A 121896-nucleotide genomic window follows, 5' to 3' on the forward strand; every position below is an offset into this window, starting at 1 on the left:
CATACATGTGATTGGCTCTACATGGGATTACAGACAAACTTGAAAATCGTAAAAAAACATTTGATTAAATTGAACATTAAAAAAAGAGCGTGTGTGTCAGAAGTGAAACTTCTTTGGCAAGATTCAAAGATACCAAAATCGTCGCGTTACCTTGACATTTTACTCTCATCTGAAACTGAAATTAGTTTCCCTTCAAAAAATTACATCAATATCGGTCCAGCTTTAGGTCCAGATGTTGAAGAGGTTCAGTGTTATATACACAGACAGAATCTTACGGAAAGATATCAACAAATATACTGACTGACTAGTAAATAATAAGTAATGATGTAGTTACAAAAAAACTCTATCATAATATAGTTTTTATTCGTAGGTATTTAAAATAAATAAGAAATAATTTTCACATGAAATTGATAGTTTCAAATATATAGCAGATTAAATCTTATTATTATATAGTTGAATGTGAGTAATGGTCAAAAACCCTCCTGCTGAGTTGACAATAAATTATTTTGTTGAGTCATTTTATCTTGAATAAGAACTTGATGAATCAGATTAAATGAATATAATATCTTTAGTTCACCAAAAGATTATTATGTATTAAATATTAACTAAAACCATAGACTAATATATATATTTATTCGTCCATGCTAAAACTAAGGACTTGAAAGTCCTAGTTCACTGTTACATGTTTATTGTTATTTTATAGAAAATCGCAGTTTCAATCGCGGTCAAAATCACATATTTCTATAGCTCTTGTTTTATTCTGACCTATATTACTGAAAATTTTCATTCAAACCCGCCCAGTAGAATTCGTGAAAGACTCACACCATACTGACAAACATTCACATTTATAATATTGTCAGAAGTACGATATAGAGAATAAATTCAAGGATATAACGTGATACCTATTATAGGGTTTTTAAAATATATATATAGTATCGCTTGATAGTCGAAAATCAACCTGTTACCACTGTTCCACTGCACGTATCGTGATGAAACACATATTCGACTAATCTGCATTGTAATGCCGGTCACTAAACATTCGCACGAATACGCAAACCTTCAAGCGTAGGCCATTTGTAAATGTAATATCTCTACCACAGATATTATAGTACAAACATTCGTACTATGTACGAATGTTAGTACGTGACCCAGGTAATACAAATAAAACACAATACAATGTTAGTCTGATGTACAATTACTGTGAAGTTTCATCCAAAACTGTCTAGTAATTTTTTGGTAAAAGAGTAATAAAACAAGTTCAAGTTACCCTCTTGTGCATTTCATGCATTTCATGAAAAGATTCAGCAGTTTTTACGTGAAGGAGTAACAAACAAACATATATAATATATATTCATCCTCACAAATTCGCATTTAATAGTAGAACTATTTGCGTGATTTCCTTGCAAACAATTTCTAAGTTGAGATTGATATAGTTTCTCAGTATACAGGAAGATAGCATTAATCTCAACGAGTGGACCTTTGTAGTCGGTTCATTGAACTTCATAAGCTGTCATGTAGACTGTTGGTTTATCATTATGTACTGTTATAATATCTGCTCTTATAATTAGCTGAATTATAAATATAGACAAAATCTTTTAAAATGTAGGTTTATAAGTGTTAACTTTTGATGGTATATTTTATTTGATCAGTAGAAATCTAATATCTCCATACAAAACTTAAGTTAACTAACAAGTAACAGTTTTGATACTAACGACCAAGTGTCATAACATTTAGCTTCTTTTTTCAGCTTCTATCTAAACCACAGTAATTCTTGCGATTAAATGATTGAACATAACATAATTCAAAGGTTCAATGAAAGCTTAATTATACTCAGATAGATTTCAATTCAAAAAATTAAAGATGACAAGTGCCTAAACAATGCAGTTCTTTATTGTAACAATTATTTTGTTTTGTTTATTTTGGTGTGAAAAGTACAAGAACATAATATTTCCCTTAATACAGTTGCAATAAAGTTAAATCGCTAATAATCAAAATACTTTCAACGCAATAAAAGTGAATTCTACCAACCTAACCTGAACCGTCTGAAATTGTAGACCAATTGTATTTGACAACAGATCAATCAGAACCATTTCAAACTGTCCTTCGCAAATGTTGCCGTCTGCCCCACACCCCACGCCCCTATAGAACTATACTATAGTTTGTATGATAAATGATTTATATGGAAATCATTTTTTTAAGGTTTAATAGGAAGAAGATCTAGAAGGTGGCTAATAGATAGTGAATTAAATAATATGTTTTTCATATCATTATAGTTAATTTTAAAAATTGCATTCATTTTTGAGTAGGTAACTATATTTTTCTGTAGAAATTCTTCAATTCTGATATGAATAGTATTAAAGGTAAATTACTAAATGCGTGCCTTTAAAACAAAACAAAATGATAGTTCAATGTTTTGAAAATGACTCATTCAATTAATCATGTTAATCATGTTAATCAAGAGTAACGTAGCTTTCTTTTACGTAAAACGTTAAATACTTATCGAGTCCATCCATAACAAACAAAATTGACAACTAATCTTTTCTTTTAAAAGATAAAAAAGTAAAAACGGCCAGATTATTCCATGTAACACCCCAAAATCGTGGCCCTTCTTAAAGTGAACCTGTCCATTAATCACGGGATGAAATTTTGTTCCCCCTCTTTCTGTTTACAGGAAAACCTCTCTTAAAAATATTAAGGTCATAAGACTAAAGATTGCGTGCAGTAATATTCATAAATCGTGTTGTATGTGGGAGTATAATGAGTTAGAATATGAATTCTGTTTAATTAAATGAAAAAAATATTTAACAGATGTATCGTCGTCTGACAACTATACAAGAAAGATTTAATTGAAACTAGCTTTCCACCCGCGGCTTCGCCCGCGCAGTCAAAGAGAAACCCGCATAATTCCCGTTCCCGTGAGATTTCCGGGATAAAACCTATCCTATGCCCCGGGGTAAAAAGTAGCCTATGTCCTTTCTCGGGTATCAAAATATCTCTATACCAAATTTCATGCAAATTGGTTCAGTAGTTAAGGCGTGATTGAGTAACAGACAGACAGATAGAGTTACTTTCGCATTTATAATATTAACTATGGATGGATTAGCCAATTTTGTCGTCTCTATAGTTTTTAATTGTTACGTCTAAATGTAACAATTAAAAACTATAGAGACGACAACACTACATAATAATTTTGTGAAATTAATAATACTTACCTATAGTAATTTCCTTTCTTGTATTATGTGTGTTCTAGTATTTAACTGCTGTGTATCTAACATGTGAAAAACAATATACAAATCAAAGAAACAAATGTAATATTATGTAGTACTATTTCGGATTCAGTAGAAGGCACCCGTATAAAAAGTAGCCTATGTATTCATTGTAGTTAATTTCATACGGATCCGACTTTCAGCAATTTTTGCAAGAGTAACAAATAAACATTTCACGATTGTAATACTAGTAGAACATTTACAAGATACAAACTAACAGACAATAACAATAATTATAAACGTTATTCAATTGTTTTAAACCAAATAACCCAATGAATCTCCCTTTCAAGGCTTTAAACCTTCTATTAATAGCGTAAATCGCGTGTCGTTGAATCTGAAATCAGATTTGTAACGAATGAATCGCCCAATTTAGCAGATTGCTTGTGGATCCATAATGACAGAGACATGAAGCATTAACGTACCTAGGGTGATTTTCCACTAATAATAATTTGCGAAGATGTGTAGCGAGGAATGTGTTTTTTAATAAACAATAGTTTCGCTTCAAACTTCAAACTAAATGATGCGATAAGATAGGTTCTTTACAATCACATTTCTCGCTACACATCCTCGCACATTATTGGTGGGAAAGCATCCTTAGGGTTCATGTTCTTAAAGCAGTATTATTTCAAGTGTGGAAAAACGACAGCGCTATATAGGTCGCCTAGCGCTATCACTTTCCCACACTGGAAATAATACTGCTTTAAGACATCAGGGTAACCCCTCTGAATTACCGATCTTGATAGATTCAGACGAAAGCTCATTTAACTATGAATATTAGGGAAATAATGAATGAAATGGTGGGTGAAAGTTTAAGGCGTTTCTTGTTGAATAAATGTTAATATATAAACAGTTTGTCTATGGCTAATAAGAATCTCTATTATGTCTCGTTAATGTCTCTTCAATCGTTATGTAGTTAAAAAACTATAATTAAAAATAAAATTGTAATTTAAGAAAATGAAATCGGATTATAAAAAGCAATTACCTAGTGTTGTTTCTAGTAGAGCAAAAGCCAATCAATTTTCATAAATCATAATCATAAAATATAACTATTGACCGCTAATTAGAATCTATTGATAACAGCTGAAGAAACCTATTATTATTATTTTAGTAATTTGATTTGAATGTATTGTGCCTCTAGTTAGGCAGAAATTCATTAATTAATAGCATTAATAGATTTATTTGACAGCAACGTAGAATGAAGCAAAATACAGTGCTCTACAACTTATGATATTTTCTAACTACAAGCGGTCCGCCCCGGCTTCGCCCGTGGTACACGATTACGTTTTCTCTCCATAAGAACCAGCCTCGTACTTCAAGGAATATTATAAAAAAAGAATTATGGAAATCGGTACAGCCGTTTTCGAGTTTTACGTCTACCAACACATTTTACTATTCATTTTTAAAGTGAAACTTTTATTACATCGTCTCAAACTTTTTGGTCTGTGTAGCGCATGTCGCGTGACGGTCGAACCGTACGATAATTATCGTACAAATACGATAATTTTGTGCCTAAGTTTCACTTTTACCGTGGTTTCATAAAACCACACAACATTTTTTTTATTATATTATAGATTATAAATATTTTTCCGAAAGCACAAGTAAATAAAAATATACTATGTAGTACCGAAAGGATGGCGTGGCACCTTCAATAATATTGTAATGATCTTCTTATTCTATATACAACTATATAAATTAACGAATGAGTATTATATTTATTAAAAATGCATATTTTCGTAACGCTAGTCTATGGGTAAATAGTAATTTATTAATTTGCTATCTTTACCATCAAGAATCTTCTAATGAAAGAAAATATTAGAAAAAGTAAGAAAACAAAACAACCAAATCAAGTTTTCTAATACCTCGGGTCAGCTAGTAATTTATAAGCTACAGAACTATTCCATTCACAGCATTTAACGTAGCTTTGGTTTCGAGAGCTTTCAGCATTATGAGCTGTTAAAAGCTTATCAGATATAAAAGCCAAGCCCAGTAGAAGTTGTTTTGTATTGGTTATATTAAAGATTCTAGTTTTCTAGAATATGCATTATTAATATTTTAAAGAAGAGAGATTTGTATGTAACGTATAAACATAAAAACAGCTGTATCGATTTCAATAAATCTTTTACTAGATGAAGATGAAATATTAGAAATTTTTATTTTATGGAGTAACATAGGTTGCTTTAATTTTTTTATAAAGTGTCTTCCTGGGTATAGATAACTCAAGAATCAGTGGGGCAAAACGTAAAATACTTAGTATCTTTTGAAAAAATATAACGTCTAAAAAGTGAACAACTACCAACTTAAATAACAAGAACATGAAAAAAATATTTCAGAGGTTGTAAGTACCTCTTTTTATGGTGTCTCTCGATGTTAGCAGAAGGGCTTCTACATCTTAACACGAAAAGTACATCTTAATATCGTTTAACTCTATCGTCGTCAGACTAAGCTTTTCTAATACAAAAAAGTCCAACAAAGCTCAACTCGTAACGGGCTGAAACTCATAATGTGCAAACTCAGAGATTCAACAAACATGGTGCTTATAATGCTCCCTCTTCACAATGGGCAGCGTTGGCCCAACAAATGATCATCGATGTTTGCCGCTATTACGGCGATTATGAATAAACATCTACAATGACGGCTGATCATAGACATATACTAACCACAAAACAATTTTAAACACAGTCTAACTTTAAACCAGAGATCTTTAATAGTTGTCTATGTGAAATACGAAAAAACCAGATTAAAGAGAACCCGCGCTTATAGTTAAGCCCTGTCTAAAGTTTTTTGTGGTAAGACAGCTAGGCTCTACACTATCGTGATTGCCTCTACTCGCCCAATGCTGTCCATTGTGAAAAGGGCCCATAAGTTACCCCACAGTCCTGCCGTTCCTGACTCCTGCACGTCAGTCGTGTCCCGGACACCATAGGGTGTGGTTGTGTTGTGTTATATTGGATTTCTATTTGTGAATGGTAAGAAATTTGTATTCAATGAATTGCTATTGAAATAAGGGTTTTATTGCGTACAGTATTGTGTTTGTGATATATTTTTATTGCTGAAATAATTGGTATTTTAGGTGTATAACTATGGAGGCAATTGAAAAGGGTTTGAATGTATGAAATGAAACAATTGACATAGAAGTTATGCTCTATATTCTGTTTTGTTCTCAATTATTTATTTTATTTCAGCTTTTTGAATAAGAGTTTATGAAGCGTTAGCCAAAGGTTCTATTCTCGGTAGAAGCATTGTATCGTATTTAGGCGCGTATAGCTACTTCTGATTGAAACAAATGATACAAATTCTCTTCACTAACAAGAGATTGGTACATTTAGTAGTGTAGTAAATATTTGTATGTAACTTGTTATATACTTTAAAGTTTTTATTTCACGAGACAAGTTTTATAATAGTGTCCAATATAACTATTGACTAGATTAGATAGAGATTAATGTGAATTATCGCTATTTATAAAGAGACTAGCTGCGCTCCGCGGATTCACCCGCGTGTCTCCACTCTTAGCTTAGCTTGATGATATTATATAGCTCTTGGTCTTAGCTTGATGATATTATATAGCCTTCCTCGATGAATGGGCTATCTAACACCGATAGAAATTTTCAAATCGGACCAGTAGTTCCTGAGATTAGTGCGTTCAAACAAACAAACTCTACAGCTTTATAATATTAGTATAGATATAAAAAAAATGTATAATAAAAGATATGTCTATGTTATTCGAATTAATATTTTCATAAAACTCTCTAGTTGGGTATGAAATATGAATGAGAGTTTATTTGCCTGTTTGCATACTCGTCAAGTGAATATGAATACAAAGCTCTTATATTAGTTTTATTTTAGTGTTTGCTATACTGTGATTAAGTCGTAAATCTAATAGACATATAAATGATCCTTAACGATATTTTCTTTTCCATTGTTCATATAAACGAGAAGATGTCTCATATTCGACTTACATATTAAACAAATTTTATCACGCTTGATTAAGTAGTTTCGCAGGTTAGAAGAAGGAAACATAGAACACTTGACTTTGAAAATATGTATAAGGCTTAAGGGCTAATGAAAGAGCGGATTTGAACTTTCATGTATTTCACATTACAGTAGGTATATGTCAAGTATGTAAGTTTTAACAAATAGAAGCTTTATTATATTTTTTACATATTGCAAAAATATGAATAAATAAAAAAGTATGGGTATGGGGAGCGGCTGTCGCGATAAATAGTAGTTGACGTGATCGAAGCCGCGGGCGCAAAGATAGTAGCAATATAAATTTTATACCAATTTTTATATTCGTTTGCTTTATCCCATATAACACATATACATATAATATACACATATTTATTCGTTCATTCATTCATAAAATATACACATATTTATTATTATATAGTATTACATATCTACAAGCCAAAAATTGTTATTTAATTTTATCACTCAGGGATATAAAAATTGTTAATAGCCTATCCTAAGTTACCTTTACAGAAAAGCATTAACAAAAACCGGTCAAGTCGTTTCAGAGGAGTTGATTTACAAACACACACAAAAAAAATATATACCTAATGGAGATCTTTGTAAGATATACTTATTTGCATTCGTAGGTACTTAAGATACTTGTATACATTCAGAATTAGAAATACCAATTAAAAATAGTTCGTAGAAAACCCCTACGCAAGAAAAACAAAGTCTAGCAACTAATTGGTTCTCTGAAATCGTTATTTTAGCATTAACACCTACATCTACACGAGTATTCTTTAGTAAATAAATATAATAAAATAAATTTAGTATATTATGCAGATTTTCATATAAAGATGCTATCCGCCCGCGGCTTCGCCCGCACAATCTAAGAAAATTCCTTTAGAAGTCAAAGGTACAGAAATTCCTTGAAATTAGATGTTTCTCCGTAGTGTAGCTTATATCTCTCTCAACACATCTTCAGACACGAAAATCATATCATAAAATCGCTCCGTTGCGAAGAAAGGACAAACAAACATTCGCAAGATATAATCAAAGATTACTACAAATTACAAATATAATTCATCTCTATATATTACTCTTATATTACTATTAAAAACACTCTACCTATCCTACAGCTAAACTCTATCCTATCCTACTGCTATAAGTACTTCATACTAATACATACTCTATTCCTTTCTGTCCTCTACCATACTAACATACATAATACAATAGTTTGTGAGATTGGATAGAAGTCTATCATGCAATAACGGCCGATCAAATTTTGATGAAACTTGCTATTTTTTATTAAGGTACTATGACCTCGTATTAGTATAAATTTAAAATCTAAAATATTCAAACATTATATTTAACTAGCGGTCCGCCCCGGCTTCGCCCGTGGTATATATTTTCTATCCATAAGAACCATCCTCGTACTTCAAGGAATATAATAATTTTTTTTAAATTAATTACTTTAATAAATCCATAAAGCCGAACTATTTAATAAAATCGTAATCCATTTTTCATGAAACAATGGGATGCATTTTCACGAAAAGCTCTCGTTTCAAAAGCTTTAATTAATATGAAATAAATTCTTTGAATATTTTATATCATAATAAGTTTTTTAATATTTTTTAGTTTTAAAAATAAAGTTATGATTATCTGTTTTTTTAATAGGTACTTATTTTGATTTTTCACTCCAGTATGGGGCAAATAAATTTTTCTACTAACCAGTTTTAAAAGGAACAATCGATGTTTATTATTCGTACTTCTCCTATACACTTATTCAATTTATAAATTATATCGTAAACTTTTTTCTAAGCTCACTTAGGTATACAATTTCTAAGAAACCTAATTGTAATTTTTTGGAAAATAAATAAGTACATATAATATTGAAGCAATTATTAAAAGTTAACATTGATAAGCTTCAATATCTCCCTCAAGACCATTTGAACGATAAGACCATTATAACTTTTCTAAATAGATCGAGAAATTCTAAAATTATAAAGGTGACCTAAAGGTCGTTGTCCCGACGTCATAATAATATTGATTTTAGCAAAGAACCTTATTAAAAGAATAATACAAACATTACATTTAAACATACAGAAATTTTACACGAAAGAAATCTTATTTTCGACTTATTTTCACCCTGGTTTTGCTCATGTTTAAAAGTCCCCCGTGTCCCCTAGTGAGGTAAGGGGCAGATGCATTATGCAGATATCTGTTCCACTGATCGATTTTCTTTACGGACAAGTAGATGAGCCTTCTGTGTCCTGCCAGACTGAGACATTTTTTTTTCTTCGTCTCCACCGGGAATCGAACTCAGGATCACATCTTGCTCGACTCTTGCTCATGTTTTAATGATATAAAGAAAATGTCAATTAGGACATTCTTTTATAATAATAATAATAATTCATTTATTTATTCAAGTGACCAGGACTCATTTTGTTAGAAACAATTATTATCTTAAAAATTATGTTAGTAAAAATAAAATTTATTATGACTGCTAGAAATGTACGGTGCTTTTGAATCTTTTTTTAAACTATTGTATACAGATAAGAAAAAATTAGGCCAAGATCTATTTATTCATCTAAGTTTTCTTCGTTTTCGTTTTTGAAAACATCATAGAATGTTTTTATCTATTTTTAGGGTTCCGTAGCCAAAATGGCAAAAACGGAACCCTTATAGTTTCGTCATGTCCGTCTGTCCGTCTGTCCGTCTGTCCGTCTGTCACAGCCGATTTACTCGGAAACTATAAGTACTACAGTGATGAAATTTGATGGGAATATGTGTTGTATGAACCGCTACAAAAATATGACACTAAATAGTAAAAAAAAGAATTGGGGGTGGGGCCCCCCATACATGTAACTGAGGGATGAAATTTTTTTTTTCGATGTACATACCCGTGTGGGGTATCAATGGAAAGGTCTTTTAAAATGATATAAAGTTTTCTAAAAAACATTTTTCTTAAAGTGAACGGTTTTTGAGATATCAGCTCTCAAAGTCGTAAAAAGTATGTCCCCCCCCCTCTATTTTTATAACTACGGGGTATAAAATTCTAAAAAAAATAGAGGTGATGCATGCTAATTAACTCTTTCAACGATTTTTGGTTTGATCAAAGTATCTCTTATAGTTTTTGAGATAGGTTGATTTAACTGTAATTTATTATATTTGCTGCTACGGAACCCTTTGTGCGCGAGCCCGACTCGCACTTGGCCGGTTTTATTTATTTATAACTTTAAGTGTTGTTACACTATTAAATGGATGTTTATCATAATACAATTTATGCAATATGTTTAGATTATTATCATATCTCTAAGTAGATAACCATTTTATAGCATAGCAAATGCATAAAAACTTGTTTTACCCATAAATATTATTTTCTTTCATAATATCAAGCAATATCAACAATTAATATATAAAGAGATTCACAGACAGACAATAAAATAAATAATTCTAGACTCAGCATTATTCTACAATAGCTTAGGTCACGTCTAGACAAGATGTGACCTAGAAGATATGCCTTGCTTAAAAGCAGCTTTGATATAAAACGTTCATATATTTTTTAAATCCTTTGAAATCTTCTTTTAACGAATAGCCTTTATGTAGGAAACATAACTTGTCATTGATAATCCATACTAATGTTATAAATGCGAAAGTAACTCTGACTGTCTTTCTGTTACTCAATCACGCCTAAACTACTGAACCAATTTGCATGAAATTTGGTATGGAGATATTTTGATACCCGAGAAAGGACATAGGCTACCTTTTATTGCAAAATATGTACCACGGGCGAAGCCGGGGCGGACCTCTAGTATCAAATAATACAAAAGAATACTTCACTTATAATATAATACTATAGTACAAGATCAGATGTATTAATATTGAATAAAACATTACTCCCTTTTTAGCGCAATCGGTTAACCTTACCAATATCTTCTCCATAGCGTGACTAAACACCACAATCCATTACCCATAGTATCGATCGTGATCTGAGCTATCTAATGGAGTGATTTCATTATGATTGGTTCGCTTATTCACTAGATAGAGGGTGTGGATATAGCGTTTTATATTAACGCTTTTAGTGTTTTTTTGTTTTATTAATCTTCTCTTTAATATAAAAATGAATCGCAAAATGTGTTGGTAAGCGCATAACTCGAGAACGGCTGAACCGATTTCGATAATTCTTTTTTTATTATATTCCTTGAAGTACGAGGATGGTTCTTATGTAGAGAAAACGTAAACATGTACCACGAGCGAAGCCGGGGCGGACCGCTAGTCTTATATATAAAAATGAATCGCAAAATGTGTTGGTAAGCGCATAACTCGAGAACGGCTGAACCGATTTCGATAATTCTTTTTTTATTATATTCCTTGAAGTACGAGGATGGTTCTTATGTAGAGAAAACGTAAACATGTACCACGGGCGAAGCCGGGGCGGACCGCTAGTATACTATAGAATTGGTTATGATATTAATGTATTTTTAAGGACGAAAGTTTGTAACTCGTTTATAGAGAAACAGTTGTTTTTCCGTGAGATTGGATATGTATAAAACTTACCATTTATTTCAATTTTCATTTAAAATTGTCTACGAGAAAATATTTAAGTAGGAAACTATATTCAGTTACAATTTCTCCAAATGGTTCCTCATAATCGCAAAAAGGCAAAAGTTATTTGAACCAGATTAAAATGCATCTAAATACACACATATAAGTATGCTAAATTTAAATCAAAACGATTCAGCAGTTTTATCGTACAACTAGCCGCTCCGCGCGGTTTCACCCCCGTGGCTCCTCTCCTGTTTGTCGTAGCGTGATGGTATATAGCCTATAGCCTTCCTCGATAAATGAGCTATCTAAAACCGAAAGAATTTTTCAAATCGGATTTTTCCCGAGATTACCGCGTTCAAACAAACAAACTCTTCAGCTTTATAATATTAGTGTAGATAGCAACAAACAACCATCTTCCAATCTTTCAATTTTCCATTCAAAGTTATTGTAAACAAACACATGAAAGTAACTATATGAGAGGTAAAGTAAATAAAACACATATTAAATTTCATCCTTTATTTTAAACCCATTCATTTTACAATCATAATTAATTAACATTTCATGTAAAAGCTAAATTTTAACATTCAAATTTTAAACTTGTGTATTTTACGTAAAGGCCTCTTATTATGGCTTAATTCCGTAGTACTTTTAAATTGAAAAGCGTCTAAATTTATGAATAAATTATATGCGCGGCCATTTTCTTTCATTTGAACATATAGCTATATACATACTTAATATTTTATAGCTGAAGAGTGTGTTTGTTGTTTGTTGGAACGCGCTTATCTCAGGAACTACTGGTCTGATTAGAAAAATTCTTTTGGTGTTAGATAGCCCATTTATCGAGGAAGGCTATAGGCTATATATCATCACGCTAAGACCAACAGGAGCGGAGCACTGCGGGTAAAACCGCGGCGCACAGCTAGTTTTTTATACACACGAACTTTGGCTTGTAATAAATAGGACATATAGATATGAGTTGTCAACCTGAAGTGTGACGATATGAAATAAACAATGAAACACCGGTTTTCTGTCTGCCAATACAAACACCTACAAACACAATAACATTCTATATACTTACATACTCATGTATTTTTAAACCAAAGATCACATTTCTTGTTTAGGGGTGAGAAAGGCGTATTATGTATCGTTTTTTTATGTTGAAGTAGTCGGCGATCATCTATTGTTTTTAAGTACAAAAAAAACATAACCACATAATTTAAATCACCGTTTTCTTTTAATTCGTGTAAAAGGTGTCGACCAAAACAGCTACCTGTAAACAAAATTTGGGCTAATTATAGTCTTGCACGAAATAATTTAAACAAAGCGTATTCACAATAATAAGGCTACATAATATTATTAATATACAGTATACACTGTTAGTAAATGACTCCAAAATTAATAACGTCATTATAAGAGGTCACATAATAAAGTGGTAGCAGCCTATTAATAAGTTTAACCCAGTGTCAGTCTGTTATAATTTAAAAATTAAGCAGTAGCATATTTATTAAGCAGTAAAATAGACTTATAAATTATACATTTAACCAAATATTCTGTTCCTTTTATAAAACCACTAGCGGTCCGCCCCGGCTTCGCCGGTGGTACATATTTCGCAGTAAAGGTAGCCTATGTTCTTTCTCAGGGTCTTAAGATTATCTGTACCAAATTTCATCAAAATCGGTCCAGTAGTTTATGAGCCTTTTCATTACAATCAAACAAACAAAGTTTTCCTGTTTATAATATTAGTGTAGATAAATTTAAGTTCATTGACAAGCACCTTTTCTAAAATAAGATGACACACTAAAAGATAACCTATTTTCCTACAAAAGAGTACTAGAAACAAAATATCTTATTCAGCATACACTGGAATATCTAATACAGCGTGGCATTGCTCATAAAATGTGAATGAACATGGCTTTTATGAATTTGTATCACGAGCTACGATGCAAATATATTTGAGCATAAATGTTTTCTAGGCTCGCTCGGCGTTCTTTTTATTATACTTTATGTACTGGTTTTGTATTACACTAGTAGAAGTCTTTGGATATGTTTTAAAAGGTGTATCTACTTTAAATATGCATACTATTTTTAGTAACATATGTTTGGTTATTTGTCTCTCTTTCACATCTCTACAGAGCGAATTTATTGTATTATTTTTGTGCCTATGGGCACAAATATATTATATATAGGAGACTACAGAATATAGGCTACTTTTTCCTGCGATGTAAGATCTTTGACAAAAGGGGCAAAACCGACGGTAACAGATAGTTAATTATAACTCAGAAAAACAAAGGAGAAATAAAAAGCTTGACTCCCTTCTATTCGTAATTTTTGGGTACACCATAAAAAGCAATAATAAATAAGTATACAGGAAACAACAGTTTTCCCATTGGTGAAATAAAAATATCTGACGCAAACGCGTGTATCTAAAGCTGCCATTCACTCTCATTCTTTTGTGCGACCGTAACGCGTCGGAAACTTCGTGAATGTGCGTCTTAATGCTTTTGTTTCTTAATCGAACACGTTTGAACAGTCAATTCAGTGGAGGAAAAACTGGATGAAAAGGAAACATTGACTTCTTTTTCTAAATAATAATAGTATGTTATGTGCGTAATGTTGAGATTCGATAGGTCATATTTTTCCTGATTACTAAAACAAGAACATAGCTATGTAAAATAAAAAATAATAGATAATCAATGTACTTTCATTATTTGCCTCTTATGTTTTTGTTTATGTGTTTTATGAGGATTGTAGATGAATAGAAAATAATAATATATTGTAATGTAATTGTAATGAATTTCAAATACCATTTTCTAACTACTTGTACAATGTACAATTGTCAAGTAGGAACGTTTTATAATATGTTTGAAATATGCAAAAAAAGGAGCATCAATGTTTACAAAAAAATGTTATTAGATACGACAAGGCGACGTCAAATTCATACAATATAAAATAACTTATTCATCAAAGCATATTGTTGTCTCAAGTACATATTTTGATCAACAAATACCATCACGCGTTGAGCCAAAAGACATATATTTATCAACGCCAAATCTTTCGTAGTCGCCCGAAAACCTTCCAGATAGAGATCAGACATTTGATCCCATTGATATATTTTCTAGATTTATGAATTGGGATGAAAACTGACAAATAAGAAGTTTTGTTGAATAAATTAATGCTTTAGTTTGAGTTCGATTTTAGTCATACTTAACATTGATAACATGAAAATGGTTTGAGTGAAATAAATCAAGTTAAATATAAAATATCCAGATGGCAAAATATTTCAGGCTGTCTCAAAATTTTAAATGTAAACGCTACGAGCTGAGAAACAGATTTTTAAGAAGTTCGTTTGAAAAAAAAATCTATAATATATTTTGGGGTAGTATATCGATTTGGTGATAAATAATTTTAAAGTACACATCATAAAAATTCAATATATTATATTATATCGTTCAAAACCTCTTTTCTTGTATGTCCTTTACCCACTCGTCGTCTCGTCGCCTTACTCCATGACGTGACGGTATAACCATGATTCGACCTTGAAATTTACTCTCAACGCGCCGAAAAAGTTTATCTGTAAAATACGATGAATAACAGTTCTTCTTCATATATATGTATAAAAGTCCTTCACTCCCTTTAAAAAGTTAAAAACACACGATTCTAATACAAATACATTTCATTTATAACAGAATAGTAAAATAAGTAGAGTACATACAAATAGTTTCAATAGTCACTCGCAACACTTTTGTTATGAAACTTCGTACTTTAAATTGTTGAAGCTCGATCGATACGTCTGGTCTGAGCTTTTTTGTGGATGCTGTTTAGTACAGTTAGTATTATAAGTACAAATCAATTATTTATACATTTAAATCTTTTTTTATTCACAATACGTAGCCACGGTGTAAGCGCAATTTTGTTTTGTAATGAATTACACACACACAGGATCAGCATTACATATAAATTTTACGATCGCAAAAGCTTCAAGACAACTTTAGGTTTAACAGCGCTTTAATGATTACACTAATTGTTGTTAACTGATATTTTTTAAGTTCATTAATAGTTCTAGTTATTCAGTTTACTGTTTGATCTATAAATTGTCGAGTTAATATTATAAAGCTGTTAGCTGAAGAGTTTGTTTGTTTGAACGCGCTAATCTCAGGAACTACTGGTTCGATTTGAAGAATTATTTCGGTATTAGATAGCCCATTTAACGAGGAAGGCTGTAAGGCTATGTATCATCACGCTAAGACCAAGAGGAGCGGAGCAATGCGGGTAAAACCGCAGGGCACAGCGATTGACAAATATATCCAAATAAGATCACTACTATTATCTCTAAAATAAAACATCCCGGGAAAAACCCACATGTTAGGGAACTAAAAACTTCGACAACACGTTACATCTATCAACCCGCACTTGGCTAGCGTGATGGATTATAACGATGACTCTCTATCTCAATCCATTCAACCTTTTTATTTACTAGCCTTATTATTTACATTTATTTTTACATACACCTCTTTTACACTATTCCCATCACCACATAATGTATAACAAAGTCGCTTTTAACTGTCTGTCTCTCTCTGCTTAGATCTTTAAAACTACTCAATAGATTTTAATACGTATCTTTTAAAAGATAGAGCGGTTATTGAGGAAGATTTAAGTATATAATTTGTTTAGTTTTAAACATAGCGGGCACCGCCTTCGAGCGGAATTCTAGTATCCGCTTGAAAACTAACATGTTGTTAGGCCGCCTGTCCATCTGCAAGAAAACTTCCGCAAGAAATGTCCGACAGTCTGTCTGACAGCAGCTTGCAAGTCCAATTCCGCGTTTCCACCTGCAAGTAGACTTGCAAGTTGCTGTCAGACAGACTGTCGGACATTTCTTGAGGAAGTTTTCTTGCAGATGGACAGGCGGCCTTATGGAACTAAAAACTATGTCAAAACTGACAATATGTAGCACACTACATCAGACTACATCTATCAAATTGTAATTGGCTAGGGTGATGAAATATAACGACTCTAGTTGTTCTAATCCATATATTTTAATTGAATTTGCCAGCATTATTTACATCTATACATACTCTTTTACACTTTTCCGATACAAGAAACACACGTTTACGGCATATAAATAAAACATAACCATACATAAGATCGTAAACTCGATTTGACAGCTTTCGAGGGCTTATTTATGTCTCGAACTGAAACTATAAATGTATCGAAGTGCTGACGTCATCTCTATTTACTTAGAAATCTGACTAATACAAATTTATGCGTATAATTTGCTTTGAACACAATGTTTCCAGTATAGTTAGACCTTTTATTGTATGGAGTAGGCTTGCTATGATAGGCCAAGTGGTATCGGTCATTTTAATAGTGTTAGCTAATTGAAAAGAATTAGTGGTGTTTCGTGTCTTAAATTATGATAAGTACTTTGTAAATTAATAGTTTCTGTTCGTACTCAAGCTAGAAATATTACAGAATTATAGAATTATATCTTAAATTTATATCGGTATAAATAAAGGACTTTTCAATGTTTTTAGTTTATAAATAGGCGTAAAATACACAACAACAATAATAGGTGAAAATGTTTTTTAAAATTAAAATAAAAATACCCGCAGGGTCAAGCACATTCCACTCTTTGAAGCCCTATAAATTGTATGCTTATAGAATAGTATATTTATTAAGTATATATTACTAGCTTACCGCCCGCGGCTTCGCCCGCTTCGACTTAAATCTAATAAATTATATACTAAAACCTTCCTCTTGAATCACTCTATCTATTAAAAAAACCGCATCAAAATCTGTTGCGTAGTTTGAAAGATTTAAGCATACAAAGGGACATAGGGACAGAGAAAGTGACTTTGTTTTATACTATGTAGTGTTTATAAACAGTATATTTATATATTTACTATAATTAATATAGTAGAGAGTAGTTATGCAAATAAAATACAGAACTGCTGTCTGTATTTTATTTCTATTACCTCTCTATTACCACTCGTTTTTATACAAAAAACTTACCCTTGTTTTTATGAAAATAAATTAATGTTATAATTATGAAAATAAATACCTTAAAATTACGACCACTTTGGAGATATTTATATTCGAAATTTTATCCGGAAAATATTAAATTTCATAGTGTCATGTTTCCTATAAATAAAGTAAATAAAACAAAATATGTAATACCAAAATTCAACACGTATAACATACTTTGAACTTAAATATTAAGGTGAAAATAAAGTTCAAACAGGGGTCAAGCCTCTAAGGAGCCGTCATGTTAAAATTTTATTCGATTGAGGGGAGCTTTACGAGATTCATATAGAGGTTCTTTTTAATTTTAATGTAACCTACATACTCTTAATTTTCTTGAGACTTCATTTTTATTATATTTTTGACGTTTAAGAAGTAAATGAGTTTGAAATTTCAATATTATTAATCGGTGTTTTTCTCATAGTTTATAGTATCATTACTACCACTAGCTTACGACCCGCGGCTTCGCCCGCTTTGTCTGAATCCTAATAAATTATATACTTTAAAACTACTTATAGTCATATAACTACTTATAGTTATAGCAATCACATACGCATAATATAGCAATGTAATTTATTTTGCAATATTACATGCGATTTCCATATCCGTAGGATTATAATGGGCTTAATGGAAAATCATGGCCGCCTTCACACAGCAATTGTGGCCTGAAACTGTATTTAATAGTTAATAATAATAGAGGTTTTATTGTACATACATACATATAATATAATAAAGTAGAACAGGAAACTAAATACAAAGAATACACACATATTACAAGTACCTAACGAAAGAAACAACACAACAATATGAAAAGCGCTACATATCTTTCTGGCAACAAAAGATTGATGAGGTTAATAAGTAACATTTAAGATTGAATGACTAATTGCGCCTCGTGGCTTTATCTGCGGACAAACAATTTGACAAGGACAACCCTTTACAACTGCAACTTATATTGGTAGCTTACAGCTATATATTTTCATTCAGCCATGAAAGCGTAACAAACAGATAGATATTTAGATACTACATATATTATGTATATGGCAATGTAATCTGACGTCACCTATTTTCAAATAGCCCATAACAAAGAGTCATGTTTAATTTAAAATGTAAAACTAAATGGCGTGTCGGAAGGTCGTAATAAATAGTGTTCGTACTCTGTTTGATCGATAATGTACAGAGAGACTAGGCTTCCAAGGCCTTAGTGTCTGTGTGAAATAGGATGCCTAGGCCACCTGTTGAATTTGGCAATAGTAAGTATCTTGGGTTTCGAGTTTGAAGACCCTTAGTTCTAAGAAATAGGAATATCTTTAGTAAAACTATAAAGATACTAGATTTCCGCTCGCGGCTTCGCCCGCGTTTTCAAAGGAAAACCCGCATAGTTCCCGTTCCCGTGGGATTTCCGGGATAAAACCTATCCTATGTGTTAATCCAAGTTACCCTCTATATGTGTGCTAAATTTCATTGTAATCGGTTCAGTAGTTTTTACATGAAAGAGTAACAAACATCCATACATCCATACATCCTTACAAACTTTCGCCTTATAGTATTAAGATTAAGATATAAAGAGCTTTTAACACGATTTTAGCTACACCGCATGTTTGTATGCAACCGACTTTAGACTCGATTTTAACTTTAAACAGACAGATTAATTAATTCAAACTTTGTAAATTTATTAAGGATAGGTGACAATATAATAATTTTACGAGTTTATCGTATTGAAACGTGTTTTTTAGTTTTTTTTATAACTATAGGTATTAATTATAAGAGCGGAGCATACATTTTGCGAGTGGAGACGAAGTAAACAGCTAGTAAGAACTATTTTAATACTGAAGAAACATAAATAAAATTAAATATTGATTTATATTGGGTGTTACGTTCCTTTATAACTAAGAAACAAGACAAATTGAATCTTAAGCTCTATCTACCTGATAACTTGATCAAATGAACTAAATATAGAAATAAATTTTCAAGTACAAAGCCGCTTTAATCAGATTTACTAACTGAATAGCTGAGAAATATTGAAAAGTTTATTTAACGTTGTAACATTCTTAATAATTTTTTTCTCTAATTCTGAGGTAGAAGAATTACATTGCTACATTAATATTATACTCATGGTAAACGTTTTAATTTACGTTATTTTTTGCACTTTGTGCATTTACTAGCTGTGCCTCACTGTTTTACCCACATTGCTGCTCTCCTATTGGTCTTAACGTTATGACGTGTAGCGTATAGACTTCCTTGATAAATGGACTATGTGACAGTAAAATAATTTTTCAAATTGGACCCGTGGTTCATGAGATTAGCGCTTTCAAACAAGCAAACAAACAAATGAACTATTCAGCTTTATAATATTAAGTATAGAATATACATAAAAGAATCATTAAGTAAATCTATGAAACTTAAAGCTTTAAAATTTATTTATTTAACTAGATTTCTTTTAGCAGCGCTTTTGAATCGCTTCAGAAAGCAGTTTCTACGGGGACGACGCAAATAGAAACTTTATAGTTAGGGGAAGACGTTTTCATATTTTCAAATGTTTTAATCCTAAAACTGATAGAGACAAATATTAAAATCCGTTCTCGAATTAAAATAATGTAGTAAATAACTAGCCCGACTTTTTTTGGTTGTTTTTAATTGTCTAAATATATAATTCAAAGGTGATTAACGGACTGACTGCATAGTGATCTATCAACGCACAGCCCAAACCATTGGACGGATCGGGCTGAAATTTGGCATGCGGGTAGATATTAGGACGTAGGCATCCGCTATGAATGATTTTGATCAATCAAAATAGGGGATGAAAGTTTGTACCAATAATAACCACGCAGGCGACGCTGCGGGCAGCAACATATTTTATAAATACGATAATTAACTTATTTATGTTTTTTTTGTTTCAGGTACAAACGGAACTATGTTATAGACTATAGTTAAGTTATACATAAATATTAAATAGTATAGTGGTAGTGTACTGATAGTTAAACAAACAGACAAAATGGGTTGCAACACAAGTTCTGACGCTAAGTCGAATAAAGAAGAGAAGGACTCACAGGAAAATCAGGCGAATGCGGTCACAGGTACGCATGACAAGCCGCTTGAACAAGTAGCTTGTCATCTTTTCAAACTTTAAATTATCGAAAAATATAATCTAAACCGATTTTAAGACGAATTAATTGACTTACAAGTGCGAAGTAATCTATATAAAGTACTGAATCGCTTTTGATAATTCTTTAAGGAGAAGAAAGCTATGTTATTCCTATTCGTATTATGCATATTTTTTAATCCGGTGTTTAAGAAATATCCGGGTTGTGTTTTTTACAATTAAACACTAACGTTGAAAAAAGATGAGTATTTTTTTATGTATTTTTGTATGTTCCACGATCCAATGTAAGTACTTATATTTATATTCACCGATTTCTCTACCAACAGGACCGGATTTCAAAATTCATTTTATATTCGAAAAAGTATGCCCCAGAGGTGGTCCCATATAAATTTTATTATTATGACCCTTGACTCCGGAGGTACATCATAAAAACTCTTTAAAAGTAGGTCGTAAGTTTATCCATTACCCACAAAGAGACATCAAATACTCTACTCTATAATATTAATTTAGATACTTATGTATTCAAATTAATATGATATATCTAATTTTGACCGCCTCCTTGGTACAGTGGTTGACGCGTGAGCGTAGAACCGAGGGGTCCTGGGTTCGATTCCCGGTGGAGACGAAGAAAAAAATGTCTCGGTCTGGCAGGACACAGAAGGCTGATCACCTACTTGTCCCTAAATAAAACCGATCAGTGAAACAGATGTATGCGTAATGCATCTGCCCCTTACCCCACTAGGGGACACGGGACTTCACTTATGTATTCCAATAACGTATCTAATAAATTGGATTATTGCAGTAACTTTATTAATTGGCGTAGAGATAATTACCTGCCTGAAAGCAAATACAGCAAAGCCGGGAAAGCCAAATAACATCTTTGATACATAATATGGGATCTTTATTGCAAAAGTTTGGAAGTTCGGTTGTTATAATAAAGTTTAAGTACACACATACACACATTGATATATGTATATAGACAGGCCTGACTTTGTTTGTACCTGCGGATGATTTTATCTTGTACTAGCTATATCCTGCGAACTCACTCGTGCGGAACGAGATTAAAATTATATGCTAATCTAGACTTGTTTTTATATCTTAATCAATTAGTATCCAAATATGATGTGCTTTCTTTTGTGAAACAAACGCTTTAGTCTTCTCTTTTATATTATTATAATAATTATAGCAGTATCTCATATTCTATTACTTTACTTATTATTTAAATAAAAACATCCATTTCCTAATAATTCAAGCTTGTAACATATTCAACATAAACAAAGAGAAACGTTCAAAATACAATCTTCTGCAGAATTGTTGATCTTCTATTACGTTCTAAGAAAGAACAATCTCAACATAACTTTAGTAATTTGCACAGGTGAGCTCGTTAAACTGTAATTCGTTTACACAAAGTAATACTAATCTAAAAGTTTTACTGTCTATATTAATTTCATCCATAATACATAGAAAAATAGTTAAAAAACTTATGCACTATAGCTTCCCAGTGTTTGTCTCGGCTCTGTCCAGTAGTAGTTTTATTTAATACTAGCTTCCCGTTGGCGGCTTCGCCCGCGTTTTCAAAGAAAAACCCGCATAGTTCCCGTTCCCGCGGGATTTCTGGGATAAACCCTATCCTATGTGTTAATCCAAGTTACACTCTATAAGTGTGCTTAATTTCATTGTAATCGGTTCAGTAGTATTTGCGTGAAAGAGTAACAAACATACACACACATCCATCCTCACAAACTTTCGCATTTACCTCTATAATATCAATAAGATTTAATCGTAACAGTTACATTTTTCATCGTCATTTGTGAGGCCATTTTGCATGTTAATGTCCAAGTAGGCGGGAAAATGGAGAAAAAAAAAATAACCAAAAATCGTTAAATTACAATAAACAATTCGCTCAATATTATTTAAAACGTAGCCGCGGCGTAGCACTAATAGCGAAGTGCTACGCCGCGGCTACGAATTCCTTCCTTAATCCTTAATAGTTAGTATAAAGGAAAAAGTTCGCTAATCAAGTTTGTATATCCCAAGAACTGAATTAATTTAAACTCAAAAGTCGGGCTTTATAAAAGAAAGAGTCACACTCATAATATGGACTGAATAGCTGATAGAAATAGATTTAACTAGAAAACTACGGAGAATGCTACGTCTTTTCTGAACAATATTATTTTCTTGTTATTATGAACTAATGCCTAAAGAACTAGGTAGTTAAATAAATACTTATTGTAGTAAGTAATATCGTATCATAATAACGTCTCATTAGCAGTGGCTTGATATTACGACATGTTCTTATGATACATTTAAAGGTGAAAAAAAAGTATATGCCAAATTGTGAAGGAAATTTCTACGCAGTAAGTAAATATAGAACATCTTACCTTTGACTTCATCGTAACGACTCATACATTTTATAAGATTAGAATTTAGGTTAAGTTTCATTTTAATTGCTCAACTCGACTATCTTACCTGAATGTTCTGGATTATCTTCATTACTTTAAGCCGCTTAATATTATTTAACGTTTAAAACGTTGCTAAGTTAAAGATTATATTTTAATTAAGTATCCTAAGTTATATAAAAACTGACTATAACTTTAAATAACATTAGATTACAGTACGAATGATTAGATTTTGTTTTTTCTGGGAATTTTACAAGAATTTAATATTCCTATTAACTTGATTAGGCTTTTATAGTTCAGAAAAACGCTGATTAAAGTATAAATTTGTAAAAGAATATCGATGGGAATATGTTGAACAAAAATGATAACCACGTCCCATTTATAAAAAAAATATCTATAGTATACTAAGTATACTAAGTACATAATATTTGGGATAAGGAAGAAATTTTTCCAAACGTTTCGCTTTGTAAGCTTACGAACTTTATTTGGAAGCGTTACTGTAATAACAGTGTAATTCATAAATTGAGCTTGTAAATTCTTATAAATCTGGCAGCCTCTCGCACTAAGGACTCGTCTCGAAGCGAATTGAGCAATAAAGAGAAAATAAAACCTGTCGCGGGTAGACAGAGATATAAGAAAGGTTATTAACCCCGATAATTTGTGAGGTTGCCAGTTTTTTGTTGTAAATCTCGTGAAAAACGACCGCTGTTCGTTTTTGTTTAATTTATTTTGAGGCTCTTGCGGTGGGTTAGGTTTTTATTAAGTTATTTACTTTAAATAGGATTAGTATTTAGTAATTAATCACGGAAGAATAGATAAATTATTATTATTTACATAAAGGCCTGTATCACTTCGTTTATATTTTATAATGTTGTACTTGTATTAGCTGTGTATTTGTATAATACTTTGTATTTGCTTCAAGATAAGATTAAAATATTCAAAGAATTTCTATAGTTTTATGTTATAGCAGAAAATTATTTCCTATTACAATATCTTGTGCCATCTATAATTGTTATTGTACTAATCTCAACACCCTGAACATAGACATTCATTGATGTAGTTTCTAATATAAGAACTAGATGGCGCTGTCATAATTATCCTGTAATAGTTTAGGTTTAGCGCCACCTACCAACTAGCAAAGCACTGTCAATTTTAAACGGACAATCTGTATATATTTATTTATTTATTACTGTGGCTAGCCAGGTTTTAAAACATACGACTTGTAGCTTCACTTAATTCCACGTGTATATCACAGATGGTGCTATTTTCAATTTGCACTTTTGGTTTCAGCGCCATCTATTGGTTGCAAAAGTAACTTCATTGTTGGTGCTACGTTTCGATTAGATTGCCAAGTGCTACGAAAATAATGCATTTAAATTCTAATCACGTAACGTGCTAATCTGCGAAGAACAAAGGTTACAATCATGTAATGCATAATATTATCTGATTAAAGGGCGTTTATACGATGTAAGAGTTAAAATGTAAAAAGCTAGACTACTAGTTCGTAATGTCGATTGAACAAAACTGTAACTATACAATCTAATACCACTAAAAGTGTCACTAATGCTATATCAAGTAATAATTTACAAGTGCAAAGAATAGTTTAAAATCTTAATAGTATTTCATTGATACGATGGATTATTCTGATTATACCCGTTTGTTTATCATTCATGTGAGATGTAAAGCTTTCTAATTAATCTAATTGGATATGTAGAGGTTTTTTTCACCAAATCTGTGAATCTATAGGCAAATTACTATCTTTATTTCTAAACTAGCTTTCCGCCCACGGCTTCGCCCGTTTTCAAAGAAAAACCTGCGTATCTCCCGTTCCCGTGGGATTTCCGAGATAAAACCTAGCCTATGTGTTAATATACGTTACCCTCTATATGTGTGCTAAATTTCATTGAAATCGGTCCAGTAGTTTATGCGTGAAAACCATACATACATACATAATTACAAACCTTTTCTCTTTATATAATTAGTATAGAAAAACAAACTGCGTGTAAAAATAGTTTTGTAATGGGAACAAATATACCTAGTTTAAGTTCTACAGGATGACCTCGGTTTTGTACGCATAAACCACAACCTTCAACTAAATAGCAACCTCTTGTTGTATGTTACGTTTAAAAATCGTATTAAACTTTACTATTTCTAATGTTATTACTGTTATCTTATTTATTAACTCACAAAAAAACAAATACGCACACGTACGAATAACTTGGATAATTAGTGCAGCAATTTAAATTGCTTAACTATAAGTAAATATATATATATATATATATATATATATATACTTATCAAATTTTAATATGAAATATTCTAATATGTTTTCATAAAAAAAGACAAGCCAGAATCATTTATATGCAAACTAACTCAGAGCAAAAAATGGACAATTTTTTATCGCAATATTTATGATTGAATTAAAAACTTTCTTTTCTACGGTTACTTATCACCTTTTCAATAGTTTTCAGTAGTGAATTTTGATTTTAAATATAATATTCTGCCTACGTATTATAGCTATTGTTAATAATATCTACATGTGCTACAGCACAGCTACGAAAACGTAGCAATTTCGTAGCATTACTTTAACAATATGATTTTGATACACCTAAGTTGGAATTAAGTTAAGTTAAGTGAAATATCTATTCACTGCTTATTTGAAGAAGGTTAGTGTTAACATAATAGGTATTTAATTATATTTTCGCTTTCAGAAATGGCTAAGCGTTTCCTCATCAGTTTTTTATGCCTTCCTCCAACTTTAATTTCGTCACGAAGTAGCTCAATTTCTTCAACTGTATCTTACTTAGATCTGAAAAAAATAATCAAATATGATTCAATGGTGAAAACGTTACAGAGAAAAAATATTTTAAAATAAATTATAATCTTTATATTATTTAAAGTAGGTATATTTTGTCCACAGCAAAAGGATCTAAATAGAAAATATAAAGATATCCACTGTCGCAATGCGGATTATACGAACTCCTTCAATTTTGTGTTTTCTTGTTTAAAATATACCAAAATAGTTTTTAACGAGGCGTCCATTACAACAGAGAATTTGGACAAACATGTCCATTTAAATATTTTAAGGTATGAGTGTTATAGTGATATTAAAATTAATTAAATGTTGAAACTGTATCAGGAAGAGGTTGTAAATATGATTTAGTTCATAAATAAAGGCAGCGTGCAAAGATTTCTTTTTTTGGGATTCAATACTTGTAAATAAAAATTCTTACAATTAAGAGCGCATATTCTATTTAACGCAAGTCAAAAACTCCGCGATCTATTACGATAGATCGCGGCTTGCGCTATCCTTTTACTATGAACAGCATAGGTCCACAGGAGAGCGCCGAGCAACATGTCCTCTCTCTGGAAAGGCTCGCTGCCGACTGATTTTAATCGGGTCACGCGCAGTGTTTTATAGTACTTTAAAAAAAATTGTAGAAAAATAATAGAGGTACCTTAGTTGATTTTTTAAATTTTATCTTATAAGTAAGACATTCTTTTATTGCAATATGTATAAATTATATTCAATAAAGTCAAATATCTTGGTGAAAATAATCATTTTGTCGACTATAATTTCTAAAAAAATTCACATTGTTCGGATTTTAATTTCGTAAGTTAGGAGTCCAAAATAAAAAAATCTTTTAACTAACTATTTTAATAAGGATCTTTGCAGTTAGTTAAAAATAATTGTGTGTTAGATCTGTCAGCAATTTCAGATATTTTTAGCTTCGAAATTGACACTAAAAGTGAAATCAAGTAATCATCGGCTCAGTTATCTTGATGGTATTCAGAAATACTGTATTAATTGAAAAAAACTCTTAACTAACTACATAGACAATAAAATTTCCTAAAATTATTAGTAATTCATATGTTTGTAAGATAAGTGGTTGATGGACAATCTGGTTTGAAAAATCACATATTTGAGCCAAACAGCGCACGGACCGCGTACACGGCCTTAAATGATTTCGTTGCCAACCATATTGATTAGAACAAATTACCTTTTCACACTAGTGACCGCTGTATTATTGGTATTAGTCTGTATTATTGCTGTATTATGTTTCGGTACAAAAATTAAAAATTACCTGCCTCGCTTTTTACATTAATAAAAAATATATAATACCACATAACATAACATAAGATACTAATTAGGATTGAATTTTATTTAATACTATTAATAGCATTTAATGTATTGTGTTTCCTAAATAAAACATTTATTTATCTATCTTTATGATAGTTACAAGATCACCAACGGTATAACTTCATATTACTACGTCGTAGCTCTCACCACTATGGGCTACGAACATATTATAATATTAGTGTGGCCTACACACTAATATTATAATATGTTCGTAGCTTGTAGCCACCTTGTAGCACACCTGGCGTAGCACTTTTAGGATAAATATGGTCTTGCGTGTAGCATTATTTATTAAGAATGATTTGTTATAAAATCCTTAAATAATTTAGTACGCTATGCATGCTTTCAGTTTGGTTTACTACAGGTTAACTAAATTTATTATTTTAGTTGTGTATAATTATATAACAATAATATAAAAGTCTGAGTCTCTTCATGCATCTACATGCTATATGGATATATTATATACGTGTTGATCAATACTAAATTAAACTAGCTGAAGATTTTCAGTAAAAATAATAAGTTTTAATATAAAAATATCATAAGAGACATCATAAGTGGAATTCTTTAGATATAAAACCATTTCAAAACAAGTCAGATATCAGAATTTAATTTTACATTGTTGTACAAAATTCATTTAATATCGTGTACTAGTGGTCCGCACCGGCTTCCCCTGTGGTACATATTTAAGTTTTCTCTACAAAAGAACCATCCTCGTACTTCAAGATAAAAAAAGAATTATCGAAATCGGTTTAGCCGTTAACACGGGATGCCGTGACAACGCGAAACGGGATATATAGATTAAACATTAATTCAAATAGAAAACATATTAATAGATATCTTCTTCTTATATATAAAAATGAATCGCAAAATGTGTTGGTAAGCGCATAACTCGAGAACGGCTGAACCGATTTCGATAATTCTTTTTTTATTATATTCCTTGAAGTACGAGGATGGTTCTTATGTAGAGAAAACGTAATTATGTACTACGGGCGAAGCCGGGGCGGACCGCTAGTTCTTAATAAAACAGACCAGTCATTTCAAATAAAAAGCATTATAAATTGTAGTTACAATATCTATACAATAATTAACCCTCGTATATTAAAACATCAGTATCACAATTCAAAGCGCTTAGAAATCTAGTCCACTGATATCCGAGATGAGTTTTACCATTGTATTCAGGAACAACAGTTAACATAACCTTTACAAAGAAACAATTAACACATTCAATAAGCAATGACTATAAATGCCATAATAACTTCCAACGTAAAGGTACGCGGATACTATAGGCCAGTTCACATAATATATTCATTTAACACTTTGTTGTGCATAAAAATAAATACATCTTATACAGGGTGTCCCACTATTGGTATACTAAGCGCGAAGGAACTTGTAGTTTTGCATACACTGATCACGTAAAAAATACATAAACAACAAAATTACGTTAAAAATTTTTTGATAATTTTTTCCTGAAAATCCATGTTTTCTTCTCTAGCTTCGCGCAGCCGTCATATACCGCTTCTCTAATGTGAGCATTTTGTCTATGAAAACATAATCACGTGCTAGTGGCAAAAATGGGCGGTTTGCTTGCTATGGGTGTACACATAGAGTTTTAAGATTTCATCTATATGAAAAAAAATGCGTCTGGAATTTTTTAAGTATTTTTGACGTACTCAGCATATGCAAAACTATAACCTCCTTTGAGCTTAGTATACCAACAGTGGGACACCCTGTATATAAAAATGAATCGCAAAATGTGTTGTTAAGCGCATAACTCGAGAACGGATGAACCGATTTCGATATTTTTTTTTATTATATTCCTTGAAGTACGAGGATGGTTCTTATGTAGAGAAAACGTAAATATTATGTACCGGGCGAAGCCGGGGCGGACCGCTAGTATTATAATAAATATGAAGAGTTCGTTTGTTTGTTTGAACGCGCTTATTTCAGGAAATACTGGTCAGATTTGAAAAATTCTTACGGTATTTTAGGTAGCCCCATTTATCGAGGAAGGCTTATTATCCATACTAATATTATAAATGCGAAAGTAACTCTGTCTGTCTGTCTGTCTGTTACTCAATCACGCCTTAACTACTGAACCAATTTGCATGAAATTTGGTATAGAGATATTTTGATACCCGACAAAGGACATAGGCTACTTTTTATCCCGGGAAATAGGATAGGTTTTATCCCGGAAATCCCACGGGAACGGGAACTATGCGGGTTTTTCTTAGACTGCGCGGGCGAAGCTGCGGGTGGAAAGCTAGTAGGCTATATATTATCATCGCGCTGAGACTAACAGAAGCACAGCTAGTAAATACATAAAGGTAACAATATGACATTCAATTTAAAGCACAAAGGGCGGCCTAATCATCTTTACCAGGCAACCACGGGGAGAAAGTTAAAATATCGAAATATGTCGAGAAACAATATTTTTGAAATGAAACATCATTTTGATAGATTTGAAAGATGAAAGAAGTTTCACTTCTGACAAGTGTGCTAAGCACACACGCTCTTTTTTAGATTGAGCTGAACGTATTAATAATGCAATAAAACACATAAAATGTTGCAAAGACAATTTTAATTAAAGCCCGTTTGTATTTATTAATGAACTGATTCAAAGTGAAACTTGATTCTCGTTTAAAATACTGTAATTAACGGGTAAAATAAATATTTTACTTTGGCAGAAAATATTTGTCGACAAAAATTAATCCGAATTTAATCTTTTCGTTAAAGATTATTCTTAGCGACAAAATGAAGAATAATAAAAACATTCCTTACTAAGATATATATGAAGACTTCTGAAATTGGAATATTAGACTGGGGTAGAAGCCTTTAAAAATAATGAAAAGATAAAAAAAATCGCAGTCGGATGAAACCCATTAGAAAAGGAGGGGAATATGATGAAAATAAAAGGAAAAATAAATTACGGTCAATCCGAGTTCGGGAAGTGGGAGGGGGGAGCTTTTAAGAAAAAAAAATGGTTTCTCTCGATTTCCGACAAAACTACAAGTCCTACAGAAAAAAGTTCAATGGCAAAGTTGTAGGTAATTAAAAGTTCTACAACTTTTGTATTCACAATTTTTTCACATAACCTCAAAATTTAGGTGAAAAATTCAAAAAAACAAGTTTTTGGTCTTTTATTTTTATCTACTTCAAAATTTATTGTTTTTCTACGAAATTTGGTGGAAACTTACTTTATTATGTCCCAAATACACTGTAATTTATTTGATTGAAAATATTTATTTTCTCGCCTTATTTTGAATTAATACCAAAAAAACAACCTAATTTTCAATCGAAAAGTCACCCGTCAAAATATCAGCTTTTTTCAAAAACTGGGGGTGCCTTTTATTCATTGAAATCTCTACTTTCATATGGTGTAAAAAAAATAAACACCACTATAGTAAATGTTCTCAGGAAATGAATACGAACAGTGTGATAATGAGATTTTACTAAATCAGGCACACTTCTCGAACTCTATATCTTCTCTTGTATCGGCTTTTCGGTAATATTTCAAAAGAAAAATAATTATCTGTTCTAATTTTAATATTTTACAGCATATTCAAAAGCAAAATGATGTCGATAAAAACATTTCAGGTAGTTCGAGAAGTGTGCCTGATTTAGTAAAAGCTAATTTTCACAGTATTTGTATGCATTTCCTGAGAACATTTACTATGGTGGTGTTTATTTTTTTTACACCATATAAAAGTAGAGATTTCAATGAATAAAAGGCACCCCAAGTTTTTGAAAAAAGCTGATATTTTGACGGGTGACTTTTCGATTGAAAATTAGGTTGTTTTTTTTGGTATTAATTCAAAATAAGGTGAAAAAATAAATATTTTCCGTCAAATAAATTACAGTGTATTTGGGACATAATAAAGTAAGTTTTCACCAAATTTCGTAGAAAAAGAATTAATTTTGAAGTAGATAAAAATAAAAAACCAAAAACTTGGTTTTTTGAATTTTTCACCTAAATTTTGAGGCTATGTGAAAAAATTGTGAATACAAAAGTTGTAGATCCTTTTATTACCTACAACTTTGCCATTGAACTTTTTTCCGTAGGACTTGTAGTTTTGTCGGAAAGCGAGAGAGACCATTTTTTTCTCTTAAAAGCTCCCCCCTCCCACTTCCCGAACTCGGATTGACCGTAATTTATTTTTCCTTACATTTTTATCATATTCCCCTCCTTTTCTAATGGGTTTCATCTGACTGCGATTTTTTTTTGTTTCAAAAATTATCTACTCTAGTCTATATATTTATTTATACAAAGAGATCTTCACTTATTTTTTAGCTCTTTCGCCCAATGTTAATTTTTTTATTACTTTAATATATTTATTTATTTACAGTTTATTGTGCTGGCTATATGGCTGGTATAACTAAATCCTTACTAGTCCAGCACAGAAGGCGTCCTCATCACTTAACAGTAATCTCTTCCAGGCAACCTACTGTGTGGAGAATATATCATGATATAAATAAATAATTCATTAGATTAAAAATATCAATTACAGTTTTATATCAAAAGCAAGGACCAAACATTTCTAAATTTAGACGACCGTGTTTACATCGATTCGAATCAAAAATGTTCAAATGCATTTACTGCTGAATCATAGCAAATAACTATAAAACCAGAGTCCATCCAAATACGAGACTAGTCGCGCATCTCAACCCGCCTCGGAAGGTTGCCAAGGATATAGGATTATATAAGGAAGTTTTCGTTTGAAAAACCTTAATATTAACTCGGGGCTCGATGCAATAGCATAGAAAAATAGAGCTATACGACGTTCATTTCATAATTAAATAGTGAAGGAATAATCAATCAATGTGCTACAAAACCAGTGAATTTCAACAATAATTGTAATTTAAATTCTTGGTGAAATACAACTATCTTGTGTGCCTTTAATCATATTAAAGAACTCGGTGTGCCACAAAATATCTTTCTTCGTTAATAAGTGACTCTTTACAGCACTTTAAAATCAAACTTTGGTAAAAAAATAATCACTTTATGTGCATCATGTATTGAATTCCGTGTGCAAATTATATAATATTACACAAAGTTGTGCTGTCAAAAAACCGATACAAATAACTAAATAAGTGACTCCTAAAACGCAATAATTCTTTTCACAAACGTATCAAATATCACTTCCTACCTCCTAAAAAACCATACACGTTTAATACTATTTGCATCCGACTTCCTACTTGCCTATACATTAAATATAAAATACCCAGTGTACACCGGGCATTACCGTTCCCTCCTCAGTCCTCAATCCTCACAGTTCTCGGGACCTCCGTGGTAAGCACACGCGCGATAGCCCCGGCATTCACCCCCGCGTCCCTCAAATCAGTAACGGTGGATTTTTTAAGGAAATACCTGAAAATCGTCGAGGACAAATTTTTCCCAGGTAAGTCAGCTACGTATGTGTATAGTTTAATTCATGGAATATGGATTCGTGTGCTGGTTGTAGAAAATTTTTTGGATGATGGGCGGAGTTTTTTATTTTTAAAGTTGTTTAACCGTGATGTTTTGATCGTGATGGTTTGGAACTGAATATGTATTGAAAGATTATTAATTAAATAAATAAAAATACATACCTATTTAAACAATAAATAAATAAATATAAAACAATACAATTTACTTATTCTAACAATTAAAATATAGTATAATGAGCGTATAAAAGGTGGAATAGAAAACGGTACCAGGAAAGCATAAAAGGCAAGGAATACTATTGATTTTTCATTGTTGGGTGTGATATTGATATTCATTTATAAACAACTAATTAGAATGGAGTAACAATAAAGCACTTTCTAAATCTATACTAATGTAATAAAGCTGAAGAGTATGTTTGTTTGTTTGAACGCGCTAATCTCAGGAACTACTGGTACTGTTCCGTTTTAAATAATTATTTTACTGTTAGATAGTCCATTTATCGAAGGCTATATAATATATCATTAGGCTAAGACCAATAGGAGCGGATACGGGCAAAACCGCGGGGCACAGCTATGTTATAAAAATCGATCTGATAATTTGATTTAAATTGTAAATTTATGTTGAAAGAATAATAAATATTATTTAAAGAATAATTGAAAAAGTTCTTCGCCACTAACCATAAAAATAATTTATAACGTAAATATTTTAGGCAATGCGGCTTGCGCCAACATCCTTAATACAAATTTGTACGACGCATGACTACACTGTTGAAATAAATTGAAAATAAAGTATCTTTATTTCAACAAAAAACATACAGTTAGCGTTATACATGGAAATGCTGTATCTTATTGCTTAAAATACAATTTTAACTTTAACTCTAATACCTAGACCTAACACCACTTGTAACTCAAGAACAGCTTAACAGATTTTGATGATCTTTGGCTTATTGAATGTCTCCGATTACATTGAGTCTTAAAAAATTGAAAAATTCCATAAACAAGGGCAGAACAAGGTGAGCAGCTAGTTTATAATAAAAATACGTATGTACTATGAAATAAATTTGAAATAAAAGAACTTTACCATACCAACATGAATGAGTGTGAATTTATTAATGTGACCTTATACTGATGTAGGTCAATTAGCAATCACTTGTTAAATATAAAGAAGTCGAGTATAAGATCGAGAATGAATTGAGGTCTTAGATGGGTTTAAAGTTTTTATGCTTTTATTATATTGAAGAACAGTTAAGTTTCTAAAAGATATAGTTTTGAGATGATTTTTGGTTATTAACTATAATCCAAGTTTTAAATAATTATATTTAAGAAATTACTAACAATTAGTGGACCTATGATGTTTTAATAATAAATGGATTAATTAATTAATAATACTAGGATTTCCAGAGGTTAAAATTAGAACAAAGACGACGACAGAAAGTGTACCATATTTTATAGTTCCACTGCAGGAATCACGATAAAGTAGATATTCTATCTATTTATTAGAAATGTGTTTTAAAAACAAAAACGATTTTCATCGCGATACGTGGAGGATATATTATATATTCTAAAAATATGATAATATTATGTTCTAGTAAACCGTTCAGTTCGTATTATTGGTGATATTGGTTATTAGCGACATCTATAATTTATTTATTTAGCGGAATAACTGACCAAAAACTTCAATGATCGAATGAAAGATGAATATAGGTTCAACGTAGAAAAAATAAAATTAAAACGATAATATCTGATAGTAATAATTTTTAAACCGTCATACTCGTTCAGAAATCAGATATCATGTTCCTCTATGTGTAGTATCCACTATAAAGTACTATATCACTTTATAGTATAAAACAAAGTCGCTTTCTCTGTCCCTATGTCCCTTTGAATGCTTAAATCTTTAAAACTACGCAAAGGATTTTGATGCGGTCTTTTTTAACAGATAGAGTGATTCAAGAGGAAGGTGTTATTATACAATTTATAAGGTTTTTGACAAAGCGAGCTAGTTTATATCTAAAAATAAAACATAATGAAATAGAACCGACCCACGCCCAAATCTCATTAAAACTTGCAACGATAGTTGTTGCTAAAGGTCAAGGATTACCTTTTCACAGGTGGGCTGTTCAATCAAATGTAATGTCAAACGAATCTGTACTATGATATATTATTTAGTTTCATAAATCTGTTATGTTCATAAGGGGAAAGGAAAATCGGGATACCTATGGCTCTTGCAGAAATTTTCAGTCCATAAAATATATCTACTATGAATAATCGGTAATGTACTACTAAATAGTATTTATATTATCCATGGTAATAGGTTAAAACTGTCGTTAAAAGGTGATTGTTTTTTTAATTATTTAACTATTTGGTTCTAATTCAGTGTCTTCACATTTATCGAGATTCTTTTATCTTTATATACAAAATTGGTACCATATTAAAGAAGCAATTGCTTATACAATTATTCAGTTTTGGTCTTTTTGTCTTAACCAATCTTTAACGATTTAAATACTTTTCATGTAATATTCATTTTCATTGTACCTACTCTCTTTTGTAATATTTTTTGTAATAATACAATCTAAAGAACGTGCTTTGTCTCAGACACTTCTGAACGAATTAAACCGAGTTGTATACACAATATAAACAGATTACTCGAAGCATATTTGCATACCATAACACAAGCGGAGCCGCAGGGCAAAACGTGTTTACCATAACTACTATTACCTTATATTTACCCAAGCAAACAGGGTTGCATAATGAATTCAGATATATTATTCACTACCCATATAATACCCTAGTAGGGTAATAACTTACTAAGAACAGATATAAACAGGGTTCTACACTTAATTATTTCTAATCTACTTAACTATTAAGCTTTTGCTTTGATCGATTTGGATAAAAATATAACGTTAGTTTATAATTATGAAAGACTAGCTGTGCCCTGCGGTTTCTGTACCTCGCGTTGATCCGCTCCTGTTGGTCTTAGCGTGATGATATAATATAGCCTATAGGCTTCCTCGATATCTAACACCGAATGAATTTTTCAAATCGGACCAGCATTTCCTGAGATTAGCGCGTTCAAATAAGCAAACAAACTCTTCGGCTTTATAATATTAGTATAGATTGAGATGTATTACGTTATCTATACTAATATTATAAAGAGGAAAGTTTTGTATGTATGTATGTATGTATGTAGGTTTTCACGCATAAACTACTGGACCGATTTTGATGAAATTTGGCACAGATAATCTTTAGACCCTGAGAAAGAACATAGGCTAACTTTTATTGCGAAATATGTACCACGGGCGAAGCCGGGGCGGACCGCTAGTACCTTATAAGATAGTAACTAGAATTTTTTACTTGAATATATGTATATCTGGTAAGTGTAATTAAGTAATTAAATAGGCCTTCATCTTTCGTCTATATGTGAAAATTTATCAAACTCTAAACAGCCTTGTATTTAGATAAACAACGTTTATGCAAAATTTCGCGTTGATGATATTGTAATAGGAACCTACTTGTGTTTTTCATTGATAATTGAATATCATTTCTTACCATTATCAATAACTAGAGGTCCGCCCCGGCTTCGCCCGTGGTACATATTTCGCAATAAAAGTAGCCTATGTCCTTTCTCGGGTATCAAAATATATCCATACCAAATTTCCTACAAATTGGTTTAGTAGTTTAGGCGTGATTGAGTAACAGACAGACAGACAGAGTTACTTTCGCATTTATAATATTAGTATGGATTATCAACGAAAATTATAATAAAGAAAAAGAATATTATTGCTTTATTTTCTATATAAATATTATGTTTACAATTAAATAATAATTAGGACTCAATTGAACTGCACGAACGTAAAAAATCTACTCAAGCACAGATAATATAATTTCATAGTACCTACTCACTACTCAAGTTAAGCATATTTTCATCGTAATATCAATTTAATTTTACACCTTATATCAAATGCTATGATAAATCATCAATACAATATACCTTAAGGAAATTCATTTCATCACACGTAAAGGGAAAACAAGTTAAAATAACTTCGATACATAAGTAAATAGATATGGATTTGTAAGGGACGGGAAAAAGTTCTTGACAATACGTGACTCATTTCTTTACATGTCTTGTTTATCTTTTGGTTCTTATATAATGTAAAACGTAAAGGTAATATATTATAACGATTGATAATCGTATTATTATGGAATATTAGCTTTCCGCCGCTTCGCCCGCGTTTTCAAAGAAAAACCCTTTCCCGTTCCGGTGGGATTTCTGGGATAAAACCTATCCTATGTGTTAATTCAAGTTACCCTCTATATGTGTGCTAAATTTCATTGCAATCTGTTCAGTAGTATTTGCGTGAAAGAGTAAAAAACACATACCTACATACACATCCTCACAAACTTTCGCATTTATAATATTATCAGCATTAAAATAATGAAGAGCTTCCTATAAAATGAAAAAGCCACCAAAAGCTATTGCATACGCACATATAAATATATAATAACACGATACATCCGTATCGTGTTGTGAACTTTGAAATATAAATGAATTTTTGATAACTATATGCACTTACTGAACCTTTTTAGTTTTCAAATGGAATATCTTAAACTCTATGACAAAAACTAAAGAGTTAATTTTAATATTTTAAAGTAAGATTAAAATTAACGCTCTCTCCTTTGACTATATTTTCCTGACGCTTATAAAACGAAGTATCTCATTTCAAATCTTTTTTTAACCCATAGTAAATTATCGTCATATTTTCTAAACAATTGGCATGTTGAAAATGCCCATTGTGTCTTATCTATACGTATAGTAAATCACATTATTACAATTATTCCTAAATATTGTAACAATAAATTATTCTTGAGGAAATAAATAACGAAATTTACGAGCAAGAAAATAACAATTCACAAGAAGCATTTTTACAGTAACAACACATTTTTTAAACGTTTTTATTTTACTTTGCGTCGGTTATTGTGATATTTTATGTAAATTAAGTGCCGGGAATAGTAACCTCAGATGTTTATACTCATATTGAATGCGGAACAAGGCTTTACATTTCTTAGTAGGAAATATACAAGGAATAGGAACATTTTTCTTGAAATAAAACTGTGTAAGAAGATATTCTCTATACTTACGTGCGTTGTTAATTTGCTTTTGCTGGCGTGGTTCTCGTATACAACGTAATCTCTAGGTTAAATTTGAGTGTTGTATGTTTTTCAATTGAACATAATCAGTTTTATATATTCCTGTATATCATCATAGTATATAGAAAAATCATGGATTAAATATAATTTTGTAATAGTTATGTTGATAACATATTCAAAAATCAGACATTAAAAAATAAGTAAAGTTTATTTATTTTTGGTGGAGCTTTAAAGCGTCTGACAAAAGTTTTGGTCCATGAAAAGTGTCTGATACTTGCGATACCATTTGAGAATGATATTCTATAAAATATACCTAAAAATCAGCCATCTAAATTTAAGTAAAGTAACTCTTATTTTTAGTCACCTTTCTCACCTGGTACCTGCCCAGGTGTCACTGGGCAAACTTCACAAACACGCAGGTATACAAAGTACATGAGACACTACTGAGAACTTAAAGTTTCATCTTTTAGGAAATAAGTTATGTCTTATCGCTCTGGGATCTTACTCTATATATCCTATCATCACTACATAGTATAAAACAAAGTCGCTTTCTCTGTCCCTATGTCCCTATGTCCCTTTGTATGCTTAAATCTTTAAAACTACGCAACCGATTTTGATGCGGTTTTTTTTAATAGATACAATGATTCAAGAGGAAGGTTTTAGTATATAATTTATTAGGTTTTAGACAAAGCGGGCGAAGCCGCGGGCGGTATGCTAGTAAATGAATAAATTCTGTTTTAAATTGCACTAAAAGTCTTTCATATATTCTAAGAAGTTGTTTAGATAAAAACGAAAAAATGTAAACATTCATTACGCAATTTTATTCGTTTTGCCTTTTAATAAAATATTGAACATCGATAAATATTAATCATGATACATTTGGGATAAAAAGATGATATCATGATCGTTTTTAAATCCAATTTTATCGAGAATATCAAATGAAATCGAAGATATTTATAAAGTTTATTTCATCGAAGTTTCCTTCGCCTCGAATATTCCTGTTTACTTCGAAGAATAATTTAACGCGTTCTTAGAACGGTATGGATGGTAGATATTTGTTTAGAATACAATTTATGCTTATATAATTATTTAGGTCTTAACTTTAGTTCATATATTTATTATTGAGGTTGTTTTTATGTTTGTTATTATTAGTGATAAAACAGTCACAGTATAATCACATATTTATATTGTTACTAGATTTCCGATTGCGGCTTCGTCCACATTTTCAACGAAAAACCTAGCATAGTTCCCGTTTCCGTGGGAATTCCGGGATAAAAAGTAGCCCAGGTCTTCAGCTACCGACATACCGATTTTCATTGTAATCGGTTCAGTAGTATTTCGTGAAAGAGTAACAAACATCCATCCATCCATCCATGCTCACAAACTTTCGCATTTATAATATTACTAGGATTTATTATTATTTTGAAGCAAAGTGGTTGGATTTTGAAAACGTTATCTGGGTAATAAATGTCCAATTATTAACAAACTAATGTTTGCACAATGCGGTATATTACTGCAATTAATTCACTTTACAATTATTTTCAAATATCAAATAAATTAGTTAATGGATCTATTTATTCTACAATACCTTTACATTTGCTTTAGATTCTGAGTTTTGTCCATTCTTTACAACACATAGTTATAGTTAATACTAGATTTCCGCCCGCGGCTTCGCCCGCGTTTTCAAAGGAAAACCCGCATAGTTCCCGTTCCCGTGGGATTTCCGGGATAAAACCTATCCTATGTGTTATTCTAAGTTACCCTCTATATGTGTGCTAAATTTAATTGTAATCGGTTCAGTAGTTTTTACGTGAAAGAGTAACAAACATCCATACATCCATACATCCATACATCCATACAAACTTTCGCCTTTATAATAGTATTAAGATTAAGATAGTATGCTAGGCTTATGTACTTTACCCAGAAGATGATACAAAAAAGACGTGTGGCACTCGGGGACTGCCGCGGTAAAGCTATTGCATGCTATGCCTTCAAGCCACACCTCAGTGTCCGTCGGAGTGGGGAGCGTGAGGTTTTTTCGTTACGGAATTTTTCGATTCGGTCCCCGCGCTCAAGGCCCGCGATAGAAGCTATGCAATAGCTTAAAACCTTTTATTAATATCTACGTATAAAATGTTTGTCAAATCTCATAACAAATGCAACAAAAAATAATTCACAAATAATTCAAGACATTTCAGTAGAATTCATCATCCAAACCAAATGAACTGAATTTTAAATCTAATTACATACAAAATGTATCTTGCCCCAAATAAAATAAGCCAAGGAGACTTGAATATATTTTTGGCACACAGAGAAACCCTGTTGTAACCCAATTTCTAGCGAGTTTTTTCTCTTGACATACATTTTTAGGCTAAAAGTTTTACAAATAGTCAACAGACTGAAGATATATCGTTCACAATAAGACGAAGAAACTGAAATCTAAAATAATAATGAAATTAATTGATTTCGTTTCATTAAAATGGATATATTCTTTGCATTTATATCATTATTTTCGAAATTAATTTTCTGTATATAAACTATAGAAATTAATATATTCATCAGTATTTTAAAATCATTATTCTGTTTTATACCAAATCAAACAAAGATAGGCTTGATATATCTTACTTACATTTGGCGTTGAAAAAAAATACCTATATCATGGCAAATATAATAAACAATTACCTAATCATCAATAATACAAAGATATACCAGTAAATATATTATGTAGTTTGTATTAAATAGAAAAAAATATTACCTATATTATCCCGTAGAAATATGAAGCCCTTTCACACCTGTTTCACTGATCAATGTTTACGGCCAACTTAGCAAACAGCCTTACACGGTATATTTTTATTTATCTCTCCCCTATATAAATGTATATATAACCAACTAGCGGTCCGCCCCGGCTTCGCCCGTGGTACATGTTTACGTTTTCTCTACATAAGAACCATCCTCGTACTTCAAGGAATATAATAAAAAAAGAATTATCGAAATCGGTTCAGCCGTTCTCGAGTTATGCGCTTACCAACACATTTTGCGATTCATTTTTATATATAAGAAGAATTATCGAAATCGGTTCAGCCGTTCTCGAGTTATGCGCTTACCAACACATTTTGCGATTCATTTTTATTTATAAGAAGATGTACTTAGGTGACTTTTCTATACCTGGATTTAAAATAGGATAGCGAATAAAAGGATGATAATAAAAGTTACAGATATTAATACATTTTCGTACAATATGTTATACCGTATTGTAAAATATGTGCTTGATTTTTGGGTATTCAGAATATGGTCAGATTATTGGAGCTAAAAATCTTATCCATTCTATTTTCTATACATCGAATTCTTATCGATAAATTCAATACAACAATACGTAAGACGAAGACGTCGTCCTTTCAGTACCACGATGCTATATTTTAGATTTTTTTTAGTTTGGAATTTTATACATAAGAATAAATGATAAGATTAGAATAAATGATTTCTTCCTTTCAAATCTATACTAATATTATAAAGCTGAAGAGTTTGTTTGTTTGTTTGAACGCGCTAATCTCAGGAACTACTGGTCCGATTTGAAAAATTATTTCGGTGTAAGATTGCCCATTCATCGAGGAAGGCTATAGGCTATAATATATCATCACGCTAAGACCAACAGGAGCGGAGCCACGCGGATGCAACCGCGGAGCGCAGCTAGTATATCTATATAGTAAAATATTCACCGTTCTGCAAGCCTTTGTTACCAATGCGAGCGTAAATACATCTAACAATGACTTCAGAGATATTAATGGTTCCCTTTTAATTACGTCCAACTCATTTGAACCATCCATCAAACCTTCATTATCCGATGCTTAAAGTTTCAATGCATTACTTCCCTTGTAATTTAGACCCTCCAAAAGGACCTTGGAAGAAATCGGCTCGATCGTGTTTACTAAGGAAAGAATATGATTTATTAACTTCGCAAGTTGGACTTTTATTAGAGAAATTGCGAAGAATGCCGGGTATTTTCCGTTTTCCCCGATGTCAAACAATAAATGAGGAGTGGACGAAAAATTCATTTATTACCGTTTTTACGTAGGTTGACACTTTGCCTCCCTTTATAGATTTCTTTTGATACACAGCTTAAAAGGTATCAGAAACCTTATGAGTGACAAAGCCGTTTGTGCTGATTCTTAAGATTTTTTGGTAATACGTATTACAATAAAGAATTGAAAGGAAGACAGAAATAAAATCAATTGTATTAAAAATCTATGTACCTATATAACACGTGTATTTGACAATAATAATGAAGAATAATGTATTTTGGATTACATTTTATACAGTAAAATGTAAATTACTAAATAGTTACTAGCTTTTAGACCGCGACTTCGCCCGCGTGGTGAAAGAAAATTCATTAGTGGGATGTTTTACCGAGATAAAATATAGCCTATGTGACTTTCTTTCATAATAAAAACCATGACAAGTACAACTCTAAAGCCCCGGCCCCCAGTACCCGGCAGCCCCGCTATTCCTGGCTACGATAGCGGTCATGGTCACGGCGGGGCAGGGGGTGCTAAGAATCTCCGGAAGAGATACGGCTATCAACGACGACGACTTGACCTGGCAACGTATAACACACGTACTCTGCGGAATGACGAGAAAATATACGAACTGGAAGAAGAAATAAGCGGTTTGAAATGGGATATTATTGGATTGTCGGAGGTCCGAAGAGAGGGAGAGGACACATTGACTCTTAAATCTGGAAACTTATTCTACCATCGTGAAGGTGACCAAAAGTCCCAAGGAGGGATCGGATTCCTTGTTAATAAGTCGCTTGCAAACAATATTTCTGAGATAGGAAGCGTGTCCGCTAGGGTAGCATATCTTACACTCAAAATGACCAAACGGTATTCCCTGAAAGTAATACAAGTATATGCACCGACGACAGCTTATCCAGATGAAGAAGTAGAATCCATGTATGAAGATATCGCTAAAGCCATTAACATTGCTAAAACACATTATACTGTGATCATGGGCGATTTTAATGCGAAAGTGGGCACAAAGAATGCAGACGAGACAAGGATTGGACTTTTTGGGACGGGAGTCAGGAACCCCAGAGGACAAATGCTTTTGGATTTTATGGAGAGAGAGGGCCTGTACCTGATGAACTCATTCTTTAAAAAACCGAAGCAACGAAAGTGGACCTGGATTAGTCCAGACGGATCTATTAAGAACGAAATTGATTTTATTCTTTCCACGAAACGACATATATTTAACAACGTCTCAGTGATTAGTAGGCTTAAAACTGGTAGCGATCATCGTTTGGTTAGAGGAACGTTAAATATCAATGTTCGGATGGAAAGATCGCAGCTGGTCAGACCCACTTTTCGTCGTTTAAATCCAAGTTTCCAAAAACAAGAAAGCTTTCAGCTCGAACTTCAGAATAAATTCGAAGCGCTACAAGACCTTGATTCTGTCGACGACCTAAATGACTCCATAGTAAAAACTATATATTCAACTGGTTTGACGCATTTTAAGACCCCCCGAAAAACTAAAAACCAAAATATCTCGGAAGTTACTCTAAAACTCATGGAAGAACGTCGCCAAATGAGGTTACAAACGTCGACGGACAAAGAACATTACTCACAGCTTAACAAGCAGATCTCCAAGTCACTGAGATATGATATTAGAAAAGCTAACACGATCCACATACAAGATACAATTGAGCGAAATAAAGGCTCCAAAGTATTTGCAAGGGATCTTCGTATCGGACATAGCCATATGACTCAGCTGAAGACCGAAAGCAATGTTCTTGTCTCGTCCAAGTCAGAGATGCTAGGAGTAATTGAAAGATATTACAGCAATCTATATGCTTCACAGGTCCAGCCGCCAACGAATGAAAAAGATAAAAGAGCCAAGCTTACTCGCCATCATACCGATGATATCCCAGATGTTAGCTTGTATGAAATTAGATCAGCTCTCAAACAAATGAAAAACAACAAAGCCCCAGGGGAAGACGGTATTACAACTGAACTACTTAAAGCTGGTGGAAAACCAATACTACAAGTCCTACAAGGGTTATTCAATTCCGTTATCCTGAACGCTACCCCACCAGAGTCGTGGAGCAAAAGCGTAGTGGTTTTGTTTTTCAAGAAGGGTGATAAGACACTCCTAAAAAATTATAGACCTATCTCACTTTTGAGCCACATATACAAGCTTTTTTCCAGAATTTTGACAAATCGCATAACACGAAAATTGGATGACTCCCAGCTTCCCGAGCAAGCCGGTTTCCGCAAATCATTTAGTACCATGGATCATATCCACACGCTGCGGCAGATTATACAGAAGTACGAAGAGTATAATCTGCCGCTCTGTCTAGCATTCGTGGACTACGAGAAAGCGTTTGATTCGGTGGAAACCTGGGCTGTACTTCAGGCTCTCCAACGATGCAGAATAGATAGTAGGTATATCGAAGTACTGAGAGGATTATATAACAAGGCCAATATGACAGTCCGTCTCCAAGACCAGAACACAAAATCAATTCCTATACGGAAAGGCGTACGACAAGGAGACGTGATCTCACCCAAGCTCTTCACTGCCACCTTAGAAGACATCTTCAAACTTCTGGATTGGAAAGAATCAGGGATAAACATCAATTAAATGGGCGATATCTCTCTCATCTTCGGTTTGCAGACGATATAGTTCTCATGGCGGAATCTCTTGATGACCTGAAGAAAATGCTAGAAGACCTCCATAAAGTATCCCAACAGGTAGGCCTAAAGATGAATATGGATAAAACAAAGATTATGTTCAATGCCCACATCGAAGCTAAACCTGTCTCTCTGGGATGCTGTGAACTCGAAATTGTCAAGGAATATATATACCTGGGACAAACGATCCAGCTAGGTAAATTAAATTTCGAGAAGGAGATAAACCGCCGAATCCAACTAGGATGGGCAGCTTACGGGAAGCTACGCACGATCTTCTCATCAAACATACCGCAATGCCTAAAAACAAAAGTATACAACCAGTGTGTGTTGCCAGTTATAACATATGGCGCAGAGACATGGTCGTTTACAAAGGGCCTGATAAATAAATTAAGAGTGACCCAACGAGCTATGGAGAGAGCAATGCTCGGAATTTCTCTGCGCGACAAGAGAACAATTCGCAGACGAACGAAGGTAACTGACATTGCTCTCAGAATCTCCAAATTAAAATGGCAGTGGGCAGGCCACATAGCCCGCAGGACCGATGCTCGTTGGGGAATACAGGTCCTTGAATGGCGACCAAGAACCGGACGGCGCACTGTTGGACGCCCTCCCACTAGATGGTCGGATGATATAGTTAAGACAGCTGGGCGCAGATGGTTAAGCAAAGCCAAAGATCGGCACTGTGGCACAGTATAGGGGAGGCCTACGTCCAACAGTGGACTTATCCGGGCTGAATGGATGGATGGATGACTTTCTAGTCTCGTATGCATCTTCAGAAACTAAAAATACATCATAAAATAACCATTGCGACGTTAAAGAAAGACCAACAAACAAACTTTCGCCTTTACAATTTGATTAGCACAATCACTTAGAAATTGCCATGCCTTTTCTAACCGTGCTATGCGTGCATGCTAACCATGCTTTTTCAACTGTTTTGTCTACCACAGTTTTATACATTACTTGGCAACAAAACCTTCTTGAATCCTCAGACTTATCGTCCGCAATCTAGTACATATAATAAGCGCTTAGAACGTCATATTAGATCCTGTAATGTTCAGCCTAATTAATGCCTAGACGCACTAATCTCATGAGCTAGCCCAGTAAATTTCGCCTAATGCTGAACATCAAGCATTACATCGTTTTTGGGATTAACGTCGCTAATTCATTCTTGTTAGAGACTAGAATTGTGTGCAATGATTTATTGGATACTATAATTCAGTGGAGGGGTAATTTGGTATGTACAATTAGGGGCTTTAAAATGGTTCAAGAGTATTAAAAAGGGAGAATAAACTGTAAATTTATGTTTTTAGTTACCTATCTATACTAATATTATAAAGCTGAAGAGTTTGTTTGTTTGAACGCGCTAATTTCAGGAACTGTGAACTGGTCCGATTTGAAAAATTATTTCGGTGTTAGATAGCCCATTTATCGAGGAAGGCATATATATTATTATCATCACGCTAAGACCAACAGGAGCGGAGAAACACGAGTAAAACCGCGACGCACAGCTAGTGTTACACGTGAATAATGTAGCTGTGAACTGGTGATATACTTAATTTTCAAACAATTTTCATTACTTTATGTGTTTATCCATTACCAAATAAAAATCAAAACTTTCCTCTTACCTGTATTGGATATCTCTTATAGAGCAGACATTTTCTCCAGTGTAGTATCATATATAAATGGAACGAGATTTTATCCGGGTATAGCCACTTCCATACTAAAGTTTTCCATATTGACACAATAAAGAGCTAAAAATATAGCAAAAATATAGATAGCAATTAACTCAATTCATTTAAATATAATGATACTAGCTTACCGCCCGCGGTTTCGCCCGCTTTGACTTAAACCTAATAAATTATATACTAAAACCTTCCTCTTGAATCACTCTATCTATTAAATAAACCGCATCAAAATCCGTTGCGTAGTTTGAAATATTTAAGCATACAAAGGGACATAAGGACAGAGAAAGTGACTTTGTTTTATACTATGTAGTGATATAAAAAGGTATACAAGCGTACCTACTGTTATTTTTGTATCTAATATTAACAAATACGAAATTTGTTTTCGTAGTATTTATTAGATTAATAACTTAAATTGAATTCCTATATCAAAATCTGAATCTTCAATACACAATGTTTGTTTTGCAAACAAAACAAAGCAAAAAACACGACTAATTTCAATAAATGTTACCTTAATCGATAAACGAACAGTAAATCGACTCCAAGGTTGGTCTTTAATTTAGCAACAACCTATTCTCCTTTATTAAGACAGCCACAAATGGTAATTAAACACTGAAATAGTCTTAGTAATTTTCCTAGTGCGTTCTACGTCTGAAAAGAAATATTCGTTTGAACATTCCTTATTTAAATTACAAAGGAGAAACTAGTTCTCTTTTTTTCTTTTTAATTATTTATACATTAATTTCACATTTTATAATATCTCTGATTTAAGTAAATCAGAGATATTATAAAATGTGTTGACTTACATTAATTTATTATCTGTGAAGTGTGAAGAATTCTAGCAGATATTCCATAAGATATCTAATGAAATTTGTGACTGGCTAGTTCGTAAAAACAAATGATAAGTAATTCGAATTTCGAACTCATGCCAATTAGCGCCAATGTTGATAAAGTTTTTTTTCTTCTAAATAATGAGCGAAGACTCTTTGTTAGTGTCGAGTTTATGTAATTAAATTGACATTTTAACTTTTTAATTTTTAAGTTTAAAGACGATTGTTGCACGGAATATATTTTTTTTAATTTCACTGATTGAGATTTGAGACATTGTTATTTAAAACTTTCGACATTTTTATTTTAATATTGCAATCATAGATTACTTTTATTTATTATCTCCAGTCCAGTTCGTGAAAACAAATGATACCTAAGTAATTCGAATTTCGAACTCAACCTAATTAGCGCCAATTTTAAGAAAGTTTTTTTTTTTCTTAGCTATATAATAATGAGAGAAGACTCTTTGTTGGTGTCGACTGTCGAGGTGTCGAGTTTATGTAATTAAATTGACATTTTAACTTTTTAATTTTTAAGACGATTGTTTCACGGCTTGTTTTTTATTTTTATTTCACTGATTGAGACATTGTTATTTAAAACTTTCGACATTTTTAGTTTAATATTGCAATCATAGTTTATTTTTAATGTAGTTTTCGACTATGTAATATGTAAAAATTTTACACTAATTTATTATCTCTAGCAAATTCTAATGACAGTTGTTGTGACTGTCCAGTTCGAAAAAAAAAACAAATGTTATGTAATTCGAATTTCGAACTCATGCCAATTAGCGCCAATGTTAAGAAATTTTTTTTACTTCCTTATAATAATGAGCTGACTCTTTGTTAGTGTCAAGTTTATGTAATTAAATTGGTATTTTAGCTTTTTAATTTTTAAGACAATTGTTTGACTGTTTGAGACAATGTTATATAAAACTTTCGATAATATGTTTTATGTTTTAGGCATCAAACATTATTTTATTTAATGTAATTTTCGACTATGTATTATGTGATTTTGCGTGATTTTTACAAGCTCATTGACATTTACACCGTGAAGTGATAAATGTATGGAAGCCTGTGTTTTGCTGAAAAACTCGATTACTTTGGACGTCGTGAGGGGAACTCGATATGTGAATAGGCTTAGGAAATATGATTTTCCAATCCCATTTGAGGTAAGGCATTTGTTACTGATGATAGATGGTTCTATGGTGTGCGTTTGATATACGCACATGTACGAAGATTCAAGATATATTATGTTTCAGTATATTATGACCACATACTATTGTAGTATGGCTTATGAGTTTGTGGTTAAAATATACCTTACTAGTTACTTATGAAATAATCGTGAATATATTATGACTGTGACGAAATTAGATAAAATCTAAACTAAAAAAATGTTGTGTGGTTTTATGAAACCACGGTAAAAGTGAAACTGTTCGAATGGTTCCGAACACTGCACTGTGTTTCATTAGATCAAAAAAATTTCCCTGTGCTGTTTATTATATTTATCGATCAAGGGATGTATTTACAATGTAAGAGTAGAACACCCACGTGTCAATTTCTTATACTTTTTTTTTAATAAAATGGCAAACTTTAGGTGAATTTTTCATGAAAAATATTGAAATGTATTCTGAAATCGTAACTGTCTAAGATATTTATTTTAAATATATAAAAATGAATCGCAAAATGTGTTGGTAAGCGCATAACTCGAGAACGGCTGAACCGATTTCGATAATTCTTTTTTTATTATATTCCTTGAAGTACGAGGATGGTTTTTATGTAGAGAAAACGTAAACATGTACCACGGGCGAAGCCGGGGCGGACCGCTAGTTTTAAATAAATATAGACTTATAAAGCATCTTTGGGCGCATATTATCCAGTTTTTATTTTTGGAAAACTACCTCCGAATACCGAGAAATATATTTTTTTCAGATTTTCGTTTTTATTTTTTTTTCTCCCTAAAAACGCAAAAGTGCGGCTTGTCACTAGCATAGAATTATTGCTCGTAATAAGCCCTATCACTCATAAAAAAACCACGCCGCACTATTGCGGTTTTTAGAAGGAATCCAATTTCTAAATATAGTGTAAGGGTTGTCAATAAATTTGACCATCATTCTTTTTATTTTGTTTTGTACTATATTTTTTACCATATTACAATAAATGAGATATTTAGGCATGAAATCTAATGACCTGCTTGGGAAACCTTTTTTTAATTTTTTTTTTATTTATACTTTATAAGCACGTGTTTGAGGAATTTTTTTTTTCGATGAAGAAGCTTGCGATGTGATAAGTATGTAAGTTATATCTCTTTTTATTCCTTGTATATCCACACTTAGAAGAAAAAAAAACTTGTTTTACCTTTTTGCGACAACCCTATGTTGTGTTTTTTAACCGACTTCAAAAAAAGGAGGAGGTTATCAATTCGGCCGGTATGTTTTTTTTTTTTTTTTATGTATGTACACCGATTACTCCGTGGTTTCTGAACCGATTTACGTGATTCTTTTTTTGTTCGATGCGGGATGGTGTCGAATTGGTCCCATAAAAATTTTATTCGGATAGGCCCAGTAGTTTTTATTTTATGAGCATTTTTGTCTGTATTTGTAAATGTTGCAAGTGCAAGTTTGAAGTCGGTTGTTTTTAACGCAGTTATCACTTGTTGACCTTTTTGAAAATGTCGTATTCTTCCCAAAAACCGCAATAGTGCGGCGTGGTTTTTTTATGAGTGATAGGCCTTATTACGAGCAATAATTCTATGCTAGTGACAAGCCGCACTTTTGCGTTTTTAGGGAGAAAAAAAATAAAAACGAAAATCTGAAAAAAATATATTTCTCGGTATTCAGAGGTAGTTTTCCAAAAATAAAAACTGAATAATATGCGCCCAAAGATGCTTTATAAGTCTATATTTATTTAAAATAAATATCTTAGACAGTTACGATTTCAGAATACATTTCAATATTTTTCATGAAAAATTCACCTAAAGTTTGCCATTTAATTAAAAAAAAAGTATAAGAAATTGACACGTGGGTGTTCTACTCTTACATTGTAAATACATCCCTTGATCGATAAATACAATAAACAGCACAGGGAAATTTTTTTGATCTAATGAAACACAGTGCACTGCTTTGTGTAGCGCATGTCGCGTGTCGGTCGGCTGCCGAGTAGGTATACCTACTCGGCAGCCGCGATACACGCGACATGCGCTACACAGACCAAAAAGTTTGAGACGATGTAATAAAAGTTTCACTTTAATAAATCAGATCACACGTTTAGAGTGAAAGAATAACAAACAATTGTAAATATAACTTAGGCAAATATGCTATAATAGTAATAACTCTTATAACTGAATTTCAGTAATATACGGAGACTGACAAACTGATAATATAATATTATATTCACGTTTGATACTTTCTAGATTTAATAACTCTACGCCAATAATATTTGAAATTAAAAAACTTTCACGAAAAACAATAACGCACGTTCACCATTCAATTGCCACCCCTATTCGATATTCAAATTGTCAAAATGAGATAATATGCCCAATCTATTTGAGTAGACGTTAAAACAAAAAGTAGGCCGGCCGTAACTGCTATCTGATATTTGGATACGGGTACTGTAGGGCTGTCACAAGAGAATTATAATTTAATATTTAGTTTTCCCTTATGTGAAAAATGGTGTGATTGAAATAAAATTTTCTTGAAACACGATTTAAGAATCCATTTATGGTAAGTTGATTGTCTTTTTGTACATATTATTTTCATAAAATAAATTAAATATTGAAAAGAAGAATATAAAATGTAAACAGATAAAAATAGTTTGGAAAATCCAAAAGTGCACGCCTCATAATTTTTTTTAATAATTATTTATTAATTATTATTTTGTTTATTTAATAACAATTAAACCACATCGAATCAGACCCTGAAAAATGAAAAGGTTCTATTCCTGAGCATACTTAAGCGTAAGAGAAAAAAAAAGACTCGATTAGTAAAGTATTTCGGTCGCTATCGTGTTAACAAGAAAATCCTCCGCACATACAGACACACGGACGTCCATGACAGAACTTTTTTAAACTGTTTTTTAACTAGTTTAAATAACAAAAATGACATCAAAAATATCATGAATGTTAAAAATATAGTTTTTTCTTAATATGTGTGTGTATGTATTATCTTACAAGTGCAATGTATGATACATAAAGACATTTTAAGTTTGAAAAATCAGATGTTTTGCGCGAAGTGACAGTAGTACCCACCTCAACGCTTCGCTTATGAGGCGTGCAAAATTAATACTATAGATTCATTTTAGCGTTAATTAACTATAGAGTACATATTGATGAAGTGAAAACGTTCAAACCTCAGTAACAATTCAGATTTAAACAGCGTTTAATAATTTCAACACTAAATTAGGTTCATGTATATTAACTAAGGACTATACATTAAGCTTACAAAATACAAATATAAGACGTTCTTAGTACTAGAAACTAATCCCGGATAAATCTCAACGCGAACTTTACAAAACCCCTTTTAATTAAAATTTCAAGACAACATTAACTTTGAACTGAACTTTCGAGGAGCCGTATTTTTTGATAAAAAACTTTGAAGTCTTTAAAAATTTAGGACGAAAAGTTACAGTAATTATCGCTTTATATAAAAATCTTTAAAGTTTTCCTCAACTGAAACGTTATCAAGAAAAATTAGCATTAATAATTATTATGCATGTTGGCTAAGTTCAATGAAAACTAACCACACCACGAGATTTTATGCAATTTAATGCTGTTTTATTTTTTCATTTTGGGTAAAAATTAGAGGTAACGTACTGTATATTACGTACTTTATAACAAATACATATAACTATGAGATTTAATACAAAAAATCTGATTTCTATGTTTGTTGTCAATTTTAATTTTGGGAAGTAAAATAAAAATTAATTTCAATTTAAACACGTTGGATAAAGTGAACGTTGACAACCCTAAATTCTATTAGTATAATCGAATTAAATCGATCACAAGCGATGTTCCGAATAATGTCCTTTTATCATTCTGCAGAATCTTATCTTTTTAGGCATTCGCTATAAAGGACAATGTCCGGAATGGCCCTATGCAGCAAAATGGATTGGAATACACGATAATTAACTGTCTATTTTATTATATTAGTTGCAAATACATTTGTAACACGGACTAGCTGTATGCCAAAATGAACAATAAAAAGTATTTTACGCGATTAATAACATTAATGGCCGCCATCTTCACCAAACGTCATGTCGTGTCGATAAAGAATAGGGATGGACGATTGATTGTAATCGTCCGACTGAATTTTTAATTTCCATAAAGTATAATTTAAATCGATTTTAAATCGATTCAAATCTATTTTATTTTTCAAGTTTACATTTATAATGTAAATATTATCCATTTTATGAAAAACAAGAAAGATAATTAATAAATGATCTTTAACAGTAAAATCAGTTTTTTTTTAAAACGATCTATATTGGACCTGAAAAATCGATTCTTCGATTAATCGATCTTTGATCGTCATCCCTAGTCACTTGTCACTGTCAGTGCTGTCAGTCTACTGATGATTACAATAGCGTCGCTTGCTGTTTGTAATTATTTGTATCGGTGTGTTTTGGTGACTTTTGGGACTATATTGCATATTACCTACGACTTGGCTATTTTGCCAATTTAGATGATGAACAATAAACATGAAATTAAAATAAGTATGTGTATTATTTCATAATCCAACATAATAAGTTAATGAAGGACTAGGTTTAACAACAACTTACTAGGTACAAAATTGGTAAGGCTGGTTAACAAGTCACACGTTTGCGCTGTTCAAGCATGCGCCGCTTCTATTTACTATTTTTTCTCATTCCTAAACGAATTCTTAGAATACAGGTACCTGTTAATAGATTCTATGCATTTAAACGTTTAACTTACATTATACACTTAGGCTTTAGAAAAAAAACTGCATAGGTACCTACCCAATTATCTAGGGAGGTGCTTAAAATAGCTAAATATATTATGATATATTGCTTTTCAGTTTCTTAAAAATCACTAAGCTATGAAAAACTAATATCTAATATTCGTTGTTATGGTTCCATTATAACCTCAAAATCTGATTCTTTTTTTGGAATATATCTATTCTGCAGCTAGTCCGCTATAAAAATAAGATCATTTAGGAGTTTACTAATGATCGACAACACAAAATATAATTTTCGGATGTTCTTGGTTCCAGGGCGAACAATGTATGGGCGCAGAGCAATCTCCTTTGTATATTTTTGGCTACGGTTTTTTGTTTGCGACTTTCGTGAAATTAAAGAATAAATAGACTTCGTTGTAGAATTTCTATCTTTTTGAAATTTAAAAGACAACTGATTTTAAATTAAAACTCTTCAATTTTAATAACTCAGGCCCCGGAATCACAGACACAATTCTAATCAATTGTGTCGTGGACCGATCGGGCCGTTCGGGATCGGTATTTTTCTGTAGGACGTCGCTTCTGATGTAGTTAAAATATACGCGGAAACTCATTTTCATTCTGTATTCCAATACAATGAAAAATATGCAATAGACACCTTTTTATAATAACAACATATACATTTCATTAAGTAGATATACATATTATACATTGATCTAAAAGTTTGAGACACAGTAACCACTGGGCTACCACACCTCCTAAATATACCAAAATATATGAAAAACCTAGCAATACTTGAGAATAAATATATTCCAAGTATTTTTGCCTCCATTCAAAGGATATAGAGCGGAAATGAAGACATTTCTAGATAGTATATGAGGCAGTTTTCTAAATAAATACCTATCAAAGGCTAGATGTGCGTTTGTTGACACGTTTTTAGGGTTCCGTAGCCAAAATGGCAAAAACGGAACCCTTATAGTTTCGTCATGTCCGTCTGTCCGTCTGTCCGTCTGTCCGTCTGTCACAGCCGATTTACTCGGAAACTATAAGTACTACAGTGATGAAATTTGATGGGAATATGTGTTGTATGAACCGCTACAAAAATATGACACTAAATAGTAAAAAAAAGAATTGGGGGTGGGGCCCCCCATACATGTAACTGAGGGATGAAATTTTTTTTTTCGATGTACATACCCGTGTGGGGTATCAATGGAAAGGTCTTTTAAAATGATATAAAGTTTTCTAAAAAACATTTTTCTTAAAGTGAACGGTTTTTGAGATATCAGCTCTCAAAGTCGTAAAAAGTATGTCCCCCCCCCTCTATTTTTATAACTACGGGGTATAAAATTCTAAAAAAAATAGAGGTGATGCATGCTAATTAACTCTTTCAACGATTTTTGGTTTGATCAAAGTATCTCTTATAGTTTTTGAGATAGGTTGATTTAACTGTAATTTATTATATTTGCTGCTACGGAACCCTTTGTGCGCGAGCCCGACTCGCACTTGGCCGGTTTTATTAATATTATTTGCTGACAAATAGTTCTACGAATTGCTTTTACCAGCCTTTTGATACAAAATTATATACCTGTCTATACAATTGGTATTATGTACCAGTGGTTAGATTTTGTTGATGTAAAGATGATAAGATTTTGTCGATAAAATATAATGTTTTAGGAGCAATATATTCCTTAAATATATAAATAGGTAAATAAATATCGTTTTCTCATAACACCAATGTTTAACCACTTTTCTTACGAATAAATTCATTTTATTTCATTTCATTTTGCAATCTATACCGATAAAGTAAAGGGAAGCGGGTTCAAGTAAAATAATAACAGAAAAATCACAATACAAGATTGAAATTAGAAAAGTTTTAACCATTTCTTCTAGTTTCCATAACACACGTGAAAGCTTAGCATGGGAAAATCGTGCTGTGTGTGAAAATTGTCCTGAAATATTTATTTATTTTTAATGTCTTTTCTTTGTTTGAAATATAATATAATAATATTACAATAAGAGATTTATATCTAAATAAGCATATTAAGACCATGAGCTTCGACCAAAAGCTATTTTCCTCCTAACGAATATTTTCCCATACATACACAATATCTTCAGAAGATAATACCACTTCACGTGAATATCCTCTCTTATATTTTCCTCTTATAATATTGTAATAAGAACAAACATAATAATAACATTATAATATTCAAAGAAATAGTGATAAAAATAAAGATTTATACTATAGATAGCAGATATTTACCTACAAAATAAACTTATTGCAGTCTGAAAATACGTTGAAATTAGTGGTAAACCATTTCAAAGCACCATTTCAAAGCCCAAACATTTATATAATTACAGAGACATTTTCTGGTCAATCCCTAATTCGATTTATTTTAAACTATGACTTTACAATACATATAAAGGACCGCTAGGGTCCACCCCGGCTTCGCCCGTGGTACATATGAAAAATAGATGTTGGCCGATTCTCAGACTTACCCGATATGCACAGAAAATTTCATGAGAATCGGTCCACCCGTTTCGGAGGAGTATGCAGACTAACATTGTGACACGAGAATTTTATATATAAGACTAGCGGTCCGCCCCGGCTTCGCCCGTGGTACATATGAAAAATAGATGTTGGCCGATTCTCAGACGTACCCGATATGCACAGAAAATTTCATGAGAATCGGTCCACCCGTTTCGGAGGAGTATGCAGACTAACATTGTGACACGAGAATTTTATATATAAGATGTTAAAAATAAAAGGAATTTCTCCCGTACTCGTGAATAAATCAATAATCCACTGATTTTCTACTGATTGTGAGCAATGGAGCATTTATCGTTTGAACAGTTGACCTATTTCATACGAATGGTATACGCTGGGTTTGTATGTAAAATCCTGCATAGTTTTAAATAACGGTAAGCCGGTTTATTTTTTGATTCGAAATATTTAAGTTTTATAGCTCGTATTTTTATATACCTATCTTCTTATATATAAAAATGAATCGCAAAATGTGTTGGTAAGCGCATAACTCGAGAACGGCTGAACCGATTTCGATAAGTCTTTTTTTATTATATTCCTTGAAGTACGAGGATGGTTTTTATGTAGAGAAAACGTAAATATGTACCACGGGCGAAGCCGGGGCGGACCGCTAGTACTATTATAAAGGCGAAAGTTTGTATGGATGTTTGTTACTCTTTCACGTAAAAACTACGGAACCGATTACAATGAAATTTAGCACACATATAGAGGGTAACTTGGATTAACACATAGGATAGGTTTTATCCCGGAAATCCCTCGGGAACGGGAACTATGCGGGTTTTCCTTTGAAAACGCGGGCGAAGCCGCGGGCGGAAATCTAGTAAAATATATATTTATTTCTGTAGAAGTTATAGCAAATCACACTTGCATGCATAGGTAGGTACATGATGCAACAGCTTTTAAAGTAATACGTAATTTAAATAAAGAAAGTCAATTATTGCAGAAAAATAATTTTCACTAAATATTTTTATGAATTATTTAACTAAAATAAGAATATATTGTTTGCCGAGCGCACGTGTCAGAAGTTAAACTTCTTTGGCAAGATTCAAAGATACCAAAATCATCGTCTTACTCCATGACGTGACGGTATTACCATGACGCGACCTTGAAATTTAACTTTCAACGCGCCTCAAGAAGTTTCACTTCAAAATATGTTTTACATAATATTTCTATGAATGTATTGTTTAACTTAAAAAATTAACCTTTATAAACACCAACATACTTATACCTAAATGAAACGTGTTGACAACTACACAAATAAACTCTGATTATAGATAAAAATAAAACCATTGTACGCCTCGAGCGATCACTGAAACAGCATCCCACTTAGATCTCTCGAGCTTTGTAATATCAAGTTACTTTTGTAAACACGATTAATGTTATCAATTGTAAACATCTACGTCTATATACAGAGAAAGAAGTCCTTCTATATACACGTTAATTTTATTGCATTAAATATCAATTTACACTTCTATTTCATTGTAACTAGCGGTCCACCCCGGCTTCGCCCGTGGTATATATTTTACGTTTTCTCTCCATAAGAACCATCCTCGTACTTCAAGGAATAAAATAAAAAAAAATAGGTGTGACACTCAAGGACTGCCGCGGTAAAGCTATGCAATAGCTTAAAAAGCGAAATCGGTCCACCCGTTCACGCGTGATGCCATGACCAAGGAAAACGGGTTTAATTTTTATAATATACATAATAATATATAGATATCTAATTCAACAAAGGCCGCGCTCCAGAGACTATATTGTAATCGTTTAAATAATGATTCATATTTATCGAATTTTCATTATTCTTGAACTAATTCTCATACTTATCATTCGTTTGTAAGGCGAATCCACACAGATCGAGCAGCCTCGCGAAGCAATTGCTGCGTTAAGTTGCTAGGCCGTGAAAACACATAAATGCCCTAAAACTGCTATTATAGTTTTGATAATCGTTTCTCCTTTATTCGGGTAAAAAATTACGAAGAATACTTATTATTATAGATACTCATCTAACGGTGAACTAAATCTAATTCATAAATATTTATTTTTAGTTTAAAACCTGCATGATTTATTGTCCATTATTGGCCGCTACAACCAGGGTAGAACTGGGATTGTCTATGAATATTTGAAATAATTAATATCTTCGGGTTTCTCATTATGCACACAGGCGTTTCGCTAAGACAAGGGACACAACTATATTCACTTTTAATCACTCGATTATTCTCAAGTACATTAATATAATTCACTGAATAATATTATCTACTATCTATTAGTTATTAATTATTATATTTTTAGTAATAATTTTGTAATATTTCCATGTATCCCATGACCACGTATAATAAGTACCATGACCATAATATAGTGAGTTTAACAAATGAATAGAATATCTTTTAAAAATCTAAACGTAACTAATTGTAATAATAAATAATGTAATTCGTATATTATACCTAATTTGACTATATCCTTAATCTTATATTGAAACTAGCGGTCCGCCCCGGCTTCGCCCGTGGTACATATGAAAAATAGATGTTGGCCGATTCTCAGACTTACCCGATATGCACAGAAAATTTCATGAGAATCGGTCCACCCGTTTCGGAGGAGTATGCAGACTAACATTGTGACACGAGAATTTTATATATATAAGATTACTATGTTTGTAATAAAATCAAGGTGAAGGCAAAAGAGAAATGTATTCCACATTCTACAAACACGTGGAACACAAAATAGGTGTAAATAATACTTTACAGCAATCAATCAACGTATAGAATACGCAAGTCACCCGTCTTTGTACTAAATTGTCTGTATTCAAAATGGCGCCTAATGGAGGCATGGTTTGGTGCGAAAGATTAAAACTTTATTGACAACGAATTAATTCGCAGAGCCGGTAATGAATGAAGATAATTAATTATATTGTGTTTCGAAATATTTAAAATGCTTTTTATTTAAGTACTAGCGACCCGCCCCGGCTTCGCACGGGTGCAATGCTGATACTAAATACACTACAGAAAAACTGTGAACATTGTATTTATAAAAACATAGCGGCCCGCTCCGGCTTCGCACGGGTATAAAATAGATAGCCGGGCGGCCGGCCGGTACCGCCGCAAACGCTACGTCCCGCAATTTTTAAATCTGTAATATCTTCGAAAATATTCACTTAAATCATACGGTGTAAAGGGCCATATAGATCTATATTAAATGAACAATGTATTCAAGGTATTTAATTGGTTAAGGATTAATGCTGTATTGGTTAAAATCGCATCGAAAATTAGCCATTATTTGTCGTAAAAAGTAAATGACAAAAAAAAGTTATTGTGGGTTATCCATAAGAGATAGACATATACCATCGCGGACTTTTCTGTAGACCTTTTCAATGTGTATAATACTTAGTACATTATTTTGATAAAACTCGTAGGGTTCAGCCTGCGTTTGCAATGTAAGCGGAAAAAATGTAATTTTTTACGACATCACATTAGAAAACTCAAAAATAAAAGTACTTCTCCACTATTTAATGGATGTTATTATACATATAAACCTTCCTCTTGAATCACTCTATCTATTAAAAAAAACCGCATCAAAATCCGTTGCGTAGTTTCAAAGATTTAAGCGTACAAAGGGACATAGGGACATAGGGACAGGGAAAGCGACTTTGTTTTATACTATGTAGTGATGATGACTTTCCTGTTTGAGATATAAAATTCCAAGCGGTTATTAAAATTTACAGCAGTTGTTATTTATCCAAGTTGAAACTTTCCAGATTTAATTGCAAGATGCTAATTTTATTTAAGTATGCAAATTAATTACTTCATAAAATTACTTTCATTATGTATAATAATATTTTAATATGCCACTCAAAGTAATATTCGATCCCTTTAACCTGCGTAAAAGAAAATAAATTCATATAAAAAAATCTGAAATCGTATAAACTCTCTAATACGAAAAGCCTAACAAAATAACTCATGACCCTTCTAAATTCGACCTACTTTTCATCAATTGTGTTGCAAACTCAATTTTCATAAAACAACCCCTTTGTCCAGTGCCGTGACGTCACAAAAGCCATTCAACCCTTAACTCAATTAGGGGCTCTTAGTAAATTTCTAAAAACGACCGATCGCTTCACACCACGTTCATATATTTTTATGGCATTCTGTTGTAGGAAAATTATAACTTCACCTTTTGGTTTTAACGTCTTGTTTTGAAAATCTTTTAACTTATCTTTCGCCTTGCCGGGGCGAATGTCTCTATTCATTAAAAAATCTCATTTATAAGCCATTTCAATGCTATAAAACTAAATATCAAGTAACTCAAAACTACCATCTACGCTTATTATCTATGCTTTCCTCGCCCGAACAAATTGCCTCGCACGGAAAATGCGTCGCGAGTCTGCTCACTCTGTATGAACCCGCCTTATGGCTTTTATATAACATATTTTAAATATATGTTATATAAAAGCCATATAAATATTTTTACAATTTACATTTTTTCTAAAAAATATCATATTACAATTTTTTAATAACATCTAATGCTTTTGTTAACAATTGAAATGAAATACTACTGAGATCTCAGAAAAATCATAAAACGCTATAGTAATTCATCTATTTTCTTTTAATCTAAGTATTGTACCAAATAATTTACTACTAGTGGTAACAGTAAATAGTGCATTACGTTTGAAAAGTGGGCCAGCAAAGGACTGCTCGTTCGTAACATGAGATTTAACGTTGCTACTAATGATTTACAATTATTAGTTTTAAAGTTCTGTTCGTTCCGTATTTCTAAACGTGTAGGTATTTATGCTTCAGGCTAAAAATTTATTTACTGTAATAATATGTAGCAACAAATTATATGCTCAAATTTTCCCGGAAGACCACGCTATCATCGATGACTATATAATGTAAATCGGTGCTTTAATTTTGGAATTTAGCGCGAACACATAGACCGACTTTGATTTTAGATTTTTATATTATATAGTGATGATTTCATTTCACATACAATATTAAACCATATTGCACGCCTCATAAGCGAAGCGTTGAGGTGGGTACTACTGTCACTTCGCGCAAAACATCTGATTTTTCAAACTTAAAATGTCTTTATGTATCATACATTGCACTTGTAAGATAATACATACACACACATATTAAGAAAAAACACTATTTTTAACGTTCATGATATTTTTGATGTCATTTTTGTTATTTAAACTAGTTAAAAAACAGTTTAAAAAAGTTCTGTCTTGGACGTCCGTGTGTCTGTATGTGCGGATCCTTTTTCTTGTTAACACGATAGCGACCGAAATACTTTACTAATCGAGTCTTTTTTTTCTCTTACGCTTGAGTATGCTCAGGAATAGAACCCTTTCATTTTTCAGGGTCTGATTCGATGTGGTTTAATTGTTATTAAATAAACAAAAATAATAATTAATAAATATTTATTAAAAAAAAATTATGAGGCGTGCACTTTTGGATTTTCCATATTTTCTGTTATGGTGTTACATAAGAAAAAAACATTATAACCTGTAGCATTATTAATTAGTTTAACACAAACATAAAACAAGTGATCCATATACAATGTTTACAACAGAATGCAGTGCCAATCATGTGTGGTTTTGTCCCCATTAGCTGTCTATTTAAATCCATCCCCTATACACCCTTAAGTCGGTACTAGACGATACTGCAGCATGACATGCGTACAAGGTACATGCATGCATGATCGTTTAGATCAATGATTGAAAAAGTAAAATTCGAGCTAGCAACTGATTGATAAAGATTTCTGCTATCCTGCAAGTTAGACTGTCATGCAGCATGATCGGTTGCTGTCCTACAAAATAAATCTATACTTGATATTGTAAAGATGAAGAGTTTGTTTGGACACGCTAATTTCTAGAACAACTGGTTCGATTTGAAAAATTCTTTCGATTTAGATATCCCATTTAACAAGGAAGGCTATGCTGCCCATATTATATCATCACGCTAAGACCAAAAGCAGCGGAGCACTGCGGTTAAAACTGCGGGGCACAGTAATTAATAAATTTGAAAAAAAAAGCTCATATAACTTTCCATGCACTAAACATAGGCTGGACGCGAACTGTATAAAAATGCATGATGTGATATATTTTTAGACGCTCATGCAGCATGACAATTCATGCGCATGTCATGCTTGCGTCACCGTCTAGATACTGCTTTAGAATGTCATACATAGTTAAGTGCAGAGCGAACAAGCCTGTATATTTTTAGTGCAGTGATAGACAGCCGTGTCTAGTGGTGACAGCCTACTCGACTATTTATTCAGTTGTTTTACTGCTGTATTATAAGCATACTGGTATTATATTATCTGTGGCAGTACCAAGTTTGTGTTTTCTTAAAAGGGGTAAGTGGTGTGTATGAAATTTATTTGAGGGCAGTTCGGTTATAAATTTTGGTAATTTGATAAATTATTAAGAATGTGAAGTCTCTTTGATACTTTTTCTCACTTTATTTGACACAGTTTCTAAAAAATCTTTTAATAGGCCATTTTAATCAATTTGCTTATTTGAAAAGTGCATACAAGTTGTACTCATTTTTTATCGCTTCGAATCATTTTTATAAATTATAGTTTCGTAAATAATTTCCTACGGTAAATTTTATAGCCAATCTTAGCTAGGTATTTATTTATTTTTTAAGTTACTTAAAAATTGGCGGTTTCTGTGTGACTTCAATCGACTGTTGAAGTTTTCAAGGTTTTATTACTTAACTAGCGGTCCGCCCCGGCTTCGCCCGTGGTACATATTTACGTTTTCTCTACATAAAAACCATCCTCGTAGTTCAAGGAATATAATAAAAAAAGAATTATCGAAATCGGTTCAGCCGTTCTCGAGTTATGCGCTTACCAACACATTTTGCGATTCATTTTTATATATAAGATTAACAATTCACCAGAATTGTTGAGAAAAATTGGATGAAATTTTTCCCAGAGATAGTCTTAAATATCACACAGGTTATCCCGTTACAAGCGAACATACCGCGATATAAAAATTTTTTGATAAAAATATAAAATTACGGAAACCAGAGGGAAATTTTAGCTAATAATAATACGGAACCATAACAGCGAAGCTCTTTTCGCGCTCAGTTATTTTTGAGCATGTTTTCGCGAATTCCTTTGTTGGGAAGAGGAATTTTTAAAATCATGCCATTTAAAAGGCTTTTATTACGTGAAATATGATCTTAGGTATTGTTAATGCATAATAAAAGGGCTTTTTAGTATGTTAAGGGAATACAATATTGTTGTTTATTTCACGCCTCATAAGCGAAGCGTTGAGGTGGGTACTACTGTCACTTCGCGCAAAACATCTGATTTTTCAAACTTAAAATGTCTTTATGTATCATACATTGCACTTGTAAGATAATACATACACACACATATTAAGAAAAAACACTATTTTTAACGTTCATGATATTTTTGATGTCATTTTTGTTATTTAAACTAGTTAAAAAACAGTTTAAAAAAGTTCTGTCTTGGACGTCCGTGTGTCTGTATGTGCGGATCCTTTTTCTTGTTAACACGATAGCGACCGAAATACTTTACTAATCGAGTCTTTTTTTTCTCTTACGCTTGAGTATGCTCAGGAATAGAACCCTTTCATTTTTCAGGGTCTGATTCGATGTTGTTTAATTGTTATTAAATAAACAAAAATAATAATTAATAAATATTTATTAAAAAAAAATTATGAGGCGTGCACTTTTGGATTTTCCAAATTATTTTTAACTTATAATCGAAATTATGATAATACTATTTGTAAAATTAGAAATAAAATATAAGAATCCTATTCGTTAAATGTATTTTCTATGTTTTAATGTATATTTGATTGAATTATGCAAAGATTCGCGAATCGCGATTATAGATTACATAGGTAGAATGAACTTAGTAATTATTATCCGACTAATCATCCAATTAATGTATTCATGAAATTCATACATTCAATGAACTCTACTTATCGTGCATATTCCATAATGTGATTTCAGTATTGATAAATTGTATACCGTTCGTTTCAATATTATTACAATAATAGTTATTATAACGTAATCTATCGAACATAATGATATTTACCTACATAAACATAGGAAAATAACATTAAATAAATAAATTCTTTATTTGCATTTAAACATGGTATATAAAGTTGTATACATTATAAATAAAATAACGTAACCGCCAATTTAGTACAATAGTTATTGCAAAAAAAACTTGGTCCATATCTTAGTAGACTGATCACTTACTTGTCTATAAAGAAAATAGATCAATGTAATAAATGTAATGCATGAAGCATGTCTTAAAAAAACTATGCATAAAGGTATTAACAGACTTATCAAATATAGCGCAAACGCTTCGCTTCGCTTCGCATTCGCAAAAGCATTTATCCTACAAACAACACGACGAAGACCAAATACGGATTGAAAGAAATTAAAGCTTCAAAGAATGAAGTATAAGCCGTCCAAATTTGTAATATAATACAAGTTTAGGAAAGTGGGTCAATTCGATGGAACCTACTTTAATATGTAATCCGTAAATCAATACTTGCAAGTCACGCTCATACTTTTAATAAGGCTGTAGGACATATTATTTATATGACAGGTGAGGTTATAAATATATCTAATGTAATAGCAATGATACTGAAATGTAATTACAAAAATATAATACGATGGTTCTTCTAATAAAATCCTACTAATATAATAAATGCGAAAGTTTGTGAGGATGGATGTGTATGTGTATGTTTGTTACTCTTTCACTCAAATACTACTTAACCGATTACTATGAAATTTATCACAAATATAAATGGTAACTTAGATTAACACATAGGATAGGTTTTATCCCGGAGCTCTCAGGGGAACGGGAACTATGCGGGTTTTTCTTTGAAAACGCGGGCGAGGCCGCGGGCGGAAAGTTGGTATGATGTATATTATAATATCTACACGTATGTATCCACATATGTATCTAAATCACGCTATAAAATCGTTGATTTTGTATATTTCTTAATGGATATAAAGGATCTATCTAATCTTTATATATTCTTGTTATAAAAAGGCTACGTTCGATTTAAATCATGTATTTTGTTGTAATAATTCACATGGTGTTAAAAAAAAATCTTAACACCTTAACACAGAGAAATAAAATACATTTTCAATTGAAAAATATCCTTACAAAAGAATTTTCAGTGAGTTAAACACAAATTTTCTACACGTGCTGTTTATCTGACATTTAAAATATGGCTGCGACATTTATAATTCTAGGAGACAAAGTGGGGGAAAGGTTAACAAATTGTATGAAGCATGTGTTTTTTCTTTTTGCGTTTTATTACTATTTATGTATATTTCATGATAAATGATTTTAATAGTTAATGGTCGATATTGTGTGTTGTGTTTAAATGTATTTATATTCAAATATAAATTCAAAGCATGATATACGAAGGCCTAATTATTTTCACAGTGTCGTGTCAAAGTACCTATCACTAGACATAACATAGGCGTTATTTTTCAAATATTAGATTAGAATTTGATTCGTGTCTGTTTATTTTTTGAACAATCTTAACTGATCATTAATTTTCTTAATAAAAATAAAATAAGGGGGAACTCATGACATGTAATTTCTAGAAAAAAATATAATTACATATACCTACTACAGTAGGTACAATATAGAAAATTGGCCGTAACTTGATGTCAGCTCAAGTTATTAAAGCCAACTTGACGTTGATATGAACAATAAAAGTTATTACGACAAATAACGTACAATTTCAAGTTATTATATATAATTGTATACTTACTTATGGTTCGTCGTTAAGTTTTCTTGGCTTGAATACCATGTTTTTGGTATAAATAAATAATTTGTTGCTAGGTATAATAAAACTTACCTCCATATGATGAAACTGAGTTTTAACTTGAGCCTCTTTTGTTTCTAAATGCTTTTGCCAATTACATCTTTTCTTTATTCGATTTTATGAAGTCGAGGAAGAATACGTACTTCATAGAAAGAATACAGGCCTTTCTGGTTTCTAATACAGTAACTAGTTAATACAGAGCAAATAAAATAAATCGATCTAAAATATCGACTTTGTCGATTCGTAAATTCCTTTGTTTAGCGTAATTTTTAAGTTAACGATGTCCATTTTTGGCAAATATCTTATTTTATTTCTTTTGTCATTTTTTATTCTTATGTTTCGCCTTCCAAAGTACTTCAATACGTCCCTTAAAATGGTATTCACAAAATGCTATACATGCAGTACTTTAGTTCGAAAGCCACTTCAGGAAATAAGAATCTTAAACCCAGGCACGCTTTCGCTGTAGGAATTAACGAAAACAGTTAAAGCATGCCATAACGAGGTTTTGTTGTTTTTTTTTTTTTATTTTTGGCTTTACATAGAGGAGGTTTTCAAGATGCGTTGCATTATTGTTGATGCATCATGTTTCAGATATATTTTCGGTTTTATTTGGAAGATAATTTAGAACACGAATATAAAAATAAATAGGCAGTTACATCATAGAATATATTATACTCTAACGCGACATTGGTTACATTAAACGAAAGAAGGTGATAATATAAAGCATAAACCATAATTATAGGTTTTAATATTTAGATCTCTATGGTTGTAATAGTGCATAATAATTTAAAGAGCTAATTTTAGTCTTTTAGAGCTCTATAGATTCAGCAAGTTACTTGTGATTGGTTTATATTTCTATTTTTACACATAAAAAAATTTAAAGGTTAGGTTAGGTATTCAGTTTTAACAAGTAAATACTAAAGAAGCTCCAAGTCTTATCTATACTAATATTATAAAGCTGAAGAGTATTTGTTTGAACGCTCATCTTAGGAACTACTGGTCCTAAGATGAGCGGTATTGAAAAATTCTTTCGGTGTTACATAGCCCATTTATCGAGGAAGGCTATAGGATATATCATCACGCTAAGACCAACAGAAGCGAAGCAATGTGGGTAAAACCGCGTAGCACAGCTAGTTTTATATAAAACAAAATACATACGGTTATATACTGTGTATTGTATAATATAACAAAGTTACGATGTAACAATTTTAATTACACACATTCCTCCAATAAAGCTTTGTTTATCCATTAATATCACGAGATTGCATTGTCAGGATATTAAGGATGAGGAAAATGGTTCATTATGTCCGCGTCCGTTATGAATGAACATAAATGGTTCTTATTGTGTTTATCGATTTATTACATTAGTTTTACTTTATGTAGGCTCTAGGCTCTAGAATACATAAATAGACTTGTCGTAGAAGAAAAACGATTAATTTTCTTAGAATTTAATCTGAACATAGACATAACAAAGTCTGTATAGTAAAAAAAAAATATTTTTATTAATTAACATTGAAATGAAACGTGAGTAAAATTTCAAGGTCGCGTCATAGCAATACCGTCACATCATTTTGGTATCTTTGAATCTTGCCAAAGAAATTTCACTTCTGAAACGTGTGTACACACGCTCTTTTTTTAAACTGGCTTCAATACCGCTTTACGTGAATAGCCTTTTTTAATAAATACATAATTAATTATGACTATATCATTATGACCATGAATAGCTATATAATGTTGGAAATAAATTACTACCCGGGATAAATTTTACAAATGGTTTTATAATATGAAAAAATGCATCAAGAATTAGAAAATTTTTATTCACTAGTATGAGAGGTCGTGGGTTCGATTCCCACCCGGGGCAAATATTTGTGTGATGAACATAGATGTTTGCTCTGTGTCTGGGTGTTAATTATCTATATAAGTATTTATTTTAAATTATATATCTATGTTTATCAGCCATCTGGTTTCCATGACACAAGCGAAAGCTTAGTACCTATGGGATCTGAATTCTGATCGTGCCGTGTGTGAAAATTGTCCTGGAATATTTATTATTATTATTTATTATTATGATGCAGTGCAGCTTGAAACTCTGTTTTATCTCTAATTACATTATCATATTGAGTGGACACTCATTCATCAAACATCGATTCTGAGATGATATCTTTAGTAATTGCTTCTCTATGAATTTATACTACTATATTCACGAGTTTTATTTGATAAATCTTTATTTTTTATTTATGCTTTTATTATAATATTACTTATAGAGGTAGGTAACGTTAAAAAAAATATAATTTAATATCGTAGATGGTAAAATTATTTCGTTGTCATAAAGTTACCCTATTTAGGATTGATGCAGACTATATTATTATTTATCGGCTAGCGCCTATTTTATGTATTTATAAATAATCTATTACTATAGATAATTTAGTAATAAGTACTAAGTAATTTAATGAAAAAAACAGCATCTTTAAAAAAATTCAATTTACACAGTTTACGCTTACAAAGTCATGAATACGAAGTTAGCTTTTAATTAGTACTTCTTTGTACTTGTGTTTGCTTAGTTCCAAAGAAACTAGAGTGGGAAACTGGCTTTATATTTCATCATATGAGAACTTTATGAGGATTCATACTTTTTCGACTTATAGAAGTTTATTAATTGCAAAATGAAACATTTAAAATCAAACGTAGCTAAAAGTAATAACTGAATATTTTTCTCAAACTCATTTATTCTACTTTTAAATATAAAGTTTTACCTTTTGCTCATTGTATCGGACTGTTTAACATATTGCATAAAATATAATTAATTCAAAATAAACAATGGTTTAATAAGTATTTATTTATTGAAAGTTCTCGACTTATACAAATATTGACTTGAAAATACGATTTAACTTTATCTGGTAAACAAACAATTTATTTAATATCGAAACGAAATAAAGTTCGGATACCTATGGCAAAATAGTATACCTAATATTTCTTTTTTATTATTATCTTATATATAAAAATGAATCGCAAAATGTGTTGGTAAGCGCATAACTCGAGAACGGCTGAACCGATTTCGATAATTCTTTTTTTATTATATTCCTTGAAGTACGAAGAAGGTTTTTATGTAGAGAAAACGTAAACATATACCACGGGCGAAGCCGGGGCGGACCGCTAGTCTTCTTATATATAAAAATGAATCCGAAAATGTGTTGGTAAGCGCATAACTCGAGAACGGCTGAGCAGATTTCGATAATTCTTTTTTTATTATATTCCTTGAAGTACGAGGATGGTTCTTATATAGAGAAAACGTAAACATGTACCACGGGCGAAGCCGGGGCGGACCGCTAGTTATTAAATAAAGCATTGAATGTAAAGCAGGAGAAAACCATATACAACATATACAAACATATGAATAAAAATACTTAGGTATATTACCTTACCTACCTATAAGTATAAGTGCATTATAGGTAATGTAACATGTTAGCTAAATTAAATAAAAGAAAAATTATTACACCCGTTCATTCGTTCTTCAGTTATTAGCACCTAATGCAATTAACACAAACAACAAAAAAATAACAAATAATTTTGAAGGGAAACTTCTTTAGGCGCATTAAAAGTAAAATTTCTATGTCACGTCATGTCAGTACCGTCACGTCATGGAGTAAAATGACGATTATGGTATCTTGAATCATGCCAAAGTTTCACTTCTGACACGTGTGCGCCGAGCACACAGGCGCTTTTATATTTCACGACTAAGTACTTTTAAATACATGTATAACTTTTAACATACCTGTAGTTGAAACCAATCTGCATATTATACGTAACCTTACCCAAAATTGTACCAAAGCAGAAGTAATTTTCGCTGAAACCGCGAAAAAGCCGGATATTACATTCTGTTCCACAATGCCGTGGAACAACCTTACCGTGTTCTAATAAAGTTTGATTGCAAACAATTACGTTTTCGTAGCGATACAACGAAGCTTTTGTTAGAGAATATCGCAGTTTTGTGTGTGTTCATTCTTATTTATGTTAGGTATTTACTCTAATGGAAGGACTAGAATCATAGATGTGTAAGCAAATAAATATTCGCACTTTGTATTGTTACTTCTTGGTGCAACTGTATTTAAGGATATTTTGATGATTAAAGTTAACGACTTTTACTGCCTAGTTCATATGAATTAAATCCGAGGCAATTTTATAAACAACTTACAGACTTGCCTTGCAGACGTTGTAATGCGCTTTTGCCCCTTTACAAAAACGTAAAAAAAAATACGCAGAATTGGTCGAGCCGAGTTTTTACGCTGCGATTCATTTTTTATGGATGCATTTATTTCAAAAAATGAACTAATTCATTTAATGTAGTAATATTCAGTACAAGGATTCGTTTTGTTTTGTTGTTAATTCGACATTTTACAAATAATTCGGATTTGAACTACTTCTTTCAAGAAAATCATTATTTTATAATAATGTGCCCGTTTTTAGAATATTTTACGAAAATCATAAAGGTTATTGTAATAATTATGTAATAGCGTATCGAACATGGCTTTCCTCTCCATAGTCGAGTCATAAATTTAACCGAAGTTGGTAATAATGCTTGCTTTTATGAAAAATAAGAATAACGACGCTAATCTACCGATATGTTGTTTTTATGTTTTTCTACAACAAAACAACTTTATTAATATTATGCAATGTATTATTATATACAATAGATACAATACAAAAAAGATTATTATACAGTACAATACAATACAAAAAAGTATTATTGTATGTAAATAAACTTATCTAAATATTATATTTGAATACGTTTTTTGTTTAGCTTAGTTGAAGTAAACATATTGCAGTAAAAATAATAATAACATTTTGAATATTCATATAAACGGTTTATTGTTTATACTTATTTATTTGGAACTAGCGGTCCGCCGCGGCTTCGCCCGTGGTACATGTTTACGTTTTCTCTACATAAGAACCATCTTCGTACTTCAAGGAATATAATAAAAAAAGAATTATCGAAATCGGTTCAGCCGTTCTCGAGTTATACGCTTACCAACACATTTTGCGATTCATTTTTATATATAAGATAATTAATTATTGTATTATATTAGGTACTTTCGCAGTTGAAATTCTTCTTTATTATTTTACTAGATTTCCGCCCGCGGCTTCGCCCGCGTTTTCAACGAAAAACCCGCATAGTTGCCGTTCCCGTGGAATTTCCGGGATAAAACCTATCCTATGTGTTAATCCAAGTTACCCTCTATATGTGTGCTAAATTTCATTGGAATCGGTTCAGTAGAATTTGCGTGAAAGAGTGACAAACACACACACGACATCCTCAAAAACTTTCGCATTTATAATATTAGTAGGAAGGAAGTAGGAATGTTCAATTATTTTTATAAATTTTCATATCAATACTTAATCAAAGCTTATCTTATTAAATTTAAATGAAATTGTATGTCTGTCTGTCTTTAATTTAAAAATGTTCACTGCAGTAAATAACAGGACAGCAATATTGTCCAAATATCAAACAAGATAATGGTCCCATTTATGAGCTTTTAAATATAATTAACTGGACCGAGGATCGTAAGGGAATATTAATTTATATAATAGATTTTCGTTAATACGGTATCGAAATTTAATCTCATATACAGAATGGATTCAATTATGTGTGGACCTCATTTTAATCGGCTTTGCGGAAAAAATGCAAAGTCACCTATTTTATCCTACTAATATTATAAATGCGAAAGTTTGTGAGGACTGAGAATGTGTAACTCTTTCACGCAAATACTACTGCAATGCTGAAATTAAGCACACATATAGAGGGTAACTTGGATTAACACATAGGATAGGTTTTATCCCGGAAATCCCACGGGAACGTTTTTCGTTGAAAACGCGGGCGAAGCCGTGGGCGGACAGCTAGTAGATATATACCTATGTATTATGCGGAAAAAAAATGAGAGTGGTAGATTTCCTTAACAGCCATTTTGCATTTTTATTATTGCAATAAAATGCATAAGTTATATGTATAAAAAGTAGAATGTAGTAGATCATCATTTAAAAAGAACGTATTACGTAACGTAGGCAACTAACCTTACTCAAAAACCTTAATCATTAGTATGAAAAATATTATAAAGAATATTATAGAAATGACCGTTGTTGAAACTACTATACCTGTTTTGATTATTCAATTGGAAAATTATTCCTTAATTACACGCTTTCTTATAGAATCCACACATGTAAAGCCAGGCGACAAATACATATAAAATTTGATAAATAATTTCCATACATAATGTTCAAATGAGGCCACAGACACTGCAATGAAGCACACTACAGCCTAGTATTATACTATCTGTGCTACAGCTGACAAAGGCGAAAGCACTTAATTCAGTAACTATGCTAACGAACTAGACAATGGCCAAGTGTGGGTCGGCTAGGCATAGCTTAGTGCTCTTTGGCTTTTTGTGATATCAATTTGTGTATATTAATGTTACTTAGAATGTTGGGGTGTGTATATATTATGAATGATATAAATATGATTGAAAATTGAAATGATGTACATGAATTTAGAAAGATAGTAAGTTTATTAACTAAAATTACATACATATTGTTTAAAAGGAAAATCCAATTTTAAGGGAATTCAATATTAGTTACTATCTACCAAAATATCACACTAATCTAACACATCACAAACTGCAGTAATGTGTACAGGTAAAGTATATTATATGCATAAGAAACGTGCAAAATTTTGTCCAATAGATTTAAAAAGAAAAAATCACTGACCTTAATTTCTTCTTTTTCTCCATTCGTATGCATTGCCTTTTTATACGTGTCAGGTAATTACAGGTTATAACGTATTATCTTCTTTGCTGCAAAACAAAAGATACTATAAAAATTGCAATAATAAAACGTAGAGAAAACCTCACCCAGCAACTGCCTGACGCAAACTGACGATGTCACGTGTGAGCCCCGTAGTTTCATATCTCGCGTAAAAAGAGGGTAGGTGAATAATAATTAAAATTTGTGCGGTTGTTTCATTCATTACTTATAAAAAAACTTTACTCATCAAATTATTAGACCTTTTTTAATGTGATTCGCAATGATTATAAGTAGTTCATTAAGGTCGATGTAATAGAATGATGAACCTCATTACCCTTAATTTGATTCTTTCCTAAACCTTAAGTAGGTATCGATTATTTCGTAAAGGGAATTATAAAAGTAAAGTTAAGCAGAGTTTTAAGGAAAGGACATGAATGCTTAATAAACATCCCGTTTGGAACTCGATAAAATATTCAATTGGAATTGGGGAAACTCGGTACACTTAATAAATATAAAATTATACTGTTTCCAACTAGTGTGGGGTAAAAGTTGTATAATTTGATACAATGCTATTTTATTTTACCGTGTACTATCTTAAATTCAAGAAGTCCTCCTCGTTGAAATAAAATCCTCATCAACAATCTGTTAGAAAAACTGATACTGAACTTAAATTTACTACTAGTATACTACTAGCCCCAGCTTCTCCAGTGGTACACGTTTACGTTTTCTCTCCATAAGAACTATCCTCGTACTTCAAGGAATATTATAAAAAAAGAATTAAAACGAAACCGGTTTAACCGTTCTCGAGTTTTGAACTTACCAACACATTTGGCGATTAATTTGATTAGAGTTTGTTTGTTTGAACGCGCTTATATCAGGAACTACTGGTCCGATTTGAAAAAATATTTCGGTGTTAGATAGCCCATTTTTTCGCAGAAGGCTATAGGTATAGGCTATATTATATTATCATCACGCTAAGACCAACAGGAGAATATATTTTTATTAATGTCCACTGTAAAGATGGTAATCTATTCTTCCCTGATCCCTCCATAATTAATCTAATAATACAAATTAATTACCACCTCTCGATGGTTTTTATTCCGCCCCAAAGCACTCAACTCACACTTTATTAACCTCTGAGCTCTTGTAAAAATAAAGCCCTCTTTATAATTGTATGAAACGAAATTATAAATGCCTTCATTAATTTATCTCAAGTGGAGTAAGCAATTTGTTGAGAAAATTTTCATCAATATTTTTACTGTGTTTGCGATTTTGTAGTGATCTTGGTATAATTAAATTTTTATTTTTATTCATAAATTTAACATTATGTTTAGTATATATTTGAATAAACAGCTGTATTGCGATTGACAATATACAAGAATTTGAGACATTACATTCAAGAACCTTTTTTAAATACAGATGGCCTTCTACCAAGTATTTTTTTCTTTTTCTAAACTCAGTGACTTAATATATAGTTAAGCTAGGTAATCTCATGTTCCCGTTACTTTAATTATGATATTAAAACTTATTACGAGAAAAGTAAAATAGTTATTAAAATTTGCAATAGACCTTAATTTGTCTATGGGCTATAACCGTAAACAAAAGTAAATTGGTTTCTTTAAAATATACCCATTAACCCAATTATTTCCTCCTTAATTGGATTTTATAGGCAATGGATTTTAATTATTTTCAATTACAAACAAATTTTCCTAAGCCGATAAAAACTTTGTTTCGTAAATTAATGAACAATAACTCGTTTTAATGTATTGAGGTATTATTATAGAGAGGACACCACGAACAAAATCTGTGCGACAAGCGCGGCGGCGCGGGGTGGCTAGTGAGTCATACACTTTGTAGATATTCTGCCTCTTATTACTTAAAAATTAAAACCAATCAATGTAACAAATAAATATTGTTTATCTTATTAAAAAAATATGAATACTTAAACTTATCAATTAAAACCAATCAATGTACTTAACAAACAAAAAAAATAGTTTGAGACGACTGACTCTAACTAGTGTTACAAATAATGTAGTAGCGATGGCCTCTCTAATACGTAGTACATAGTAACTCAATGTTTTAATGAAAACCTAATAACAATTAAACAACCTATTCCGATACTGTCTTTTAAGTTTAAGTAAATATTTAGCTAAGGGGCAAGGGCCTAAAATAAAAGAATGATACCTAACCTACGTGAGCAAAGCCGCGGGCAAAAGTTAGTTGTCTATAAACTTTTCAAGCCTATATAAAATTATACAATGTACATTGTACAACCCTAAAAAAAAAAAACACTGCATATTCCACCAGCTTGCATAAATAACAATATTATGTTATCTTTAATATTCATGCTGTTAATCTTCTGTTCGATGTTAATACCTATACTACATAGTAATGCATATTTGAGGTGCTTCACCGCTGCGAATATGAAATACAGAGGGGATTAGGGCTGCCAACTGCTAGTTTTAATAATATACAATTTGTACATATTTTATGTACATATACCGTTTTTTAAATTATATTGAAATGAAATGTATTGTATAATATTATGTAATTTTCACGGAAGAAATGAATTTAAATACGCTGTATCAAAAAAAAGTGTGTGCGTGTAACCTTTACGCGCGATTGAAGTAAAACGCACATGTCAATATAACCTTGTTATTGAATATTATAAAATGTCGCAATTGTCAGAAAATTTATTTTTAATTTACTTATTTTAAAAGTAATAAATAAACAAGTATATTTAGAGATTTTCAAAAAATTTTGCAATTTAAAATAATGTTTTTAAAACTGTTGAATTTTTCATTCACTTTGCTATTCACAATTGATCCGTTTGAAAATTTGAAAATAAATAATCCTAATTGATTATGATATTTGCCACTAGCTGGCGTATAAGTCAAGAAGCGTGTAGTATATGACATATACTTACAACCAATCAGAATTATTATTTTTAAATGGCGGAAACTACACAGCGTTACTTCCGTCAGAAAAAAAAATCTGAGTTACTCCCTAGTCGCGCCTAAAGAAGTTTTACTTCAAAAGATTTAACACTAACGGCAATAGGCACTTTCAGGTCTACAAAAGAAAACATACAGATACTTAAGATGTAGTCATTAATTCGTTTTAAACGCATCAAGCTTATCATTTTTCTTTTACATTGACAACCCTGAAACTGTGTATTTCATACACGATAATATCTTGATTTCAACCACAACGCACATTAACCGTGTAATTCTGAACTAGGTACAAATTAATTCTACAAGGAAAATACAACTACTATAAATCCATACTAATATTATAAATGCGAAAGTAACTCTGTCTGTCTGTCTGTTACTCAATCACGCCTAAACTACTGAACCAATTTTCATGAAAATGGGTATGGAGATATTTTGATACCCGAGAAAGGACATAGGCTACTTTTTATCCCGGGAAAATGACGCAATCCCGGAAATCCCACAGGAACGGGAACTATGCGGGTTTTTCTTTGACTGCGCGGGCAAAGCTAGTAATGTAAAGGCAAAGCTAGTAAATATAAGTGCAATCATTAAAAATAGATCATTGAAATCATTGAAGTGCAACATAATCGCTCGATATTAATATTTTATCTGACATTTACATAAATAGATCTAAGCATATACTTTGCTCCATATAATATACTAGCTGTGCCCCGCGGTTTTACCCGTATTGCTCCGCTCCTGTTGGTCGCGTGATGACATAATATAGCCTTCTTTGACAACTGGGCTATCGCTATCGAACACTGAAAGAATTTTTCAAACCGCACTAGTAGTTCCTGATATTAGCGCCATCTAACAAACAAACTCTTCAGCTTAATATTAGTATAGATTACATTACAATTTTCAATAGCCGATACATAATAACTGCCATATAATTTGCTTATTCAGTAATCTGTAATCTGGAAAAGTAACAACGCACGAAAATTGAATTATTTTCCCATCGCAAATATCCTAAGAATGGATTTATCAAATGAAACATGAATATTATTGTAGCATTTACTATTTATGTCAATGATTACTACATAACATTTAATTTTTATGCGGGTATTTGAATATTAATTGCTTCGAGTGCGTTCTAAAAAGTAGTTTGAAGTGAGTCAGTCAGTGCTGCGTCACCGGTCTGAAAGCACGTTTTTTTTTTTTACTTAAGATAGGGAAGCGCTTGACCACAATCTCGCCTGATAAGATGGTACGCGCTTCCCTAGGAGGTACCGGTTCACTCTTCGCTTGAAGTATTGTAAAATAGCTATAGTGTAAAATATCTTGATTAGTAATCAGTTTTACAATACAATATATTTTGGTTTACACCAATATAGTATTTTTATATTGGTGGTTTAACGAGTAATTTTACATACGGTTTGTACTTTGTACATTGTACAGTGGAGACTAAAAATAAATTAACTTTTTTTGTGTACATAGAAGCTACTGGGTGCGTACTTATATTATTTATTATTATATTTAAACCCTTTGTTCAGAACATGATATCCATTTAAGGGCTGATTTTTCAATCGTTGGTTAAAACTTATTCATCGAATAACGTATTAAACTACCATTTAAAAAATGTATTCTAATTGTCCGTATTTGACATTTTACAGGTGACATTTTAAAATGATCGTGTAATACTTTATTGCAATGATAAATTTTAACCAAGGATTGAAAAATCGGCCCTAAATGATGCAATGTCCACATTCAGGTAATATTTAAATACATTATAATAGCATTTTTGTCTTTTTTAATGCATACCTATTCATTTAAAATATGTCTCTCTGAACGGTTTAACATAAATAATTGACGTTATGACTTTCTATTCAAAGTTTCTACAAGCAGAGAGCATTTCTATTATCTTATATTTGCATAACAATGCATTTAACTGCATAAATATGGACGGTAGCTGTATTTTCACAGTTGCATAAATCTACGAGCTAGTAAAAAATATTTTCCAAATCGAAAAGCACCCCGTATAATCGTTTAACGAGTGGAAACTGAATCAATCTACATCCCATCGCTTCCACCGAGCCATGATGAGTTAATTTTATGCTGATTAAGCTTCTCGTTTCAGAACGAATGTGGGGCAGTTAATTCTGACACTGAGTGTGGAAATAGAGTTAATACACGTGCTTTTAATGCATAGATATGTATAGTAAGTTTATATTATATTAACTGGGTTTTACCCGTTTTAACTGCGAAGCCTTTTCTTAGTAAATGTAGAAATTTCAGCGGTAGGTAAAAATCTATACTATATAAAGCCAAAGAGTTTGTTTGTTTGTTTGTAACGCTAACATCATAAAATACGGCTCGTATTTCAATTCTTTTCAGAGTTAGATAGTGCATTTATTGAGGAAGTCTATACAATACAGATACACTATAGTATTAAAGCTTTCTATACCTACATAATATTATGACATCACGCTATCTATCAATAGGAGTGGAGCAATACGGGCAAAAACCGCGGGGCGCAGGTAGTAAATAATATGGTGCCAAAGGCTTATAAACAACTTATAAACATATAGTATAAAACTTATAACCATAAAGCTAAATAATTTCAAACTCTTACGTAACAAGCATAAATTCGATCCGTCTCTATCTAATCCTTTGAAAAATACGAGAAAGCATTAACATTAATCTTACGAACGACTTGTAGAAGTTGGTGACATTGAAAAATCGGTTACAGACAAAATACTTTGTACTACAAATCTATGAATTACCCAGGTTCATGTAACAAGCAAATTTGGTATCAATTACCTATCAATATAAAGGAAAGTTTGTCTATTTTTGAGTGCACTTGATACACAATATATCCATGGATTGCGTGCTTGGAAGCAATAAGCGGGACTATCACGATCCTTATAAAAACAGTAATAAAACAAACTTGATTGTTACAAATCTTATTGGAGTAGTACATAAATACAAATAAAAGGTTTTTGTAGATATTGTAGGTAGTTTTGCAAACTTATTATAGTAATAAAGTGCTTTGCTTTGTTTGAGAACTAGATTTGACTTTATTTACGTAGGTACGGTACAGTAGTCTAATAAAACAAATTTGTACCTGCTGAATACTTTTTATTTCAGTTAAATATTAATTAATTTTAAACGTATACTTTTTATCTGTGACTTATTATCTGTGACTTAATTAATAAAAAGAAAAATAGACACCATTTTTACATCAATTTATCAATATGAGGGGAATTAATTTTACAATTATTACTCAAATCAAACAATAATTAGTCCTTCAGTTGTCATTATCATTCGTTTCAATTAACACCATTATTTTCAAACAATGGACGGCAATTAGAATTTTATGACAGCGTTGGGATTAATTAATATAAACCAAATATAATTAGGATTATTTATTATTACATAAATCATGATGATGCTTTTTATGCATATTGAAGGAAGAACTAATATATTATAATCATGAAAAATAAATACGTAATATATATATTTATGTTATGGGTTGAAGTGATAGGCATCATAACATTAGATATACAGGGTTACTTGTAAAACACCAGCAACCTCGCAGGACAAGATTACTATATTATTTTAAACTACTTAAAAACTAACTTGAAAATTTAAGTTCTATCTCTTAAAATCGACCACAAAACAAAATATTACGTTTTAACTTTTAAGCATGTGTATTTGATAAATTATTTTCTTTCACAGAGGAAAAGCAAAAAGAATCAGCCGATAAGAGTGGTCCCTCCGAAGAAGAAGCCGCCACTAAGATACAGGCGGTTTTTCGTGGTCACAAAACAAGAAAATCCGTCAACATGAAGGCAGCTGAGAAACCGGCTGATAACCAGCAGGAGCCGACCAAGGCTGAGCTAGAGGCGGAGTTCCGCGCTGATGACAAAGGTAAGTCTTACTTAGTAACTATTTAATCATCTGTGGTAAGAATAATGAATAATGAAATAATGAAGAATAATGTTGTATTATTTTACTACTAGCTTTCCGCCCGCAGCAAGGCCGCGTTCCGTTCCCGTGGGATTTCCGGGATAAAACCTGTCCTATGTGTTAATCCAAGTTACTCTCTATATATGTGCTATATTTCATTGTTATCGGTTTAGTAGTATTTGCCTGAAAGAGTAACAAATATACACACATACACATACATCCATCTGCATCCTAACAAACTTTCGCATTTATAATATTTGTAGGACTAATGTAATATAAATCACATTTTATATTGCATAAATGTACTGTATACCTGTTATTTACCAAACTGTACCTCGCTTACCTACTCGTCACTTATTACGAATTCTGCAAATGCGTTCTCAATTCTATAATATAACAGTAAAAGGAAGGAATTAGGACTCCAGTAAGGCTTACAAAATCCATTTTATTATAATTTCAGTAAACGTTTCTCAACGCACATTTTTCGTATATATATTTTACGGCGATAACGTTCCCCCTCTGACTGGAATATTAAGCTGTATGTCATGATATTATTGATTGCCTTTACAAAAAGGCTTAAGGCTTTTCCACCAATAATGAGCGAGGATGTGTAGCGAGGAGTGTGTTTGTTTATAACCAAGAAGCTTATATCTAATACACTGGAGATTTCAGTATGAACGTTAACTTGTCAAGAAAATATGACGTTGAATGACGCCTGTATGTTTTTTATCCCTTTCACACCTAGGTAGTTAGATGTGAAAGGGATAAAAAAACATACAGGCGTCATTCAAGGTCATATTTTCTTGTTACAAGTTAATGTTCATACTGAAATCTCCAGTGTATTAGATATAAGCTTCTTGGTAAATAACCAATAGTATCGCTACAATCGCTAAACGCTTCAAACGTTAAACTATATCTATACTAATATTATAAAGCTGAAGAGTATGTTTGTTTGTAAACGCGCTAATCTCAGGAACTTCTGGTCCGATTTGAAAAATTCTTTCGGTGTTAGATAACCGTTTCATCGAGGAAGGCTATTTATCATCACGCTAAGACCAACAGGAGCGGAGCCACGCGGGTGAAACCGCGGAGCGCAGCTAGTGAAGTGATATGATTGGTTCTTACAAACACATTCCTCGCTACACACACACATTGGTGGAAATGCACCCTAAGGCATGTAAAGGTTACAATGAAAGCATAAATAGATCGAATATACTTTATTGATTGACCTTTGAGGTTCACATGAAGTACGATTGAAGGCCATAATTGCCAGGGATTTTTGTAAAAATAACAGATGTTGTAGAAGATTGCTTCGACCTTTCGTAAGAAACTAGGTATAGTCCGCGGCGGCACTCATATGGTAATTAATTAACCAATCTATACTATTATCTACATATGGGTGATTATACAAAAATGGGGTAACTTTTGAGGATATTTTGTTTACTATATTTTTTATATCAGATTGTTACAAATTAGGGTGTATATGATAGCTAATGTAATGAATATATTCTTCCAAATCGGGCCAGCCAGTTTTTTAAGTAGATTGTGAGATATTTTAAATTTTCTGAAATTGGCCTCCAGGGGACTGACGAGGCTAACATGGTACTGATAAAAAACAAATTTTGTAATATTCTTAAAGAAATTGAATGAAAATTACTACAAATCTCTCAGTTTTAATAATGGCACATGTCTTTTAAGTATTAAAATCACTTAGTTACGTTTAAAAATGATAATTAATAATATGTGATACTGGGAAAAAACAATGTCTCAAGTTTCAAAACAGCCTTCTGACATTTAACGCTACGTGAATATTCTTACTCTCTTACTTAACTTTTTCTACTTTGACTTAGTTTTACTTGATATTTCAAGTAATTCACAAACAATAGAAACAAAAAAACGGTCAAGTGCGAGTTGGAGTCCTAAAAAACCTATTTTTTATTATGTTTGTAACTAAAAATTTAAACTTTTAGCAATTTTTCCTTATCTGTGTTATAAAGACGTTGCTATTTACCAAGTAGAAGTAAACTATATAGCAGTTTATAGTAGACTGTATACACTGCAAGCATCCTGTGTGTTTTTTTATTCCCTTGCGAATATTTAATTTTGCGGAAATTTGCAATATTAACGGATGTAGGTATCTTTTGATTGCGTTGCGTTATAAGTTTGATTTTTTTACAGCCCCAAGGGTTCTTAATCTTGAGTATCCAATATAAATTTCAGATTGATACCTCCACGCGTTCCAATAAAACGTCTTAACAGACAAACGGACAACAAAGTGATCCTATAAGGGTTCTGTTTTTTCCTTTTGAGGTTCGGAGCCCTAAAAATTTACCAATATTTATGTTAAAAGTACTAATTATAGTAAAATTAAAAACCAAAGTCTCGAATGAAAGTCTCATCTGAGTTTTCATAAGAGCCCCTTGACATTTTTATAATGTTATTAAGTATATTAATTAACTTTTGTTATTTTGAGGTAATTTTACTTCACAGTAATATACGTATACGTATTTATCTGATAAATATAAAAAGATATGCCCTGAAAGCATCAAAATTAATAATTAAAATAAAATAAGATCTTTTTTAATAAAATTATTAGTAGTTTGTTTCAATAGCTCTTTTCTTTGCTACTCTTTCTTAAATGTTTCTTCCCTAGTCAAATTCAGGTTCTTTTAGCGTGGCGCATGATGTTTTAAACTGAAATATAAAATAGAAATGCTTATACCAATAGCAATCAAGATAAAAGTTCTCAAAAACGACAGAATCATCAGTACTATGGGGTCGCGTCAGTCCTCTGGCACGATATCTGACAAAGGACTGATGCCAGCGGATTGATGAAAAGGGACTTAATAAGAGGTTATAATCACAAATTATGTTTTTTTGCCTAATTTCTAATATCAATAAACTATATTTTTACAAATCATAGTTAACCATTTATAAATGAAAATAAAAATCGGATTAACAATAAAATAACGACTCACCATAGGACTGAAATGTTGACTGGCGCAGCAAGATTTTAGAGGACAAACACAACCCTAGCGCTGGTACAGTTATGACGGCCGTCAAAATATGCGGTGCACAAGTAACTTCATTACCAACATTAATACTTAGACAGGGATTTGACCTCGACTTGGTGATATTTAGCGAGAATTTCAAATTTAAAAAACACACAACGGACTGACTAGTGAAAACGATGACAAAGTTTAATTTTATTTTTTAAATAAAATGGAAAACATTGCGTTATGAAATTTGTAGTATATAATACTATGTACATCAAAGATTGTAGTGTTTTTGTAAGTTTTCTTAAATCGATGATAATGTTTAAACGATAGTCACTTGATTGTTGGTTTTCGGAGTTGTGACATGCCAAAGTACTGACATTTGAGGTATTAATTTATTTTTTTTATTCATTTGTATTTTAAATAAAGAAGTGAAATTGAGTGACCAAATAAAGGAAGCTTTATTGTTTTAAAATAGATTGTTATTTGAATAAAATATAATAAAACTTTGTTTAAATTGGCTGATGACATCGAGTTACCCCATTTTTGTATAATCACCCATATACACATGCTCGCCAACTTTCCTGTTTATAATAGTAGTAAGATGAATAGGAAATTATTTTGACGACTTACTTTTTTTTTTTGTTTATCTGTCTCTATTAAAAACAAAAACAACTGTATCAAAAACGTATGTAACACAATAAAAACTTAAAACAACACTACAAGAACAGTTGAGTTTGTATTGCGAAAGTAGAATTGCTTTTTCAAACATCTCAACTTCAATTTATCAAGAATAGTTATCTAAACACCACATTGTCTCTGAAAGTCCATTTAACTGTAACAATGTAGTTGATTGCGAATCCATCGTAGTTGCAGTCGTTCGTGACAATGTGCAGATTTATACTGTATGTTTATTGTTTATACTACATTGTGTCTTAATACTTACAGAATAAAGAACTATTTTCAATAGAAATCATCTGAAGTTGAAGTCCTTTATTTTTTAAGAAATAATAATTAAACGAGTTTTTTTTTATTATTTTGGTGGATAAAAATTTAAACAGGGGTCTATATGTAATCAGTTACGAAATACGAAAACTCATAACATAATGAATTAATTATCATACAGTACAGAAAATATGTTTTCTTAAAATTAAATCAAATAATTTGGAAAATCCAAAAGTGCACGCCTCATAATTTTTTTTTAATAAATATTTATTAATTATTATTTTTGTTTATTTAATAACAATTAAACCACATCGAATCAGACCCTGAAAAATGAAAGGGGCATAGTCAAGCGTAAGAGAAAAAAAAGACTCGATTAGTAAAGTATTTCGGTCGCTATCGTGTTAACAAGAAAAAGGATCCGCACATACAGACACACGGACGTCCAAGACAGAACTTTTTTAAACTGTTTTTTAACTAGTTTAAATAACAAAAATGACATCAAAAATATCATGAACGTTAAAAATAGTGTTTTTTCTTAATATGTGTGTGTATGTATTATCTTACAAGTGCAATGTATGATACATAAAGACATTTTAAGTTTGAAAAATCAGATGTTATGCGCGAAGTGACAGTAGTACCCACCTCAACGCTTCGCTTAATTATGAGGCGTGCAATAAACCTAATCATATTGATCACTAGCTGTGCTCCGTGGTTTTAACCGCAGTGCTCCGCTCCTGTTGGTCTTAGCATGATGATATATAGCCTATAGCCTTCCTCGATAAAAAGGCTATCTAACACAGAAATAATTTTTCAAATCGGACCAGTAGTTCCGTGATTAACGCGTTCAAATAAACAAACTCTTCAGCTTTATAATATTAAGTATAATAAATCAGATATATTAGTATAATAATTTACACTTTTAATTAAATTTGAACATTTATTTTATCGATTTGTGTATATCTAAGCTATTAGATAATTTAAAGACGCAAATTGAGAAGTGGAAGTCCTGTAGCCTGTAGGTAATACAGGCATTATTGGAATAGTTTTCAGTATTCCGGAGCTTTCAAGAGAATGTTGAGATCACAGAACATATAAAAGAGGTTAGAAAGGCATTGTAGGCGGGGCAGACGCGCTAAGGATATGAGCACTGCTCACATCATCATCATGCATATGATTCGTTCCATTTTAAATCGCGTGATCGCGCGACGCTATGATTGGCTAGATTTGAAATTGCAAATATGTGCGTAAGCGGACTTGCACGGACTTGGCCACACCCATAGGCGACACCGGTTCTTATAGGAACGGCGAATTATTGCCATTCTAACCTCTTTTATATGTTCTGTGGTTGAGATATTCCTTTGTCGTGTAATCTAATGAAGAAATTAGATATCGGCTTGTTCTAGAACGGAAGATATGTATTAGGTATGTATATTGTATATCTTTTTTAATAAATATTGTTTTTTGAAATGTACGAATAATGAGTAATACTCATAAAATGATTGTATTGTCACTAGTCAGTCCTTGATAAGAGTTAAATTTGAATTCTGTATCTAGTTTTAAAGTAGTTCGTCAAAAACGTAATTAAAATTATGGATACTGCAAATATTAATGATAGTAATAAATATGTAGCAAACATTAAATATTACCCATTGGCCATTATATATTACAAACCAACAGAAAGCCACATTATTCCTCAGTGAATTAGGCTATATTTCATCCCGGGTCAACCGGAGCGGAGCCGGGACGAGAAGCTAGTATCCTCTTGAGATTTCTCTTCGAAGACATTAGCTTTTATACTAAATCGATAAGGACATTAATGAAATGGATTTGATATATATAAAGATATGGAATAAGAAGAATTTCGATTGACATCAATAAAGAATATGTAACCTAAGCTATAATATTTGAAACGAGCTAGCGTAATTATTTCTGTTAACATTTTGAATTTTATAAAAAAATATTTCCCAATGTATTTGTCGCTAGGTCAAGAAGCCGTTCAATTCATTGCCTAGCCAGTTAATAAAATGACAATATTAATTAACAGCCTGAATATTCAATGAAACAGCAAGACAAATTATTAAGATCACTTTGTTCAGCACTTCTGAATTCTTCTACAGAATTGGTATCTAATTTTTTCATATTAATCAATTATTACATAACATAGAGCCTTTTAATATATAAAACCGGCCAAGTGCGAGTCGGGCTCGCGCACAAAGGGTTCCGTAGCAGCAAATATAATAAATTACAGTTAAATCAACCTATCTCAAAAACTATAAGAGATACTTTGATCAAACCAAAAATCGTTGAAAGAGTTAATTAGCATGCATCACCTCTATTTTTTTTAGAATTTTATACCCCGTAGTTATAAAAATAGAGGGGGGGGGACATACTTTTTACGACTTTGAGAGCTGATATCTCAAAAACCGTTCACTTTAAGAAAAATGTTTTTTAGAAAACTTTATATCATTTTAAAAGACCTTTCCATTGATACCCCACACGGGTATGTACATCGAAAAAAAAAATTTCATCCCTCAGTTACATGTATGGGGGGCCCCACCCCCAATTCTTTTTTTTACTATTTAGTGTCATATTTTTGTAGCGGTTCATACAACACATATTCCCATCAAATTTCATCACTGTAGTACTTATAGTTTCCGAGTAAATCGGCTGTGACAGACGGACAGACGGACAGACGGACAGACGGACATGACGAAACTATAAGGGTTCCGTTTTTGCCATTTTGGCTACGGAACCCTAAAAATGACCTACAACATAATATATTGGAATATATACGTTCACAACAAAATTATCTTCACGTTTAGCCTACGGACTGCATAATGTAACAGCTATGCAGGCCTACTTAATCTTTAATACTGCGGCACTGTCAAAGGGAAATGTACCTTATTTTGTTAGTGATTAAATTATGTATGGCTTGGCAGACGATGTTTTGTGTGCGTGGTCTATCTTACTTGCGTGAGTATTATTTATTTGTGCCTTCCCATAATTGGAAAATGGCTGAGCCATTTTGGGTCTACCTTTTATTAAAGATAGGCTCATGTAGTAGAATTTTGGGTACACAGTATAGACCGGGAGATACTGACACAAAATTTCGAGTCATTTGTAACAGGATGGCGGTTCTACAGGGGTCTTAGTACGCAATGATAAAAAGAAAAATGATGGTGTGATCGCTGGTATCGGTGGTTTAGTCGCGTGGGCGTTAGCCGAACTCGTCGGAAAAATAGCGAAAGTCAAACGATTTGTAACACAAAAATTTTAGTATTTACCGATAGCCCATAAAAAAGAAGTAGGCGGTAGTGTCATGCCATACTTTTCCGGTGTGACTTACAGCCCGCCATACCGACGCGAATATGTTGATTTAAATAAAACAATTATTCAACCATTTGTACCAGGCTAACTTTTGCACAGGTAACCATCGTCGTGCAGCCATTTACGAAAATCGCTATGCCATACTTTTCGGACGATTCCAAATGGTCGCCATACCGCCGAAAATCTGCAAAAAAAATTTATTTCGCCAAACTTTTTGTACCAGTATTGCATTTGGATTTTTGGAGAGTATTTGATAAAATGTGACCATTATTATATTTGCCATACTTCTAGTAGGGGGAAAAAGTGCTGTCATACTTGAAAAATTAATTTAGTATTAATTTATATAAGTGAAGATTTCCAACACCTAGATCTTTGAAATTTTGTATTTATATTCTTTGATCCTCAAACTTCCAGGAAAAATAAGTGCCATACTGTTACAAATCGTTTGACTTTCGCTATTTTCCGACGAGTTCGACTAACGCCCACGCGACTAAGCCGCCGGTACCAGCGTTCACACTATCATTTTTCTTTTTGTCATTGCGTACTAAGAACCCTGTAGAACCGCCATCCTGTTACAAATGACTCGAAATTTTGTGTCAGTATCTCCCGGTCTAGTAATTTTTGGCATGTGATAAGGTTTGAACTTATCTTATTCACCTTTGTTCTTATTTTATCGAACTTTGAAAATTAATAAAATTTAGACTTAATATTACGAATATACGAAGAGCGTGTGTGCCGAGCACACGAGTCAGAAGTGAAACTTCTTTAGGCGCATTGAGAGTAAAACTTCAAGGCCGCGCCGTCATGGCAATAGGCTTCTTTCGTTCCGAAAAAATTAGAATATATGAAATCACGTAGGTAATATTTTGTAAATAGTATGTACAACAACTACAACTGTCTACAACAACAACTATAACTACCTACATGTACAACAACAACTATATCTTTCTTACAATTCTTATTTTTTAAATGACTTCGATATGTGAACGTGAATAAAATATAGGTACCCTTTAAAGATCATAACGACAATTTTATGAAGTAAAAGGAATAAAAGCGAAGTTATCGGTTGAAATACATTTCCAATTGATCGAGTACCGCTATAACCACTATTTAGTATTTATCTTTCATCCGTGTCCTAGTTAGGATTAGCACTGAATACTCGAACTCAAACATTTATTTATTTAACTGGACGTTAAGAAGCGCTATTCAATCGTCAAAATGCAGAAAATAATAATTTACCGAATCGGAAAGCAATTTCTACAGAGAAGAACTCAGAAGTTCTATTATACATGATGATTATGTAATTAATTAAATTACAGAAAAAGCGGGAAAAGCTGCGTGGTAACTGATAAGCTAGTTAATTTACAAAACACTTAAACATTAAAATTTTCATTACGTGAATATTAATCAATTAAACCATGTTTAATTATGAAAGTTGTTATTGTAGGCTGTGTCAGAAATTTTATGAAATCTATGCGGCATGCGGTGCTGAATTTATCGTGTCAACTAGTTTTGAATATTAAAAATGCACAAGGATATCATAGCATCCGAATATACTTAATATACATCATAATACAATATAATAGTACAAAGGGGCATAGCCACATGAATACATAGAGTTATAAGAAGTTACCTATAACTTACCTATTATATTATTAAAATAGGTAAAGGATAATAATTAGTATTTTATGGTAACTAATAACCACTTACGAGTAATCATGTTATTGTACAACAAGGAGCCTAAAAATATTCTTATCAAATTAATATTCCTTAAGTAGGTACATTATACATATAATGTACTAGCTATTTTCCGCGTTTCACAAAGCGTAACAGACAAACAGACAAACTTTCGCAATTAATAGGTATATTACTATTTAATTAAGGTAATTTTGTAAGTACTTTATTATGTAGCTATTTAATTTAATTACAATATAGAAAACAAAATCTAATTAACCCATTTCGAATGCTATGTAATTGAATATTGTATTGTTAAGCCTTTAATCTGGTTGAAATTAAATTGTGGGATTTGTAACGAAGTTGTTGAAACAAATTTCGCGTAAAATTCAAATTTTAAATCATATTTCAAATGTTTTATTGTAATTTTTCTGTTAATATGATTTTTTTTTATTAAACACAGGATTTTAAACGATATTTTATTTTCGTCGAATATCATGATTATCTACTTACTACTAAATACATAGCTTTTTTGTTTTTCTCTTAGGTACTTTCAATACTTTTATTAATGACAATACCTACCTACTATCTGTTTAGCTAAGGATGTGTAGAAAAAAAATATTTGACTACTTATTTGTTATGTTATTTGTTAAGGGTCTAACATCGTTTCAATATTTCACAAAAATAATTAAGAATCTTTGTTCGTTCAAATTAGCATTTTTACATTTATGTAATAGATATTTACATATTATATTTTGTTAGGTGTCCGCTGCCGAATTTATGTTTTTCTTTGTGTCGTGAAAAAACAAAAATTGCCACCAAATAAATCTCCACGTATTTCAGCAGGAATTTTTACCCATTTAAATATTAAAATCCATCTGTAAACAGCCTTATCTGGGCACACAGGAATACCGTTCTTATTGTTAATGCGAAAAAATTCAAATCCGCCTGACGACAGTTTGGCCTAGTTTATTTGTGGAAAAGCCCGCAACTGAATAAAATGTAATTTAAAATTTACAAAGGACATCAGCTAAGGCTGCATCCAGAAGCTACGTTTTATTGCGATTCAAATACAGAATTTAAATATAACGATTTGACATTTTAAAATTTCAAATCGCTTGAATATTCTTTCTCGGAAAAGATTTCTGTTACTTACATCGCATCGTTAATTAGGTTCCGTCCACACAGAACATTAAAATTTGACGTTACGTATAAGGGTAAGTTTACAAGGCGCGTTTTGCGTAAATAACGTTTGTCAAACAACTACTAATGCAGTTAATCCTGTGTTTAAATACAGTTTACAAACACTGGTAACTTGCTCAAAGAAGTTTAAATTAATGGACTAAACATGTACAAAGCGCTTGACACAAAAATACAAAATACAACAAAAATATTATTTTAGCCACGGCTGTAATTTGTAAAGCTAATCTAATATGTTAATTGATAGATCAGTCTTCTTGATCGTCGATGAAAAAGAAACTTTACAATGGCAAAGTAAAAATCTTTATAATATATTCAAATCATATTCTATTAACGAATTAGCTCTTTTTTGAAGATTTTTTAAATTTTATGCAGTTTTTATTCTAATCCAAGCAGAGAAAAATACAACGCATAAATTATTACATTAGTCTCATAAATTATCAAATTTATTGAATAGTGCTTCTAGAAGAAGTCTAATTGAATAAAATAAATGTTTGAGTTTTTGAAAAATAAATACCAACTACATAAAAATAACAACGAAAAGCCACATTCTATTATAATCCGGCCAAATTGAAACGTACATTCACACATAGATATACATAATTCATTCGAAGCCCCATTGTCACAAGATTGTGTTAGCAAGGAAAATTTGAGAAACTACCGTTATTATACCGCTGAATTCAGAAGCACTACAATTTAATAAGAACGTTCATTAGTGAATTGGATTTGGCATTCATTTATTCTATTCAGCCGGTTTATATCTTTATTGCAATTATTTTTACTACGAGTTATTTTAGCAAAAGTAGGACAAGTTTTAATTTTTGAGAAGCGATGAACTAGTTTAAGGCTGCGGCTTTGCTTACTTGGGAATCGGGTATAACCTTTGTTCTTACAGAAATACAATTAAAAAAGATTCATACTAAAATTATAAGAAAATAGAATGATAATTGTTATCTGCTTACAGCGTAAGATCTGCAATATAATATCACTAAATTTGGTTTCTCACTTATATTTCAACAACAATAAAATCCTCCAAGGATTATCTTCGAAGAACAGACCATCTTTAGATTAAATGCCCGTATCATCCTATCATTTTATCGTTTGCTTTGTTCTATTCTGATAGTACATATCTATGATATAATTTATATTCTTTGCAAGATATATAGGTACATCATCAATAAGCATTAGTTCCTATTAATGTTTGTTGTTGCTATTGTGTGCAATTTACCAAATTTGCAAAAGGCTCTTGACTCTTGAGTCTTGACTGTATCCTATACTATACTTAGTAACTGCGTCTCCCATATTCCTTCCGACGTTCAGAAAACAGAGGATCAAACATACAAACTTTCCATTTCATAACATTAGTTGGACAAAACTTGGTGAAATCTTTGCACTCATCGAAGGCTCGAATACTTCGAAACTTCCCAAACAATCGTCCCTTCACTGAAAGGAGTATTGTGTTCAGATCGTTGAGACACAAAGGCCTGCTTTGATCATAGGGCAGTATTATAAATGTATTGTGGGGATATTTTTGTTGTTCCTCTCCATTCCTTTTCTGTTCGTTCTTTTTATGCCAGTCATACGGTAGACCGTATAAATTGCATATGTGTGATAAGGATTTTTGATCTCGTGGTATTTTGGCTTGTCCTTTGTTTGGTTTTCAATGCAATTTATTTCTGTGCTTGACATATGCTCTTTCATATGTCTTTTCTCTCAATTTCAATTCTCTTCGAATCGTTTCAAACGTCTTGTAGACAAAAAAGTCCTTGCTGATAAATTTCCGAGAATATTTCTTTAAAATGCTCCTCAGCGTCGTCATAAAGTAAGATTCCTTGACTTTTTGAGCAAACGAATTTAAAATGAAAAATCGGGCGTCGGCGACTGCCGCCTAAGGGAATACGTAGTTCTTGGCAGAGTATCAAAATTTTATTTTGTACACAAACTTCAATGTTCAGCTTGTCGAACCATTTCATGGGATTTATTATGCTTTTTATTGCTCTGTCCCTTTGATTTACGTCCTCAATGTTGTATGAGAGGTACCTTATATTGAAGTATTCTTAACCTTAAAAATAAATATGGAAAAAAGTTTCAAAGATTTTCGAGTACAAGAAAAAGGGGAGTTAAAATGTTATAGCGAAATATTATATCAAAGTAGAACAGTAAAAACATCAACATGGTTTTCAGGGGAGTGGATATATTACAATACTTATAAAGCTGAAGAGTTTGTTTGTTTGAACGCGCTATGCTCAGGAACTACTGGTCCAATTTATAAATGATCTTTCTTTCTTTCAATTTGAAAAATTCTTTCGGTGTTAGATTAAGATAGCCCATTTATCGAGGAAGGCTGTTAGCTAAATATCATCACGCTAAGACCAACAGAAGCGGAGCAATGCGGGTGAAACCACGGAGCACAACTAGTGTAAAAATTAAACATAAAAATTAAACATAATAGCAGATTTTATAATTCAACCAGTAGGTTACGAACGTGCAATGACTATTAAGGCTTTGAATATTTAATTATACCCATACTAACATACGGTAGCTTATAATTTTAGCACACTCACAGCTAATTACACTGGTCTGCAAAGAAATCCTCCTTTGAATAAAAATATGATAAACATGGAGATTTTAACATGCTGAATCTAGATCTGCTTTCATTTTTTTTGTATCACATCTAAATTTTTTTTTATAGTCGTTTTTAAATACCTCAAAATTCTGTATTGTTTGGTAGTCTCTCTTGCAATAATGCTATTTTATTCGATCTATATGATATTTTTCATCACAAAAACGACTTGAATTTATAAAACTAGAACGAAATCTACTGAAGACATTATTTTTACACTTATTTGTAGAGAATTTATAGGCTTCCGTAGTTCTCATCATGACTCCGCGGCGCTCAGTTCAAAGTAAAGTTTTAAGGTGACGGTTGATGATTTTATCCTAATATTTTGGTAAAATTTTTATATTGTACTGATAGTTGATACATTGATGAAAATTGGTGTATAATTTCAACCATAAAGCAAAATTGAATCACGTGTTATGGATTTTTAAACGACGCAACATTGAAAGCGCGAGTCTTTAGTGTGGTCTCTAAAAGACTGCAAATGCAGAAGCTTAGATAAGACTTAAATTATGAAATTAAGCTGACTAAAGCTGTAAAAAGAGTATCTGGTGATCACTATGAAATATTTCACCAAAGTTTGAGAGGAGATACGGAAAAGCTAACTGAAAATATAGTAAAATATACCTACATAATAAGTTGGCAGCAAAGCTTGCTGATTTTACTTGATCGATTCGTCGCGAAACTCCTCATAAAATATTAAAAGAAAAGAAAACAACTGATTGAAACAATGTAAATAATGTGTAATTATATTCTCTAATAGTTTTTAATGGTTTTTTTGACATTATTTGTAATATTTAAACCTAATTATTAAAATAACGATGTATTCTTAGAACAAAAAATTGGTTTCTTTCAAATTAAACCACAAAAAATCTAGACGTGATACAAATTTTTTAAAACTTAATTTCTGTTCAGAAGTATCACTTCTATAATAATCTTGTGCAAAAATAAGAAGGAGCGCGAAAAAATTTTTTTTGCAGACCAGTGTTATCAAAGCCTACCACAGCTCAAATCAGATTGAACGTTAATCCATTCATTTACAAGTAATAAGTATAAATGTATAATAGTTGAAAACCACAGACTGTACAAAGTGTTACTAAAACTAAACCATAATTATAAAATATTGAATTTTTAATTTAAATTCGCTGAGACATGCCACGCTCTATAATTTCTCAGGTAAAGATAAATTTATTCAAATAATTTTTTTATTCACTAATTCTAAAATCATGCAATGTCATGAGTAACATATTATAAAAAACTGCTAAGTGGAGATTTACTTGCAATAGCTAATACCTAATCTAATGTCGCCTACTATCTAGGTACATACTTTGTATAAGTTTTTATATACTACTAGCTCTCCGCCCACGGCTTCGCCCGCGTTTTCAAAGAAAAACCTGTTCCCGTAGGATTTCCGGGATAAAACCTATCCTATGTCCTTTCTCGGGTATCAAAATATCTCTATACCAAATTTCATGCAAATTGGTTCAGTAGTTAAGGCGTGATTGAGTAACAGACAGACAGAGTTACTTTCGCATTTATAATATTAGTATGGATGCCAGATATACCTTATTACGTCTGCGTTCGTTTGAAAATAAACACTTTGTTGAAAATACACAATTAAATCGTTCTATTCGTCTGGAAGCTACGAGGCCACACATATACCTACAAACAGTTACATCAATTGGTAATATGTTGAAAGTTAAAACAAACATTCCTGTTTACTAGGTACATTGATAGGAAAATTAATTTACCAATTTTCTCGAAATGTTGTTGTTGAAAACATTTACCGATTGCGTGATATATTTACTTTGTAATCATAGTTAATAAATTATTTAATATATTTGTAAAGTATGTGATAGATAAATATCTGCACTGCATTTATAATATTTGTACGCAACTAAAATACAAAACGAGAAATGTTTCGCAAGGTAAAATCAATAAACAATTTACGCTGCTACCATAATTCTCTTTCCGCGGCAGTCGGGTAAATACAAAAAAGAACCGGGATTTCGCTTACGACAAACTTTCACATAATTTAATAGGTATTAGATTATGTGAAAGTTCGTCTTTTTGTCACGTCACAACGGAGCGATTTTATGGTATGATTGTTGTGTCTGCAAATAAATAAATATGTAAATAAATAAATCACTTATTGCATAAAAACATGGTACATACAAAGATAAATATATTGAAAAATTGTTTCAGTATTAGATAGCCCATTTATTGAGGAAGGCTATAGGCTATATATCACATTAAGATCAATAAGCGGAGCAATGCGGGTATAACCGCGGGACACAGCTAGTCAGATAAAAAAATATATTTAACATCTCTCGTTACTTTCTCAAATATTCAACATAAATCTTCAAATAAGGAACTGAATTATTTCCCTTAAAAACTCTTAAGAATACTTAATGAGATCTTTCGTAATCTTTTGGGAACAATACTTGAATATAACAGAATTTCAGGTTAAAAATTACCAACGTGGGTATAATGTTGATGATTTATCTACCTTTTAAAATATTTATTTTTTTAATTATACGCAAACCTACGCAGGTAATTCAACTAAAACTTAGGGTTATAAAAAATAGTATCTATCTCTTGAATATAACTAATCTATAAAATAAAAGATACCTACCTAGTTATTTTAAATTACATTATAGCAAACAAAATTCCTTTCAAAACTATTCCCTAGCAAACATAAGCTGCAACAATACAGACAATCTTTAAGCGTAGAGTGAATGGGTACCTACTAGGGAAGCGCGTACCATCTTAGACCACATCTTAGCTTTCCATCAGGCGAGATTGTGGTCAAGAGCTTCTCTATCAAAAAAAGTAAAAAAAGGCATACATATTTTTAGTTATCTATATGTTAAAATACACCCCGTCTACAAAATCCCAAGCAAATTAATCACCTCATTATAAATTGGTTTTCAATTATCGCTATAATCAAAGTGCTTTATAATTTCGCGATGAAAATGTGAAGGCTACAGTGTAGGGCGGTAGGGCGGGGTCAATCCATCTTACCTAATGGTAGAACCTCACGCTAGTTTTAGATTTTATTAACCCTTTATGTATGATGTTTAGTGTTAATAATGTAAATAGCTGATAAAACATAGATAACAATCTAAATAGATAAAATATTTGAATAGAATATTATAAACACGACTTACACATATAAGGCTTCATATAATACAAAATAACGCAATCTTTCATACAGGGTTTCCTTATCATGATCAGGTGTCGATACTTTGTAATATTCCTTTGTGTGATTTGATTTTATAGAAAAATACTTTAGTCACTGGACCTTTTATGGAAATAAATGCTTATAGGAAACTATCGCAGAAAAAATAAATCGTTTGTATAGGATTTAAGGTAGCAAAGCCACCAATTGTTCCATAATATAATTTTTGAAGTAAAACTTTTATAGGCGCGTTGAGAAAAAATTCAAGGTCGCGTCATGGCAATACCGTCTTGTCATGGATGGCGATGATTTTGGTGTCTTTGAATCTTGCCAAAGAAGTTTCACTTCTGACACGTGTGCTCGGCATACGCGCTCTTTTTTCATATTATTTTTCTTCTCTTCAAACGAGTACTTTTTCCAGATTTTTACAAAATGTTTGATTGACACTCAGCTCATAATGCTGTCTTTCTAATAAACGATGAATCCGGAACGAAAAATTTATTTTAATTAAACCTGATAATATAAGTTCAACTAAACAAACAAACTCTAGAACTTATAATAAAATCATACGACAGTATTGCCATAGATAATGTAATAGTATTACTATGTTTTCTTTGTAAACAGTTTTGTTTCTCTTCACAAAACTACTGGATTTGGTAGACATTTATTATGTAAATAGACTATGACCCGGAAAAATATATAGGCTATTTTTTATCCGGGTAATACTCGAAAAGCGCCTTGAAGTAATATTGTGGAAAGGAAACATGGTGTATGTTTGTGAAATGTAGTATTCAGAAACACTACAGTATCTCTAAAATGATTTTATCCCCTTACTAGCTGTGCCCTGCGGTTCTACCCGCAGTGTTCCGCTCCTGTTAGTCTTAGCGTCATGATGGTAAATGGGCTATTTAATACTGAAAGAATTAAATATTAATTTTTAATTGAATGAAATTTAATTTAAATTTTATTTAAAAGTGAAGTCCCGTGTCCCCGTAGTGGGGTAGGGGGCAGATGCATTATTCATACATCTGTTTCACTGATCAATTTTTTCTTTAGGGACAAGTAGGTGATCAGCCTTCTGTGTCCTGCCAGACCGAGACATTTTTTTTTTTCGTCTCCACCGGGAATCGAACCCAGGACCCCTCGGTTCTACGCTCACGCGTCAACCACTGTACCGAGGAGGCGGTCCATCAGATATTATATTCTTTTAAATTTTATTTACTAGTAAGTAATTCCTGAGATTAGCGCGTTCAAACAAACAAACTCTTTAGCTCTATAATCTTATATATAAAAATGAATCGCAAAATGTGTTGGTAAGCGCATAACTCGAGAACGGCTGAACCGATTTCGATAATTCTTTTTTTTATTATATTCCTTGAAGTACGAGGATGGTTCTTATGTAGAGAAAACGTAAATATTATGTACCACGGGCGAAGCCGGGGCGGACCGCTAGTATAAGTATAGATATTAAAATTTGATACCTATATTTAATAAATTGTATTAATTGAATTGTAACCTTCAAATCTTCTAAAATAAAGTTATTTTCGTCACTTACGCTCAAATATAATATAATTATTAGAGCTATACCGAAGAAATTCCCCGCTAGTTCGACTTCGAATGACTCTAAAAACATTTACCCATTATCACAGCTAATAAAAGCAATATCCACATTAACAGACCTAATAAAAATTACTACAGCCTTTGCATGAACTTTATTCAATTTGTTTGAATTTCAACCTTATTACATTGTCATAGAGTGCAATTTTATCTATCTTGTGTGTTACTGTGAAATAGAGTGAAATGGACATTTTAAAACCTTAAAATATACATTGTTCGCGTGACTGTATTTACGTTGTAAATTGGTTTTAATTGGTCTCCTTATATTTTGTTAACTTTGTGCATGTGTGTTTATAATAATTTACCAACTTGCTTTTCTGCCTGGTTAGACTTAATGTTAGTACAAAATTTAGTCTGACAGCAGCTAAAAAGGCGAGATCAAATATAACGTATTCAAATAATCTAGAGTTACAAGTGGTATAACTATACGCCTTTTATACCAAGATAAATGGTATGGTACAGATGCTCACATTTTGTCTAAAACTTAACAAGACGAAATTTGGCTTTGTCAAAGTAATCGGAAAACTTAAAGAGCAAAGCTTAAAAGACTGATCGTATCTGACTAGCTTTCCACACGCTGTTTCGCTTGCTTTGTCTAAAACTAAAGGAATAATATACAATCTTTCTCGAGAATCTATCTACTAAATAAAAAAAAACTGTATCAAAATCCGTTACATAGTTTTGAAGTTCGCAGCATACATAGAGCCGAGACAGTAGCAGACAGCAGGAAGTGACTTTGTTTTATACTATATAGTGAATAGTGATCTAATATGCATAATTTAAATAGATGAGACTTGTATACTCTTTTTAAACAAGCCTTTTTATATCTCTTCAAATGGATTGAACCTTGTACCTTTTCAATTGTAACAATTTTCCGCAACCATTGTACTATTGTGGCCTTTTAGGATCGACTCTCCTTTTACAAAAAGGGTAACCATATACCGTTGCCTTTACGTATAAATGTATAATACCTTTATTCGAGTTTACGTAGATACTCGTAACCTTTTCCGAGTTTTCTGGTTTCAAGGACGTTTTATTCCTGTACCGGAATACCTACCGTATTAAATGTGAATATAAACATTTTTCATTGTTGCCTTCCGTAGTAAATAGGGTATCCAACACAAAAAAGAGCATGGGTGCCAAGCACACGTTTCAGAAGTAGAACTTCTTTGATCAAAAGATACCAAAATCGTCGCCTTACTCCATGACGTGACGGTATTGCCATGTCGCGTCTTAAGAAGAAGTGAACTTCAAAAAATAATTATTCTGTCAGTAGTTCCTGACATTAAGACGTTGTTTTCATGATTGGAAATAAAATATTGAAGTAAACTTATTTAAATTACATACGTTGAAAGAAGTTGTTCTAAAATTCAATTTTGATACGACCAATATATTATTTTCATACCAATAAAACGCATGAATACAAACGTTCCAATTTGAAATGTAATTTTTCTCATGAGAATGCTAGAACATTCCATATTGTTGCTTGTTTCTGTGTAGCATAGCAATAGACCAGACTAGGCATATTTATGTTAGTTCTCTATGAAGATAAATTTACTTTTTGCAGAGGGAATTTCTTATATAATACTAGCTTACCGCCCGCGGCTTCGCCCGCTTTGTCTAAAACCTAATAAATCATTATACTAAAACCTTCCTCTTGAATCACTCTATCTATTAAAAAAAACCGCATCAAAATACGTTGCGTAGTTTTAAAGATTTAAGCATACAAAGAGACATAGGGACAGATAAAGCGACTTTGTTTTATACTATGTAGTGATTATGACTAAATATAAATAATTGTATTTGTGCTCATTAAAGAGCATGTTTTATAGTTTGCTAATGGGTAATAACTATAAGTATGTATACCAACTTTATAAACGATTAATTATATTATAATACAAAGGTACATATTAATATGAATGTGAAAATATATCTGTTACTCTTTCACAGCTGAACGACTTACCTATTACACCGAATTGGATGAAATTTTGAATGTAAATAGTTGAATACCATTGAATTAATTAATTAATAACCATTTCACACCAAATTGTCAACCTTTAATCGTGAATGTTATTGACCACTTATTGACCATAGTTTTCATCGCAAGTAAAACCGCGGGCCACAGCTACTAAAACCAGCTATTTAATAATTAACGTTTCCCTAGAGCTAGATAATTACAATTTACAAACGAGTGAAAGCAATTTTCAATTACCCTCAAATATCTGTATTTATTTTTAATTAGTGTAAATTGAATCTTCTCTGTATTAAATACTAGCAGCTTGCCCCAACTTCGCTCGGGTTTATAGTTGGAATAAAAAAAGTCTACGTTATTCGATAAAGATGTAGAGACAAACAAACAAATAACTAACTGTGCCGCGCAGTTTTACCCACGTTAAATCAAGTATTTATTGGCTTCACTCGGGTTTTCCAGAAAAACCCGCATAGTTCCCGTTCCTGTGGGATTTCCGGAATAAAAAGAAGCCTATGTCTTATTCCGGGTCTTCAGCTACAAACATACCAAATTTCATTGTAATCGGTTCAGTAGTTTTTACGTGAAAGAATAACAAACATCCATCCAGCCATCCTCACAAACATTCACGTTTATAACATTAGTAGGATGTACAAATTATATTAGGTAGTGTAACATTTTATCCATGTCCGTAAAACTGGTTTTTTGAAAGACCATGTGTTTTTTTTTAAACGTACCTACCTACATCCATCCTTAGTACCTTTTTATAAAATTAGAACAAACATATATACATCCTTACAACCATTTTATTATAGTAGAATAGTACAGATTATATTAGAAACAAGTAAAGTAAGATAAATGTACTAAAACCTTTGCTAAATCCTTTATCGATTTAGAGCTTCCGTGCTGAAACCTAGTCCACTTTTCGCCTATTATAGAACTAAGGTGCGCCATGCGGTACTTAAACGATCCATTTAGTAGAGTAATTTGATAAAATGGAGTTTATTTTAAGATTTTTAGTATAGTGAATGTGATAGGTGAAAATTTTGATACTGAAGAGCGTAGAAGTACTGTAATATTACATTTAATAAATCTTTGTGTCTTTATATTCGGCTTCGCCCGCGTTTTCAAAGAAACTTTCGTATGAGATTTCCGGGATATAAGAGACTATGTCTCATTCTGGGTCTTCAGCTACCTAGAAACCAAATTTCATTGTAATCGACTCAGTAGAATTTGCGTTAAAGAGATACAAACATTCATCCATCCTCATAAATTTCGCATTTATAATTTAAATTAGTAAGATATAATAAACAGAAATTAATACAGTTGAAACATGAAATATTTTCAGTAATTGTACATGCATAGTTCAATAATTATATTTTAACGGGATATACTCAGAAGGCCATCAGCCTACGTAAAAGGTGTAACAACGAATACAAACTTTCAGAAAATCTCCTCTTCTTCTTCTTTGTCGATTCACTCTTGGCAGAGTGGTCGTGGTCACGTTGAGACGTCCACATCGGTGGTAGAGGCGGACACAGCTTTCCGCACGATCATCTCCCGCCATCTCTTCCTGTTACTAGACTGTCTGGCGCAGTCTGATACGCGAATTCCTACAGCAGATTTCACTTGGTCGGTCCAGCGCATTGGTGAAAATCTCCTATAACGATCTAAAGGCTTTGTCAGACAGGACGCGTACTTAGCGCGCGTCAGAGCGTTAAGTTGACGCCGCGATATGACGCTAAGATGTGTTCTACTACCATCGTAGAATACCGTCAAACAGAGCGCCGGCGCTAGCAGTACGCAACGCTCTGTCGCGGCGTTAGGACGCTTTAACGTCGGGTGTTGTATTTTTTTACAAATTTTATTTTAGCGTCGGAGTTAATAGGCGTAAAATAATAATAAAATACTGCATAATGACCGAAAATTTGATAGAATTGGTTAGAAAATATCCATGCTTATATAATACGAAGGATTGTTCATATAAACTATAAAGATATATCAATGAAGGCAAAATTGTGGGCACAAATCGGAGAAGAAATTAATGAAACTGGTACGTAAAAAATTCTTCCGACTCCGGAGTTAATATCACTGTACCTTGTTTTGTTCGTAAGTAATAATTATGTAAACAACATGCAGCTTTAATAATATCAATTGCTGTGTCCTAACGCGCGCTAAAGCGTTCTGTTTGACGAAGACTCGCGCGACGTTAAAACAGGACGCTGTAGCGCTACTACGCAGCGCTAAAATACGCGTCCTATCTGACAAAGCCTTAAATCTACTACACTCAAATCTAAACCCACGAAACTATTTGCACTAGTTATTATTACACTAGATATTATACAGTATACACAGAATAACATAGTCTTACAAGTACGTTCAAACAAGGTGCTCTCAACAGTAAATTCACGCGAACTGGGCTATATGTAATCCTATTATAACATAAGCTTAACAGTATGTGAAGCTCACGTATTTTAAGATTACATACATAGGTATATATAATATTATATATCATAATGTATTAACACCTTAACGTTATGTGAATAGCACTTACCGACCTATCTATGTGTGAAATATTGATTACCTAATATGAATTTTGTAATATAGCTCAAGTAAGATTACTATGATAATAGCTGTAACCCGCAGTTTTACCCGCGTTGCGTCATAAGCAAATGTAATTTATAGCCTTCATCGATAATGCTACCAATGAAAAAATTTTTTCAAGTTGGATCAGTAGTTCCTGTGATTAGCACTTTCAAGCAAACAAATCATATCGCTTCATTTAGTTTGAAGCGATACTATTGGTAATTTACAATCATATTCCTCGCTACATATCCGCGCACATTATCGGTGGAAAAGCACCCTTACGCTTAGCAACACAATTTAGCGACTCATATCTATAGATAGGTACCTATACCTACATATATTAACGCTTTAACTATTTAATATGTAAAATACTTATTCCATCACTTGGCCGTATTTCTGAATTAAATATTCATCTTCAAAAGATTATTTTCTATCAGTCCCCGATTTCAAGGACGTCCTTTTGTGTATTATTTTCAAAAATATATCTCAGACGTCTTTCATCAGATTTTTATATTCATATTAGTATTTTTCTGTGGAAAATATTTGAAGATGGCAATGAGCACTACCTATATATATTTTCCAGACTTCACGTGAATTTTTAAGGTAAATTAACCTGATTCCTGTTCCAGGCATTTAAGTTTTCAGGTAGTAATAAGGCATTAACCTGATTCCACTTCTAGGAATCGTACCTTTATTTACCTACTAGCTTTGCCCCGCGGTTTACCCGCATTGCTCCATACTTTTTGAATTTAGCCCGGACATAGATACAAACGGACAAAAATTATAAAAACTATATTTTGGCTTCAATATCGATTGTAGATCACGCCCCAATTATTAAAAAAAAATCAGTGTACTTTGACTTTCCGATTTTATTATATTATGTTTAGATTTAAAACGATCATAATAAGACAAACGTACAAATGTTTGGGGCCGATTTTTCAATGCTTGGATAAAACTTATCCGTCCAACAAAGTATTACACGATAATATTAAAATGTCACGTGTCACTGTCAAATACGGGCAATTTAGAATACGTTTTTAAATACGGGCAATTTAGAATACGTTTGCGGCTTCGCCCGCGTTTTCAAAGAAAAACCCGTTCCCGTAGGATTTCAGGGATAAAACCTATCCTATGTCCTTTCTCGGGTATCAAAATATCTCTATACCAAATTTCATGCAAATTGGTTCAGTAGTTAAGGCGTGATTGAGTAACAGACAGACAGACAGAGTTACTTTCGCATTTATAATATTAGTATGGATTCGACGCATAAGTTTTAACCAAGGATTGAAAAATCAGCCCTAAATCGACGTCCGAGTAAAATCTCTAGTATTAAATTATTTAATCAGCATGTCAGCAAGGATTTAATGGCGAAGTTACAGACAGAAACAACAAAAAGAAATAACATCATAGTAAATAGTTATGGACGTTCTTCTTCTATTTGCCAAACCTCTTACCGCCCCTTACATAAATAATAAAATGAACAAACATACAACCATTGAAGCTACATAAATAATAGTAAAAAGGGACCAAAAAGTGAATTTATAAGACATGTATTTTGAGAAACATTCTGCATATCTTGAAACATGACTGTTCCGTACACAAAAGCTTTAATCATCTAAATGGGGAGAGCGTGCCAACTTTACAAAATGCCTGCTACATGCTGGTCATTTCTTGAAATGCTTTTATTATGTGACTGTTTATATTTACTACTAGTGGCCCGCCCCGGCTTCGCCTGTGGTACATATTTTGCAATAAAAGGTAGCCTATGTCCTTTCTCGGGTATCAAATTATCTCCATACCAAATTTCATGCAAATTGGTTCAGTAGTTTAGGCGTGATTGAGTAACAGACAGACAGACAGAGTTACTTTCGCATTTATAATATTAGTAAGGATAATATACAAATATTATAAAGCTGAAGATGTTTGTTACACGTGCTTATTAAAGGAACTGCTGGTTTGCTTACTATTTATTTATTGAACTATTTATTGTACCTACCAATTGCAATGGAATAAAATACAAGATATTGGGTATAGGGTAGGCGTAAAGTATATTTCATTAAATTACTGTGTTATTATAGGCTATAAATATAATGCTACCAATAGAAAGAGAATAGCGATACAAAATCACTACCTACATAGTATAAAACAAAGGCGCTTTCTCTGTCTCTATGTCCCTTTGTATGCTTAAGTCTTTAAAACTACGCAACGGATTTTTATGCGGTTTTTTAATAGATAGAATGATTCAAGAGGAAGGTTTTAGTACATAATTTATTAGGTTTCAGGCAAAGCGGGCGAAGCCGCGGGCTAAGCGGCTGTAAGCTAGTATAAATAAAGTATACAAAATATATAAAAAGTTAAAAGCAGACGAAGCTACGTGACTCAGCTAGTATATAATATAGTTTGTACCTGCCTCGTCCGCATGAAGGTGATTAGACACAATTTTCCTGCGTAATTTACATTGAAGCTTCAGCTTTTTGGCGCAGTGCTGTGTTATAGCGTAGCTTTACATGGATAAATTAGATTATATTATGTAACTAGAACTACTAGTTCCTGAAATTTACGAGTTTAGTATAGGTACTTTTATTAATATTGATTAATACTGTAATTGTATTCGGTTAAAATGTGGCCGTAGTCTTTTAAGTGTCCTATCTATACTAATATTATAAAGAGGAAAGGTTTGTATGTATGTATGGTTTTCACGCATAAACTACTGGACTGATTTTGATGAAATTTGGCACAGATAATCTTTAGACCCTGAGAAAGAACATAGGCTACCTTTTATTGCGAAATGTGTACCACGGGCGAAGCCGGGGCGGACCGCTAGTGTTTTATATGGAAATCCACTTGTCAGGATGATATCTACAATCAAAATTAAATTGTAATACTGATATGATTTAAAAGAGCAACTATGGAGTTTCTTGCCGGTTCTTCTCCATAGATACTGCTTTCCGAATCGGTGGTAAATGTAAAAAATATGTATTGACGTTTCATAAGTGCTTCTCCAAGAAGTCTAATTGAATAAATAAATGTTTGAGTTTGAGTTTGAAATCTACATACTTGTATAATTGTTGTTTGTATGTTTTTAAGCTATATTACATTCCATAAACATATTCCTGAATAATTTTGTTGGATAAAAGCCTCACTCAACGTTGTAACTTTTAGTAATCTGCGATAATATAACCTACAGGCTACAATGCAGATTTGTCGAATGTACCTATATTTCATCGCGTTACGTGCAGTGGAACGCTGCAGGTGAGGGTTTAAACTTTAAAAGATTAGGTCTAATATTTCAGGCGATGCTAGTTAGTATAATAATGTTAGTATCATAAAAGGCACATAAGTTTATTCGTAAAACCTCCTTGTAGTGTACTAATTCTATAATAACAGTGACTGTAACGTAACTCGGGAACTAACTCTAAGTTTCTGAAATATGTGCTACTTTAGTATATTAAATTCTAAATTCTTATATTTATATGAAACTTGATGATTGAATAGATATTAAACTAACATAACATTTAATTTTTGCGAACCTTTTTAACATTTTTCAGTCAATGTTGGATTCACTTCTCACGACTTCAGTCCGCCTTCAAATCAGTCCTTTTTTTACTTTTTTTTTATTTTTATTTAACATATTTCATAAAAAAATGATGAACTAATTGATAACAGACTTAATTCAAAGCTGTAATAATAATTTATCAAAAGAAATTACTCTACTTCCCTACCGTATACAGTCATAATTCGAACTTACTACTAAAAATGTTAGCAATTTGTCTTACATGTTTAGTGCGCAATCACAAAAGCAATGCGTTTCCCGTATTTAAAAAGCCTTTTCAGTTGTAAAACTGAGTCCGTAACATTAAAAACACTTGGCAGAGTGCCTGTACAGAGAGCCAAAGAGGTTTTTTATTTACAAGAACTTATTTTTTAAGTTGTACCGGCAATTTGGGGGACGACTATGTACGTGTTTGAAATTTTAAATAGAATACGAAACATGTAGGTTAGATGAGATGAGTATGAATAAGAAATTAATAATTAATGGAACGTTAATTTTAATCCATAGGTACCTACTATCTTTTATATTGCATTTTTTAATTATGTGCTTTTGTTATATGACTGTACTCATCACTACATACTATAAAACAAAGTCGCTTTTCCGGTGCCTATGTCCCGTTGTATGCTTAGATCTTTTAAACTACGGAACGGATTTTGATGCGGTTTTTTTAATACATAGAGTGATTCAATAGGAAGGTTTTAGTGTATAATTTATTAGGTTTGAGACAAAGCAGGCGAAGCCGCGGGTGGTAAGCTAGTTTTATATATAACTTTGGTAACTAACTATTTAGATTAATTTCATTCATTTTTTTTTGTAAATTTTGCGAGCGAATTATTTAAAAAACAGCCATGAGAATAATTAACTTTACAATATATTCAGAAAAATAACCCAAAAAGGCACTATCTTTAAAAAATTTACCTCAAAACTCGGTACTACCATACAAGCAAAATTGCACTAACCAAGCAATTTGACCCACATTAAACTATATAAAATGTTATTTTGCCGCCAAAGCACGTAGCTATTATGTAGCAAGTTTTAGTGGAATTTAGGCTTGGTGCAGATTGCTGAAATTAGCCGACTTCACAAAAAGGTAGGGTTACATTTTTGTAAATATTTTGATTGGTGTATGTACTTGGAACTAACTTAGTTTTCCTATAAATGTTTCGGTAAATTATTTACGTAAATATTTCAGTGCTTTATTAGGAATTAACTTAGTTTTCAGTAAAATATAACAGTGGGAATGGAACGTACGGACTTTTGTACGTTCAAAATTATATATCTAGCTATATATTATGTTATCTCACAAAAAATTTCAATTTAAAAATTGAACCTCACCATTATGTACACCAACATATGACTAATTTGTTATTAGTTTAAGAATGTTGTAAAAACTAAATAGAAATGAATTCATCTATCGAAGATGGATACAATAAATTTATTATCATATGAAAAAAAATATCCCAGTATTCAAAGATATGTTAGTGAATATAAAGCCTTAAACCTAATTAGGTCTACAACCCAACATTACTCACGAGTTTATCAGAAATGGACATTGTATGGAAATTTTCAGCCAACAATTTCTCTTCCCCAAATATAATTTACGATATAACATTTTATAGAGCTATGCTTTCTCGACATCATCTATTATTCGACAATTTCATTTCCGGCAAAAATAATTGGACGAAATTAATTAATAATAATGAAATATAAATATGCACTACCTACTTTATATAAAGCAGATGATTCCAAATTAAACATTAAAACATTCTTAGACTACATCAAAAACATATGAAATATGTAATTAATAGAAAACAATATTCATATAAAAATAAATCCTTCTTTGTTTAATAATAAAAAAACTTAGTTAATTACAGAAAAATGATAAATTTCGAAAATAAATTTTACTAAACTGCAAAAAAGAATACTCACGTAGGCGTTTGAGATCTATGAAAAAAATAAAAACATCAAAAATCCCTTTTAGGGTAGAGCCTACAAGGGTGTCATTCGATATTTTGTTTACAAGCGCCTAAAAGCATCAGTAATGATCGAAATAATAATTCGGAGGGTGAAAATTGAGCAAAATCAGTATAAAGTAACATAATAACGTTAAATAAGAAAAGGGACAGGTACCTACAAAGAATCTTTTATGTCGATTTTCTTTGATTATTATTATTATATTTTGATCTATATTTTATTACTAAATGTGCCTCGCGGTTTCACCCGTATTGCTCCGCTCCTCTTAGTCTTAGGGTGATGATATATAGCCTATAAGCTTCCTCGATAAATGGGCTTATCTAACACCAAAAGAATTTTTCAAATCGGACCAGTAGTTTCTGAGATTAGCGCGTTATTAAGTATAGATTTTAATAATGTATGGTTGTATGGGAAAAGACTTTTGTGTTTGTTTGCTTGTTATTACTTAAAAGACCACAGGTTACTAAATAGTTATGTATTAGTATAACGTAAAATACACTTCAGGATTCTGAAGTATAAGCAAGTACCTAACTATTTGCTAATATGTGGTGGAAGTCTAAATATTTAGTTCTGACATAATAAATTACAATTATTTTTAATAAATTAAATGTTAGACATTTAATAATGTACTATTGAGTTTAAATTGTTATAGACCTTATAAACTGTAAAATTTTAACAGTACGGTCATGCACAAATGTATAGGTAATAACAACGTTTGACTGTAGGCAGCTAGTACGCGTAAAAGCTGCGTAAATAATATATTTATTAAAGTTATTTATTATACTATAACTCCTATATCTAATATCTAACAAAAAATAATCATATTTCTTGTCCAGAAGCAAATACTACTTACTACATAATATTATTTTTGATAAATAAGAAGGTAGCTGTCAGCACCTAGCTCAAAAACTTTTCTCATATGAACTAAATATTCTAGTTTTTTATTCAAGAAACACTTTTAAAAGTAAAACTTGCAATATTCAAAGGTTATAAATATATAAATGTTCAACAAAGCGCGGTTTTGAAACTTTTTCAATTACAACCCGGCTTACTTGGACTGTGGAAGAAATTAAAATTGTTTACTAAATTCTTGTTTAGTTTTTATGGAGAAAAATATTTTATTGTGGAATATTTCTTTGAATGGCATTTTATTATTGAATTCCATAATATGTTGGAACGTCAGGTAAACTAGAAGAAAGAATCGATATTTCGCAAAAGAAAACCTTAACTGTAATATTATATAAGAGAAAATATATTATTTTTTGTTTGTTGCCATTTACTACAAAAGTTACTCCAATTTTAAGTTTCTCTAATTTACAAAAATAATGTTATTCTAATTTTAAGAATTATTTAAACTTACATTGGAAAACTATTTATCTGTATTATTTAGATACTTGGTGAAGGCCGGGTTTCTAAAAATGAAACAAATTGATTTAGTAACAATTTCTTATAGTTTTCCTGGTCATTGAGACATCCTTTTAAGCATTGTGGTAGATTGTAGAATATCTCTTTGATCAATAATTGTTACATATATAAAATTTTATTAAAAAAGTGATCTAAAGACTAGTTATATAGTTACTAGTTATATAGTTATTAGCATTATCTAATTACTTTTGTTCAACTAAACTGCTATATTTAGTTCTATTTGATAAGGTCTACAGGGTGTCCCAAAAAGTAGTGATATACTGAAGCTGGGAGGTAGAGGACTTAGAGGGCTATCCGAATCACCCCCATGTGTGTTATGCGATTTTTCGTATTTTCGGAGTTATTAAATTTTTTTCAATTTTTCATCTATCGCCGAGTACGATGAGATTTTTATTTATGGTGACGTGAATTATTGCGCTAGATGCTTGATTTTTTTTTGTGTGCTAAGCTGAAAGATAGGCCAATTCAGTATGGTAACATTTACTATCGTTAGATCTTCGAATGGAATAAAAAAAAGAATTAAATGCCAAGAAAGATAAAATTACCCAGTATGTTCATAACTTCAAGGGCCCATAAAAAAATAAAATCACATAAAAAGGTTTTCCATTTGGCTTTTAAAAACTTGCTCTATCGATCAGGTAGCTAACCTAAAAATTTCATTTTATTATTCTGAAGGCTTCAATCGAAAACTTGAAATCTAAATGTGGTAAGTGCAAAATTTTTATTAACATGATGATCATTAAAACCAATAAATAGGTGTTTAATTACCAGAATTTGCCACTACAATGCCACAATTTGGACGAAATAACCCGGAAATTCATAGTAGCAGAAGAAACCATTAAAAATGATAAAAAAGCATTCAGACATTTAAAAGACAACTTTTTACGGTGATGTCGCACTTGCATTGAGCAACAACGGGGCTATTTAAAAAAAATTCTGGTAATTAAACACCTATTTATTGGTTCTAATGACCATCATGTTAATAAAAATTTTGCACTTACCACATTTAGATTTCAATTTTTCGATTGAAGCCTTCAGAATAATAAAATGAAATTTTTAGGGTAGCTACCTGATCGATAGAGCAAGTTTTTAAAAGCCAATTGGAAAACCTTTTTTATGTGATTTTATTTTTTTATGGGCCCTTGAAGTTATGAACATACTGGGTAATTTTATCTTTCTTGGCATTTAATTCTTTTTTTTATTCCATTCGAAGATCTAACGATAGTAAATGTTACCATACTGAATTGGCCTATCTTTCAGCTTAGCACACAAAAAAAGATCAAGCATCTAGCGCAATAATTCACGTCACCATAAATAAAAATCTCAGCGTACTCGGCGATAGATGAAAAATTGAAAAAAATGTAATAACTCCGAAAATACGAAAAATCGCATAACACACATGGGGGTGATTCGGATAGCCCTCTTGGTCCTCTATCTCCCAGCTTCCGTTCATCACTACTTTTTGGGACACCCTGTATAATAAACTAATTGCGGTCAAAACCCGCCAGACGTTTGTGAAATATGAACTATTACTAGCTCATACTTTGAATTTTGGCTCTTGGCCCAAATTAGATTATTGAGACAAAGGCTTATTATTTATTACTAAGGTCTCAAAGGTATGTAAAAACCTTATTAACATTGTACAAATGATTGCGTTTGATTTTACATTTGTGTAATTATTTTATACAAATTTAGCAAGCATCATTACTTTATGATTCACAACAGTTTTTGTATATATCTTATATTTTTATTTTTAACTAATATAAGTAATAAGCAATAGTAATTAGTATCTTATTGTTATTCATTAACTAACACGATTTTCTACCTTACTAACATTTTTAATATCTACACTTATAATAGGTATCTAACGTAACTACGTCATAATATATTAACCAACTTATTACATCAATTTAAAATGTACTTAAACAATAGCAAACACTTTTACACTACAAACACAAACAATTTACCACAATCACTTTTTCACCAAAATCGCCACTAAACAACCGTCCCTCGAGAAGTCTCTAAAATAAACATAAACAAAAAACTACAAAGAATTCGCACCAAAGATCGCGTAATTCCATACATCCCTCGAGTAATATTTACGGCAAATACTCGTAACTTTTGTTCCACGAAAATATTTCCTGTCGTTACGTTTTTGTTTGTTCGCTCTTTGTTCCAACGTCTGAAACAATATTACACTCGGAGTGAATTCTCTTTAACATTGTGGTTGCAATTTTTCGCTTAAATGTGGTTTAAACTTTAAAGGTACTTTTGTAGTTAAAAATATTTCGGAACTTTCTAGAACTGACTATACAAGTGATTGGTGTATATTGTTTCTATATATAATATCATTGGGTGTATATAATATGCTTTAAATTAACGATCCTAAGAACTTAGAAGCTTCACGATTCGTAAAATATTATGTTTTTGTGTTGCCGTTCTTCTATGTAAATACATATATTACATTTTACATATTATGCTGAAGTTATAAAGCTGAAAGATCAGTTTAACGCGCTAATCCATATACGTATATGATAGAGGAAGACTCTATAATCTATATAATGCCTATTATATCGCTACATAGTATAAAACAAAGGCACTTTCTCTGTCCCTTTGTATTCTTAAATCTTTAAAACTACGCAACAGATTTTGATGCGGTTTTTTTTAATAGATATACCTAGGAAGGTTTTAGTATATAATTTATTAGGTTTTAGACAAAGGGGGCGAAGCCGCGGGCGGAAAGCTAGTATTTTTATAATACTTGCGTGTCACGGAAGTTTATTCCTAGTGATTATAAATGTGTTACCGAAAAGATTTTACCTTCATTTCTACACCAAATAAACTATTCTAAACACGTCCTTATAACCGATTCCACCTAAATACTATTTACCAAGTCACAATCAATCTTAACCCGTCTCATTCGTATCGGTAAGCGAGATAAAAAGGTTTTATTTCTTACGAGATTTTGGTGAAAAATGGCTTACCTTTCGGTAGTTATATAACATGGGTTACTGTCTTTCTGACTTTAAAAGATATTAAGGGTTTTCAATGTAGGTCTTTAATAGTACCTACCTACCTATTGTCAGCTAGATATTGAAGCTGTATATTGAAGTATGATAATAATATTTAAAGTTGTTAAGTCCTACCTTCAAATAACAAAAGTACCTAATAGAAAGCTTGTAGGAATGATTTTTTATTAGATAGACCTATATTTTATTTCAGATTTTTTACAAATGTAGTCTTACACTACATAAATGACTTACGAATTAGGAATTATTCGCATAAAATGCTAAGAAACATTAAAAGATAATAACCACAATGTGTGAATTACCTTGAAAGTACCTAAAAACCGCGGCTTCGCCCGCTTTGTCTAAAACATTATAAATTTTATACTAAAACCTTCCTCTTCAATCACTCTATTTATTAAAATCCTATCCGCATCAAAATCCGTTGCGTAGTTTTAAAGATTTGAGCATACATAGGGACAGAGAAAGCGACATTGTTTTATACTATGTAGTGATTACCATATAACACATATTTCACTTTAATTAAAATTATATTATAACCTGGATGAAGAAGAATTTTAATCGCGTTAAAAAATTCTGAAAACGACCGGGAATCTCATAATTTTCAGCTTTCAATATTTGCCGACGTCATGCTTCCTTTTGGCTTTGATATTTAATTACGTTCCTACTTCTTCTACGTGATATTAAAAAAAGGTATATTAAGAATATTTTTAGCGTAATTTGAGCATTGAGCAACCATGAAAATCAATCAAAATACTTGGTCACTGTATTCGACATTACTTACGAAAACTTTCGTACGGTCAGGAGAAAAGGAAAATAAATTAAAAATTCTTTCAATTTTCTTAATTAATATAATATTTTTTTCTTTTACTTCCAGATTTGTGCAATGCTGCAACCAAAATACAAGCGTCCTTCCGCGGGCATCAGGCACGCAAGCAAACCCAGGTCGAAAAGACTAAGGAGCAGCAGGACAAGGTATATTTATTTACATTAAAAATACTTATAAAAATCATATAATACAGTAAAAATAATATACATAATGGAATTTGGAATGGACCTTATCACTGTGCAGTGATCTCTACCAGGCAACGGTATTATGTATTTCAATATGCCTAAATATATATATACCAGCTCCTCAAAAATTGCTCTTACAGTTACTTACCACTAAGTATATAAAAAAATTTACAACCTATTCTCAACCCCACCGAATTTATTTATAAAATATCATAAAAATTGGTCATACCATAATACCGAGGTAAAGGCAATAACACTGCTTTTTCTCAAACAAAATAAAGTAGTGTCAATATCAATAAAAAATAACTAAACATTTCCACAAAACACGGTCACAAAATTATACCGCTTCATACCAACTTCGGTTAAGTCGTGAAATTCCCTCATAAATATAAAAGAAACGAAAACTTTTTCATTTTCTATAGGTATACCTAACATTCTTTGGTCTCTTTAGTCCATTACCTAAAAATTCGCTCGTAAGATGTTTAAAAGTTTTCTAAATTTGTTTGGAACCAAAGATTGGATAAGGAATATGTAATTAGGTAATTGGCTTGTTGAATAGGCTTCGGAATGTATATTATGTTACACTCAAAGACCGAAATCAATACGTATATGTTATAGTCAAAGTCCGATACACAGTCTCTTCGCGGAAGGACTGGTTTATCCTAGGTTTGGCCAAAGCCATCAGGCAATCCCCGAAATACATTTCAATTTCGCCCTTTGCCTGAAGTATTTTTAGTCAAACCCACGAGCTCCTAACTTTTCAGTCAAACGTCGAAAGTAAATTATTCTGTTTCGGTTTTGGCCTAGTCAATCCTAGAAGCGACTGCAATTCTCGGTCAAACGTTGATCTGAACATGTTTAAACAGGTTCATAATGTCTCTCGCGGACCGCGGTGTTCCGACTAAGAATGGGTCGTCGACGCATTTTTCATCAACGAGACTAGACCGTTAAATGTCGTTCATCAACTAGTCGATCAACTAGTTAGGCGATAGAAGGTCTTCAAGCTCAGGCTGATATTATGAAACAATTATCTGATCAAAAATTTCCGCCAATCGCGATTGGAAAAACTGTAACCTTACCTATTCCCAGCTTTGACAGAGCCAAAGGAGATGCTCGAAATGTTTTGGGTATCATACAAGATAAAACGGATGATGGTTTATACAGAGTAGGCACGAAACACGGGACAATAAACACACTTTTTTCGAGGAATCAAATAAAAGAATGCAAAGAAAAATTTCTTAAGATCGAAGATGTGCCTGACGTTCGGCTGTCTCTTAGAGAAATCAGTGCAAAGGATTCAAAATTTGGTGGCCAAGGCTTTATAAAATGCCACTGCAATAAAAAATGCTCTTCAAAATTATGCAAATGTAAAAGGTCTAATGTATTGTGCAATTCTAAATGTCATAATGCCTCACCATGCCAGAATAAAGATTAATTTTTCATTTTAATTACCTAAGAAATTATTAAAACAATTAACATTAATGCCTCACCATGTCAGAAAAATGATTAATTTGTCACTTTAACTACCTAAGAAATTTTTAAAACAATTAACATTAAAGTTAATGCCTCACCATGTCAGAAAAATCATTAATTTTTCATTTTAATTACTAAAGAAATTATTAAAACAATAAACATCAAAATTTTAAAAATGTTATTTTTTTATACTTAATCTTATACAAACTAACCTCCGTATATTCCAAAGCATTTATTTATTTATTTTATACTTTATTGCACATCGTACAAAAGGCGGGCCTAATGCCACACGGCATTCTCTCAAAGCATCTCAAATATAAAAGTGAAAATCACGTAAGCTGACCAATCAGGTGTCAGAACTGGCAGAGTTAAGCGGTTCTAAGACTTGAAAGCTGCTTAAATGATAAAATGCTTCCAAATATACGAAGATAAGACACTTCATACCTATATCGGAGTTTGACTCGTCAAACCCCGATTTAATAAAATTGTGTTTTGACGTTTGCCTGACCAAATTAGTCTCTCCCAGGTTTGACGAAAATTGTTTAGTCAAAGGCTGAAAATTTACATTTGTTTGGGCTTTGACTAAGTCATTCAGTCTGACCTGAGGATTGACCAGTCCAACCTAGGAGCGCCGGAGCTTCGGAGTTTGCCTATAAACATATATACATAATTATATCGTAAGTATAGTTTTTAAATCCTTGTCGGGTCAGCTGCAAAAACATCCGATCGCGTCAGAGATTCTTTCATAACATTAAACAGACTGCGATTGTTCAAGCATGAATTTTGATAAGCCGCCTCTTACCAACAATGATTGAGGTTTGACCTGTGGGTTTTACCTCTGGGCTAGATTAATTCATGTAGAAAACATGAGGTCAGTTTTAGGTACCTAATACGTCCATATATTTTGACCAGCATAATATGTATGCAAATAAATGTTTTTCTTCTTTAAAATTTGCTCTTTATGTAAGTAGCTCATAAGAAAGATAGCAAAAATGCTTTCTTGCAATATTTCGTTATATATACTGCTTATTTATACGAATATTTTTAATATATTTCAAGTTTTAAATAAGTTAGTACATATTCACCTTTTCGATATCTTAAAAAGTTCGGGCAGCGTTCCCCATTACAAATTTCCCTGCCAATCCCTTTTAGTAAGTTTTCGTGAAAAAATTAGATCGTAATATTTTCTAGGTTCTTTTATATAAACATTCACAATTTATACCGTGTATCGATTAAGATGTAAAAACAATATAAACAAGGAGGAAATTAACGAAGAACGAAATTAATAAAAAATACTTTTTCTTTATTATTAATAAAGCATACCTACAAGTAAATATATTAATAATCGATTTGCTAAAAATAATCTATCTAGTCTACGTAGAAATTTCTATCACAGCTTAAGAGCTTCTAAAATTTAAATAAAAACAATACGCATAAAGTTTTTTCAACAAAGAAAAACGGTTTATTTCGGTTACCATAAGCCGGATAGTGGCACCACACACTTCCGTAAGCTCCCGGATTTGTCCCAGTTACTCCATCCGCTATTGATTTTCATCGAGAGATTTATTTTCATTTCAAAGTTATTTTTTTCAAAACGATATATGAATGTGATAAACCTAATGTAATAATAATAAAACTCTTTATTAGCAGGCAGAGCAGACACTACAAATTTATGCAAATAAGATTAACAAATTACTTAAAACTACTTATGTAACAATATAATTATTATTGGCATCGCCATATGGTGGACGTTCCATGTACCTACCCGGACTAAGCGGTTCGATTCCACATTCTTTATCCGGACTAGAACATGCTTCCTGAATCTGTGTTCCCCGACGAGTACAATATATGGGGGTCTTCAAGCGTAGAGTGAACAGGTACCTTCTAGGGAAGCGCGTACCATCTTAGACCACATCTCAGCTTAACATCAGGCGAGATTATGGTCAAGCTCTTCCCTATCGACAATAAAAAAAATGTAGGACGAAGGTGCATGCTAAAAGGATTGCCGCTCAGCATAGAGCTGATTTTTAGAGGCTTTTTCTTTTATGAAACTAAAATATTGTATAGGAAACTATTGCTTTGCTAGTATATTTTCAACAAAAAAGTGAAACCTCTAACGTCAATGAAGTTTGAACCATAAAAAAAAAGTGAAGTCCCATGTCCCCTAGTGGGCATATGCATTATACATCTGTTTCACTGATCGATTTTTTTTAGAGACAAGTAGGTGATCAGCCTTCTGTGTCCTGCCAGACCAAGACATTTTTTTTTCTTCGTCTCCATCGGGAATCGAACCCAGGACCCCTCGGTGTTACGCCCACGCGTCAACCACTGTACCGAGGAGGCGGTCAAGAAAGTTTGAACCATAATCCATACTAATATTATAAATGCGAAAGTAACTCTGTCTGTCTGTCTGTTACTCAATCACGCCTAAACTACTGAACCAATTTTTATGAAATTTGGCATGGAGATATTTTGATACCCGAGAAACGACATAGGCTACTTTTTATCCCGGGAAAATGACGCAATCCCGGAAATCCCACGGGAACGGGAACTATGCAGGTTTTTCTTTGACTGCGCGGGCGAAGCCGCGGGCGGAAAGCTAGTGTAAAATAAAATACTCTATCCAAAAATATCCATAGAATTGCGTGTATACGGAATGTTCACACATATTTATTAACAAAAATAATATACTTCGCAAAAACTAAATGTTATAATATAACACGGAAATAACGTCTGTTAAAGATTTAGTCGACATTCAAAATATAAAACACGAATGTATAAGAAGCCTTTTGAAACCAAACCAGACTAGAAATACCTGAAAATATTTAAATTATGCTTTTATTTAAATGAGGCCACGCGAAGCATAAATTAACCTATAAAAAGCTTCAAAACGGGGTGAAAACAAAAACGATGGAATAATATTTGTTTATGTTTAAACTCTTTAATCTATGGTATGTTTATTCAAGCTGGTAATAAATTATGATATGAGTTATCTCTGGTTTGTTCAGAAGTAATTATGTTATTTTTTGTCTGTATTATTTGTATGTGTTTGTTTATTTTTTGAAATAAAGATATTAACATTGTTTTTAAAGAACTGGAGTAGGGCTAAAGGATCAAAATATATTTAATTATTGTAAACTTATAAGCATGGACGTATAAAAAAAGACGGACGCCATATTACGAACAAACAACGTGAAGCCACCGTAGTAAGCTAGCGATCGTGTAAAGACAATGAACACGCACACACTCTCACCATAGTAAGCTAGTCGGCCGCCATTACGTCGTGAACTACCGACTGATTAACTGCGTCACTGTTTCACAAAAAATATTTAAAATGCCGTCTTGCGTGGTTAAATGGTGTTGCAACAGTACAATTTTAAATAACAAAACACAAGGGATTACATTCCACAGGGAAGCAAGTTATTTCTTTTATGTTTTAATGACAAAATTATTACGGCAAAATTTATAGAAAAAAATACAGCCGCCATTGTCATCAAGACAACTGTTGCCATGGCAACATGGCACACACACATGGATGTTTCGCCGCCATTACTAGGCTTCACTCAATGTTTAGGGGATATACCGTCCGTCTTTTTTTATACGTCCATGCTTATAAGGTTAAAAATATAGTTTTGAGTTTTTTTAAATGATTATTATTTCATTTAATATTGTGTAAAATTGATTAATATTGTTATTAAATTTGCATCAATAGTATCTATAGTCTGTGGAAAGCACTGACTTCAAATGACGTACTTTATAATAGCAAACTCAAATGTGTTTACCCGCCAAAAATTGACATGTCAAACGTCAAAAGTTGATTGTGTTTGGTTCGGAAATTGAACAGAATTGTGATGGTTTAAGCCGTCATTTCGTGTGTATTTATTTTCCGATATGGAGTGGCTTTTTGTATCATTTTTACCGGGACCACCTCCATGAGTGACCGTCTATTTTTAGACGTTGTTCCTGGTAAAATCAATATCGGTTCGGCAAAACATGGCTAAATAACAATCGAGAAACGTTTATTGAATAGGTACCTGCCTCCTCTACGTAGGTATTTTGAGAATGTAACTTCTTTACGTTTTTTTTTCGAGTTTCTTTACAATTTAGACAAAGAGAGCCCATTTGTTTGTTTAATGTAACAAAAAATTTACGACACTAAATCCCCGACATTATTTCAATGTAGGCTATTACTTAAATAGAATAAGTAGTTTCCAAATAAAATTTCTTACATATTCGACATTATTGTTCGATATCTTCAGATTATGAATGTTCCTTAAAAAATAGGCCAATAACTACAATTCAATTTATTTTAATAATTGTATCAATTATAAAAAATATTACATCGTAATAATAATATTTCAATATTAAATAGAATACATTTTGTTATATTTTTAATAATAACTGATCATTCACATCAAGGCATTAAATAAGGACTTTTAGGGGCGATTATCACAGCCCTTATGTTCAATTCCATAAAAAAAACCACAGCCGAGTGTACTAAATTCTTTGTAAAATCAAACGTTACTTCTACCCTAGTTCCTAGGTCACAAAAGATGTCTTTGAGCGAAAGCACAAAAGAAAAAAACAGTGGAACCACAAAATACTACATTCACACTCTCATAACTCATTATAACGAGAGGGCCACAGAGAGGGCTTGTACGAGAACTTTGTTTTTGTGGATTTTAGGGTATGTGAAGTGGGAGGGGGAGGGGGAGTGACAAATATAAGGGGAAACAGACGACCTAATTTACTGTCAAATATTTCATTTCCTGCTTGCGAAAATGGATCAAGTGACGTAGATGTAGAGCTATTGTTTTATCACTGAAACTATGATGAAATAACTATATGAATGGATATCAAAGCCCACCTTTTTTTCAATTATCTACTACAACTTAGTAGGTAATTCTAAAAAATGTGGTATTTTAATGAAACTACTTATGATATACTTTATGAATAGATCGAATCTTTATCTTTATGAAAAACTACAACTAAGTTATTTTAAAGAATGAGGACTGTGATGATGATAATTGATAACTAATTCCTAGGTTTTTATAGAAAATTTCTATTATTATTGCATAATAAAGTTCATTGAAATCATATTACAAAGTACTCGGAAGAAATAAGTTTCAATAATTACACACACTAGAGAGACAAATTTAAATAAATTACATAATATGCAATAAGTACCTATAAGTCTAAACTATATACCTACTTACCGCAAAAAAACAACAGTACTCAATGCTTTCGCATTGGCTAATGGAAAAATAGTGTTCATACTCGTACATTATAATAATTGCACAACTCCATAGGTGCTATAAATTATTTTTCTTCCAACCACTTAGCCATAATTATTGTAATAAATCTTAATCTTAATCTTAATACTATTATAAAGGCGAAAGTTTGTAAGGATATAATATGAATGTATGGATGTATGGATGTTTGTTACTCTTTCACGTAAAAACTACTGAACCGATTACAATGAAATTTAGCACACATATAGAGGGTAACTTGGATTAACACATAGGATAGGTTTTATCCCGGAAATCCCACGGGAACGGGAACTATGCGGGTTTTACCTTTGAAAAAGCGGGCGAAGCCGCGGGCGGAAATCTAGTTATTAATAAATAAGTTATTCTGTGTTACGTGCACATTACAAAGTAGGATTTGATTTACATGATTTTGAATAAATTAATTATTATTATCGAAACAAGTTACATGTTATCTCATTCATCATCATTCTAAAATCTTCTTCTATAGATTAATGTAGACTAGTTTCTAAATTAAGAATTGATTTGATTACGGTTTACGAGATCTTATGTTATATTATTATCTATAGGTACTTAATATTATAAAGCTGAAGAGTTTGTTTTTTGAACGCGCTAATCTCAGGAACTACTGGTCCGACTTGAAAATTTATTTCGGTGTTAGATAGCCCATTTATCGAGGAAGGCTATAGGCTATTTATCATCACGCTAAGACCAACGGGAGCGGAGCAATGCGAGTAAAACCGCGGAACACAGCTAGTAGAAGATATTATAAAATACTCAATTCAGAAACCAGCCCTACACGTAGCGCACATTATGAGTTACAGTCGTCAACTTAATTATAAAGAGCTTCTCGTAGCTCTTTATAATTAAGTTTCTATCCAATAATGTTAACTGAATATTGGCGACCCCTTATTAAACCACTAAAACCGCACGATTAAAAGCATAGTTCGAATTTGTGGTATCATTTTCGACCCACACTAAATATAAATGCTGATGACGTCCCAACAAAACTTTTGTAAAACGGTTTTATCTCTAAATATATAATATTATAATTCACGATAGAGTAAATTTATCTCAAATATTGACTGGGATTAAGTAACTATCTTGTTACAAATTTCACAAAAATTGAAACATTATTTAAATTGCCAAAATTTTTAGAATATATAGGATATCGGCACATACTCATTGGCCAGTGAATTATGTCCTTATTCCTTATAGAAACTGTATCTCCCTGCAGTGTTAGCTAAATAAAATATTGCCAATAAAAATGATGATCACAATGATTTATAATAAAAGTAGACATGCCGTTGACAACGACAATAAAATAAAATTTGTTAGGCTCCAACATAAAATATTCAAACACTTCAAACGCCTTTAAACGTAACATTTTGAAATTCAGGCCACAAAGACCTACGTTTCTAGACTGAGATCTAGACCCAGGCAAGAGCAGAAACGTGACTAGAATTACAAGTTAGGTCAAAAGCCCGCTTGACCGTAGTCTTGTAATATAGTATAGGGAATTGTGACGAAGAATTACAGAGAAAACAAAGGAATGTGCGGTCAGCGGTTTTACAGATTTGTAGTTGTATGGTATCGTTGAGGATTTAAAATTAATGATATAGGAAATATTTACATTAAACTTTAGATTAAATGATTCAGAAATTGAAATTTGTGAAATAATAATTGTGTCATATATATTATATTAGGTACTGTGTGCTATGCGTGCTTACTTTGGTAGACTTCTAAATGATCAATAATTTTGTGAAATAATAATTATTTTTCTATACCTAGTTATATTCTTGCGGAAATTGTGCGTGTTCATTTTTATCAATCGATCAGCCAATTGCCATATACCTTTTTGATTGAATAATTGTAAAATCCTTACAGTTTAATGACAGATTAAAACCAAAAAATATCTAAAACTTCCAAATCTAACAAAACAAATCAACTTGTACAATAATACTAATCTTAACTAAAATTTGGTTCACAGGAGGACGTAGAAAACATCGACCTTACTGACCCTGAGCTGAACAAAGCCGCCACCAAGATCCAGGCATCTTTCCGCGGCCACAAAGTGCGCAAGGACACAACCAACTAATTTAACTACCCCCAAACTTGTCTTTTGTACGTAATACTGAGGATCATTAAGATTTGGAAGATCTTTATTTAGTTTTCTTGTTGTTTTTGGTGTATTTAGAGCGTTAAATGCTCTTTTGAATTTGGTCGAAACAGGACAGTACTATCTTCATTTTAGGTTTATTTTTACATACCTATAGGTATTGTATTTTTGTCAGGATTATATTAAAAGCATTCAAATGTGCTATCTTTTTTATTTTAATTGTAATTCATTATTTCATATTTACTTGTTTACTTTAATGTTGATTTATTAATTTTGTTTCAATTGTTAAACTTAATTTGAAACAATTAATTTAAAGTCCTATTGTTTTGATTTAAATAATTTATTTCTGGTATCTTGATTTAATTTTTCTGATATAGTACTGTACGGTGAATGTAATATTCATATTACAGTCACTCATATATCTATGGTTTGGCTTAAAACTACAGGGTATAATAGTAGTCCTCTTTGTCAGTTAGAGGTTTAACTATTAAATCAATATTCAGCTAAATATAATAGGCGGCACATATCTGAATCAATAAAATGTGGAGGGGATTTCTGCACTTGGTATTATCGCGCCGCCTCCTTCTTACAGTTCAGTGGTTGACGCGTGAGCGTAGAACCTCGGTTCCTGCGTTTGATTTCCGGTGGAGACGAAAAAAAATGTCTCGGTCTGGCAGGTCACAGAAGGCTGACCTAGTTATCCCTAAAAATAATCGATCAGTGAAACAGATGTATGCATAATGCATCTGCCCCTTACCCCACTAGGGGACACGGGACTTTA

At 31.9% G+C, this 121896-nt stretch overlaps 1 protein-coding gene across 3 annotated transcripts; it reads left to right on the forward strand.

The window, feature by feature from the left end:
• Positions 1–6175: 6175 nt before the first annotated feature.
• igl (IQ calmodulin-binding domain containing protein igloo) lies at positions 6176–121333 on the forward strand. Of its 3 annotated transcripts, XM_090117134.1 has the most exons (5): positions 6176–6232; positions 20684–20860; positions 78919–79110; positions 112120–112217; positions 120987–121333. In XM_090117134.1, exons 2-5 carry the CDS (start codon positions 20779–20781, stop codon positions 121092–121094), a joined length of 480 nt encoding a protein of 159 aa, XP_089973260.1. In that variant the 5' UTR covers positions 6176–6232; positions 20684–20778; the 3' UTR covers positions 121095–121333. The 3 variants fall into 3 exon arrangements, with proteins under 3 accessions (XP_089973260.1, XP_089973262.1, XP_089973261.1); XM_090117136.1 differs by lacking the exons at positions 6176–6232; positions 20684–20860 and adding an exon at positions 32704–32819 and having other exon boundaries at positions 120987–121332; XM_090117135.1 differs by lacking the exons at positions 6176–6232; positions 20684–20860 and adding an exon at positions 61863–61977 and having other exon boundaries at positions 120987–121332.
• Positions 121334–121896: the final 563 nt, after the last annotated feature.

This window comes from Colias eurytheme, chromosome 27 (assembly GCF_061535395.1).
Source record: "Colias eurytheme isolate Ceu_HAF_F1 chromosome 27, ilColEury1 Martin Lab GWU primary, whole genome shotgun sequence".
In the NCBI taxonomy this organism is placed as follows: Eukaryota; Metazoa; Arthropoda; class Insecta; order Lepidoptera; family Pieridae; genus Colias; species Colias eurytheme.

Excerpts from the sequence above, each read along its gene's own strand:
- igl (XM_090117134.1), top strand. The coding sequence starts at position 20,779 with ATGGGTTGCAACACAAGTTCTGACGCTAAGTCGAATAAAGAAGAGAAG. Across the intron at positions 79,111-112,119 it reads GTTCCGCGCTGATGACAAAG|ATTTGTGCAATGCTGCAACC; the intron begins GTAAGTCTTACT and ends TTTTACTTCCAG. Across the intron at positions 112,218-120,986 it reads CTAAGGAGCAGCAGGACAAG|GAGGACGTAGAAAACATCGA; the intron begins GTATATTTATTT and ends TTTGGTTCACAG.